Source organism: Trachurus japonicus, chromosome 11 (genome assembly GCF_045865225.1).
Source record: "Trachurus japonicus isolate A0001 chromosome 11, Traja_1.0".
Lineage (NCBI taxonomy): Eukaryota > Metazoa > Chordata > Actinopteri > Carangiformes > Carangidae > Trachurus > Trachurus japonicus.
The window spans coordinates 759,490-894,054 of NC_140917.1; the positions used below are offsets into that span (position 1 = coordinate 759,490).

Consider the following 134,565-nt stretch of genomic DNA (forward strand, 5'->3'; position numbering starts at 1 on the left):
GTTTGAAATGTGGATAAAGTGAAATATTTACAGAGTTTAGAGCTAAAATGAAATCAGCCTATGACTGCTGATTTCAGCTCAGGTAGGAGGCAGGCTAACACTACCCATACACTTCCAGTGTTTGAGCTAAGCTAATTAGCGACTTTAGGTGGAGGCAGGCTAACACTACCCATACACTTCCAGTGTTTGAGCTAAGCTAATTAGCGACTTCAGGTGGAGGCAGGCTAACACTACCTATACACTTCCAGTGTTTGAGCTAAGCTAATTACAGCGATACGGCTCTATCTCCCTTGTTGCTGTACGCACAGTGGAAAGGATGGTGTCTATCTGCTGGTCATGGACTAGGAAGTGAGGCAAAATACGTAAAAAAAATGTTGGCGTATCCCTTTAAACCAAACTAAACGATGCGTCGTCGTCGGGGGGTCCAGCGTTGGGCGACTGCTGCCATGGAAACGGTCGACTTCCTTCCTCCAATGACGACCGGCCGGACGCACAACACGACCCCGAAAGAACCTGAAGGTGTTAACGGAGAAACGATCAAGAGGAAGTGGCCTCATGACAAAAACTCAGTGAGTTCCAGTTTCCATGGTTTCAGTCTCCAACTTTATTTTTCCAGAGTGCGTGGAAACCAAAAAACGAAGAGACAGCGCTTCACTAACTAACTGTGGCAACATTATAGTATCAGTAGAGTAGAAATGGCTGTTCCACATCTGCAGTGTCGTATTGATCGTGATTTGTTGCTGTAATCAGATTTTCAAAATAAAACAAACACAAAAACTGCAAGAAAACGTGAAAATGAAGGAAACGATTGAAGAAGGCACAAAGACACAACAGATGAAGACGAAGTCGACTCAAAGTGCCGCGTCACCACTGCCATGTTGTTCTAGACAATGATTCCTCAGCGCCGCAGAAGTCTGATGGACCTGATTGGTCCATGTACAGGAAGGAGTTCTGTCTCGCCGTTCGCTGCTGTTACCTGCTTTCACTTTCTTACTTTGTCGTTCAGAGTTCTCGTGCTTGGAGGAAATATTATTATTCTTACTGTAAATACATAGAGAGATTTAACTGTAGGTCTCAGACCAGAACAGACACGTTTAAATAGTGACGCAGTCGCTGCTGCTCTAGTTTTTTGCTTTTTAAGGAGTTGATGATGAGTTGTTTTTCTGTTTTCCCACAATGCATCTCTGCAGGAGGAGCATGAGGGATTCTCTGGTGGACGGGTTCTTATCTCAGCTATACAGTGTATAGTTGTGTTTACCTCCTCTGAAGTAGCTGCACACAAACAGGCCATGCGTTCGTTTTCCCGACGTCATTTCACGGTCCTGAACCTCCCACCGGCTTTTCACCACCGTCCAAACACATTGAAGTTTCTTTTTGTTTTTGTTTTTGGTTAAAGAAGCGAAGCAGCGTTTTCTTCTCCGTTGGTTAATAATCAGAAGTTGTGGCTGTGGTTTCAGTTCTTGTTTTGGTCCTGGATAGAAATTAGTTTAGTTTGATTTTACGCCATAAAAATATTCAAGTAAATCACTGAATGAAAAAAAAAAAGAATATTACAGTTCATACGTTTCTGCGTTAAACTAATAATTAATGTTGAGCTACAAATCATCATGTTGATGGACGGACAGAAAGTTCAGTGCAAATTTTGATGATCAGGAAATTAAACAAAATAATAATTAATATTTCATGGTTGTAATAGTTCATTTGCTTCGTTTAAATGTTTGTAAATTAGTGTAAATCTTTTGGATTATTGACTAAAACAACAACATCCAGTTCAGATCAGAGATGATCAGATGATCAGGGAAAAGAAGCACAATTAAAGTTTCTCTCTTTTCAAACACCACGAGCGATCGTATCGTTTTAGACTCTTTTTTTTAACAATCTGATGTCGCCCTCTAGAATCTAATCAATATACAATAACTGAATAATTGGATGAATATTTGAGGACGGTGGGAATTCAGGATTCACACACACACACACACACATACACACAGGTGAGTTTGTTTCTGTTCTCTACACACTGGGACTCGTTATGATGTAATATCAGGTGTGTGTGTGTGTGTGTGTGTGTGTGTGTGTGTGTGTGTGATGCATTTAGGGACCACACTGTTAAAGTACCGGTACAGCTACTGAAAGGACACTGACAGGGTTGATACACTACAGTTTAAATACTTCGCTGCCTTTGTTTCTCCATTGAACCACAGTGTGTAGTGTGTGTGTGTGTGTGTGTGTGTGTGTGTGTGTGTGTGTGTGTGTGTGCAGGAGTGTGTGTTTGTGGACATTTTGTTTGAAAGTGCGACGCTGCCAAACCGGTTCAGGTGCCTTCAGCAGCACGTCGTCGTCCTCGGCCTGGTTCTGGTTCTGGTTCTGGTTCTGTGTGTTGTGTTTGACCGCCGGAGGAAAAGAAGAAAAGCTGATGTTGAAAATACTGAAGTTTGAAGTTTGAACGCAGCCTGTTTTCTGTTTCATTACTTGTTTTGTTTTTTTTTGTTTTTTTGTTTTGTGTTGAACAATAAATTTGTCTCTGCCCCGACACAGAAAGTTTCAGACTCGTTACAAAACTCACTGTCTTTTGTTGTCAAAGATGTAAAATCATGTGAAGAAGCTGCTTTAAGTTGTAGAAGAGATTCTCCACCAGGGGGCGCTCTGATCTCCGCTCAGATACAGGTTTAGGATTTGGATCAGGAGTAGAAGACATGTCTGTTGTCACTGACTGATATTGTTTTTATTATCGATCATTAGTTATAATAACTGGCTGCTCGTCCTCGTTCACATTTAACTTAAAGGGCCAGTGTGACGCATTCAGGTCGACCTATAGACAGAGATGGACAGAGTACTTCTGGTCAAAATTTACTTTGTTACAAGTAAAAGTAGCTCAGTCGACATGTTACTCCAGTAACAGTAAAAAAGTACTTGCTTTTAAAGGTACTTAAGTCTCCAAAAGTACATGCTTTTAAAGTTACTGTAAGTCAAAGTCAGAGTCAGAGTAAATGTCTTATTGTTCACATCAATGAATGACTCTAATAGTTTGTAAATGAATGTAAGGAGCTTTTAACTCTTGTTAGTGAGAATGAACTCTTTGCTGCTCAGCTGCACTGATGTGCTGCTTTTAGGGGTTAGGGTTTCCTTCACAGACAAACACAGCTGCTGTCCAATAGGATTTTAGAAAACAAAAAAGAAAAAAACAAAAATCTTCGCACATCTATTTCTCAGGCAGGTGCGTCGGAGGGTGACAATTAAGTCCAAATTTTAAAAAAGAAGAGTTCCTGCACACATGGCCAACTTGCAGAATTTATTGTATTGCAACGTTTCGGTGCTGGACCTTTCTCAAGCCTTCCTAGAAATTAACTCGAGTAAGAGTAAAAATATTTGACTTGGAAATGTATTCAAGTAAGAGTAATAAGTACCAAAGAAATCTAATACTCAAGTAAAGTACAAATCCTCTGGATATGTAAATTTACTCGGTTACTGTCCATCACTGCCTATAGAGAAGAGCAGTTCCCCATGGGACCTCAATTTGGAAAAAATCTCCATATAAGTGAATGGGAGTCAAAATTTTACTTCATGATCTGATTGAATTGTGTCATGAGAAAAATATCTGACCTCTACCTGTTTAAAACAAAGCGTTTCATGACAAAAAATCATAAAACGGCAACACGATATTTTAAATAGGAAGAGATCATTTATTTTTCTCATGGCACATTTAAATCGGATCATGAAATAAAATTTTCACTCCCGTTCACTTTCATGGAGATTTTTCCCGAAATTGAGGTCCCATGGCGACGTTACTTCCTGCTTCCACTTAGTCTCTCTATTGGTAGAAACAGATTATAATCAATATGTTTTATTAGTGTGTTACCATAGGTTTTATTAGTATTTCTGAAGCTCAGTCCTCCATGTGTCTACAGGGACAAACCATGTCTTTATGTCACTAGTAGGCCACCGTAGCTTCTCCTACAATGTTTAGAAAAGTAGCAATGAGTAGAAATAGTAGCAGTAGCAGTAGTAGTAGTAGTATTAAAAGTAGTATTCACCTGGCTGCAACCTCCACCCTGTCCACTAGATGGCACTAAATGCGACACACTGGTCCTTTAAACGTAAAAGTTTGATCCATTCAAAATGTTTTAAAAAACAGTGCGATTCAACAAAATGCAGCTCAAAACAATGAAGATGTGGTTTTATAGAAGAGGAAAATAAACAGTTATTTGTGATGCGGTAAATCCAGCAGCTCTTGTTCTGCTCTGAGAGGTGAGCGCCCCCTGTGTGGCCACAGCCGGTACTGCTGTTAAGAGATTATAATCGCACAAACCTGCAGCAGCGACGATGACGTTGTTGCTTCAGTTTTGTGTCTTGATGCCGATGAAGCTTCAGCAGGAGAAGTTTTCACTCCTCACCTCTTTTAGGTTTTATTTTATGTTTCACTGAATGTTTTTTACCTTCTGTGAAGGCTGCAGGGTCGGATATTTTTATACGAAGGTTTGGTTAAAGGCCCGTTGGCTTCTGGGTGGTGTTTCCTCTGCAACTCTGCTCCACTTGGTTTATGGGTCATTTTGGTTTCACATTTGTTCCTGTTTTGTGTCTCTGCTGCTGAGCTGCAGGAGCAGAGTGTGTGATACGTGTCTGATGCGTTTCATAGATGTAGAGTAAAGTGTGTGTGGAAATAATAACTGATGGTGGATGTATGTGGACAGGACTCAACCTCAACAAGAAGAACACATGAGACAGAGGAGTGTGTGTTCAGAGAAGTCTCCATCTCTGAGTCATAGAGAGATTAATAATAATAATTTAGTAATAATAGGTTTTATTTCTCCTTTCTATCCAGTGACTGAAGAAGGTAGAAGAGGTCTGAACTGCACAAAAGTTTGTTTATGTTACAGTTAGGGTTAGTAAATGTCTAATTTTGACAATTAAAATGATCCAAACATTTAAAACAGTTCTTTGCAAACAGAGTTTCACCAATATTGCAGCCGATATATTGATTTATTATAGTTTTATTCTGATTTAGTGATTGGGCTGATGTTAAAATGTCTGAAACTGAACAAAGTGAGAAGCCAAAGAGGGTTGATGTGAGGACAGAGGAGGAGAGAGCGGTCAGCCTGAGGAGCTCAACCAGGCCCGGCTGTTTTTATTATTATTTTTATACATCACATGACTTCTTACACGTTTCCTGATCGACCAGTTGATTGTTGAACAGTTGTCTAGAGACATTTTTATGTAAATCCTGAGTGGTACTAATAATGTAAGAAACTACAGTACGTCAATATTCACCTCTGCCCTGTATCAGAAATAAAAGATCAATAAATTATTTGGTGCAAATAAGCGACTGTGTCTGTTTTTATTCTCTATTCAAGACTCAAATTGTAAAAAAAATAGAAATAACCTGAACTGTCTATTTTTTATTTTATCATATTTCCTGTGATAATTCATTTTGGCATTATGGTTTTTAAGTTAGATTGTGGTCAAAGGTCAAAGTGCTACACAAATAAATTTAATATTTAGTTGGAAAACAGCGACACGGAGTCAGAATGTAACAAAACTTATTTATTTTATCAAAAATGAAAAAGAAAAGAGATTCACAGTGAACGATGGATGATTCTTCTGCATAAATGAGACCCGACAGGACGCAGCGACCGTCGCTACATTCCAGTTACTCTGAAAAGAGCAGGTACCCCAGAATATTATTTCATCTGTTGCCATGACATTAGAAAAAAAAAAAAAAGTTTCATTGAGGTGTGAGAATAAGTCCCATCACCGTCCTACTGCCCAGACGGGTTTGTGTCGGCCACAAAGACATCTGTCTGTTATAAATCCTGGAGCTCTGAAGTGCAGCACTGCAATAATAACAATCTAACAGAAAAATGGAAAAATATTAAATTTTTAATCTGACGGGGACGCCAAAATAAAACTTAAATGGTTTAAATGAATCAGAGCAATAAACTAAACCACCAAACAACCCTCATTTTAATGCACTACAGGAAACACACGTTGGACTGGGAGTCACGAGTCGCCCAGAAGACTCATCAAATCATTTCTGCTGCATCCAAAAAGGGAGAAAGACAGCCGAGGAAATAAAAACTTTTCTCCGTTGCAGCAGCAGAAGAAGAAGGAGAAGAAGGAGGAGAAGAAAACACTGTGTCTGTGTTGGGTTTTTCCTGTAGCGACATGATCCATCCAAATTATTTCATCTTGAATAAAAACATGTTCCTTGGCTTTTGATTGGTTCTTCGTCGTCCTCGCTGCCTCACACAGACCTGCAGCTCTGTGTCTGTCGTCGTGTAAAAACAACGTCCGACTGAGCCGACCCCGATCCCGCTCCGAGCCGACCCCCAGAGGTCAGAGGTCAGAGGTCAGAGGTCAGAGGTCATTCTGAGTCCGACAGCACGATGATCTCGTCCGGGTCGCACTGCGTCGCCACGTTCACCTGGAAACACAGAGAGCAGCAGAGTCAGAGACGAGTGAACAAATCACAACTAGGGATGGACATTTCCAATAATTTTCTAACCGAGTATCCGAACCTGGTGTTACCCGGGTAACCGATTACTGTAATATAAAATAAAATGAGGTCATGTCTGATGGACAGAGCGCAGCCGTAGCATAAATGCTCTCTGTCCGTCAGACAGTCGCATCACTGACACAGCGTCGTCAGACTAAATATCAGGTGGATAATCAGAGTAGAGATGGAGTTTAAGATGAACATCTGCCCCGTATGTGCATCTTAAACTCCATCTCTACTCTTATTATCCAGCTGATATTTAGTCTGACGACGCTGTGTCAGTCGGGGAATAAATGCGCTGCATGCGCTCTGAGCGGCTGCCTCGGAGGAGAAAACTTTCTTTTCTTTTCTTTTTTTAAATCATTAGCGGTGCTTATTTATTAGTCCACACTACATGTTGGTGCCTTCGCTCCTCTCGGCCTCGCATCGTCTCAGGAAATAACTGGGAAGGTTTCAGAATGTTTGTAAACTGAAAGCAGCAGATTTTCTACCAGACTTGATGACACCTGTCGTCGCCGAGGGAACCACCACAGATTATTGTAAAAGGTTTGAAAGTCCGAGGCTCGATCCAAAAACGCTTTTACACAGCAGAAAATCACGTTGCTGCTCGATCTGAAACTGTTTAACACGACAAAAAGCTGAACCACGGCCTGATGATGTAGTTTGATCCGACACTAGACTGTTGCTCTAACGTGCCGTTTTTTTAATCCTAGGTTAACCGGATAATAAATTCATAACCGGATAGCAGATTACCTACTCGGGTACCCGGGTACTCGGGTAACCGTGCACATCCCTAGTCACAACAACGATGGAAACTGGAAGAAAAGGACGGAAGGAAATCTAATCTGTCCTGTTCAAACTCTCCTGATGCTCCTTGAAAAATGTACAGGGATGCAAACGGGTCAGGACCAAAAAAGAGAGGAATTGTCGGGGAGGGGGGGGGGGTGCGCATTAACAAATGATTACATTACAATATCACGGAAAAGTCAATTTCCAGTAGTTCAACCCAAACCAAGTATTGGGTGCATATAGATGGACATAGTTTTCAGAAGGCCAACATTTCTATATTAAAAATGCTTAAAAAAAAAAAAAATCCTTTGCAATGTTTCAATTTTGGAGATACTGAATTTTAGGTCTTCACTGAATGTTAGTCATAATTATTACTATTAAAATAAACTGAATAAATAAAGACATGGGATGTTTCATTCAGTGTGTAATAGACATGTGTTAGTTTCACTTTAATTGAACACATTCTACATCGCGGAGGCGACGTCTCTCCTTCACCTCTGAAACGGGGCAGAGCTCCGTGGAAACACCTGCCTGACACAGGAATGGACATGCACGGGGGGAAAAACGGTGTCGCCGTCGCACCGACTGCACGCGGATACGCGCCGCTTTAATGAGCGCGCATGTCGCGCGTCAACATTGGAGGTCGGCTGTTACCAGTATAATCAGAGACAACCATGAATGAGTTCGCCTCAGTTTCAGGTGATTGTCACTGTCAGCCTGTTAGAAAAACATTTTACTGACCCCAGCTGAGACACTGAGACCCCCCCCCCCCCACCCCTCAAAAACAAAAACTCTTCGGATCTGAACGATTCACACATGTCACCTAATTGGTCATGAAAAAAGCGAGTTTCGCTTTTCGGCCGCTGTTTGCATCCCTGAATGTAAGTGGGAAAAAAAAGAAAATATAACACCGCGCCCTGACATGCAGCGAGCGAGCGAGTGAAACGGTGCAGAAAACTAGCGCGAAGGTGTCCTGATTTGCAGCGTGACGATTTTGTCGCGAGTATTTTCTATTGGTTCAGAATCCAAACCAATCAAATTATCGAGGGACGTAGCTACACAAACTTGCGGCGCTATTCTGAGATTCCTGGCATTGCCTGGTTGCTGTTTTTCACATCTTTTGAGTGTTTTTTTAATTCTATTCCTCTCATATTCTCCTCTCTCTGATAACTAGCTTGTCAACAGGAAGCAGCGTGGACTTTTCAACCAATAAGAAGTGTTTAGGGGCGGGACGCCGCTGCGAAACGTCGTCCAGATAGAGACAGAGCGAGCCATTTTTTCAGGGTTGAGCGGCTGATGGAAACTGGAAGAAAAGGACGGAAGGAAATCTAATCTGTCCCGTTCAAACTCTCCTGATGCTCTTTGAGAAATGTAGGTGAAAAAAAAAAAAGAAAATATAGGGCTGCAGACAGATGGAGTGATGTTGAATTAGGGCTGTTCGATTAATCGATTTTAAATCGTAATCGCAATTATTTGGCTAGGACGATGTTAGAAACGTGAAATTGTAAAAATCGATTTTTTACTCTAACTAGGGTAATTACGGTAGCTAAGCCCCCGTTCATGAATCTGGGCTGTGCTGAACTACTGTAATGACTGCTGCCTCCTTCCTCCCATCACGCTCTCCCACTGCTTCTCCCCACACACTGGAAACAAGCATGTCGGCGTTTTGCTGAGACCAGCCAGGATTTCTTTGCCAAAAAGACCAACGGCCCTTTTCCACTACACAGTTACAGCTCGGCTCGGCCGTCATATCACAGCGGCTACTGCTGTGTTACTGCTGTGATATGACAAGGATCAGGTCTTCAAGCCTACAGCCAAAGATACTAAACCGTCTCTGCTACAGCTGAGTTCTTCAGCGGGGGCGGGGTCGTCATGGCTACGGCCGCGTCGTCTCCATTTAACTCAGGCGACAGAATAACAACAGTTTGTCGGTGTGTTTTTAAAATGAGCGGTATTGATTCTCGTGACGGACGTATTGTATGGTCGGACGTCGTGGCTGCTACTCTTCCGGTGACAACGGACTGGCCAACCAGTGGAAGGCAGTCAGCTGACGTCATGTTTTTAGATAGATAGATAGAACGATAGATCGATAGACAGATAGATAGATAGAACGATAGATAGATAGAACGATAGATAGATAGAACGATAGATAGATAGAACGATAGACAGATAGAACGATAGAACGATAGAACGATAGAACGATAGAACGATAGAACGATAGAACGATAGATAGATAGATAGATAGATAGATAGATAGATAGATAGATAGATAGATAGATAGATAGATTTTTTGGCCAAATCAAACAGCCCTATGTTGAATATTGAACTGAGAAAAAGATGATCCTGTTGGTCTGTAACTGTCACAGGTTTTCTACATCTTTATTCTACATCTTTATTCTACAGGTAGAAATGAGCAAATGCTGCTGCAACCTGACTCAAGACTTCTTTACTTGTCCTAAGAGATTCATTCATAATTCACATTATCTGTGTCATAAACCTTATAACCATATAAACTCAAAGCTGCTGTGTTATTATTGTGTTTAATAAATGACTTGATTCATTTTACATAGATATTTTAACGCTCCTTGGTCTTTGTCAGGAAGCTGGATAAAGTTCTGAGCAGGTGCAGCATCGACCGTGTGATTTCAGACGACAGAAACCATGTTTCCATCCACTTGTCGATCAAATTATCTCAAGATTGATAAAAATATTAATTTGAATAACGCCGGTTCAAGTGCGTTTCCACCTGAGACCTTCAAATCTAATAAAAAGCCGTGCGTAATGACGTCATGTGCTGTTTTGCGATCATATTGGTGTGGCGAATTGGTTTCTTGCTACTTTTTTATCGATATTCATGACATTTAATCGTATTTTACTGTTTCCATAGGACGTTTTTAATTTGACGTTGCTTAATGCGAATAAAAACGTGTGGATGGAAACATGGTTAGAGTCTGTGACTGTGACTGTCCTTTTACACAAACGCTTTTCATAGAGAATGAAGCAGAATAACGGCTCAATGATCTCAGTTTGAACCGGTTACAGAAACAGTGTCGGCAGTGAAAGTGGTTTCTGGTTACAGAAGCGTCAGACTGACAATACACCGAGTCGGTAACCAAGCAAACGTCACTTCCCGTCAGAGCCGTTACACGTAAAAGTTCAGGTTGTGGTTTTTCAATTTATTTGCAGTGCAAAATGGTACACAACAACAGTCTCCGAGTGTCTAGACAAAGTTTTAAAATGCCGGGTTTTCACACGTACAGTACAGGCCAAAAGTTTGGACACACCTTCTCATTCAATGGGTTTACAGGGCTCGACAGTGCGACAGTTTTGCTCGCATTTGCGAGTTGATAATAGCCCGTGCGAATAAAAAATTGCATTCAGTCGCATCAGTGCGACTCGGACAGAAACTGCATGCACTGTTTTGCATGCTGTTTAACGTGAGCAGTACCCCCCCCCTGCCTGTTTGGTGATTTTGGCCGCCGCATTGATTAAAGCTTGTGTGTACATCGGGGCCATTCAGATGTAACGTCTTTTCCGCACATTACTTTCAAGGTAGACGCGCGTCATGCACGCCAAGGCGACACCGTAGCAGCGCACATTCGGTGCGATGCGCTTTTTTTCCGTGCACGTTCGACCTGCCTCTTCCTCCGGTACACGGTCTCGGGCTGTGTCTCTCCTACTGTTTCACACGGAGCTCTGCCCCAGGTGAAGGAAGCCCTTAGGTGGTACGTGGCCTCCGAGGCTACCGCGGAGCTATCAAAAAAAAAAACGCTTGTCGCGGTGAGAACAGCTGACATGTGGTCACAGTCTCACAGTGCAACATTCATATAAACTTCAACCTCAAAGCTCCCTGTCTGACCTGTCCCTGAACATCACACAGGGGCAACATGGAGCCGTTTGTGTGACAGGTTGTTGAGGAAAAATGTTTGGTGTTTTTACTGTTCTCAAATGTAAAAATGGGTCATGTTGGACCCTCAGCCTTATTTAAGGCTTAAACAGCCTGCTACAACATTTTTCATTGTGCTCCTAAAAAATCTTAGTGTAGAGCCCTGTATGTAATGTTCAGCTTTTTATACTGAGGGAAATATAGGTTCACTGCTCATCAATACCCCCACCCCTGGGCCACATGCACACACATACAGCGCAAAACTAAAAACTAATATTGGTTGTAATAAATATTCTATTTTCTCACACATATTTGCATTGTTTGTCTTTCCTGATTTTTGTTAAGGCAAAGAGCCAGTTAAAACATTAAAAATTAGTCTACAGGGTTAGGATTATAGGCTAAATCTACTTTATTTGTTTGAAAATTATATTTTCACCAAAACTACAAAATTTTTATTGTGCTACTAAAAAATGTTGTGTGCTACTAAATTTTTCAGCATGGTAGCACAGTGCTACTTGGAAAAAAGCTTAGCGTCAAGCCCTGGTTTATACAGAAATTCTTAAGTTGAATTTAATACCTTTTAATACCTTTTTTAATACCGTCACAATATTTTTTAATACCAACACGACTTCGAGCTGTAACTGTAGTGGCAACTTTTCGAACTTCAGTGTTGGGGGTAACTAATTAAAAAGTAACAGATTACTGTAATTTTCTTACTTAACTTTCTGAGTGACTAAGTGTAGTAGGCAAATGCTTACAATTCAAATCAAGTACCTGTTACCTGTTAGGGGGGTGTGCTTAGGGCGGTGACACTCACCATTAACAAATTATATACAGGTGCATCTCAATACATTATAATATCATGGCAAAGTCCATTTCCAGAAGTAAAGCCAACATTTCTGTAGCCTATTAAAAATGTTTTTTTTTTTTTGTTTTTTTAATTGGTCCTTTGTAATATTTAGATTTTTGGGGATACTGAATTATAAGTCTTCATTTAACGTTAGTCATAATTAGTACAATTAAAATAAATAGAATAAAGAAAGACATGAAATGTTTCATTCTTTGTGTTAGTTTCACTTTTTGAATTGAAATACTGACATATGCCTTGATAAACTTAACCATGATATTCTAATGCACCTGTGAATTGGAAATAATAGGAGTGATAGGTACAGTATATGAAATAATTAATTACTGCATACATCTTGACAGCTCGCCTTTACTTCATTTTAACCCTTCTGTGATTACGTTTGTCTGAACAGCACTTTGGAAACCTTTGTGTTTATTTAAATTGGGCAGAGCTCTGTGGGAAACACCTGCCTGACACAGCAACATAGGGAACCGTGCACGTCTGCAGCGCACAGCTGATACTCGATACTGATGCACGAAAAAACAAGCGCGTCGCCGTCGCATCGAATGCGCGCAGCTACGGTGCTGCTTTCGGTTGTGAGCGTGCATGTCGCGCGTCTACATTGGATATTGTATAATCAGAGCTGAATGAACTATGAATGAGGTTGCTTCACTTTCACGTGATTATCAGCCTGGTAAACATTTCACTGACCTGACGTCTTTTCACATGGGCTTCCTTCACCTTTCAAACGGGGCAGAGCTCCGTGGGAAACAGTAGGAGAGACACCGAGGGAGAATCTTGGTCTGACCCAACACTGACACATTGTGATCGCGCATGATGCGCATCTATATTGAAAGTAATGACAATACATCTGAACGGTCCCCCATGCACACACGTTTTAACCAAGGCAGCAGCCAAAATCACCCAGGCGGCACGGTTTTAGACTGAAGCGCAAATAGTTTTACCGCGAACGCACACTGACCGACGTCCCATCATTGATATCGCTCTGGTCCTACTTGCACATATAATTTATAAAATATAGGCTAAATAGATTCACGGGATTTTTAGGCCTGCACTTAAATGGGAACAAACTCTTAGTTGGATAGTGCTTCGAAAATTTAATACCTCGTCAGATGACATTTATTACTTTTTAATGGCCTTAATTTTTGCTAATTTCATTTACTACATTTTAATACCTTTTACAACCCCGCGGAAACCCTGCATATGTTGCGGTAAAAAAAAAAAAAAAAGAAGGATCGTTGATTCGGTGGAAACCCGGCTTCACAGGCGGGGTTAGGGCACAGAGTAACTTGTGGTGCAACAGATCACAGCTGATCCGTGATCAGCACACAAGTGGTCCGCGGATCGATCAATTAAAAACAAAAAAAGGTGTGTGTGTAGAGTGGGGACGCATACGCGCACCGTGGCAGCCGAATGAACGGGCAATTTAAAAAACTCTGCTTGTATATTTGAAGCTGCAGCTTTACTTTGTGCACAACAATAACTGCATGTTGTTTTATCAACATGTGTACTACTCTGAACGTCGCGACGCACCACGTTAATTTGCCTCATTAAAAACATTGGAACGTCAGTTTCCACCATCGAATGTTCTCATTTTGACTAACATTCGAATTGTATTCGAATAGCGAAGTTCGTTCTGACAGCCCTAATAGTGAGTGCTGAAAGATCTACAAGTACATTCCAAAAAAACCCAAGTGTCTTTTAAAATAGTGGTTCCTAACCTTTGTTGGTCAGTTTTTTTGTTTGTTTTTTTTTTCTCAATTAGCCTACTAGACATTTCAGGTGTATTTAATTTTTTTTTTTTATATTCGGCCTTGCTTTTCACTCATTCCACCAAATACCGTATGTTGCTTTTTTTTTTTGCAGTATCAGACCTGCTGATGGTTATTAGATAGTTATTAATTATGTGTAGTCGTCATGCTGGTCCCATCATACACAACGATGTGTGTTGTCAATGAACAAGCAGCTCTACAGAACCAGGATGTAAGAAGCTGCTGCATGTTTAAACATCAAACAGCATCTCCTTCATTCTCCTGGTAGTAATAGATTACATTTATATAGTGCTTTTCACCCAACACCCAAAGTGCTTTACAGCAACCATTATTCATTCATACCACATTCACACCAGTGATGGTAAACTAGGTGTAGCCACAGCTGCCAATGTGCACCAAACCACCACCATCATTCATACACATCCACATGAGGAAAGGTGGGTAAGGTGTCTTGCCCAAGGACACTACGACAGAGACTGGGACAGAGCGGGATTCGAACCGCCAACCCTCTGGTTACTGGACGACCCGCTCTACCGCCTAGCAGGCTGTTTAAAGCTGTACAGAAACGGCCGTTTGTCCTGTTTGTCGCGCCGAGTTGTCACGAGCTGCAACACGAGTTTACCTGAGTAAGGAAAACGAATTTGATTGGTCGTTATCGAGCGGGCGGGATATTCAAAGCTTGGGGCGAGACCGAGCTCCGTGTGTGTATGTTTGAATGACGGATTATGGATCCAATATCAGTGGCTGGTGAATTGTGTACAGGATGACGTATAATCTGTGCGCATTATCCAATGCGAAAAAAAAAACACCACACTTTCATCCATCCATCCATCCATCCATTTTCATCCGCTTATCCGGAGTCGGGTCGCGGGGGCAGCAGTCGGAGCAGGGATCCCCAGACTTCCCTCTCCCCGGACACTTCCTCCAGCTCTTCCGGGGGGACCCCAAGGCGTTCCCAGGCCAGCCGAGCGACGTAGTCACTCCAGCGTGTCCTGGGTCTTCCTCGGGGCCTCCTCCCGGTGGGACATGCCCGGAACACCTCACGAGGGAGGCGTCCAGGGGGCATCCTATACAGGTGCCCGAGCCACCGCAGCTGGCTCCTCTGGATGTGGAGGAGCAGCGGCTCTACTCCGAGCTCCTCCCGGGTGACAGAGCTCCTCACCCTATCTCTAAGGGAGCGCCCCGCCACGGAGGAAACTCATTTCGGCCGCTTGTATCCGGGATCCCGTTCTTTCGGTCATGACCCAGAGTTCATGACCATAGGTGAGGGTGGGAACGTAGATCGACCGGTAAATCGAGAGCTTTCCCTTTCGGCTCAGCTCCTTCTTCACCACGACGGACCGATACAATGACCGCATTACTGCGGCCGCCGCACCGATCCGCCTGTCGATCTCGCGCTCCATCCTTCCCTCACTCGTGAACAAGACCCCGAGATACTTAAACTCCTCCACCTGAGGCAGGAACTCTCCCCCGACCTGGAGGGTGCAAGCCACCTTTTTCCGGTCGAGAACCATGGCCTCGGACTTAGAGGTGCTGATTCTCATCCCAGCTGCTTCACACTCGGCTGCAAACCGCCCCAGTGCATGCTGAAGGTCCTGACTCGAGGGAGCCAACAAGACCACATCATCCGCAAAAAGCAGAGATGAAATCAAGTGGCTCCCGAACCGTACCCCCTCCGGCACTTGGCTGCGCCTAGAAATTCTGTCCATAAAAATAATGAACAGAACCGGTGACAAAGGGCAGCCCTGCCGGAGTCCAACACGCACCGGGAACAGGTCTGACTTACTGCCGGCAATGCGAACCAAGCTCCTGCTCCGGTCATACAGGGACCGTACAGCAGAGGGCCTCCGACCCCATACTCTCGGAGCACCTCCCACAGGATGCCACGTGGGACACGGTCGAAAGCCTTCTCGAAGTCCACAAAACACATGTGGACTGGTTGGGCAAACTCCCATGAGCCCTCGAGCACCCTGCGGAGGGTGTAGAGCTGGTCCAGTGTTCCACGGCCAGGACGAAAACCGCATTGTTCCTCCTGAATCCGAGGTTCGACTATCGGCCGAATTCTCCTCTCCAGCACCCTGGAATAGACTTTCCCCGGGAGGCTGAGGAGTGTGATCCCCCGGTTGTTGGAGCACACCCTCCGGTCCCCCTTTTTGAAGAGAGGGACCACCACCCCGGTCTGAAGAGAGGGACCACCACCCCGGTCTGCCAGTCCAGAGACACTGTCCCCGACCGCCACGCGATGCTCCACTGAGGAGCTTCCGGACTACCTCAGTGACTTCAGCTTGGGTGATGAATGAATCAACCTCTGGGTCCTCAGCCTCTGCGTCCTCGACGGAAGGCGTGCCAGTGGGATTGAGGAGATCCTCAAAGTATTCCTTCCACCGTCCGACGATATCCCCAGTCGAGGTCAACAGCTCCCCTCCTCCACTGTAAACAGTGTTGGCGGAGCACTGCTTCCCCCTCCTGAGGCGTCGGATGGTTTGCCAGAATTTCCTCGAGGCTGACCGGTAGTCCTCCTCCATGGCCTCCCCGAACTTTTCCCAGACCCGAGTTTTTGCTTCCGTGACCGCCCGGGCTGCCGTCCGCTTGGCCTGCCGGTACCCGTCAGCTGCCTCGGGAGTCCCCCAAGCTAGCCAGGCTCGGTAGGACTCCTTCTTCAGCTTGACGGCATCCCTTACTTCCGGGGTCCACCACCGGGTTCGGGGATTACCGCCGCGACAAGCGCCGGAGACCTTACGGCCACAGCTCCGGACAGCCGCGTCAACAATGGAAGTGGAGAACATGGTCCATTCAGACTCAATGTCTCCGGCCTCCCTCGAAATCCGGTCAAAGCTCTCCCGGAGGTGGGAGTTGAAGACCTCCCTGACAGGGGATTCTGCCAGACGTTCCCAGCAGACCCTCACGATACGCTTGGGTCTTCCAGGTCTGACCAGCTTCCTCCCCTGCCAGCGGATCCAACTCACCACCAGGTGGTGATCAGTTGACAGCTCAGCCCCTCTCTTCACCCAAGTGTCCAAGACATACGGCCGGAGGTCAGATGACACGACTACAAAGTCGATCATTGACCTCCGGCCTAGGGCGTCCTGGTGCCACGTGCACTGATGGACACCCTTATGCCTGAACATGGTGTTCGTTATGGACAAACTGTGGCTAGCACAGAAGTCCAATAACAAAACACCGCTCGGGTTCAGATCGGGGAGGCCGTTCCTCCCAATCACACCTCTCCAGGTAACACTGTCGCTGCCCACGTGAGCGTTGAAGTCCCCCAGCAGAACGATGGAGTCCCCGGTTGGAGCACTTTCCAGCACCCCTCCCAGGGGTGTACTCTGCACTGCTGTTCGGCCCGTAGGCCGATACAACAGTGAGATACCTATCCCCGACCCGAAGGCGCAGGGAAACGACCCTCTCGTTCAGTGGGGAGAACTCCAACACATGGCGGCTGAGCTGGGGGGCTATGAGCAAGCCCACACCAGCTCGCCGCCTCTCACCGTGAGCAACTCCAGAGTGGAAGAGAGTCCAGCCTCTCTCAAGGAGTTGGGTTCCAGAGCCCAGGCAGTGCGTGGAGGTGAGCCCGACTATCTCTAGCCGGTACCTCAACCTCCCGCACGAGCTCAGGCTCTTTCCCCCCCAGCGAGGTGACATTCCATGTCCCTAAAGCCAGAGTCGTTGTCCGGGGATTGGGTCGCCGGGGCCCCCGCCCACGGCTGCCACCCAAAACACACGGCACCGACCCCTCATGGTCCTTCCTGCGGGTGGTGGGCCTACTGGAAGGCGGGCCCACGTCGCTCCTTTCATCCCGGATTTACTCAAAAATAGAATTTTGCACAGAGCCAGACCCAGAGTGGGCTCAAATTCAATTTTCTTTTCTGTACAGCTTTAACAGGTGGAGGTCGACCATGAACATCCTCCTCCAGAGTCTAGTAGGGCTGACCCGATTACCATATTTTGATAATCATAGCGTAAATAATGAATTATGGCAAACAAACACATGTCTCCAAAGTCAGGCAGGTTTCCAGGATGCCAAGTAGCCGACTCAATTTAATGTAACAGTTGCCGATGAGAACCGGTGTCAACAAAAACAATCGATCACGGACTTCATGATCGATTACCATGGCAACGAACGAAGCTTCGATTTTTGGGGGTTCAGCCCTACAGTCTAGTTAAACCTCTGTCATCCAGAGTCTGGAGGATGTTTCTCTTATTTAACCTTTATTTTAACAGGGTAGATCCATTGAGAGCGAGCTCTCTTTTTCAAGGATGCCCTGTAGCACACAGAGATCACAGAAGATCAAACATCAAAACAGCACAATCAAATACAGTTCTGAAAACAAGAGTAGTAAAATCACTAACTGAAGCGAGTGCACGTCTGAGTCTGAGCCCCCAATGCTGTGGTGAGAAGTAGGTTTTTGAAAGCCTCAAGTGAGATAAGTCTATCGATTTTCAGTGAGTTTTGTAATTTATTCCATCGGTGTGGGGCGTAGAAGGAGAAGGCAGTGTGTCCTCGTTCTGAGTTTGTGTGAGGGAGGTGGAGTCTGATGAGGGGCTGTCTGTCTGTGGTTTCCTCCTCTGGAACTCTGACCAGCTGGGCAGTCTGTCTCAGATCGTCTGTCACTAACTTTTATCTTCACAGCGCCACTAGTGTCGTCACTCTGAGGAGAAACTCTCAGAGTGACGACACTAGTGGCGCTTTTCCACTACACTTTAACGGCACTGCTCAGCTCTACATGGCGCGGCTCGGCACTGCATGGCGCGGCATGGCTCGGCACTGCTCGGGACTAGATGGCGCGGCGTGGCTCGGCACTGCTCGGCACTGCATGGTGCGGCACAGCTTGGCACTACATGGCACTACATGGCGCGGCTCGGCACTGTATAGCGCGGCTCGGCATGGCGCGGCACTGCTCGGCACTACATGGCACAAAGGCTCTGCATGGCGCGGCGTGGCTCGGCACTGCTCGGCTCTGCATGGCGCGGCACGGCTCCACATGGCGCGGCGCGGCTCGGCACAGCTCGGCTCTGCATGGCGCGGTACGGCTCGGCACAGCTCGGCTCTGCATGACGCGGCACGGCTCGGCACAGCTCGGCTCTGCATGGTGCGGCGCGGCTCGGCACTGCTCGGCACTGCTCGGCACTAGATGGCGCGGCACGGCTCGTCACTGCTCCGCATGGCGCGGCACTGCTCGGCTCTGCATGGCGTGGCACGGCGCGGCACTGCTAGGCTCCGCATGGCGTGGCACGGCCCGGCACTGCTAGGCTCCGCATGGCGTGGCGCGGCTCAGTACTAAAAATGGTACCTGGTACTATTTCAGTACCTGGTACCAGGTACTAGGGCTAGTGGAAAAGCAGTTTCCGGGCTCGTGGCTGTGAGCACCCAACTCAATAGGGTTTGAATGGAAAGTAGACGCCCAGAGCGCTGACAACGCGCCTGGTGGACACGGCCCCTAAGACTGTAGACCACTTACAACAGAAAATAGGCTGGGATAATAAATCAAAGGAAAAGTTTATCAAAAAAGAAATATTGCTCAACTCTCCAAAAACAAAAACTACAGTCTGTACAGACAGTCATGACATGTGCCTCAGCTCATTTGATTTTGTTTTTAAGACTTTATAAAGTCGTGAAAAGACTTTTTAATACTTTTTAAGGGTCTTAATTTTCCCAAAATTGATTTATCACCTTTTAATACTTTTCAAGACCCCGCGGATACCCTGTTTATTCTCACTGAAGGCACCAAAACTATGAATGAACACATGTGGAATTAACAAAAAAGTGTGAAATAACTGAAAACATGTCTTTTCTTCTTTGTCTTCTCTTTCTTCTTTTCTTCTTCCTCTCCTTCTTCCTCCTCCTCCTCTATCTCTGCCCCCACCAGTTCTAGTTTCTTCAGACTAGCCCCCCTTTGCTCTGGTTACTGCTTTGCACACTCTGGGCATTCTCTTGATGAGCTTCAAGAGGTGAACCTGACCTGAACATGGTTTTCACTTCACAGGTGGTGTTGCCTTGTCAGGGTTCATTAGTGGAATTTCAGTGAGAATCCACAATGTAAATAGTCATGAAAATAAAGGAAATGCATCGAGTGTGTCCAAACTTTTGGCCTGTACTGTACATCTAAGGGGGAATCGGTTTGTTTTCCCCCACGGCTCTGACCAGAAGTGACATTTCCTTGGTTGCCGACTCGGTGTATGAGGTTGTGTTTCAGGCAGCATGCAGTACGTAGTGACAGTAGTATTAGTATTCATCAGTACTCGGGGACGTACCTTGTTCTTCTTGGGGGGCGGTGTGGTCTGTGAGCTGCTGACCAGGTCGTGGGTGGGGGTGTCGGTGCGGTGAGGAGGACTGTCACTGTAGCTGATGACGCCCATGTCCAGAGGGATGTCGACCTCGCTGGGGAGACGAGACAGAGACACGTTACTGGACATGAACTGTAAACTGATAATGTTCAGTCGTCTGGATCGAAGCTGTCAACGTAAATGTGAAGTTAAAGGGATAGTTCACCCAAAATTGAAATTTCCCTCCTCATTATCTCCTCCCCCTCATGTGGACTAAGGGCTGGGAGAAGTTTCAGAGTCCTCCGTGGCTTGTATTGAAGCCCCGAAATGCGAAATTGTCCCGAAAAAAATTAAACAAGCTTGAAATATAGACTTATTTAGTTTTTTTTCGGGACAATTTCTCATGTCGGGGCTTCAATACAAGAGGGACATTACATACGAGCAGCATGGAGGTATTTGGATGTTTTTTGGTGTGTCTTTTTGTAAAGGTAAAGGTACTTTATTTGTCACATATACAGCTAGTACAGTGAAATTCTTTCTCTGCATTTAACCCATCCCTGAGGAGCAGTGGGCAGCCGCGGTGCAGCGCCCGGGGACCAACTCCAGATTATGAGCCAGTGCCTTTGGTCAGGGGCACTGACTGGAGGATTAACCTAGCCGACATGTTTTTAGTGGTGGGGGAAACCGGAGCACCCGGAGGAAACCCACGCAGACACGGGGAGAACATGCAAACTCCACACAGACACTCCACTGGGCGGCCCGGGATTCGAACCCAGGACCTTCTTGCTGTGAGGCAACAGTGCTAACCACTGTGCCACCGTGCCGCCACTTCATAATAAAACGCAAATGCAGAAAAAAGAAAAAAAAACCACATCAATTACATAGGGTTATAGGGACAATTTTACCCACTTTCCTATGTGATCCAAGGTAAAGTGACTGCTACATCAGGGATGCAAACGGGTCAGGACCAAAAAAGAGAGGAATTGTCTGGCGTGTGGGGGGGGGGGGGGGCTCACCATTAACAAATAATTACATTACAATATCATGGAAAAGTCAACATTTCTATATTAAAAATGCTTTAAAAAAAAAATCCTTTGCAATGTTTAAATTTTGGAGATACTGAATTTTATGTCTTCACTGAATGTTAGTCATAATTATTACTATTAAAATAAACTGAATAAATAAAGACATGGGATGTTTCATTCAGTGTGTAATGGACATAGGCCTATATGTGTTAGTTTCACTTTAATTGAACACATTCTACATCGCGGAGGCGACGTCTCTCCTTCACCTCTGAAACGGGGCAGAGCTCCGTGGGAGACACCTGACTGACACAGCAACGTAGGGAACCGTGCATGTCCACGGCCACAGCTCCACAATACACTCGCCATGCACGGGGGGGAAAACGGCGTCGCCGTCGCACCGACTGCACGCGGATACGCACCGCTTTAATGAGCGTGCACGTCGCGTCTACTTTGGAGGTCGGCTGTTATCAGTATAATCAGAGACAACCATGAATGAGTTCGCCTCAGTTTCACGTGATTGTCACTGTCAGCCTGATAGAAAAACATTTTACTGACCCCAGCTGAGACGCTGAGACCCCCCCCCTCCCAAAAACAAAAACTCTTCGGATCTGAACGATTCACACAAGTCACCTAATTGGTCATGAAAAAAGCGAGTTTCGCTTTTCGGCGCGCTGTTTGCATCCCTGTACATGAACATTGGATTGTGTCTCTTTCCAGCTGTCCTTTCAAAATAAATGCATAAAAAAAACAAAACACTGACTCGGGAGCTGGAGGTGGTGAGAAATTTAGCGTTGACGGCCGCCACTAACTTCTCTATGTCAGAATGTTACCAATTATTTTGAGATTTGAGACTAATTACAACCATAAAATACCACTTACCAAGTGTTAACATTTTTAAGACTTTTGAAAAATTGATTTAAGACATTTTAATGCCAATTAAGGCCTTGTTTTTAGATTAATGAATTAAATGCCTTTTAAGACTTTTTAAGGATCAGTAAGAACCCTGTCTAGTGTGACTGAAGGCTGTACAGTGAATCTCGGCCGTACCTCTCGTGGATGATCATGTGCTTGGTGTTCTGGCCGTCCCTCGTAGTCTCGGGTCTCTTCCTCTTGCGGCTCCTCGTGGCTCGGGGGCTCGGCGGCGGCGACGTGCCGTTGGTCCGCGTGTCACACTTCTCCTCGGCCGATAAATCCCCGTTGGTTGCCACGGCGTCGTCCCTGCTGGTGCTCACCGACGCCTGACTGGACGAGTCCACCGACCCGCCGACGGCCACGTTACCGTTGGGCAGCGGCGCGGCGTCGTCGGTCTGCGTGGGCTCTGATTGGCTGGGGCTGTCCCTGGGAGAGGGGATGTCCGACAGAGAGATGTGCGTCTTGCTGTCGTCGGACAGAGGACTCGGTTCGCTCGTGGCCGCCTCCTCGTCCTCGTCCTTGGCGCTTCCCAACGTCTCGTCCGTCTGATCCTCCTTGCTGGCGTCGTCCTCGGCCTCGGCCTGCTCCGCCTCGTTGCTCAGCTCGTCTTCGTCTGCACAGAAAGGAAAAATACAACTCTCTTTAAACACCGACCTTTGACTCTGCTGGATGAAACGTGCCCATCTTCAATAGGGGTGGGAGAAAAAAATCGATTCACATAAATATCGCAATATCCTTTTTGACGATTTTTAAATCAATTTTTTTTTTCAAAAATCGATTTTTCGATTCGATCGACAGTTATTTCCTGAGACGATGCGAGGCAGAGAGGAGTGGAGCCACCTAAATGTAGTGTGGACTAATAAATAATCACCACTAATAACTGAAAAAAAGAAAGAAAGAAAAGTTTTCCCCTCTGAGGCGGCCGGGGCATAAAGATGCACATATACCCCATGTACTGTATATACATCTTAAACTCCAGTCTCTACTCTTATTAGCCACCTGATATTGTGTCTGACGACGCTGAGTGTCAGTAATGCATCAGTCCGTCATAATGACTCGTAAATATGAGTCATTCTATTTTTATTAAAGTAATCGGTTACTCGAGTAAGACCAGGTTACAACTACACCAGTGGGGTCCATAAAAGTTCGGTTTCAAAAATACCCGTGTTGGTGTGGACTATTAGGCCTCAGTCTGGTTTCACTGAAGCAGAAAAACCAGCAGCAAAAGTTTTGTCAAATGAAAATAGATGAGTTCATCTTCTAAATAAATGAAATGTGAATAAAGGTCTGAGCTCTGACCTGGTCCTTCCTGCTGAGCGCTGGCCTGGATCTCCTCCTCGATGTCTGGGTCCGACGACTCATCTTCTTCATCGTCATCGTCATCTTCCTCCTCCTCCTCTTCCCGATCTCCTTCTTCCTGCTCCTCTGTCACTCCGTTCTCTCTTTTACCTCCGTCGCCCTTTTCTGATTTGTTGCCCTGTAAACAAGAACAAGGATGCTTCAATTTCCTGTTTTTGTGGATGCACCTGAATGCCTCAAAGCTCTAAATGCATTCTAATACTGTGGTTTATTAATGTTGTGCATATATTACCACTAATTACCATGTAAGAAGACAATTGATTTCATTATGGTTTTATACCATTTTCCACAAATATGTGAAACACGTTTCCTCCCTCCCCAGATGCAGTCGTACCTCTTTCTTTTTGACGTCTTTCTTCAGCCGTTTGTTCCTCTCCTCCTCCTCCGTGTCCTCTTGTTTGACGGCGTACTTGCTGATGACCTCATCCAGGCGGGTCAGAGCCACTTCCCTGTTCGCTCGCAGCTTCTTCTGCAGCGCCGAGTCGGACATCGCCGGGTCTGCAGCTTCACAGGGGAGACGGAGGAAAACATTCATGTGGAGTTAATCTCTACACCTCAGATCTGAACAGTCTGATAACATCTAGGCCAGAGCTATTCAATTACAAACTCAGTGGGGCCAGATTTTAAAACCAAGACCTTAAACTGGGCCGGACATTTTCAGCGGTCAACAAGGAGGAGGTTATTAGAAATGAGGGGCATTTTTAAAACCCAGCATTAGCTACTAAACAACTTACTAAACAAAAGAGAATAAGTCAATAAAAGTAGTAGTGATAGTAGTAGTAAAGATGTAGTTGTTAATGCTTTGAGTTGGAGGTTTTTTTAGGAACTAAAAGTTTCCTGGGGCCTACTGTCCTCTGAGTTTCCACTGAGGTTTACAGCAGGGGGTTATGTAAATCACTAAATGTAGCGTAGTCTTAAAGTTAGGCCTAAAAATGAACACAGATTTCTTCTCTAACATATTTTGATTGGTCAAAAACAAGGAGCAAAAAGCCGTTTTGGGGAAAATTACTATTACTATTACTACACCACGGGTTATTGTTGGCTGATGGGAGGGCTGAGGGTCGGTCAGCGTGCTCTCCAGAAACACCGTGTCGGGCCACAGCGGCTCGCTGGGGAGTGTGAGGTCCGTCGGTCCCGGACGGACGGGGACTTGTCGCTGCGCACCACAGTACCACGGAGGGCAGCCTCGCCTCGGCCGTCCGCCACGGTGAATCCTCCCGCTCCGTGACGAGCGGCTGTGGCCCGACACGTCGTTTCTGGAGAGCAGCTGGCCGACCGAGCCTCGGTTCTACCGGTAACTTTCAAAACAACGCACTGACCGGGTGGGTGGGTTGTGTGTTGCTAGGCTGCGTTGAGTGGTGCATTCACTGTCTGAACTACAGTAGGGATTTGGAGTTCTCACAAAACGTGTTTCCCTCTGTTTTTGTTTTGTTTTGTTTTGTTGGGTCACCACGAGCCGGGCCACTCGGACATTGGTTCGGGGCCGGATGTGGCCTGCGGGCCGCCAACTGAATAGCCCCGATCTAGACTTTGAGCCTTACCAGGTTTGTACTGGTCGGTGAGACGGGAACCGAAGTTGTAGACGAGGTCGAGGTGGCGTCGGTCCTGCAGGCTGCTCCCGGTTTCCCTGAAGGCGTCCTGAGCGAGCTGCTTCAGCCGGGGTTTGCTGAGGCCCAGCTTGTGGCGGTCGTTGGCGCGCAGCACCTGCTGGAGGATGTCTTGGTAGTCCGGTGGATTCCTCTGCACCTCGGGACTGTTGATGAAGCGCTCGATCTGAGACAGAGGAGAAGTGGAACAAAGAGTCCATCAAACTCACTGATGAATCAAATCCAGTATTTTAATTCATAAAATGACCAAAAACGAACACTATAAGCAGATTTCTTGATTTTACTACTTGTTTAAACAGCATTTGTATAGAAATGATTCTGTCCCGAGCCTTTTCATCCATATAAGCGGTTGATGACTATATCCGTGATCACTATAAGCGGTTTCCACTGTATGACACATTTACCTGAATGTTCTTTAAACTGATGAATTTAGCACATCCTGTTTTTCATGATACAAATGCAGTTTTTAACTTGTTAAATCAATGTGAATACATATTTAAATGAGACACCTCAATATTGTACCAATTCATATCAGTTCTGTATTGTCCTGTTAGTTAAAAAAAAAAAGAAGTACAACAGATTTATAGTGGATGAAATCCTGCAGGTGAAAGTTCTTCACATGAGACTGAATGTGTGAGATGGTCAATCTGATGAGTTCAAGGGTGTTAGACATCAGTAATAATGTAGACAATTAGGTTTCATCATGATACAGAAACTTATTGTTATTATTTTAACCTGTTTTAACCTGTAGGAGCAGATTAACTACACCAGCTCACCCGTCTGTTGATCTCAGGGTAACGAGTGCTTCTGTAGGGAATCCTCTGCTCGATGACTCGACCCGTCAAGGTGCTGCAGCACTTCAGCTCACACAGCTTGTCATAGATTTTCATCATCTGGAGGAGAAGAAGGAGGGAGAGCGAAGAGAAACCGTCACATCACCTGCTGTCATCGTTTCATCTATAAACGAGGGTTTCTTCATCCGTCCCACGCCGCCCGACTGACCTTGCGTTTGAGCTTGTGCTCCTCGACGTACGAAGAGTTCTCTGATCCCATGTCGTCCAACGACAGCTCCATCTGCTGCAGGCGGCAGATCTCATCGTTGTACATCTTCAGCAGGTTCTCCAGGTAGGCGATCTGACAGGAAGAAAGGACAGATTGAGAGTTTAAAGTTGTTTATCTCCAGAGGTTGTGAAAGCAAAACAAAATGGAGAGAAAAAACACTCACACTCAGACAAAAACAACTTAAAGGACAAATTCAACTCGGGGCTGTATGTTCCTAACATTTTAGGTCTAACAGAAGGAATCTGAAGGTTTTCAGTTTAATGTCTCCTGTTTTGCGGTAGTTGTGTCTGTCCCCGCATCGCCACGGCAACGATGAATGGGAGTGGATGTAAGTTCTGCTGCTTAGGCTGTTTCCATCCCTCAAGACCACAGACAGCGTCAGATGGAGACTCAAACATGCAGCCAGAAGTTTATTTACTTCAACAAGCCGACATGTTTGTAAAACTAGATCTAATTCAAAGTCTGGCGGAGTCGAGACCCAAGTTGAGGCTCGGTGTGTTCAGGTGCAGTGGGAAGCTACCGTTTGTGTCAGAAACACAGGAATATCAACTCTGGACTTGCTTCAAGTAAATAAACTTCTCGCTGCATGTTTGAGTCTCCACCTGATGCTGTCTGTGGAAAAAAATGTACACTTGAAGCAAGTCCAGAGTCAGGGTTCAGGGACACATTGGATTGTGTCTCTTTCCAGCTGTCCTTTCAAAATAAATGCATAAAAAGTCCGGAAAAAAAAAACACTGACTAGGGAGCGTTAGCGTTGACGGCCGCCACTAACTTCTCTATGTCGAAATGTTACCAATTATTTTGAGATTTGAGACTAATTACAACCATAAAATACCACTTATTATGTGTTAACATTTTTAAGACTTTTGAAAAATTGATTTAAGACATTTTAATGCCAATTAAGGCCTTGTTTTTAGATTAATGAATTCAATGCCTTTTAAGACTTTTTAAGGATCCGTAAGAACCCTGAGAGTTGATATTCCTGTGTTTATGACACAAACGGGAGCTTCCCACTGCACCTGAACACACCAGCACTGCAACTTCGGTCTCGCGCGAGACTCTGTGAGACTTTGAATTAGATCTAGTTTTACAAACATGTCGGCTTGCTTGAAGTAAATAAACTTCTGGTGCATGTTTGAGTCTCCATCTGACGCTGTCTGTGGCTTTGAGGGATGGAAACAGCCTAAGCAGCAGAACTTCAATCCGCTCCCATTCATCGCTGCCGTGGCGACGCGGGGACAGACACAACTACCTCAAAACAGGAGACATTAAACTGAAAACCTTCAGATTCCTTCTGTTAGACCTAAAATGTTAGGAACATACAGCCTGAGGTGAATTTGCCCTGAATTGTCCTTTAAGTCTCAGCTCCTGGTGCAACACTGACCTGTTTCCTGGACGCTCTGGACTTCTTCCTCTCGGCCTCTTGTTCCTCCTCTTTGTTGTCGTCCTGCAGCCCTGAGGTGGAAGGTTGCTCATCATCTTCTTTCCCCTGCTTCTCCTCCTCAGACTTGGCTTTACTCTCCAGCGCAGCAGAGGTAGAGGTAGAGCGGCGGGTGCTGGGTGATGAGGTAGAAGACGTAGATTCGACCTTGCTGAGCGTCTGCCTCCTCTTGGAGCTGTGCTGCTTGAGGACGGTGCACAGCTCGTTGATGTAGACGAACGTCTTAGCGTGGTTGGCCTGAGCGCGAGTCAGACATCGTCCCAGCGTGTTTCTGAACTCCACGGACGTCAGGAACTGGGGGCAGGCCTTGTCGTGCTTCGCCGTGAGGAAGTCCAAGACCTCGGGGCAGTCCTTGGTGAGAGGCGAGCAGTGCTCCACGAACTGGAAACCAGGGAGGGGGAGAGAACAAGACCACAGGGGGACGACAACATTATTTATTTAGTTAGTTAGTTAGTTTAAGTTTATTTCAGACATGTTAAAAGAAATAAAACATAATACAGAAATGGACAGACATAACATGTAAAAACTTTGCAAAAACAACATATGAACAAAAAAAAAAAATATATATATATATATAATAAAAAAATAAATAAAAGAAAATAATTGAAAATAAAGGTAATTTGATTTTTTTTTGTTTTGTTTGTTTCATATCCGAAAAGGAGTGGGAAGAAGTAAAACTTATTTACTCCCACCCCTTATTCATAAATTATCTATCAAGTTATCTAGTCATTATAATCTATACAGTAAGTTAATTTATGAGTTATTTAACTGGATTTATTCTAATATATTATTATATTTATATTTATATACATATAGATTTATTCTAACATATGATTACTAGTCTTTATCTCTCTATATAGTCATATACATATAAAAACATATACAAACACATTCATACATACAAAGACAAACTGAAAGTAACATGAACCGAGCAATAAATAAACTAAGTGGGTAAATAATACCCAAATAAATAATAATAAGCACCTTGTGGTTTTCAGACACCCTCATTTCTGTACATACTGAAAATAATTTCTTTGTATTTCTTTTTGAACTGGATTATGTTTGGACATTTTTTTAACCCCACATTCAAACTGTTCCATAGTTTATTAAAAGGGACAACGAGGAGTTTCTATTTACTTATAAAAAAGTCTGATATTAATGTGGATGAATCTCCGTTACCACTTGTTAATGGTCCATTTTAGATAAATCTATGGTTTTGTCTCTATGGTTATTTTGTTATTATTAGTGGTGGTGGAAATGCTGGGCGAGTCGACCAGCGTTTCTTTACTTTCGGTTTCGTGGCGAGTCATGAGAATAACGCCGCCGTATGAATCTCCGTTTATGGTGGGAACTACGACGGTATGTGATCGTCTTCCAACCTCTGACTTTAATTCTTGATGAATGAAAACATGAGTCTGTCTTGAGCCGGTCAAAGAATTTCACGGTGCGGAGGCTCATAAATGTAGTGAGGAAACACTTGTTGTCCCTTTAAAGCTTCAGTTGGTAACAATTATTCAGTCATATTTGCTGGAACTGTCACTATATTCTGATGGTCAGACATTAAATGAGTAATTTAGGACAAAATCCAACTCCTCTGGCTCCACCTACAGCCTGTAATCGTATTTGCCAAAATCCACCGCGCCCGACGATTCTCCACCAGTCAGGTAGAGGGAGCAGGAGGAGCAGCCAATCGCCGCTCCTACACGTCGTGCTATGGATACGGTACATCTTTTTTTTTTTTTTTTTTTTTCTCTGTGGGTGCGTTCATGGCTACTTTGTGTGTGTCTGTGTGTGTGTGGGGCGCTTGGCAGAGGTTCATAAAGGGACCTGACGGAGTATTGTCTTGAAATTTCCGACCAAGTCGCGGAGTTTACTTTCACTTTCGTCAACTTACCAACTGGAGCTTTAAATCAATAGCACAGAGATCAACAGTGTTTTGCCATTCAGGTTTTTCTAGTTCACGCCCTGTGTCAACATAATTCAGCTCTCTGGTATTATCACTGTTGTATAATAGGTCAACAAAAACTCCAGTTTGTCATATTCAAGTAATGTATGATGGTGAATATTAGAAAAGACACGTTAGTTAGAACTTTCCAAGATCTCAAGGACAAATGTGGCCTACAGAACCAGGACTTCTTCAGGTATTTACAAATAAGAGACTATGTCGGGAAAAAAATTATGAACCTGAAAATGATACTCTACAGGTATTTGTAAAAGCTTATAAAGACGAACCTTATAAGAAGATAATTTCAAAATTATACACAAGTCTTCAATCATTCAACAAAGAAAATACAGCTAATGTAAAATCAAGATGGGAAACTGAAGGCAACATCATAATTTCTCAGGAGAACTGGAAGGACATTTTTAAACAACAATGGAAAAGAACAAATTCTCCACTCTGGAGAGAATATACATGGAAAAATGTAAAATGTCATCCGCTATTTCTGCACTCCATATCAAAAGAGATCATATTCCAATCAGACAGAATGTTGGAGATGTTGTGGAAGCAAAGAGGTGAATCACTGTCGTATATTCTGGTGTTGCCCTGTTGTGACCCCACTTTGGTTGCAAGTACATCAAATTCTAGAGACTGTGTTTTCAACAAAAATAACTTTTTGCTTTAATTTGTTATATTTGATGGATCTACAGGAACTGGAGTGGAGGAACAAAGATAAATACTTGCTGAGACTATTACTGGTGGCTTGTAAGAAATCAATGGAAGAAATAAGAGGAAGAAATGGCTGAAGAGGGAGGCAGCTAGTGTAGATGAATGGATCGATATTGTGTAAAGCATCTATGTAATGGAAAGAATTACTTTTAATCTAAGAACACAAAAATAGGTATTTATTGAAAATTAGCAAAAAATGGATTACATATGTCTCTACAATAAGACTTCAGGTAATCTCAGACTGGACTATAATATCTTTTATGTATTTTACTTTTTTTTTTCTCTCGATTTCTGGACTGGAGGTGTTTACCAGTCCCCTTCTGTACGCTTTTACTTTCCCCTTGATACTTTTGTACACATTTATAGGTCTTCATGTTGGTTGTTTGACTGTTTGTTTACATGTAAAATGAAAACCAAAAAAAAGAAAAAGAAAAGACACGTTAGACGGTCGTTTACCTCAGTGAACAACTTTGCATTTTCTGCCTGGATAACGTGCGCCTGCTTCTTAGCCGAGGCGAACGGTGACTTGGTGATGTGCGTGGGGGCCGGCTGCTGCAGCTTGAGCAGGGAGATGTTTTTGGATCGACCGTTAGAGGACGAGGTGGAGGCGACGCAGCTGGATGGAGAACTCTCCTCTTCATCACCGAGCACGATGATCTCATCCGCCATCAAGGCGGGAGCCACCGCCATTCAAAATGTTGGTTGTTTCTGCAACAACAATAACAGTTTAGATTATTATTGTTATATTCTCCATATATATTCTACAGAAATTACCAGCGTACAACAATATCATAGAAACAGAGACAATTATTTAACCTTCAGGGCCAACCTCATTTTTCTAACACGTGTGACCTTTTGTGCCAATAATGCCCCCCTCGGAGAAACTGCTATAAAAGATTAATATTTTTTTCTGCTTATTTCTTAAACCACTTCTCCTCTGTCCAAAACTACCAAATATTTAATCATTCTGAGGATGTTAACCCCTAAAATGCCAGTTTGATTCCTTGAAGTCACTGCGTTTTTTTTATTTTTTTTTATGAAAAAACACAAAAAGTTTGTTATTTTCTGAAAAACAAATGTCAAGTGGCTGGGGCTTTTTTTTTTTAAATTTTTTTAATCAGTCTTAGGTCAAGGATTCTTCAAAATATTGGCTGTGTTGCATTATTAGTTTTTCTGTAGTGGCAGATTAGACCTCCATTATAATGAATGGATCATTAGAATATATGGGAGATTGGCACACATATACACACACATGCACACACATGCACACACACACACGTATGCATGCACGCACACTCTCACACATACATGCACGCCTGCACATACACACACATACAAGTTGTCTGAACTGAACTGAACTGAGCTGAACACACAAATGTAGGCCAGGTTGGTAGTCATGGCACGCCGACCTCATAACATAATTTTTGCAACATTTGAGGTGAGTGCTGAGAAATACATTCTACTCATGTTGCTCCTCGACTGTCACAGACGAGCTGCTACTACTAGAGCTACTACTTAGAGCTGCTATTACTGCTTATATTAGAGCCTCGGCTGTAACTAGACTCCATCCAGGTGCATGAGGAGGTCCAGCTATTGTTTTTGTTTCTCCTCTTTGAGGTGCAGGAAGATGTTATTTGTTTTGATAAGCTAAAGCAGAAGTAAGCGATATTTTTGTGTTAATCTAAGTCTTAAATAGTTGTATCTTCCGACAGCAATCACTTCTATAGAGTGTTTGGTCTGAAACACGGGTCTGTCAGTCACTCTGCTCTGCTCTGAGCCCAGGAGAAAACTTTCCTTGTATCCTACAACCTTTATCCAATGAGGAGAGAGAACGGCATAAAGGGGCAGTCCTCTCTGTGTGTGCAGCCAAGGGATGCGCCTGAATGTGGTGACGTAGGGACGAGGACCAATAGATCCATGACGAGGGCGGGGGCTGCTAACTCCATCTGCTGACAAGACGTTATGGTGCGTTCAAGGCAACTCGTAACTCGTGTTTTTCCGACCTGTGAAGTCGTACCAGTTCGATCTGGTACGAGTTCACGGGTCAGAAGTTACGAGTGGCCGTTATAGTGACTTTCACAGGTAAAACAGGTCGGAGAAACACGAGTGGGTTGCCTGGAACGCTACAAAGTCGTAAGTCGTGACTTGAAGCTGTAATTTACGGTTTCAAAAGCCTGCCTGGAACGCAGCATTAGCCAAAACCACCGGATCGCTTACTTCTGCTTTAAGGTGTACATAACAGGTGTACAAAGACACATCAAACAGAGCTAAGTGACTGAACTCACACACACACACACACACACACACACACACCATCTCTTTGATTAAAGTCGAAAGAAATTACCTGTGTGACCCCAGTGATGTTATGAGGTCGGCGTGCCATGACTACCAACCTTGCGTACATGTGTGTTTGTGTATGTATGCATGTATGTGCGCATGTGTATGTGTGCTAATCTCTCATATAATCTAATGCTCCATGCTTAAGCCTTATAATGGATGTCTATGGGAGCTGTTTCTTTAATCTGCGACTACAGAAAAACTAATAATGCAACACAGCCAATATTTTGAGGAATCCTTGACCTATCTAAGACTGATTTTTTTTTTTAAATGCCCCAGCCACTTGACATTTGTTTTTCAGAAAATAACTGTGTTTTTTGATTTAAAAAAACTGTGACTTCCAGGAATCAAACGGGCATTTTAGGGGTTAACATCCTCAGAATGATTAAATATTTGGTAGTTTTGGACAGAGGAGAAGTGGTTTAAGAAATGTATGCAAAAAAAAGCAGAAAAAAATATGAATCTGTTACATTTTTGGCAGAAAGGGTACAAGTGTATGCAACAATTTTTTCACCATATTCTGCAAGTTGTGTCATTATCACAAATACAGACAAAATGGTGGCCAAAAGAAGATTAAAATGTTGCCCAAGTGTCCAAAAATGGCCATGATGGTCCCAGAGGATTATATGTTATATGAATAATTTCTTTATGCTTCACAGCTTTGTGGCTTTACACGTCAAATATGATGATTAACTGATTATTTGAGGGTTTTTTGACCTGATGCTCAGACAACACCAATGATTTCACTACACCTACCACTACCAGGGACCTGTGACTGGGTTTTCACTTTCCTACTTGATTACACAGATCTTATATTTGTCGGGAAAGGGGAAGAGTGTCCTACCATCCCTTCACCCGGCTCAAATCCCCCAAACACCCGAACAATGACACAGAGAAACACGGTCACAGTCTGAACATTTCCTTTTCTCTAACACAGTTTCTAAAGTAATGAGTGAGCAGATAAACTAACATCTGCCTGACGATGACTAGATGTCAGAGATTAAAACAACAGGGAAACGAAACTAAACAGTGGAGTAACGTTAACGTTAAAGGAGCTCGATGACAGCAACGAAACTGAACAGACGAAGACAATCAAACAAAAGACGTTAAGAATAAAACTGTTTTTTCCAACTGTCAAGTGTTGAGACGTTACAAACACAGACCTACCTGGTGTTTAGCAGCAGTTTGACGTGACAACAAAGGAGAAAAAAGCTCCGCAACGACGTTTAACTGTGTTTGGACTGAGCTAGCGTTAGCATCGGGCAGCTAGTTAGCGCCGGGGACTTCGCTAAGTAGGAAAATAACGAACCAGAAGTAAAGTCCAAAGCTTTAATTTAACTACACAACTAGTTAATTAGAGTTATGAATCCGGGGAACTCTTTGAAATGGTGTTTTTTAATCCCGCGGACTTTCTGTTTACCAAAACAATGCTCCTCAACTTGGCTATCCTGATTCCTGTCGACTCTCGAGATCGAAAATATCCCCGCTAAAGTCTTATGAACAACAATGGCTCTGATTGGCTGATGGTCAGTAACGTCGCCAGCCATTGGATGATGTGATCGCGTGGAGAACCATGGGAATGCGTGTTGCGTTCAAGATAACGGGAAACTAGCATTCATATCACATCAACAGGCGACCGTGTTGAAATCTGGTTGAAATAGATAAAATGTCAAGACTCGAGCTGACTGGTAGCAGCATTACCCCCCAAATGAGTCCAGATAGTAATTTAAAAAAACTAAACTTCTTTTGAAAAACATTACTGACTGGACAGTTTAGGAGCTGAATAACATAAAGGATGACAGTAATAAAGCTATAGTTGTCTTTAAACAGCAGTCTTTCAGAGTACTGCTGTATTGGTTTGTAGTTTTAATCCTTATAACTTGAAAATGATAATAAATTAAACTTTATAGACATGTAAAAACTACTCAGATCAGTGTATTTGACAAGACATTTATATATATACAGTATATATATATATATATGTTTATGGATGATCTATCAGACCAGTTGAGAAGATGTAAAACAGGATGCGTGATAGGAAATACCATTGTTAATCATCTTATGTATGTGGATGATCTGGCAATCATTTCTCCCTCTAGTGCTGGGTTTCAGGAGCTGCTCAACATGTGTTCAGAATATGGGGTAGAATTTAATGTTAGTTATAGACTAATGCCAAAAAGAGCTCTATTATTATTATTATTATAACCTTTATTTAACCAGGTTTGTCCCATTGAGATCCAAGATCTCTTTTGCAAGAGAGACCTGGCCAAGAATGACAGCAGAGTTTCAACACATAGTCACATTAATTAAAAAACATAAAACAAACAAACAGAACAAAAAAACAAAATTGAATTTAAAAAAAAAAAAAAAAAAAAAAATAGTTAAAATAATTTACAAGATTCAAACATTTGCACTCAATTAAAACATTTGCACTCCTGAAGCCTGGATGTGATGGAATTTATCATGGACTTGAATACATTCAGAGATACCAGACTTTGGAGTTTGAGCTCTGACTGCAAACTGTTCCATGTACTCGGAGCAGAGAATCTAAAAGCTTTCTTCCCCATTTCTGTTCTCACCTTAGGAACAGTCAAATGACAAAAGTCCTGAGAGCGGAGACTGTAGGCCCTGTTAGCCAAGATTAGAAGGGATGATAAATAAGATGGAATCATCTCAAGAATGGCCTTGTAAATCAGCACATACCAATGGCCGAGCCTGCGCACATGTAAAGATGGCCAATTTACTTTACTGTACAAGACACAATGATGAGTTAGAGCTCCATAGTTTGTAATAAACCTAAGAGCACAAGCTCTGTTATGATCTGTCGAACTAAAGGTGATAAGGAACTGGTGTTCCCATTATTTCATTTGTCAGGAAATGTGTTACCTTTTTGTCACACTGCTAAGTATTTGGGACACATCATCACTGATGATTTGTGTGATGATGAGGATATGTAGGCTACAGGCAACGGCGTATTTTATATACACAAGCCAATGTGCTGAAACGTAAATTTTTCTGGTGTTCTAATGATGTTAAAATGAGTCTCTTCAGAGCTCACTGTACCCCCCTTCATACCGCCCCCTTGTGGGTTAAGTTCAAAACTCCAAACATTCACAAACTTCAGGTTGCCTATAACGACTGCCTACGAATTTTGTTGGGAAAACCCAGGTGGTGCAGTGCCAGTGAGTTATTCTGTCAAGTGCGAGTAAATACTTTTCATGCTCTGTTGCGGAAGTTGATGTATAAATTCATCTGTCGACTGAATGACACACAACATTCTGTCTTAATGCTGTTGACCAGTCCTGGTCTCAGTGCTGTGAGACACCAGTCAGCCATCTATCTATCTATCTATCTATCTATCTATCTATCTATCTATCTATCTATCTATCTATCTATCTATATAAACACAAGGCAGAGTATTTCAAAGAAATGATTTTATTGCAACTACAACAAATACTTCAATTATCAATTTTCAATACAAATTTAAATTCTAACATTAATTTAAAATTAATTTTTCCATCCAGTAACATTTTGTACCAGTTTTATTTATGAATTGGCCCAGGGTGTCATTTCAGCTTCAGTGATGGACAGAGCATCTTTCTCACTCACACACACACAAACACACACACACACACACACACACACACACACACACACACACACACACACACACACACACACACACACACACACACACACACACACACACACACACACACAATAAAATAAGCTACATAATGCACAAATTTCAGAATTTACATACATTATAGGCCACATATTTACAACAAGACACTTTTGGATTTACTGTAGGGGAGCATTATTTTACTAACTTGATGGGTTCTCTACTGCGATTGTGTGAAAGTACAAAATAGAAACAGTGGGAGGACAATAGTTAATATTTAATTACTTTAAAGAAGAAGAGGAAAATTATCCCGGCTACCCATTCCAGCGTATTATATCTAGTTGAGCAAAACAGTAAAAAACAACAGCAATTCAAACAGTGATGAATGAGTGTGAGCTCTAACAGAAATCCCACTTAATCTGTAAAAAAAAACCTCTGAAAGTAAATGTCGACAGAGATTTATCAGTATGTTGGACGGCAGTGTCGTCGCTCCTCTTTCCTGCTGCACCTCAGTGATGAAAACAAGCAGGTCTGGCTCAGTATCAAACTTCCACATCAGCTGACTTCATTCTTCTTTACTTCTCCTTCTGTGAGACGATACGGGAGGTTTTATTAACACGAGACACGTAAAGCAGCAGAGAAGTGGACAAATAAACCATTTATATTATCAAATGTTGTAATATTATTAGTATTTGAATTAGTTACCTTCTCTTGTTTATCAGCTTCATCTGAGCCTAGAACGAGTGAAATACAAGTTAGACACAAACATAGATAATGTATTACTGTAGTTATATAAACAGTTCACACTACCCAATGCACTTTTTACAAATCTAATTGTATTTAGTATCAAGTCTTTTGCAGCTTTGAATAATTAAATGGAAGCAGATCATTATAAAATCAAAAATAATTATGATTATTGTCAGTTTATAAAGATTTTAATGCTGAATCGTTGTTCTATGATTTGATACCTGAGCTGATGAAGGTCCAGGAGACAAACTTGATGAGGCCGTAGAGAACCAGTGCCACACCAACCATTGCCATCGAGTCCTCAATGGACGGAGTACTGAACCCTGAAAGGACAAAAGACAGAATTTAACTCGTGATTAATTCCCATTCGTCTGAATCTTTGTTCTGAGTCATGATACATTCAGTCTTCACAGGATTTATTCTCTGTTTTAGTTCCCTACAAGGGAGGATGTGCGTCAGAGCCACTAATGAATTTTCTCTTTTTGTTACGGAATACTATAAATATTATATTGTCAATGTTTATTCATCTCTGTGATATATCCGACATGTTAATTCTGTATATTCGATAGTAGATGTATGATTTTGGAAAATATCTCTTTGATTGGGAGTTGGTGCGTCACTCTGCCAATCCCTTTTTAAAGATGGCTCTCGGACAGCTGGTCAAAAAAGTAAATAATATTTAATGCACATCTGATGTTGGACATGTCTTTTATTTATTTTTTTTTGGCTTTTCATGCCTTTATTAGATAGGACAGTTGAGAGTGTGACAGGAAATGGGAGGCAGAGAGGGGGAATGACACACAGGATAGGGCCGTCCGACGCGGGATTCGAACCGGGGCCGCCTGCAGTGAGGACTATAGCCTCAACACACGGGGCGGGTGCTCTACCAACTGAGCTAAACACCGCCCCGACATGTCTTTTATTTTGAAAAATAACTTATTTTGAAAGGCACGAGACACGTGAACACATGCAGTTGTAATGCTCCTCCTCACTTTCTGATTATTTGCTCCATTTGCTCTGAATGCAAAGATCTCAGTTTCTTATTAATGTGGCCTGATGCAGTGAATCGTGTTTTGTTTTGTTGGTCTCCATTTTGTGCAGTTTGATATTTTTTTATTCACTTCCGTACATGCAGTTGTCATGGTAACTCCTCAGTTTCATTCATGTGCTCTGAAATGCACTTTGCTCAATAAAGAGCTAAATTAGTTTTTAAAGGCTTAAAAAAAATAATAATCTTAGTTTGAATTCTATAAAAGTGGGTCGCGACTTAATGACCATGGGACAATGTGGAGCCCAGAGTGAGACTAGTTGGGGCCTGTTGTTCGAAAGTAGAATAAAGACACTACTTTCCTCCAATCAACAGGATCTTAATGCTGACGTCTGGTGACACACCTCTCTTAAAAAGATTTTTTTTAAAAAGCACCGCTGTTGTCGTAAAGCTCAGAGAGAGGCAGCGGACGACTGCGGACTGATTTAATAATCCAAAACTATGATCACAACTCAAGTTCCTTTCACAAATGAACAGTTGTGCACTTTGCCTTAATGATGAGCAGTGGAAGTTGATTCATTGCACAAATCTGAAGTAAAGTTTACAGCACATGGCCAAATGTGCAACAGGTGAAAGTGAATTAAATATTACAACATTATGCTGTTTGGTGCTTCAATAAATTGCCGATAACAATGATGATGAGGTCTATAAATTATTTGGAAGGTGCTCACACTCACTCAATTTTATTCTTATTTTCTTACCTCAACCAATATTTAGGCCAATATAATCGTAACATTATAATATTTTATGAAAATTAATTTTGAAGGCCCAATTATGAAAAAAAAAGCCTAATAAATATTGTAAATGTTTCATGTTTTCTGATTATAATGCATTTTATTTGTTTATAATTCAGGCCAATATGTACATAAGAACATGTATGAAACACATTGATTTCTGATCAGAGTGACTGCTGACTTCACAGATGAAGACAACAGAATCAACTAAGCCTGGCTGTAATTATGGTCTGGAGTAGGCTAGCTGCAGAGAATAAATCACCATAGTAACTTGACCAGGATAAAGGTATCCAGCTTTCCAACAACCGACTTGAGGCTAAATTCAGCAGGATAACCAACATATCCCGGCTTAATCCCTTATCGAGGTTTACAACAGGGGAAGTGTTTGAAATAAATTGTCATCTATACCAAATGTTAGCGTTTATTTTAATCGTTTTTTGTTTTGTTTTGGTTTGGTTTTTTTTAAATACAAATGAAACGCTAACATTTAATTTCCTACCAATTCAATGTTACTTACTAATATTTACCTTTATTTTGGTGCACATCTGCCGATATGGTTCCGACATAATCTTTTTTCGGAAGTGACGGTATTTAGGAACCTTACGATTAATTCATTGTGGCTTTTAATACCATGATTAATTGTGAAAACAAGTAATCGTGACATCCCTATTCCTTACACTACCCAACAACAGAGAACCCTCCCTCCTTACCGATGATGCTGAGGGTGGTGCTGGCCCGGCGTGTGGCTCCAGGGTGCACGGCCACACAGCTGAGCTCCCCCCCCCGGCCCAGCTCGGGCCTGGAGGCGTCCAGCTCCAGCCGGGCGCTCTGGCTGAAGGTGCCGTCCCAGGCCTGGCGGTGGCCCGTCACGCTGCCCGCTCCCAGGGCTCTGGACTTCCCGTCAGCGCCCCTGAACTCCCAGCTCAGCTCCAGGGAGAGCGGAGCGAAGCCGGACGCTTCACACAGGACGGTCAGCGTCTGTCCCGGGACGGCCACGGGGAGGGGGGACGGGTGGATGGAGAGGGACGGGGGCTCTGGGCAGGAGGAGGAAAGATCAGTAGACAGTTTAGTAGGGCTGGGACGATACGCTTTTAACGATTTTTGGGTCCCGATTCCATTTAAATTGCGATTCTGATTAAACAAGTATTGCGATTCGATTTTTACCAAGTATTGCAATTTTATATTTCAATTATTGTGATTTTCTTTCCTTGAACAAGAGCAGGTTGAACCAACAATACATCATAACTTAAGTCATATTTACAAAAAAACAAAACACACATCACATCAGTTTGTCTGTTGTGTTGGTTTGTTCACATAGATATCTGTGAACAAACCAACACAACAGGCCGGTTTGACTTTGTTGAGTGTAATGGCACAGAAAGAATACATGATCGTACAATAAAGATTGGTCGTCCCCCCAAAAAAAAATAAAAAATAAAAAATTTTAAAGATCGCCAGAAAAAAAAATCGCAAATAATATAAAAATCGATTTTTTTTGGCTGGGACGATACGCTTTTCTCCCGATTCGATTCTTCTACGATTTTTTGGGTGGCGATTCGATTTAAATTGTGATTCTACGATATTGCCGATTCTCTTGATTTTTAGTCTTTAGCATTTTTAACATTTATCTGCACACAAATACTGTAGGAGCCTAGAAATTAACATACTCCATTATAAAGTGAACTTAAACCCTTTTCAAAACCTGGACTCTCTGTATGTAAAAAAAAGGCTAACAAATGCACATTGCACAATATTCCCTCATCAAACTCATCAAATACACAATCCAACAACTCCACAACGCTCTGGTGAACAAGTTGTGAGCTGCACATTCACCACGCTATGAGATAATAACACAACGTTACCACACAGAGTTGTTTTAGAGGGAAATTCATGTAAAACCTCTGATGCACGTTGCCTTCAGGGACAGTTTTTCATCAACAGTCTCTGTATTTACCCTGTATTTACCTCGAAAACGGCTCAGTTTCGTAACGTTGTGTTATTATCTCATAGCGTGGTGAATGTGCAGCTCACAACTTGTCCACCAGAGCGTTGTGGAGTTGTTGGATTGTGTGTTTGATGAGTTTGATGAGGGAAACCAAGAAATCCCATAATGAGCCTCCGTAGCGTAGCTCTGAGCAGCTCACGGCTCTGCTCCACCGTTCTAAAAATAGCTTGCACCGACAATTAAAGGTAACAAACCTACTGCTATGAGTCATAGCAGTAGGTTTGTTACCTTTAATTGTCTGACTATAGGGATTATGGCAATGGGACAATTTGACTAAATGTTGAACTATCCTTTTAAGGATTTCATCTCTCCAGACTTGAATAATTTGTCAGAAAAGCTTCATAAACGTTGACTTCTCCTCCTCACCTACGATCTCCAGCTCCAACACCACCTGGGCCAGGACGTGGGGCAGATACACGGTGCAGATGTACGTCCCCGAGTGGCGGACTTTAGCCTCCTGCAGGATGAGGGAAGCGTTTCCGGTGCGGTGTAAACCCTCGTAGTCCATGGCGGCCCCCTGCTCCTGCGTGTCGGCCACGCGGTCCGTCTTGCCGTCGTAGGCCAGAACGAGTCGTCCTTCTCCTCTGAACTGGTAGCGCCACTCGACGGCGAAGCCCGAGCCGGCCAGCGGCGAGGACGGGTCGGCCCAGAAGCTGCAGTCCAGCACCACGGGCTTCCCCAGCCGCGCCCGCACCGACACCGTCTTAGTGGACACACTCAGGATCACTGAGGAGGCAGACGGCAAGGAGAGAACCAGTCAGACTACAACATTAAAGGACAATTCCGGGGCAAATTCAACTCAGGCTGTATGTTTCTAACATTTCAGGTCTAACAGAAGGAATCTGAAGGTGTTCAGTTTAATGTCTCCTGTTTTGCGGTAGTTGTGTCTGTCCCCGCGTCGCCACGGCAACGATGAATGGGAGTGGATGTAAGTTCCGCTGCTTAGGCTGTTTCCATCCCTCAAAGCCACAGACAGCGTCAGATGGAGACTCAAACATGCAGCCAGAAGTTTATTTACTTCAACAAGCCGACATGTTTGTAAAACTAGATCTAATTCAAAGTCTGGCGGAGTCGAGACCCAAGTTGATGCTCGGTGTGTTCAGGTGCAGTGGGAAGCTCCCGTTGGTGTCATAAACACAGGAATATCAACTCTTGACTTGCTTCAAGTAAACGAACTTCTCGGTGCATGTTTGAGTCTCCATCTGACGCTGTCTGTGGCTTTGAGGGATGGAAACAACATCTATTGCACGTCTGTCCGTCCTGGGTGAGGGATCCCTCCTCTGTTGCTCACCCTGAGCTTTCTCCTGGTTTTCCCTGTTAAAAGGGTTTTCCATGGAGTTTTTCCTCAGTGGATGTGAGGGTCTAAGGACAGAGGATGTTGTTATGATGGGATGTAAAGCCCTTTGAGACAAACTGGTGGTAAAAACGGACTATACAAATAAAATTGCCTTGCCTTGCCTTGCCTTGCCTAAGCAGCGGAACTTCCATCCGCTCCCATTCATCGCTGGCGTGGCGATGCAGGGACAGTTAAATTAAACGGAAAATCTTCAGATTCCTTCTTTTAGACCTAAAATGTTAGGAACATACAGCCCCCAGTTGAATTTGCCTGGAATTGTCCTTTAAGCTGCTTCACACATGTTTTCTTCCACCTCTCCACCATCGTATCGTGTCGGTACCTTGGTGTTCTTTAGATCCCGTGGGGGCGCGCATGATGCTGGAGACGCCCAGCTCCTTGTCGACGCCGTGCAGAGCGGCCGAGAACCAATCGGCTTGCAGGTAGACGGGGCTGGAGGCGGAGTCTGTGAGGGCCGCCGCCCACTTGAGGCCGGACGGCTGCGGCAGGAAGGGGTTAATCTCACACTGGGGCTTCTGCACCGAGCCTCTGGGGGGGCTGAGGGAGGGGTGGCACAGCGTGGCGGCCGGGTCTGAGGAGGGAGGGGTCAGAGGGTCAAGATGAAAACACTGAACGTCATGGTCTAAGGTCACACACACGCTGGTTTATTTATATGTTAAACAAAGGGATGATGTTTAATCTAAAGTTGGAGAGGATGTTTAAACTTCTAGTGTTTGTTTTTAAAGCTACCCGGTCTTGCTCCAGTGTATCTGACTGATTGCTTAAAGCTTCGACGACACTGTGGAGCTCTCCGGTCCTCAGAAAAAGCCCCTGTTGGAGGTTCCTTTCTCTAATTTTAAACAGTGGGGGGATCGTGCCCTAAATTGTGGAACTCCTTACCCCATGAATTACATTTTATTAATGATCCGGCACTCTTCAAGTCGAATACTTTTTCTTTCTTTCTTTCAAAATTCCTTTAATTTTAATTTGCAAATTTGCAAATAAATCTGTAAATATAATCTTAAAACTCACTTATTTAGAAAGGCTTTTAATACCCAGCGACTCTGTGACATCTTTTGTTTGTTCATACTTTTTACACTTTTTTAAAACTTCTTTTTTTTCTATTGCTTTGTCATGTATTTTATCATTTCTGCGTCTCTTTCTCTTTGTATCTGTTTTGTAAAGCACTTTGTTCATCACTCCAGATGTTGTAAGGTGCTATGTAAATAAACATTACTATTATTATGATGTCAAAACACAAGATTCAGATGCACAAGCCTGTTGTTCATATTCAATAATAATAACAGTTACTTTATATCTGCAGAGGCTCATAATTTACTCTCCACTCACTGACACACATCTGGATGAATGAACACAGCTACAGTGTTGGGTCATTCTGGACTGACCTGTGATGGAGTAGACTCTGTCGGGGCTGATGTCGGTCGGAGCCTTGAGGGACTCGGCACCGCGGCCGTTCGAGTCCGTTCGGATGTAAAGCAGCGATTTCTCCTGAGTGGTGGCTGCAGTCAAACCTCCTCCTCGACCCGTCTTCTCCTGCACAAACCAGCACTCCATCACCGGACAGATGCTGCTGCTGCTGCTGCTGCTGCTGCTGCTGCTGCTGCAGGCTGCAGACAAGACAAGAAACAAGAAACCAGCAGTTAATTCATGATAAAACACTGAGACATAAGAAGAATAATCAGATTACACTGTATTCTGATGCTATGGTGCATATCTGTTTGTCCTCTGTGGTGGCACTTCCTCTGAATTTACCAATGAATAATAAACGTTAAACAGGATTATTCGACTTTAGTTTTGAAACAAGGCATGCTGCAGTGGTTAGTGTTGTGGGAAATAGAAAATATAGATATAAATCAAGACATGCAACATAAAACCATGTGGGAACATTTTGAAATCTGTCAATTAAAAGTAAAAGTAAAAGTGTAATTCCTCCCGCTTTCTCTCTCGTTTCTTTTTCATCTTTAGACTTTTACTCTTGGTCTGTTCTGTTGCTTTTTCATTGATCAATGTTTAAACTTAGAAGCCAGATAAATATATACAATTTGAAAAAGTTTATTCTAGGAAATAAAACCTTTTTTCTTTTTTAAAACTCTTTACATGATCTGTTTATTGTCTGGGTTTAACAACAGTGCTGCCACCAGGGGGCACAAGCTTCAAACCAAACTGCGTTCAGAAATATAACAAAAAACTTTTAAACTAACTTTAAGTTTTAATAAGGACGTTTAACCTCGTGACTGTGTCTTGTGCTGAATTCGGCTCATGTGTTGCTCACATACACTCACATGTTACTGTGTTTTAATGGTCTGGATCTTGACATATTGTTGAGTTGTTTTGCTCATTTTCATCCTAAAGGGCTGTTGACACCAGTTCAGCTGCAGCAGCATTACACCGAAATAACCGAGCGATGAATGTGTTTATGCAAAACTAACTATTCAGTATTCTCTAATAAAACTACAACAGATTATTTGCATATTAAAGTTTAGCTGTGACATTTTTACATGCAGTCTGGTTTCCATGTTTAGTGCGTCAGACGGAGTCAGACTGAGTCACCACGTTCAGGATGTAACGTTAAACAAACAGCAGACATATTAAAAATATAAATCTGTTTTTCTGTTTCATGCATTTACACAGAGCAAATTATCGGTTAAATGATCTGACCTGTGATGAAGCAGCAGCAGCTTAGAGCAGCGACCAGACAGAGTTTATAGATGGTGGAGAAGTCCGTCATGTTTGTGTCAGATGAAGTCTTCTCTCTGCTGTTCACACACCGACTACAGCGGGTAAAGATCGGTGCTTTCCTCCTGAAAGTCCCTGTTCACTTTACTTTCACTTTCAACTACGACCAGTCGGTCCAGTTCACCCAACATACTGATTCCGGTAATCATTTCAAAATAAAAGTCACCGATGAGCTGCAACTTCACATGGGACGTTATAAAGAAAACTATCATGGTCATTTAATGAATTTCTGTGTAGTAAAATAAATAAATGAAATTAAAAAGAAAAAGACAGACAAACTAGAACTGGTAAATAAACACTGTGAATAATTAATTGTCTGTTCCCAGCTCCACAGGCAGATGGCGCCTCAGACCAACTATTATTATAAAGGGACAGATTCACCTCCTCTACGTCCTTTCTGTGCTTCCTCGGTCTCTTCATCTGCAAAAATATGCAAATCTGACGAGCAACTGCAGTGTTTTCATGACTTCACCCGGTCAGAGTGTGTATGTGTCTAGTTTATTTGCAGTTTGACTCCTCTAATCCAGAAAAGTAGAAACACCAAGTGAACATGTGAGGCTTCAACCTTTCAGGAAGAGGATGCAGCCTGACAACAGAGGTCAGCTGAGGACAGACAAACAGAAACAATACCCATAAAGCTGCATGGTTTATCTACAGTAGATAAGTTACCAACACAACCAGCCAAGAGCATTTTATGGTTTTTCCACAGATGAATAATTTCACTGTTGTGACCTGAATGCAAAACATAAAGGTTCATGTCCCTCATGTTTGTTCATCTAAAATTTGAATATGCAAATTCATTTTTTTTTGCAAGAACAAGTTACAACATAATAGTTGTCATACATGAGATAAGATCAGAGAAACACAGCAGCAAAGAGGATGGTGCAAGAAAAACAAACAGTACAAAATACCTGTTGCATAATATGATAAATATGTAGAACATAAAAATATAAATAATATAGCAAATGAGGAAGAATTACATACATTTATTATACATAGGCCTACATGATACAAGTACAATACATTTATTTATTACATATGTTTCTTTATATGGTGCAGTTTCTTTCAGTCTAACATGATAATGTTCTGCTAAAGCTGATCTGTGTTTATATCTCATCATAAAGTATTATTGCAGGACATGAGGAGAATGTGGTGAAACAAGAAGAGCAACAAGTTTCTGTGTCCTGGTAGAAACAAACAACACAACAACTGTTACCCGCCTTTTCTTCCTGGACTGAGCGCCAAAAGATGCAGATCATGCCAGGACGGTGTCATAGAGAGAAATAAAACCTAACAGCACAACCATGTGACTTCCCCGAAACAGAGGGAGTGTGTGTGTGTGTGTGCTGTTTCTGCCTGGTGGTGGCGCTCTAACACTGTGTGTGTCTGCAGAAACATGTCAGCTCTCTTCTGTTCATAGTGGTTGTTCACATCAGGTTATGTTTGTTTCTCTAACTCAGAAGAAGGAGGTTTGACAGAGTTAATCTATATTATATAATAGTATAGGACAGGGTCAGTGAAGACGTTTCAGATGATTTAAATATGTGAGAGTTTAGTTTGTGTTTAAATGGAAGGAAATGAACAATTAAATGCACACAAACTCCTTTAAACTCCAGTTTGGATGACTTCATACCAGCTTTATATCAAGAATCAACTGTCCACTGTCAGTTAGTGTAACCATGCAGCGACTGCCAGGTGTTGTTGTGTGGTGTTGTTGTGTGTCTGCCATTTCATAACAAACTAAGGAAGTCACAAAATGGCAGCGCACACGACGGCTTGTTTTGGTGTTGAGTGGGTGTGACACTGCATCAATAATGAAACGTTACTAAACCACACAGAGCTGCAGAAATCCTCTCTACAACAACAGCTCAGTTCAGTTACTGTTGTTATTCTGCTGGAAGAACATTTATTACACAGACAGAGACTTTATTACACAGGACAAACAGGTGGACACACAACACTTGAGTTTGAATCCAGACATCAGAAGCTTCACTGATAAAGTAACAGATATTAAGAAGTCTGTAACAGTGAAGATGTTTTAAAATCAGACACAAACCAGTTCTGCAGCTTTCTGTTTGAAATTACAACAAGAGAATGAAACAGATCATAACAACTCTTGAACACAACAGTACATCTTGCACATTTTAGTTTTAACCTCCTACATTCCTAATTTGCTTTTTTAAGAAAACTGTTCTATGTTCTCTGTCAAACATCAGCACTAGTAACACGTATTTTGAATATCACTGTATAAGGCTTAGTTTGGTGAACAGCACTAAAATCAGTCGGCAGTTTAGAATTAGATTTTGCAAGTGTCTGTTTTTTTATATGCTGTCATTGTGTTTTATATGAATTATTTCTGTATTTATTCCACTGTTGATGGAGGTGCATGGGGGCAGCTCCAGCTTCTAACCTGCCATATAACTTATGTTAGTTTTTACACAGTTTTGATGGTGCAGGTGGTGTTTTGGACGTATGCATGCAAGTGTGGCATGTCTGCTGCAGATTGAAACTGAGACTTTACATCAAAATCCTTTATGATAAGCATATGAAATTCAGCATTGTTAGTGCTTATTAGTCTTTCACACATGTGACATCTGACATCAGAAAACATTTGGGCCCTTTGTCGTGTCTTGGATGTCTGTAGAAAGAATTCTACAGTGACACTTTGTCAAATTACTGAAATGTATTTGATGAATTGAGTAAACTATCAAACATCCTCAACACTGAAATACTTCAAACACAATGCTGCATCAATATCAATGCCCTGTAGAAGAATAAATAGTCCAGGGCCATAATGACAATTTGACTAATCAATCCTTTCAGGTGCATTGAGTTGTTCAGTTTGCAGGCTGATTGCTCCAGAGGCGTCTGCAGACCAGACTGCAGTTATTGTCTGAATTTAGCCAAACACTGTTTTACCAGTAAAGTTAGGTTTACCCTTGAAGAGATAAGGTTGACTGGATTCCTCTCTCTCTCTGTAGCCTACAATGTAATTACAATTTGTCAATGTGTGTGATGTGTTTAAATTGTATAACGCAATAGGATTGTGTTGATTGTTGCATGACAGCTGATGTCTTGTTGCTGTTTATGGATCTATTATATTCGATCCTGAACCTCTCTGCCCTGTAAGTTTCGTTTTCCACTGACAAACCTCTGTGTCTTCATTTCGTCTAGTTACACGTGACGAACAACGAGGTTTGAATTCCTATTGGTCAGAATGGAGCCGCTGCTGCGCGTGTTGTTTTCACTTGATCTCTGGAAGTGGATGTAACAAGACGTTGATCACGGAGGTGAAAAACATCCAAAATGATTTTTTTCTCCGGTGGGTTCTGTGACAAAGTAAAATGAGAGAAGTCATCCTGTTTCTGTTGCTGTGTCACGCTGCTTCTGCAGGTAAGATCAATTATAATGATAAAAACTTTAATAATCCGTAACCGTAACTGAGTATTACAGATAGTGCGCCGACTTCTCGTTAAAGCGGAAGTAAACAGCCTCGACGTTGTCTTATTTAGGCCTACACAGGTAGGCCACTTTATATTTATGAACAATAACTAATCCTCGTTATTTGTATGACCTCCGTTTAAAAAAGTAATTATGACATTTATCAACATTTTATCACTATGTTAAATAATAACACTATTAGAGCTGTGACTGGGAATAAAATGAGTCACTTTACACGTTTCAGGAAGTGAATAAAACAGCCGTGTGAATAAAACTGCAGAAATCTGAAATTCACAATTTATAATTTACAACTGGATAATTTATGTAGGCCTATATATAATGGAAAAACATGTCGCTTGTGTGTTTATTTGAGAGACCCTAGTTGAACTTGTAGGCTAAATAACCTGTAAATAATTGAGCTATAAGATTTTGTCACATCTGCGTTAAACACCGCGGTAAAGTGAGCCGCTGTTTGATTTTCGTTGGGCGCGTGCTACAGTAAATACGGTAAACACGGTTCTCGAGCAAAGTGAAGGTCCTGAAAGATACATGAAGCCTATGTGCTTTTACTGGAGAAATGTGGAGGAAAATCACTTACAAGATTAATCAACTTTTTAGTTATATTTCACTGCCGTAAAGGGGAGAAAAATCACCTTTCATCGACATTTTACTGTAGAAATGTGGAGAAAAAACGACCCCTATAATAAAAGCCATTTACTGTATGCTGACCTTTGACCTTACCTCACACCAATTCCTTCATAGGTGTGTTCCTCATTTCTTTTGCATACTGTTCCTGGGGTCTTATTCTACTTCTGATATCATTTTGGTGGCATTCTACTGTAGAAATTTGGAGAAAAATAACCTTAAAGTCACCCCTATAATAAAACCCAGTTACAGTATGCTGACCTTTGACCTTACGTCAGATCAATTCCTTCATAGGTGTGTTCCTCATTTCTTTTGAATATTGTTCCTGACATCTCACTCTACTTCTGGTATCATTTTGGTGGCATTCTACTGTAGAAATGTGGAGAAAAATCATTTTAAAAATCCCACCCATAATGATTTATTATTATAGGGGTGACTTTAAGGTTATTTTCTCCACATTTCTACTGTAGAATGCCACCAAAATGATACCAGAAGTAGAGTGAGATGTCAGGAACAATATTCAAAAGAAATGAGGAACACACCTATGAAGGAATTGATGTGACGTAAGGTCAAAGGTCAGCATACAGTAAATGGGTTTTATTATAGGGGTGACTTTAAGGTTATTTTTCTCCAAATTTCTACAGTAGAATGCCACCAAAATGATATCAGAAGTAGAATAAGACCCCAGGAACAGTATGCAAAAGAAATGAGGAACACACCTATGAAGGAATTGATGTGACGTAAGGTTAAAGGTCAGCATACAGTAAATGGGGTTAAAGCAGAAGTAAGTGGTCCGGTGGTTTTGGCTAATGCTGCGTTCCAGGCAGGCTTTTGAAATCGTAAATTACAGCTTCAAGTCACAACTTACGACTTTGTAGTAGCGTTCCAGACAACCCACTCGTGTTTCTCCGACCTGTTTTACCGGTGAAAGTCACTATAACGGCCACTCGTAACTTCTGACCCGTGAACTCGTACCAGATCGAACTGGTACCACTTCACGGTCGGAAAAATACGAGTTTCCTTGAACGCACCATAACAGTCCTCGTCCCTACGTCACCACATTCACGGCGTTCCTTGGCTGCACACACAGCCCTGCATGCCGTTCTCTCTCCTCATTGGATAAAAACTGTAGGATACGATAAATGTTTTCTCTTCGGCTCAGAGCAGAGCAGAGTGACTGACAGACCCGTGTTTCAGTCCAAACACTCTATAGAAGTGATTGCTGTCGGAAGATACAACTATTTAAGACTTATATTAACACAAATATATCACTGACTTCTGCTTTAAGTCATTATGGGTGGGATTTTTTAAATGATTTTTCTCCACATTTCTACTGTAGAATGCCACCAAAATGATATCAGAAGTAGAATAAGACCCCAGGAACAGTATGCAAAAGAAATGAGGAAGACACCTATGAAGGAATTGGTGTGAGGTAAGGTCAAAGGTCAGCATACAGTAAATAGCTTCTATTATAGGGGTCGTTTTAAATTAATTTTTCTCCACATTTCTACAGTAAAATGTCGATGAAAGGTGATTTTTCTCCCCTTTACGGCAGTGAAATATAACTAAAAAGTTGATTAATCTTGTAAGTGATTTTCCTCCACATTTCTCCAGTAAAAGCACATAGGCTTTATGTATCTTTCAGGACCTTCACTTTGCTCGAGAACCGTGCCTACCGTATTTACTGTAGCACGCGCCCAACGAAAATCAAACAGCGGCTCACTTTACCGCGGTCGTTAAACTGACCTCAGGAGTTAAACTAGTCTTGTGTTAAAGTGAGGTGTTGGTTGTGATTGTGTTATTAAGAAAATAGCATCATGTTTCAAGTCAGATACATGTAGGCTATGAGTTCCAGTTCCACAGTATTAATAGTTTTTCTTTTCTTTTTTCTATTATTTTTGGTTTATTGTCAATATGTTGAGTCTGAGTGCATGTTAAATCCTATTTTAAAAACATATGGGATAATAATTTGTCATAGTTTTCATATTTAGTTTTTTTTAAAGTGCATTTTATCATCTGACGGAGTGTGTCCATGGCCATTATTCAGTTATGTATTTTTTATGTTGAAAAATTAGATATAAAAACATTACATGTGGAAATCCTGACATTATTTTATTCAACAGTGACCCACTCTCTGAAGTATTTCTACATTGGTTCTTCTGGAGACCCAAACTTCCCAGAGTTTGTGGCTGTTGGTCTGGTTGATGATGTTGAGATGGTCCACTATGACAGCAACACTCAGAAAGCTGAACCCAAACAGGACTGGATGAAGGAAGTCACAGCAGATGATCCACAGTACTGGGACGGGCAGACTGCAGGGTTTCAGGGAGAGCAGCAGGTCTTCAAAGAGAATATTGATCAAGCAAAACAGCGCTTTGGTCAAACTGGAGGTTTGTTTATTTTCTACTTTTTACTGGTAAATGTGTTTTGAGTTTCTTTCTTATTGAGAGGAAAACAAAACATTTGCACCCCAAACATACTGTAACAAAACACACTGTTTACAGATTGGATAGACAATAATTTAAAACTGACACAAACAATTCAATCTTCCATCCATCAATACAAAATATTTATTTTCAGATTGAATTATTTATCCTGAAGTTGTTTCTTCATTTACAACAGAACAAACTGAAACACACACATCTCAGACATAGTTCCACATCCCATAATAGTCAACTGGGATAACTGACACTGATTATAACACTTTGCCTCCACTTGATTAGATCATATGAATTTCTTAGTGAGACACAACGTACAGATCATTGGTTCTTAAAGCCAGTAGCAGCAGTTTGGATTGTGATGTGGTGAAGTTATGAACTCTGTTACCTCCAGACTGCAGGATCTCACCCTGGTTTTATTGTTGTCTCTGTCTCTGTCTTCAGGTGTACATGTATTTCAAAACATGTACGGATGTGAGTGGAACGATGAGACTGAAGAAGTTACTGGTTTTCATCTGTATGGTTATGATGGAGAAGACTTCATAGCCTTTGACCTGAGGACAGAGACATGGATCGCTGCAAGACAACAGGCTGTCAGCACCAAACACAGGTTGGATCGTGACAAATCTCTTTCAGAACAGAAGACAAACTACCTGACCCAGCGTTGTCCTGAGTGGTTGAAGAAGTACGTGCAGTATGGGAGGAGCTCTCTGATGAGAACAGGTAGAGTCACATGACCTGAGGTAGTTTTTAATGGGCTCAGCAATGTTCATTATATCCGTTACTTAATTGGTTGCTATGAGAGACCACTGGTCTATACCACTAGAGGAGCTGAAGATTAAGGTCAGGACCAGTTAGTGAGTTGTCCATGTGATCAATGGTCTCTTCTCTGTTGTTGGCGATACTATCAGTTAAATAAATGTAAAAGATACAGTATAATGTTGTGTCTATTGATACACTAACTATTGATTCACCACAACAGATGCTGTTGTTGTGGTTTCATTTAACTGTTTTTAAAAATGGTCCTGACTGGCTGCTCAGTGGTTTCCAGCTCTGTCATTATCACATATTGATGTCATGGTTTTTTGTTTAGATTTAACAGTGCTGAAAAAAAAAACATCATGATGGAAAACACACTGAGCATGTCTATCATCACAATGATCATAAAGATACAAGGAATGATGAGATACTTATTCCCTTGTTAAAGAAACAAATTTTTTTCCTGAAATCACCAAGAGAATATTTGAGCTTCATATTCTGATTATTGGCATATTTGATTTTTTCTGTTTCTGCCTAGAAGGAAAATCACAACCTTTAATTTAGTCTCTTGTTATACTGAGTGGTGTTTCATGACTGAATGTATTTGCATGGTACAATGGTAATAAAAATGGCTTAGCCCTTAACCCTAACTGTTACATAATATAGAACAATGATAATAATAACCAACCCCCTCCCTCCCTCTCTCCAGTCCCCCCCTCAGTGTCTCTCCTCCAGAAGACTCCCTCCTCTCCAGTCAGCTGCCACGCTACAGGTTTCTACCCAAACAAAGCTGTCATGTTCTGGAGGAAGAATGGAGAGGAGCTTCATGAGGACGTGGACCAAGGAGAGATCCTCCCCAACCATGATGGCTCCTTCCAGAAGACCATCCACCTCTCATCAGTCAAACATGAAGACTTCAGCAGCTACGACTGTGTGTTCCAGCTCTCTGGACTGGAGGACGACATCGTCACCAAACTGGACTCAAGGCCACTTATCACCAACAGGAACAGACCTGGAGCTGGTGGAGGTAAGAAACATGTTTAGTTTATTTTGATCTGATTAAGATTTTATAAGATTGTGATGGATGGTATTTGTGTGTGTGTGTGTGTGTGTGTGTGTGTGTGTGTGTGTGTGTGTGTGTGTGTGTGTGTGTGTGTGTGTGTGTGTGTGTGTGTGTGTGTGTGTGTGTGTGTGTGTCTGTGTTCTTATTTTACTCATCCAGGTCAATTATTGATTCCATCCTCTAGATTAGTTTCTTCTGACGCTTGAAGCTTTCATGAGAAGTTTAATTTCTCCAAATGTTCAGATGAACTTAAACCTGATTTTTTTTTAAAGTATTTTTTCTATATTTCAATTCAGTGACTTTATATTTGCTGTAAAATGTTTCCTGATCATAACAAAGTGAGTCAAATAAAACAGAATCCGTTAGTTTCCATGAATGTCTAATAATCCCACCTCCTGTTTATTTACTCTTTTATTAGTTTATAAATGTCATGTAAATCATCACCTGTCGTCAGTAGATCCAGCCACTTTAACACTTCCTTCTCTACTTTACAACTGATTTAATATTTTCTCTACTGTCTCTGTCTACTGATTTTCTGAGTGTTGATTCTGAACTGATGAATATATTTTTACCTTCTCTTTTTTCTACTTGTTCTTTAATAAGCTGTGGTGTAATAACTGTTACAGTCAGTAAAGACAACAGTTTTCAACAGGTCAATAATTATGATGTCATGTTGTAAATCAAACTAATCTGTTACATTAGAAACAAAAGTGAGATCACAGTAAAACATCATGTTGTGATCTAGTTTCTCTGGTTCAGGTCTTCAGACCCTCTGAAGGTTGAAGTTAAAGTTGTGTTAATAACCAGACTGAGATGAAACAACATGAACAGTGTGAACGTCCTGATCTGGTTTCAGAGTTTCCAGTTGCTACTGTCGTTGGAGTTGTTGCTGGACTTCTTGTTCTTGTCGCTGCCGGTGCTGGATACTTTCTCTGGAGGAAAAAGAATGAAAAACAAAAAGGTGAAGATTGAACGATTTTTTTTTTTTTTTTTTTTTTTTCACTTCACAGCTGTGATAATACAAAATACAGAGACTGTAAATATTTAACTGTAATATTGACACAGAAACTGTTTTGTCTTTTTGTCTTTTGTGAATATTTTTCAGGTTTTGAACGGACGAGCAGTAAGTATCATAAATATTCATATGTGACAGGTTTTGGTTTCTTTTCAGCTTTCTACTAAAAAATTATGAAAATATGACACATTCAAAAGATAAAAATATACATATCTGTGGCTCAATTCAGTGTCTCACAGTGAAGCTCAAATTGTTTTTCTCTTCACAGCTTCAGACACTTCATCAGAGGGCTGCACTGCGAAGCCAGTTTAGTGGGTTAGCGAGGTATGTTGAGTGTAAAGCCTTCAGGCTCTCCTGTACTGCAAAGGTGGCTCTCTTTTAACCCGGCTAGATCACCATGGTAACTTATGCTTAGCTCATAACCTGGTCCCGACCAGGTTATATTCAGAGTTTAATCATAAAACCGGCTATAAAGGCGCCGCTGTTTCACTATTTAACTCATTTCCAGCTGCAGCTTTACTGTGAAAGTCCAGTGGAGCTGGATCAGAACGGAGCGTTTGATCCGCTGTTGTTTTTCTCTCTGAGCATCTCCGCCTGCAGATGTTCTCCTCACCAGTTGAGCCGAGCGTCAGGAGCTCATTATATATTAGGCTATAGCATATATATTTTATTTTATATACAGTCAGTCACCACTGAAAGAAAGATAATCGATGGATAATCGGTAAAGTTAATAATTTCACTTAATGTGGCCATGAATAAATTAATTCCGATGTTTCGCCTGCCTATTTTTTGGCTTTTTGCCTTTATTTGATAGTGATGACAGTATAGATAGACAGGAAATGGGGAGGCAGAGAGAGGGGGAATGACACGCAGGAAAGGTCTGCCCGACGCGGGATTCGAACCGGGGACGCCTGCGGCGAGGACTGTAGCCTCTACATGGGACGGCCGCTCTACCCACTGCGCCACGCACCACCCCTCGCCTGCCTATTTCAGTGTTGCTCAAACGCAAATATTGAATAAGTCTCCGCTGTTTTCACATTTAAAAAGGTCTTTGTACAGAGACAATATGAGATTTGCTTGTAGTGCAGCACCTAAAAAAACCCACTGTAACCTATCCAGCCTCGCTTCCAATAAAACACACACTCGCATTCTTTAATTGCGATCAGTGAAATATATGAAAACAATATAAAACACAATTTAAAATGACAGTTGATGTTGCTGTAGTTTATTTAGTTTAAATGAATAAAGCTTCATATTTAAAAGTAGCGCAAGAGCTGTCATAAATTAAAAGCAGCCTCCTCTCTTGTCATATTTGCAGCAACACTGATGCTTCAGGCTGCGATCGTGCTTTTTTATATCGCTCATACTCTCTCCATTAAAACAACCTGCTGCTCTGGGCTGAAATCAGCCCGTTGTGGATCCATTTCGTGCGGCAGTAGAATAATATGAGGCCAAATGCCTTAATTGATGTGAACGCGCACAGACCATAAAGCTTAGAGCCGGACTTAACAAACCAAGTTGATAGCAGCTTCGTAGTACCGTGTTAACTCAGACTGGGACTTGAGGTTTAGTTGAGCTGCATCATGAACACAAAGCCTGGCCATGTTGAGCCTCCTTCGCAGTACAGGCCAGCTCAGGTAAAATCATGTTGACATGTTGTTGTGATGGAGCTGATGTTTTAGATTCAGGAAAATGATCCAGATGTGACACATGTGAAGTCAAAGGAGAGAGAGAGTGAACTGTATAAAAACTAACAGTTATAATATTTCTCCTTGTTGACAGGAGGGTGGTGACAATCAGACGATGATGAAAGCCTGAGAATATAACATGATGATGTCTCAACTTCTGAATTTCCACTTCTAAACGACATCAACAGGCAAAATATCAAGAAAATCTGATTAGTGAAATGAGCGTTGATTCTAGTTTGTTTCATCTCTGACTCTGATCATCGTAGTTTCCTGTTTACCTGCTGTTGTTCTTGCTTGTTTAGACTGTGACTCAGGTGGATGTGACCTCGGCCCCGTGTGCTAATCAAATATCAATAATCAATACGTCACGTGTCTGAACTCATCACTCACCAGACACTCGTTAGATTTCTGCTTTAGTTTAGTTTTTTGCAGAGTGAGTTGTGCTGCTGTTGATGAGTTATTTCTCTGTACAGACGATGACGTAGAAACCGTCTCTCAGCTGCAGCTCTGTCAGGACACATGGTAGCACATCATGTCCTGTTCTTCATTTAGAAATGACTCCAGCTTTAAATTAAGTGTAGATAAGAATCATTTTGTAATCTAGAGTTTGATTTAAATCTCTTATTTCAAAAAAAAAAAAGTTTTCTTGAGTGCTGTTTGAATTTCTCTCTGTGTCTTTTTAGGGTTTAATTATTTCCTGTGGGATCTGTTCTGACTTCAATCTTAACTGCAACAACTCTAAATCTTTCCAAGAATATTTGTCTTATTTCTTGTCAAAATGTCTCATTTCTAGTCAAACTAATCTCTTTCCACTTGAAATAAGACTCATCACCTAAAAATTAACTTGTTTTTAGATCAAGTTTTTTATGCTTGTAATAAGAAAGAAAAACTTGCTCCACTATCAAAACAAACTACTTTTATGTGATGAGTCTTATTTTAAGTAGAATGAGATTAGTTTTGACTAGAAATAAGACAAATATTCTTGGTAATATTCTGAGTTTTTGCAGTGTTGTGTGTGATGCAGTGATGTTTACTGCAACTTTTACAGATTATGGTTTTATAGGTGAATAAAGTTTTTCTGAAACTCAGTCATAGTCGTGTCTGTTTTTCTTTAATTCTATAGAAGGTGTTCAGCTGATGGTGGTTATGTTTTAAAGGCAGCGTAGATGTTAATGAACTAATTACATTTCTAATTAACTTCATCTGACTGAACTCTTTGATCAATACATTTGACACAAGTCATTTACACACAAGGTAGAGTTAGACAGAAGTGTTACAGCAACAAAGTGACAGAAGAAACTGCAAATGTCACAAACAGAATAATAAATAATAGCAGTTTGTTCAAGTTAATATTTAAGTATAGTAAAATTATAATAAGACATTGTACAGTTGGTGTTTGTGAATTATTGCACATTGAGTTTGTCAATGCTCTGGTCAGGTGAACTGTGATCAGCTGATGTTCAGGTTCAATGAGCAGTAGGGCTGTAGCCGATATCCGAGTACTCGAGTACTCTTTGAATTGAATTTGAAGTACTCGCTCGGCTTGGGCGGTATCCGAGTACCATTTCACCTACTCGGATACTCTGACCTCAGCAGTGTGGGAACACTTTAAACTCAGTGATGATGAAACCAACCAATCTCATGTTAAAAAATGTATCCGCCAATATTTTATAGTAAATTTAGGCTGAAATGTTAACGGTTCCTTTACTGAAGTGTGCGCTGCTGTTATAATTCCGTGGCATTCCCTCTTTTTTTTTTTTTTTTTGCTCTTTTAATTTTGAGTGATTTGAGGACAGATCTGTGAGGAAACATATTCCACAAGCCAATGTAGCGGGTTAAAAAAAAATCGATATTGCCACGGACATGTAACGATATGAAATGACAGGCTGGTAAGAGTGAGAGAGAAGAGCGTCCTTGTCACCATGTCAGCTGACCCCCCACGTCGGTAAACGAATACTCGAGTACTACTCGGATAGTGACCCCGAACATTCAGATAGTAAAATAAAATAAGCAGGAACTCAGAGCTGAGTCTTCTCTGCTGCTGAAGTGTCCTGGACCAAGACTGAGTTTGTCTCAGCTGAGTACAACTCTGCTCTGTAACTGAGTCTGACCTCTGACCTCTGACCTCTGACCTACATGTGGAAAAAAGACGAGAGAGAATTTCCAACATAGTTTAACCGAGAGAAGGAGAAATGAGCTGAATGGAGGAGAACAGATGGAAACATCAGCAGATCAGCTTGACTCGTGGCCCAATTGTTGAAAAACGCGTGCTAAAGTGCCCTCTTCAGTGGCAGGGATGCGCTATATGTGCCCTTTTTTTGTCCTTTTCGCTCCTGCCCTTCAAAAAGTCTGTGCACGCCATTGCTCTGGACTATGAAATGTATTCAATTCAATTCAAAAACACTTTATTTGTCCCCAGGGGGTTGTAAGAAGTGTGACAACGAGTGAAGGTAACTGACCCCCCCTCCACACCCCTTCATAATTGCTGGTGAATATTCCCTAAACCTGAAATAACCTCATCTAGATCTGCATCTAAATACATGGAGGAGACGTGAGGCCCGTGGAAAGGTAATAATAATATAATAATAAATGTATTTGTATAGCACCTTTCACAGAGAGCAATGTATACAACAGTAAACAAATAAACAACAACAGTTCCCACACAATGATGACAGTGTTAACAGCAGTCGGACCTCTACAACAACTCTGTGTGGTAACGTTGTGTTATTATCTCATAGCGTGGTGAATGTGCAGCTCACAACTTGTCCACCAGAGCGTTGTGGAGTTGTTGGATTGTGTATTTGATGAGTTTGATGAGGGAAACCAAGAAATCCCATAATGAGCCTCCGTAGCGTAGCTCTGAGCAGCTCACGGCTCTGCTCCGCCGTTCTAAAAACAGCTTGCACCGACAATTAAAGGTAACGAACCAACTGCTATGACTATAGGGATTATGGCAATGGACCAATTTGACTAAATGTTGAACTATCCCTTTACTGAGGAAATAATAATGTTTTATTATAGAAAAGAGGGTTCAAATCATCAGTATTTTGATGTTACATGTAAAACATCTTCAGCAGGTCTCCAACCTCAAAGTCAGGCTAAAAAAAAGTTTGTGCTGCGCAGTTTGTGTTTTATTCACATGTTGTATCAAAACCTCTTTAAAGCAAAATAGACCAATGTAATTCAATGTGACATCAAATATCAAAGGACAAAATCACCAGAAACTCACATCAGATAAAACTCAGAGTCTTGATTCAGTCAAACCTGAACAGATGTGTAAACAGCTGCAGACACGTCCACATCTGCTCAGACACCAGAAGAAGAAGATGTGATGTGTTTTCTTATTATAATATAAATGTGTCTGTAGACGTCACTACAGCAGCTGCTGCAGTTCACTGTGTTTTACATGAATGAAGTGAATCTGGAAACACAGTAAAGAATAATAAATTAATCTGTGGTCTGTTCCAGGATCAGAGTTGATTCATCACATAAAACATTTCTCAGTAGATAAATAAATGTTCAAGGCTCCAGGACCAGAAGAGCAGAGCTTGTGTGTTGTGTGACCTTGACCTGTTGAAGATGAGTTGTGTTTTCTCTTCCATTGTCCTCTGTGATAAACTGAGACTTTCCCTGTGAAGCCCAGATGAAGAACTCAGACTCATTCTGGATCAACATGTTGTGATGTGTTGGTTTTTAATGAGGAGATTTATGCTCTAGCTGGATTCACTGATGGAGCTGGATAAAGACAGGAGGTTTTATATCCCACGTAAATCCCACGTTTGCTGCTGCTGTCCTGTATTCTGGAAGCTTGTTTGTTTATTTCTGATCTGTTGTGCTCTGTTTGTTTTTACTTTGTTCTGTTTTGTTTTGTTGTGTTTTCTTCTTTCAATCAATCTTTTTCCATGATGATTATTTAACACTAAATATATTTGATGTTTATCATTTCCTCTGATCTGATGAACGTGTGACCTCACAGTCCTGGATCATCGTGGTGCGTTCACTGACAGTGGGTCAGGTGACATCCTCAGGTGGTTGAGCAGTAGTTCCATACTTGGTCTAGAGGGGGCGCTGTCCCACTGCTGACGTCTCTGTAGGTGAAGAACTCAGGTGTTGACGTCAGGGAGACCCACCGTGTCTCTGTCAACCAAACCTTGGTTCAGTTATTCTGGTCTGGCCCACACACAACAACACCAGACACTCTGGAGCTTCATCACTGATCATATTTACCCCCAGTTTCATTTATGCTGGAAAAATGTTTTGTTTGGCTACACTGAATATGATAAAAAACTAGATTCTCAGTTTCATATGATTAATTTGTTAATTTTTTTTAATCCAAATGTTACATACATAAATCTAAATGTTGTGGTAAGAAGCCAAACTTCCTGGAACTGTCTGCATGTTGGTCAGTATCTCTCCTCTTCTGTGATTGTGAGAATAAAAAGTTGTTAAAACATCTGATCTCTGTAAACTTTACTAAATATTTATTTAACTTTATGTTTTTTGTAAAGCCCTGCTGGCGTATTTATGATGGTTTGGTTGTGTATTAATGTTGTATACACTTATTTCATCTCTAACTGTATTCAGTCCTGTGTTTACTCTTGTTGTCAATAAAGATGTAAAAAAAAAAAAAAGAAGTTGACATCAGGGAGCAGGAAGAAGAGCCTCCACCAACCAGATCACTTTAATACAACATGTGGATTCAGATGATGATGATGATGATGAACTAAATGAAACTCAGCATCAGGTTTCATCATCATCAGTGGAGTTGAGTTTGTGTTGTTGCAGCAGTTTGTGTTGTTGCAGCAGTTGACTTTGCAGCGTTGAGCAGCGTTTATGGTCTGTAGGACAGACAGCAGCTGATCTGAGGTTTGTCTTCTACAGCTTCACCACTCGTTCTGCTCTCAGGTCTTTCACTCTCGTTTTCATCCCAGAGTCAAACACTGAAGTAAATCACTGCTTCATGTTCACTGTCTGGTGTTGTTATACAGCCCACATTAATAATGTACAGGACTGAAACTCTACAACATAAGATACTTATTATCTCTTTTAATGACCACATTTGACAGCAAACTGATCATTATAATAATTAATCCCTTGTTACTGTAATATTTGGTTTGTCCTTCAGTCCACAGTGAGAAACATCAGCTGCAGCTTTGATCCAGTGGAGGGCGCTCTTCACCACATTTACTGTCACATCACTGGAACAACTCTTGGTTTTTATATTTGATGTTTGTTCAGAGTTGTTTCTAAACAGGGACAGTCACATCATAATAAAACAATAACTATATAAATAATAAAACACAGATGTCTTCCTAAAAGCTCCAGAGTATCTGATCTATAGCTCAGTGACCTTTGAGCTCCCAGATCAGGTAGCCTATGGGTAAATTAAGGCCGTGTGGCTGCAGGTTTTTGTTCCAACCAAACAAGATCAGACAGTTTGACCAGTGAACTGTCTGGAGACTGAGATCAGCTGATTTAATGAGTCCAGTCTGTTGTGCTGCTGCTTGGTTGGAAAGAAAACCTGCAGCTACACCAGCTCCTAGTGGAACAGTCTGCCCATGTCATAGTAATATGGACCCCCTCGAAAATGAGATGGCACATCTCAAGGGGCTATCCTGTAAAATAAAGTCAAATAAAGTCAAATGTCTGTCCCAGATGTTCATCACGTCACATGAACCTGAACATGATGAATAAAACCTCTGATCAGATGAAGTTAAATAGTTTAGTTATGACCATGTGAACACACTGACAGACTCAGGTCCAGTCTCCTCTCAGTCTCTGTCACAGGCTGAAATCTACAACTTTAACTTTCACTTTCGTTCCTAACCTCACTCTGTCTGTTCTACCCAGATATAAGTGACGTAGACGCTCAGACTGAATTCTCATTGGCTCAGATGGAGGAGGATATGAACGCTCCTCTGTTTTCTCCTCTTCAGTTGGTGCTCAGAGTTGGAGCAGGACAGTCGGTCCTCTAGGAGACAAAGAAACACACCAGATATTCTTCACTTTTCACTCGATCACCATGAAGACTTTGTTTCTTCTGGTTCTGGTGGGAATACACGGAGCCACGGCAGGTGAGTCACATTTAGTTTGATTGTAAAATGAGAAATGCGTAATAACATTTTTATATGTGCGCATGTGAGAAAAGTATATCATTTTTTTTCTCCAATAACTCCCTCACAAATGATAGAAATATAATAAAAAGTAAATATGCCATGTTAAAGAGTCAGTAGGTGTCAGTGTCTTTGCTGCTCAGTGATCCATGGTGGTTATATTATTATTAACTTAGTGATTCAGCCACTTTGGCCAAAGGAAAACTCTGTTCTCTGAGTCTGAATATTAAACAATATTTTTGTTTTTATCAGGACCATGATTTTGTTCTGGTATTATTCTGGATCAATTCATTAAGATCAATAATGAGTTCTGGCCTAATTATTAGGGCACACAAGATAAGCAATAATAAGAAAGAGAGACAGACGTGTAAACTAGATCTGATTACAAAGTGTTAAACTGCACATGATGGATTTAAAGCTTTTAGTTTTTCATGTTGTTAATTTATTTTATGATGAAATGATAAAATCACCTGCTCAGTGTCTAGTTTCTATCATCAGGCTTCAACTCAGCTTTTAGATTCATGTTATAACTACAGGAGTCGGTTGGTGGCGCTGTTTTCTTAGATACTGACCATTTGTTGGTGCAGTGTTAATATCTTCACTAGTTTATGGCTGTAACATCCTGATCACACATACCTACTATCGATTCTTTGATATAATATGTAATCACTTCACCTGTTTTTCCGTATCAAACAAAATATCAAACTAATTTGTACCTGGTAACTAATAAAGTTGTTTTTCCATTACAAGTGTTGCTGGAGCTCGTTTGAATGCTCCGAACTAATTTGTAACCAAATTATAATTTCCACATATTATGACTTTAATAAAAATAGTTTTTGAGTGTATGAAAAATACTTCTCAACAAGCTTCTCAACAAAAAGATCAAGTGAAATTAAGAATATGAAACAACAATACTTAGCCTATAGACCTACACTACACTAAATAAGCATTTATATGCGCAGCAGCTTTTTGTAGCTTTATCAGGATAAATGTTTGTTGGCTCATACTTTACAAGAAACTGCAGAAAACAAAACTAAGAGAGAATAAAGATGCATATGTGTTGATGGAAATGTTTGATGAAACATTTTGCTGTTAAAAAAATATATAGGATTTTTTTTATTTGACCAAATTGGTAATTTGTTCAATATTTTTAAGACATTCAAAGAGATGTCTTGATTGTCGTACTCTGTGTTCTTGACTTGTAGTTCAGGAATTCTGAAAACTAAAATCATGTTGTTAACTTCTTCTTCTTCTTCTTCTTCTTCTTCTTCTTCTTCTTCTTTTTCTTCCAGTGACTCACTCCATGAAGTATTTCTACACGGCCTCCTCTCAAGTCCCAAACTTCCCAGAGTTTGTGGTTGTTGGTCTGGTTGATGATGTTGAGATGGTCCACTATGACAGCAACACTCAGAAAGCTGAACCCAAACAGGACTGGATGAAGAAAGTCACAGCAGATAATCCACAGTACTGGGAGCAGCAGACTGGAATGGCTCAGGGTGCCCAGCAGACCAACAAAGTCGACATTCAAACAGTTAAGCGGCGCTTCAACCAGACTGGAGGTTTGTAGATCTGTTGGTTCTGTTTAACTGATTGTAGTAAACAAACACACACACCATGTTTCAGTCAGTGAAGTGATGAACAGCTGGTTATGAAGCAGTGAAGTGATGAACAGCTGGTTATGAAGCAGTGAAGTGATGAACAGCTGGTTATGAAGCAGTGAAGTGATGAACAGCTGGTTATGAAGCAGTGAAGTGATGAACAGCTGGTTATGAAGCGGTGAAGTGATGAACAGCTGGTTATGAAGCGGTGAAGTGATGAACAGCTGGTTATGAAGCGGTGAAGTGATGAACAGCTGGTTAATGAAGCAGTGAAGTGATGAACAGCTGGTTAATGAAGCAGTGAAGTGATGAACAGCTGGTTATGAAGCAGTGAAGTGATGAACAGCTGGTTATGAAGCAGTGAAGTGATGAACAGCTGGTTATGAAGCAGTGAAGTGATGAACAGCTGGTTATGAAGCAGTGAAGTGATGAACAGCTGGTTATGAAGCGGTGAAGTGATGAACAGCTGGTTATGAAGCGGTGAAGTGATGAACAGCTGGTTATGAAGCAGTGAAGTGATGAACAGCTGGTTATGAAGCAGTGAAGTGGTGAACAGCTGGTTATGAAGCAGTGAAGTGATGAACAGCTGGTTATGAAGCAGTGATGAACAGCTGGTTATGAAGCAGTGAAGTGATGAACAGCTGGTTATGAAGCAGTGAAGTGATGAACAGCTGGTTATGAAGCAGTGAAGTGATGAACAGCTGGTTATGAAGCAGTGATGAACAGCTGGTTATGAAGCAGTGAAGTGATGAACAGCTGGTTATGAAGCAGTGAAGTGATGAACAGCTGGTTAATGAAGCAGTGAAGTGATGAACAGCTGGTTATGAAGCGGTGAAGTGATGAACAGCTGGTTATGAAGCAGTGAAGTGATGAACAGCTGGTTATGAAGCAGTGATGAACAGCTGGTTATGAAGCAGTGAAGTGATGAACAGCTGGTTATGAAGCAGTGAAGTGATGAACAGCTGGTTATGAAGCAGTGAAGTGATGAACAGCTGGTTATGAAGCAGTGATGAACAGCTGGTTATGAAGCAGTGAAGTGATGAACAGCTGGTTATGAAGCAGTGAAGTGATGAACAGCTGGTTATGAAGCAGTGAAGTGATGAACAGCTGGTTATGAAGCAGTGAAGTGATGAACAGCTGGTTATGAAGCAGTGAAGTGATGAACAGCTGGTTATGAAGCAGTGATGAACAGCTGGTTATGAAGCGGTGAAGTGATGAACAGCTGGTTATGAAGCAGTGAAGTGGTGAACAGCTGGTTATGAAGCAGTGAAGTGATGAACAGCTGGTTATGAAGCAGTGAAGTGATGAACAGCTGGTTATGAAGCAGTGAAGTGATGAACAGCTGGTTAATGAAGCAGTGAAGTGATGAACAGCTGGTTATGAAGCGGTGAAGTGATGAACAGCTGGTTATGAAGCGGTGAAGTGATGAACAGCTGGTTATGAAGCGGTGAAGTGGTGAACAGCTGGTTATGAAGCAGTGAAGTGATGAACAGCTGGTTATGAAGCAGTGAAGTGATGAACAGCCGGTTATGAAGCGGTGAAGTGGTGAACAGCTGGTTATGAAGCGGTGAAGTGATGAACAGCTGGTTATGAAGCAGTGAAGTGATGAACAGCTGGTTATGAAGCAGTGAAGTGATGAACAGCTGGTTATGAAGCAGTGAAGTGATGAACAGCTGGTTATGAAGCGGTGAAGTGATGAACAGCTGGTTATGAAGCGGTGAAGTGATGAACATCTGGTTATGAAGCGGTGAAGTGATGAACAGCTGGTTATGAAGCAGTGAAGTGATGAACAGCTGGTTATGAAGCAGTGAAGTGATGAACAGCTGGTTATGAAGCAGTGAAGTGATGAACAGCTGGTTAATGATGAAGTGATGAACATCTGGTTATGAAGCAGTGAAGTGATGAACAGCTGGTTATGAAGCAGTGAAGTGATGAACAGCTGGTTAATGAAGCAGTGAAGTGATGAACAGCTGGTTAATGAAGCAGTGAAGTGATGAACAGCTGGTTAATGAAGCAGTGAAGTGATGAACAGCTGGTTATGAAGCAGTGAAGTGATGAACAGCTGGTTATGAAGCAGTGAAGTGATGAACAGCTGGTTATGAAGCAGTGAAGTGATGAACATCTGGTTATGAAGCAGTGAAGTGGTGAACAGCTGGTTATGAAGCAGTGAAGTGATGAACATCTGGTTATGAAGCAGTGAAAAGCTTCAGCTGGATGTTGATCCTCTGTCACTGTGCTGCTGTTACCTGGTGACTGCTGCCATAGCAACCACACACACACACAGGCAGCAGGTGTGTGAGTCATGTGACCGTCAGTGTGTGAGGCAGGAAGTGACAGCAGATCTCAGGTCAGCTGAGTGAACCACACAGAAACATCTGGATTCATCCAACACAGTCTGAGTTACTGACTCCACATCTGGAGCAGAGTGTGTGTGTGTGTGTGTGTGTGTGTGTGTGTGTGTGTGTGTGTGTGTGTGTGTGTGTGTGTGTGTGTGTGTGTGTGTGTGGTACTGTAATGATATGAAACCAGCTGTTAATGTCTGAGCTGTGATTCACTGTGTTTACAACAAACATCTGTCTCTGTCTCAGGTGTCCATGTTCTCCAGTGGATGTACGGCTGTGAGTGGGACGATGAGACTAAAGAGGTCACTGGTTTTTGGCAGTTTGGTTATGATGGAGAAGACTTCATAGCCTTTGACCAGAAGACAAAGACATGGATCGCTCCAACACCACAGGCTGTCATCACCAAAAACAAGTGGGACAATAACAAAGGCTTGATCGCACAGGCAGACAACTACCTGACCCAGATTTGTCCTGAGTGGGTGGAGAAGTACCTGAAGTATGGGCGCAGCTCTCTGATGAGAACAGGTAGAGTCACATCACCTGTATCTACCCTGGTTAAATGACTGACGCTTCGTACTGATGTCCACAACCATTTATTCTCTCTGACGAAGTTACGGAACACCGTGAAAACTGTAGCAAAACAAAACACATTTCACATACATTATTTTCACAGTATAGTTCCTTATACGTGGGTACACAGCTTTCAATATTCAGAATAATTACCGTGTACGCGGCCTGCTAAACCAGTGATAGACAGTCCTTTCGTCTCTTTTCCGTCTCTTTTCGTCTCCTTTCTTCTCTCCCTCTTTCGCCCGCTTCTCACACACACTCCGGCTCACGTATTACGTGACTCTGACAGGAAGTAACCTTTTAACAATTTTAACTTAACATTCTAATAATGTCTAATAGCAGAACTATTAATTTAACTGCAGAAAGTTTTATTATGAATTTATATTAACATAATAAAGAAAACAATTAGAAACTGACAGTATCACTGTAACTTTCTCTGTCGCCATGGTAACCCATAGCTGAATTATGGCGACAGCTACATCACCTGATGTAGTTTCATCAACAAGTCTTCATGTCTCCTGTTTGTAAACAACTGTAACAATAAACATGGACACACACACACATTGACTCCATTTACACATTTATTTTTCTATTATTTCTCTCATTTATCACCAGTGTTTCCCTCCATCTCTTTCCACCTCTGTCTCTTCATTTCTCTTTCCAACCGTTCTCTCTCTCTCTTCCCCTCATGTTTCTTCTCTCTGTTTCACCTCCTCCTTTTCTCCTTTATCACATCAGACATTTAGAAAGTAAACTGTCAGAGTGACATTCAAACACATCAAACAGGAACTACAGCAGTTTATAGCGACCTGTAATAAACTAGAATCTGTTTCTCTGTTTGTCCTCCAGTCCCCCCCTCAGTGTCCCTCCTCCAGAAGACCCCCTCCTCTCCAGTCAGCTGCCACGCTACAGGTTTCTACCCAAACAAAGCTGTCATGTTCTGGAGGAAGAATGGAGAGGAGCTTCATGAGGACGTGGACCAAGGAGAGATCCTCCCCAACCATGATGGCTCCTTCCAGAAGACCATCCACCTCTCATCAGTCAAAGAGGAAGACTTCAGCAGCTACGACTGTGTGTTTCAGCTCTCTGGACTGGAGGACGACATCGTCACCAAACTGAAGAAAAATGCAAGTGGAGGTAAGAAACACACTTAGAGCCCATCCACATGAAAACACAGCTTTACCAAAAACAGTCATTTTCTTGTTCATTTTGAAAAAAATCTCCGTAAACATGACATCATTTCCAGAAATATCTGTGAACACACATATCCACTTAAAACGCTGTTGTACATACTCCAGGCCTGTGTGGAGCATCTGCACAGACACAAAAAAGAGAAGAAGACGGAAAGTTTCGCTCTGTATTCAAACTCAAACATTATGCAGTTTCAAAAGATCTGTATTTTTGTGAACGAGCTCTTAGTTTCATCCGATTTATATTTTGTCTTGTGTAATTTTAATTTCATCATACAGGTTAGCTGTTTACTTCATCTTCTAGATTGGTCTGTTTTTTGCAGGGGGGGGGTTAAATTTTATCTATAGTGTGGTCAAGCGAGAGACAGGAAATGGGAGGCAGAGAGAGGGGGAATGACATGCAGCAAAGGGCCGCCTGAGTCGGGATTCGATACAGGGCCGGTTGTAGCGAGGACTATAGTCTCTGCATATGGGGCACCTGCTCTACCAACTGAGCTAAACGACGCCACAGACATGAGTCTTTTTTGACACTGGAAGGTTTCAAGAGAAGTTTAATTTCCCCAGATGTTCAGATTAAATTAAACTTCATTAAAATCAATTACTGATTCTGATTCAGACATAAACTTATGATGGAGACGAGGTTGAAGTTGTGTTAATAAACAGATTGTGATCAAACAACATGAACAGTGTGAACGTCCTGATCTGGTTTCAGTTCCAGTTGGTGCTGTCGTTGGAGGAGTTCTTGGACTTCTCGTCCTGGTTGCTGGAGTTGTCGGAGTCATCGTCTGGAGGAAAAAGAAGGAAGAACAAAATGGTGAAGAATGAAAGACTCATCTGTGTTGTTAATGTTCCGATATACTCATTGGTTTTATGTCTGGTTTACCTGATAATACAAAATATTTGAATATTTGACTGTAATATTGACACAGAAATTATTTTGTCTTTTAATAACTTGTGAATGATAATAACTGTTAATTCTGTTTTCTGTGTTCCAGGTTTCAAACCTGCCAACAGTAAGTATCATAAATCTTTTCTTTTTTTTAAATAATGAAACATATGAAAAAGTCATTAACTCTTTGACTGCCAGCCATTCTCACAGCAGCTTCCTCCAGCTTGCCAGGCATTTTCCAGCTTTTTGACTGATCTTTTTAGACCCACCATATATTATGTACTGTTACTATATACACCAACCCAACATTCAACCCATCAAATGAAAGAATACAGTCTCTACTTTCCAGCAAAAAAACTGTCTGTACGCTCACAACAGACACTTCCACCACCTTTAGCTCACGCCACGCCACGCACGCCGGCGCCGTCCGTTCCTCATCCACACTAGATCGCGGGATTTTCAAGCTGCTATCTGAGTGTTGACAACTTTCTCACAAAATCTGGCGACTTTTCCAAACGCTCTTGACGACTAACGACGAGCGATCAACGGGGTTGTTGTTACTGACGTGTGTGCTTTGTATCACGGAGCTTCGACGAGCTGCCGAGCCGCCATGAGCCCCGCCGCCGCCCCCTCAGCTCTCACCGGCGGCCAGAGTGTCACGGAGCGGCGCCGCTGCAGTCAGACACCCGCTCCGCTCCGTGAGGGGGATAAATACGCTATAGTTTTTATATCTCTCGACCCAAATGTGTTTTTCTGCACTTTATTTTGATGATACAAGTCTGATCTTCACAGAGGAGTAGGGCAAGACATCCAGCATGGCGTTGCCATTAAAAAAACGCTAAGACGAGTTATCTCGTCAGTTATCTCTACACTTGGTTTCCTAAAGTGAAAGAGTTTAGTTATAAAATAAATCTTTGTCACCTGTGTCTCAGTTCAGTGTCTCAAACTGTTTTTCTCTTCTCAGCTTCAGACACTTCATCATCATCATCGTCCCGAGTGAGTAAAATGAGCTTTTACTAAACTCACCACACTGAACACACTGGATTTAATGAGATATATATTGATAGTGAGCTGTATAAAAACTAACAGCTTTTATAATATAATCATTATAATTATTGTGTAAATATAATATTCCTTCTTGTTGACAGGAGGTCGGTGAAAAAGCCTGAACACCGATGATGAAGAAGATGATGATGATGAAGAAGATGTCGTCATCAACTCCTTATTTCTGCTTCTAAACGACATCATCAGGAAAAATATCAAGAAAATCTGATTAGTGAAATGAGCGTTGATTGTAGTTTGTTGTTTCCTGTTTACCTGCTGTTGTTCTGCTGCAGTCTGTAAACAAACAGGTGGATCTGACCTCGGCCCCGTGTGCTGATCAATAATCAATAATCAATAATCAATACGTCACATGTCTGAACTCATCACTCACCAGACACTCGTTAGATTAAAGTGAAGCAGAGTGAGTTGTGCTGCTGTTGATGAGTTATTTCTGTGTACAGACGATGACGTAGAAACCGTCTCTCAGCTGCAGCTCTGTCAGGACACATGGTAGCACATCATGTCTTGTTCTTCATTTAGAAATGACTCCAGCTTTAAATTATGTGTAGATAAGAATCATTTTGTAATCTAGAGTTTGATTTAAATCTCTTATTTCAAAAAAAAAAAAAAGTTTTCTTGAGTGCTGCTTGAATTTCTCTCTGTATCTTTTTAGGGTTTAATTATTTCCTGTGGGATCTGCTCTGACTTCAATCTGCACTGCAACAACTCAAAATATTTCCAAGAATATTCGTCTTATTTCTTGTCAAAATGTCTCATTTCTAGTCAAAACTAATCTCTTTCCACTTTAAATAAGACTCATCACCTAAAAATGAACTTGTTTTTAGATCAAGTTTTTTGTGCTTGTAATAAGAAAGAAAAATTTGCTCCACTATCAAAACAAACTACTTTTATGTGATGAGTCTTATTTTAAGTAGAATGAGATTTGTTTTGACTAGAAATGAAGACAAATATTCTTGGTAAGACTTTGAGTTTTTGCAGTGTTGTGTGTGTGATGCAGTGATGTTTACTGCAACTTTTACAGATTATGGTTTTATAGGTGAATAAAGTTTTTCTGAAAACCCAGTCAGGAGTCACGTCTGTTTTTCTTTAATTATATAGAAGGTGTTCAGCTGATGGTGTTTATGTTTTAAAAGGCAGTGTAGATGTTAATGAACTAATTACATTTCTAATCAACTTCATCTGACTGAACTCTGTGATCAATACATTGGACATGAGTCATTTAAACACAAGGTAGAATTAGAAATTTGAAGTGTTACAGCAACAAAGTGACAGAAGAAACTGCAAATGTCACAAACAGGATAATAAATAATAACAGTTTGTTCAGATTAATATTTAAATATAGTAAAATTATAATAAAGAAATTGTACAGTTGATGATTATGAATTATTGCACACTGAGTTTGTCAGTTTTTTGGTGTGTAATCTGATAAACTGACACCAGCATTAGTCATGTGACGTCCTCAGGTGACTTACTGTCATCATGCTCAGGAGCAAGTGTACCCCTCTGCAGCCCGCAGAAAGGGGCGGGACTAAAGGTCGATTTGTGATTGGCTGAAATTCAAATATGGGCGTGATGTTCAGGTTCAATGAGCAGAACTCAGAGTTGAGTCTTCTCTGCTGCTGAAGTGTCCTGGACCAAGACTGGTTTGTCTCAGCTGTGAACGACTCTGCTCTGTAACTGAGTCTGACCTCTGACCTCTGACCTCCATGAGGAAAAAAGACAAGAGAGAATTTCCAACATTACATACATAGTTCAACTGAGAGAAGGTGAAACAAGCAGCTGGATGGAGAAGAACAGATGAAAACATCAGCAGATCAGCTTGAGACTTCTGGACTCTGAAATGGATTCAATTCAATTGAAAAACACTTTATTTGTCCCCACGGGGTTGTAAGAAGTGTGGCAACGAGTGAAGGTAATTCACCCCACAAAGAGAGAGAGAGCAGGGAAGTACAGTTGTGCTCAGAAGTTTACATACCCCTGGCAGAATTTGTGAAATTTTGGCTACATTTCAGAAAATATAATTGATAATGCAACTAAACTTTTTTTTTTTTATTCAGAGTTAGGGGCTGAGCGAAGCCATTTACAGTTTTTTACCATTGAATAAACACTAAAATCTAAAGTTTTGCCCAATTACCAAAACCTTACACTCAAGGAGCAAAACTTGGCCCCAGATTTGCACCACTGTAAGCACAATGAGTCCGTTCACACTTTGTGCAAAACAATACACACCGTGATTTGAAACACTAACACACACGTCTATGCATTAGACACAGAAGTATATCAAGATGTCACTTCCTTGCAATTCTAAAGCACTGACTGTCAAATGACCACACCTATGAGCCAGTTGATTGAACACTGCCATCAGGTGTGCAAACACAAGATTGCTTAATTGTAGACACACCAATCAGGTTTAAGCACTATAAAAATGCAGCAGGTGAGTTCACCAAGCTTAACCAAAATGGAAGGAAGAGGAAGAGGAAGAGTGAGGATGAGAGGGGGAATCGGAGAAGGAGGAGAAGAAGGAGGCAGAGGCCGTGGCCGAGGAAGAGGAAGAGGAAGACCTCAAGCAGGAGTAGGTGAAGCTCAAAGGAGAAGCACATTGTGCAGACATTGTGTTTACAGTTGTGCAAATCCGAGCGATGTTTTGCAAATTCACTGTGTGCTTCACCCATACTACTCTATGCACTTAGAAGCAGAATTAGCCGAAAGTGTTTAAGGTTTTCAACAGCAGAGTGTAACTGGTGCAAACAGAGTTAAGTCATATGCACCGTGTGTGTTTCATATGGTAAAAAAGTATGGTTTTGATAAGTTAGTGTATAGTTTTTACAAGAGTGGTTAATTTTGCGAAGGAGTTAAGGTGTTTTGCTAATTGGGTATGTGGTTGTGCTATTCGTGTGTTGGGTTTTGATAAACAAAACAAAACAATCAAAATTGTGTTTATTCAATCGTAAAAAACTGTAAGTGTAACCCGGGTTAATAAACCCCAGGTTGTTTATAGTTAATTATTTGTATATGTATTAATGTTAAAGCATTCTTTAATATTGCAGCTCATTAGTATTTATTTCCATGAGAAGGGACCAGTGAAAATAGCTTCTCCTTTGAACAAAACCGTATATGTGTTACTGTCTCTTTAAGTCAGGTGACAGTTTTTGTGCGCAGTTTTCAGTGAGCGAAAAGCTGACGCGAGTGAGCATCTCACCTCTGCACCGATCTTTGCGAGTCCCTCTCGACGATGCCTGGTGTGCTGTGTGAGTAGCTGGAAGAGAAGAGAAAAAGGAGAAAACGAACTTAAGATTTGAACTGATAAAAAACTAAGAGTTAGAAGGCAGAAACCTGAAGACCGAGAGACAGAGGAGACCACCGGAGTGCCGTGAGTTCGAGTTGGACGACGTGAACGAATGTAAACAAATACGTTAGAAGTCCCGGTGAGTCACCATCGATGCTCCATTAGCATGCTATCAGAGTGCTAAATGCTGAACAATTAGCCATGAATAGTCTCTAAAACCAGTCGGGACAGATTTTGAATCGGCCTGAACGATTCGTTAATGTTGAAGTATGTGTTAATTGGTTGTGAATATTCTGCTGCTAGTTGTGGTTGTGTGTGTGAATTTTTTTCATAGCCGCTTGGTGCAGGCTAATGCGGTGCTAAACCAGTAGGCCTCAGTAGCAGAAGTTCATGCAGCTAAGCTGACGAGAGTGTTGAGTTAAAAAGAATGTTTTTTCACCGTGTGAACTGTAAAATTTATGTGATTTCTGTATAAATAACATGATCGTTATGCTAAAAAGCAGAGGTTAATTATTTTCATGTGCTAAATGTGAATTCATGTGTGTTTATTGAGCTATGATGTGTATTACAAGTTCATGGGGAAATGTTATATTGAAAAATTCATTTAAAAAAGTAGTTGTAACGAAGTAAAATGGACACTGAAAAGCAGTAACTTTATTTAAATGCATTCAAATGGACTTATTATTTTTATTATGGACAAAATTAGTAATTTTCTGCATGGTTGTGTAGGCTGGTTTTTTTCGTAGAGTCCTTCACCTGGGTCCTCGGTTCGCCTGCTGCCATCCATCCATCTTCATCTCCATCTCCATCCTGGTTTCCCCCCTACCCTGGTCATTCACACCTCCATCCCCATCTTCACCCCCCCTGCAATACTCCCCACTGGACACTCGTTAATAAGAGGGCGGTAGGACTGAGTGCACTCATTTTATTTTTTTGTTTATTTGAACTTTTGGGACACTTTACTTTTACAATTTACATTACCTGAGATCTCAGAGGTTTTTCTTTTTTTAATTAATTTCATTTTATTTTGGGAAAAAATCAAAGAGACATTTTGAATAACTGTGAACATAAATTGTAATGGTTACACTGTGGATTCTGTACATTAATTTTGTGTCACTTACCTGTTGAGATCATCGCTGCAAAAGAGATTCAGTGAGTCCAATATAACTCCTTTAAACCTTCAGTCTGTGTGTATGTGTAGTTCTTGGGGTAGGTGTTACAGGTTTGAATCCAGTAATCAGCCTGCTATCGATCAACAGTCTCCTCATTGGACCTAGAGTAAGTTAACCCTCATTGTCATGTGATATTTTGCTGCCTCAACATTAAAGGTACAGTACTAGGGGTTACATAAGCAATGAAATTCGCGCAACTCTTGTGGACCATGTTGTGAACCATGGATTGACGCTGAGGGAGGCTGGACTGACTGAGAGTCCAGCCAAATCTCAGCAGATTCACCGTGGCATCTGTCATAAGGGCATTCAGACATTGTGTTTACAGTTGTGCAAATCCGAGCGATGTTTTGCAAATTCACTGTGTGCTTCACCCATACTACTCTATGCACTTAGAAGCAGAATTAGCCGAAAGTGTTTAAGGTTTTCAACAGCAGAGTGTAACTGGTGCAAACAGAGTTAAGTCATATGCAACGTGTGTGTTTCATATGGTAAAAAAGTATGGTTTTGATAAGTTAGTGTATAGTTTTTACAAGAGTGGTTCATTTTGCAAAGGAGTTAAGGTGTTTTGCTAATTGGGTATGTGGTTGGTGGTTACACCCCGCCTTTCCGAAGCCCCGCCTTTCCGACAATAGACTTCCATTCATCGTAATAGCGGGGTTTTCTATTTTTTCTAAAGACCCCGCTACTCCGAAAAGGCTATTGGGGGAAACCCCCAGTGCGCAATGCGCATTGATCCTTTTTTCCTTCTTGGGGTCAAACGGATCATGTGCATAATTAACTGCAAAACAAGCAAATACTTCATATTAATGACATAATGTTCATTATGCTTCTGGCCTGTCTAGCCTCTACCTGGTCTTTTTACTAAACTTAACCAACTCCTTTCTTCATTGGCTAAACCCAACCAAAGCATCTCCCTCAGTCAGCTGTCAGCACGAGCGGCGGCTGCAGCCTCGCGCCCCTGTGAGCTCAAGCCGGGTTCAGCCGCGCTCGAGCGGAGCAGGGGGGGGAGAAAAAAAGTGTATTTCTATTACTGTGTGGAGATCTCCAACAACGGAGTCGGGGAGAAAGCAAGTGGGACAGATCTGCCCAGTCCCTGAGCAGCGCACGTTTCACAGACAAGCCACAAAGCAGAATGTAAACAACGTCACGCGGTTCAGCACCTTGGACATTGGACAGCTGCGGGGGGGGAGGGTGTCGGAACAGCGGTGTTTCGAAGTGGGGGTATTTCGGAACAGCGGGGTGTCGAAATGGAGAGCTGTCCCCGTGGTGGGTTTCTATTCGTGTGTTGGGTTTTGCTAAACAAAACAAAACAATCAAAATTGTGTTTATTCAATCGTAAAAAACTGTATTATCGCACAACTGTGTTTGATCTTTTTGAATCCTAATGATCAGTGCAAACACTAAAATGGCCCTGATCAGAAGTTTACAGTATATCCAGTAGCAAAAGTAGGTCTATATCCAGAGATTTGAGAACAGCAGAGTTCAAGCTCTCATAAAAGTGGAAATTGAGCGGTTCTGTTGATACCAAGCCACGCTCTGGTACCATCAAACATTTGTTGGTCAGACTCTCTTTTTTAAAAAATTGATTTTAGAATTTAACTGTGGACATTGAAATGTGTTTAGTTAAAGCTGACACCTTAACCTTTCATCTAATGTTGGTTTGAATATTCTCACATAAATGATGCCATAATGATGAGTGCTATGGCAAAGAGTGAAAAGTGTGCCAACCAACCCCGGTCTCCCCTACTGGCTTCTCCTCTCTGATGGCAGTGACTGCCTCAGACATCTGTGTCTGCTGGAGAGAAGAAGGTCACTATCATCGCTAGGTGAGTCTGGGTGTAGAGATGATTGATTGTATCTGGGTGCTGTTGAGTCTTGAATCTGGTAAGGAAGGCATTGAGGTCACCGGGGAGTAGAAGAGTTTATTGTCGTTGTACAGCTGCACAACGAAACTCAGTAGGCAACGACCTCTCAGCCTTGCAATAAAAATCGATCAAACAGACAATCAATAAAACACAAATAAAGCCATAAAACGACAAGCAAGACGATGCAAAAGCAGATAAAAATAAATAAATATGGTGAGTAGCAGCTGTATAAAAAGTGAAATGATGCTACATTTTCCTGTAATGAGAAGATCAGACACACAGCTCTGATAAATCCTGATGTCAGTGAACACAACAGTCACAACTCGACAGGTGATGAAACATGAGGAGCAGAGTCACAGGGTTTAACACAGGATCCGTGTGTGTGTGTGTGTGTGTGTGTGTGTCACGACCTGGCTCATGGTCGGACAAATAAAAGGAACTACGCAGGTAAAAGTAACAAAATGATAATTTATTTCCCAACAAAAGGGACCAAAATGATGGCAAAGCAAACAAAGGGAACACAAAAGAAAACGAGGGGCTGCGGCACACAGCTCTCCCTCCGGAGCCAGGCGATGTCAGGAAGAGACTGAGGCAGGAGGAAGGACCAGCTTATCACAGGTTGGGAATTGGCCACGCCCACCAGCTCATCACCTGCAGCTTGACAAGGCAGAGACAACCATACACGCACACACAGGCATACACAGGCAGGAGGCCGTCACACCCCCCTCCCTGAAAAACGGGGCCCAACCCCGAAGCCGACAATAGCTCCCTCATCATTAAACCAAAACCAATTTTTTTTTTTTAATTTTGCAAATATATACACAGTCTACTTACTGTAAAGTTTGTTTTCTTCACAAATATATACATTCTACTTACTTTAAAGATTTTTTTTTTTTTTCACAAATATATATACATTTTACTTACTTTGAAGCTTTACTTTTTTTTTTTTACACGTATAGAGTTTACCATGTTTAAGGCACACACCCAAGGGCACACACATCCGAGGACAGGAACACCAGCTGCTGTTGAAAACCACACAGCTCACCACGCGCATCTTCCACACCCCCACCTCAGCAACCTGGTACCAGTGGGAAGCAATTTAAGAGGGAAGGACGACAGAAGAGCGAACAGGAGAGCAAAAGAACAACATCATAACAGCAATAAAGTCTTAGCTCAAACCTTAAGATAGCCCTTAATATGTGTAATCGTAATATAGGTCTAAGTAAGACAAAGCTTAATTAAACACTAGAAATGTAATGGACAACAGGGTGCTCTGGACAAGGCTCTGAACTCCTCAGAGGAACTTGGGAACTCATCCTCCACCTCAGTTGCCGCAATCTGAGCTGGACGGACCATGGACACCCTACCAACAAAACCAACTGGTCGCACGCCCCCCAACGAGACTGGAGCCTCGGCAGCACGAGGGACATAGGAAACACGGTCATAATAAGGTTTCAATAGACTTACAGGACACACTTGAGTCGTTTCTCTGCGCTCAGGGGTGGAAATGAGATACTTCAACTCAGACACCTGTCTCACAACCTCATAGGGACCCGAGAATTTAGCTTGCCAAGGAGAAGTGACAATCGGCAACAAAGCTAACACACGGTCACCCACACTGAACACTGGACGTCCAACACGCTTCATTTTACACTGGGGAGACAACAACTTCTGACGGGGCAGTGGTCCACGCACCAGGGACTCGACAGCTGGAGAACACAAGAGCGCGGGTGCTACTACCTGGTCACTCGGGTGGTGGCACAACTGACAGGTCTTAATGTAAGCAGCAACATCCCGCTTCAAGCGCGGCCAAAAGAAATGTTTCAAGACCTGACCATACGTCCTCCTGACCCCCCAGTGGCCAGCATCATCATGTGCCCCCCTCAACACAGCATCCCGAAACTTAACTGGCACCACGACCTGGAAAACCGGGTCGCCAACAAAGCTTTCACCGCGGGAAACACTCTCCCTCAACAGAACGCCATTGTGAACAACGTAACCCGAGCTCTCACCCACATCTTCCACAGGGAGCACCTGCTCAAAAAGAGCACCCAGAGACGGGTCAGCTTGTTGTTCCGCCCTCAGGTCTTCCAACGAAACCGAAAGAGGAACATCTGACATAGAAAATGCAACCTTCTCCGACGCGCAGTGTCTCGCACCTTTCAACGCGCGGTCTGGGACAGCAGCATCGCCCTGCGTCGCGTCACGCGTCACCGTGCACGCTGGGACAACCCGCTGAACGTTCAGCTCACTTGCGTCCGGGCGTGTCCTGACCAACGAATCAGCAAAGACAGGAGGCGGTGGCGGACCATCGGCCCACACACGGGACCCTGCCACGTCATTACCCAACACGAGCGTAATGCCTTCATGCGGCAGTGCTGGACGCACGGCAACAGCCACCTGGCCCTGAACGAGGCCTGAAAACAACTGAATGTTGTGCAGCGGGACCTGCAAAACTCGCATGCCGACACCCAACACAGGAACAGTGAGCCCAGTATCACTCTTCTCTGAAAAAGGCAGCACCGAAGCCTGGATAAAGGAGTCAAACGCAGCTGTGTCACGCAAGATTTTAACAGGCACCTTCTCCTCACTTCCCACCAATGAGACAAAGCCATCAGACACAAATGGTGCAAAAGCGTCAGACACACCAGGTGAAACACCTCGCTGCAACATCACATTACGCACACGGACCCCAGGCCCCACTGGCGCTGACACGGCCATACACGCACTCCTCACGTGCGCCATGGGCTGCTTAGCCTTAGCTTTCAAAGCATAACAATCAGCTTTCCAGTGACCCTTCTCGTGGCAGAAGTTACAAACCTTCTCGGCACCTCTCACGCCACGATCCCTCACATCCGCTTTAGGCTGATAACACAGGACGACACACATCATCCTCGTCAAAACCAAACCCACGAACGCGCCCCTCTCCAAAAGAGCGTTTATGCGTCAACACATAGTCATCTGCCACTGAAGCAGCCTCAGACACACGTCTTACCTTAAGATCGTTAATGTGTTGTGCAATACTGTCGGGTATGGAATTTTTAAATTGCTCCAAAACAATCAGCTCAGCCAGCTCATCAAACGTCTCAACTTTTAACGCGGCACACCAACGCGCAAAATGACCCGTCAGGTCACGAGCAAACTCGAGGTGCGTCTGCTTCTCCACTCTCCTCCATGAACGAAAGCGCTGACGATAAGCCTCCGGCACGAGCTCGTATACTTTCAACACCGCAGACTTTACACACTCATAATTCTGGCCATCAGCCACTGACAGAGCAGAATAAGCCTCTTGCGCACGGCCAGTCAGTGCGCACTGGAGCATCATCGTGCGGGCTGACTCAGGCCATCTCCTCGCCTCGGCTACTCGCTCAAACAAAGAGAAAAAAGCTTCCGGCTCTTTCTCATTAAATTTAGGCAACAAACGAAGATTACCCAAAACATCAAAATTGCCAGGCGACTCAGGTGACGGGGACGCATCAAAAGAATCCAACAATCCCACCATCTTTCCACTCTTAATCAAATCCAGCCTCTGCTGCTGCAGTACAATCTTAGCCTGCTCTGTTTCACACTGCATTTTCTTAAGGGCTAATTCTTTTTCAGCATCAATCTTGAGCTTCATTTGTTCATGCTCCAGTTTCAATTTATCCTGCTCCAGTTGCAACACCAACAGTTCTTTCTGTTGCTCAAACGTGAAATTACCAGACCCAACCTGTGGAGCCAACCTCTCCACCCTGGCCGGGCCAGGTTTCGCAGACAGTACACCCAACTCGCATAATGCAGCAAACAAAACATTCTGAATCGTCGCGTCTTTCACTCTTCTATCTGGGATATCAATATGATAATGCTCCGCTATTTTAAACAATTGTTCCCGCGTGCACTTATCCAGCAACTCCTCCGACGGAGCCTGAACAAAAAACGCCACATCCGCCATACTCTACACACAGTAATACAACACTCCAGGACACTTACTTTTGCTGCTACTTACCAGGTAACTCCCAAACGAGGAGCTACGAAAAAAACAAGCCGAGACACCCCAACCCCTAACTACCTACCACAATACTTACAAAACCTCACGTAGTCTTCGTCGGCTTGCCGAGCTCGAAGTGACACCAACCACAGGATATTACCTCTGACCGAGACTGGCCAGTTGCAACAACCCAAAGCCAGCGCACCCCCTCCTCAGGGTTACCGACCAAAACAAAAAAGGCAAAATAATAAAGTGGCGAGATCTGCTCACCCGGCGGCTAACTGATCAGGATGCCCAGACAAAACAATTATCTTTAAGCAGCAACAAAAGCCAAGTGACCCAGAGAAACAACACAACCATGGCCCAAAATTTACCGACGCAGTTCCCAGCTAAACCGTGGCGTACAAACCACACACACAAGCCCTCGCGACTTCCGGGTTCCCACGCTACTCAATAGTAACGCCGCTAAAGCGGCTCCATTCACAAACTCCCGTGAGTTCATTCACAACTCTGGCTTACTAGCGCACACGGACAACGAGACGAGCCCCCACATTTGTCACGACCTGGCTCATGGTCGGACAAATAAAAGGAACTACGCAGGTAAAAGTAACAAAATGATAATTTATTTCCCAACAAAAGGGACCAAAATGATGGCAAAGCAAACAAAGGGAACACAAAAGAAAACGAGGGGCTGCGGCACACAGCTCTCCCTCCGGAGCCAGGCGATGTCAGGAAGAGACTGAGGCAGGAGGAAGGACCAGCTTAACACAGGTTGGGAATCGGCCACGCCCACCAGCTCATCACCTGCAGCTTGACAAGGCAGAGACAACCATACACGCACACACAGGCATACACAGGCAGGAGGCCGTCACAGTGTGTGTGTGTGTGTGTTTCAATGTTAAACTGATAAAAGTGAAAAACAACTTTGTGTCAGATCATTAACATCATAACATTAAACTGGTGGTGATATTTAGATTATTGGTCACATGACCTGATCTGTGATTTAGATTTGTTACAGTTTTTACAGACATCATGTGAATACAAATTTAGATCATTTTCACTGCTGCTGTGAAACAAGGTCTCAGCAACAAGGAGCAGCTCAGTGTCTCTGTTAGAGATGAAACATAATGTAAATAGTTTTGTTCATACAATCAATGTGATTAATACACTTGACTGGGACATTTGTGACCTGTGACCTTCACTCTTGTTTTCATTTTGAAAAGCAGAACAATGAAACAAATTACTGCTTCGTGTTCACTGTCTTGTGATACCGTAAAACTTCAAATAATGGCCAAGTCCCAAATTGCCGCCGGTCCCAATTAACCGCCGGGTGTAGCAAAATATTTTCTATATTAAACGCCTATCCCAAATAAACGCCGGGTCAAACATTGTTTTTCTGGTTGCCAAAAAATATTCTATGCAAATATAGCGGGTGTCTCGTGACGTTAAAGTCGCCTCTGGGCTGGTTGCTCCTGCCCGGTCTGTCCACTCCTCTCATCCGCACTTCAGCACCTGTCCTGGGCTGCACCGTGTCGGCTCGGCTCGGCTCGCTCCTCGTTTTAAATGACTCCTTTTAAAAGTAGCGTAAACAGCCTACTGTTCTCTGATTACTCATACGCGTGTTTAGTTAGGCTATACGTTGCATTATTATTAGTTGAAGGCCTACTTCATTCATTCAATCAAAAAAATAAAAATAAATTACGTTTATTACCAAATAAACGCAGGTCCCTAATAAACGCCTGTTGATTTGAGCGATTTAAGCAAATAAACGCCCGGGCCTTTATTTGGTGTTTTACGGTAGGCTATATAGGTTGATTATTTGTACTAAGAAGTGAAAACTCATAAGTGTAAATGAGGAGACATCCATCTCTTTCAATTACCGTATTTGACAGCAAACTGATCATTTAGAATAAATCCCTTGTTCATATTTGGTTTGTCCTCCACAGTGAAACATCAGCTGCAGCTTTGATCCACAGGAGGGCGCTCTTCACCACATTTACTGTCACATCACTGGAACAACTCTAGGTTTTTATATTTGATGTTGTTTTTAAAGTCAGGACAGTCATATCATAGGAAAACAATAACAATACATGATGAATAAAACACACTGTCTCTCTAAAAGCTCCAGAGTCTCTGATCTGTAACTCAGTGACCTTTGACCTCCCAGATGTTCATCACAGACATGAAGACTGGTCTGAGCAGATGAAGTTATGATCTTAATGTGAACACACTGACAGACTCAGGTCCAGTCTCCTCTCAGTCTCTGTCCTCTGTCACAGCCTGAAATCTACAACTTTAACTTTCACTTTCGTTCCTAACCTCAGTCTGTCTGTTCTGCCCAGATTTAAGTGACGTAGACGCTCATACTGAATTCTCATTGGCTCAGATGGAGGCCGGTCACGCCTTCGCCACTGAAGTTCTGTGTCGCAGCCGCTCCAAACGCAGTATCTCCTCGGCTGTTCTGAGCAGCAGCAGAGCCAGTCTAGAAGTTCTCTGGTAGTAGGTGAACTATTTGTCGAAGATTTCCATCCTCCCGGTCACCATGAAGACCTTCATTTCCCTGGTTTTTGTGGGAATAGCTTTACACGAAGCGGCGGCAGGTGAGTTAATCATTTTAAAATTAGTGAATTGTGTAAAAATGAAAAATGATCGATCTATTTACGTAGCCAACTGTAGGCTAGATACATTTAGATTTTCCTTCATACTTTTTTATTTTCCGGACCATTTTATTATATATTTTTTTTTTTTTTTTTTTTTTTTTGTTTCCATCAAGATCAGTAGAAGCAGAATGACAAGGCGCTAAAGTCTCACAATAAATCAGACAAATGAAGGAAACACAACAGAACATAGACGTGTGGTTGAAACAGCGTATGATTGTAGCCTACGCTTGACCTGTCTAATCTCAAAGTTGCTCGTGTTAGAAAGAAAATCATATTGTAGTAGTAGGCGATATTAACTACAGTACTGTATGTTGACACAGATTTATCTACAATCAAACAAATCTGTCCAAATCGTTTAAATCCTGACTGAATTGTCAAAATCATCTTATCTGTATCATCATTTAAAATAAGGTTACAGTTAAAGTGTTAGATTGTTGATGTTAATTACAGCCATTTGTCAGTTGATGGCGTTGTTGGCCTATAGATGACAAACCAACGTTCTGCTCTGTTGACAGCAGTGGAAGACACTGACATTATTAACATGATGAATTGTTGTATTTTTCAAGTCACTTAAACAGACATCGTTCATACAATATTTACCAAAAACTGTAGGCTAGTATTTCATAACTGAACAGAAACAGGGAGAAGCAGCAAAATAAACCGCCCCCTAAACAATATAAAAATAACCAACATGAAAGTCTGCAAATACTTTTTAGTGTGACAGTAAATTTACACAACAAAACATATGTAGCCTACTCCAATCACTGGCCACTGACCTAATGAACATAGATTTTAGGGTCATTTTGTCCTATAGTTTGATTTATAGTGATCGTAAAGCCATTCCACCTAAAGCTGAAATTACTGCGGATGTGTTATTAGATCTTAACCACTGCGGTCTTGCTATGTAGCACTTCAGTTTAAGACGGTGGCTTATAAATAAGGCTGTCAAGCTATTATTATTTATTATTGAATGCTTGTATTACTGTTAATGAGCTGATGGACACCTGAATCTCCCCTTCAATTTAAAGGACATAGTGGTTTCTGATTAAAGGTAGAGACCAAATCTGAATATAATCAACCTGCTTCAAACTTAGATATTCATAACTAGAAAAAAAATGGCAATGGGTTTTACAAATGGCTTTTATAATGGTTACTATTATTATTAATGTAAGTCAGCTACATGGTTGCATGACCCAGATATTTGTCCCATTTCATAATTAATAACCGAAATATATATTTTCTAACAATAATAAAATAGGGATGCACAATAATTATCGGACCGATAAAATATTGGCCGATTTGAGGGAAAATTGCATAATTTTTTATCGACCCGGTCAATTTTATCCAATAAAAAATCCGATAAATTAATGAGGAAATGGGGGGAAATTGTTTGCAGGCCGAGTACCCCGTCAGTGGTGACCAGATTTCTGAAATGAAATTCACAGGACATGCATGTTCTGATGACACAAGTCAGCGGTCCTGTGTGTGTTTTCTCTACATGGTTAGATGTTCTCTAAAAATATTAAAATGTAATAATGTGACGTATTAACAGCTCTACAGCTCTACAGCTGTTAATATACAGCTGCTTTACCACTGTCGCTTGGAGCAAATCACACATTCAGTACAGTAGGCCTACATAGTACAGTCGTAAAATATCCGCGCATGTACCTATACCTCCTCATGCACTTTAGGTTGAATGTATTTCTTATGCATAAATACTTGAATTATGAATCTTGTTATTTGCAGATAAACCAGTTATAGTTCTGTTAAACAATTTTCTTGAGGGATGTACTTTTTGTTTTGATGATTTGATATGTCAGTGCTTTTAATTTATTAATTCCATATGGTAAATGTTTGGCCTGTGAGTGTCTTTTGCTGCTGTTTTTTATTTACAGCAAATGACCACAAATATTTGTGTGATATGACATGAAAAAAATAAATGAAAAGTTGAATAGCCAGAGCTTTTGTTAGATAGGCTAGGCTATTATGTTAAATACAAAAATATTAATTTGGGGCGGTGTTTAGCTCAGTTGGTGTGTGAGGCTACAGTCCTCACTGCAGGCGACCCTGGTTCGAATCCCACAGCGAACGGTCCTATGCTGTGTGCCATTCCCCCTCTCTGCCTCCCATTTCCTGTCTCTCTCTCGACTCTCCTATACATTAAAGGCAAAAAGAAGAAGCTATCGGTATTGGTATCGGCAATGAGAAGCAGGAAATAACCGGTTATCGGTTGAAATTTTTAATATTGTGCATCATTATAGTAAATAAAATGTGCTGATCTATAATGTATTTTTAATCTTATTTTCTGCACGGCAGAGATTTTTTGGAACTCTTGTCTGTGTAGTTATTTTTGATTCAGAACACATTTGAGTGATTAGAAATAAAATAAATTAAAATAAAAAACCTTTAATGTTTAATGATGAAACTGAAGTCTTTTTTTTCAATTGTTCTTCCAGTGACTCATTCTCTGAAGTATTTCTACACTGCTTCTTCTGGAGTCCCAAACTTCCCCGAGTATGTGTCTGTTGGTCTGGTTGATGACGCCCCAATGTATTACTGTGACAGCATCACAAAGGAAACAGAACTCAAACAGGACTGGATGAGCAAAGTCACAGCAGAAGATCCACAGTACAAGGAGAGGGAGACCCAGGCCTGTTTAGGTACCCAGCAGACCTTCAAAGGCAACATTGACATAGCAAAACAACGCTTCAACCAAACTGGAGGTTTGTTTATGTTTCACTGTTTATTATAAAATGTTTGTTTACTATAGTTTGTTAAATTTCAAGTGTACTTGTATCACACACACACACACACACACACACACACACACACACACACACACACACACACACACACACACACACACACACCGTGTTTCAGTCCATCCCATAATAGATTATTAATGTATTGTCTGAATGGGAACCAGGATGTTTCTGTTGGATTCTTGTTTGACTTCAGTAACATTGACGTTTATTTACACTGACAGGACACTGTGAAAGTTTTATTCAGATCATTGGTTTCAACAAAACAGCAGCTTTAAATGTTCAGAGTGAATCTATCTGTGTATGTGAGAATCACAATGTTTTAGTTTCCACACATAAAAGGATAGTTACCGGTATTAACAACTCACATCCAACACATCAATGGAATATTAAATAAATGACACACACACACAAGCTATAAAACCACACACACCTAAATGACATACGTATCTGACTGAAGTGAAGTGTGTGAGAACCTGCAGTGTGATGCTCTGACCATCTTTTTTAATTAAACACACAGGACAATAGTTGTGTCGTTTAGTCACTTATCAAGAATTGATTTATTATGAGACAAGACAAGTTTATTTGAGTAACACATTTTTACAAACATTCTGTCTCAACAACAACATCTTGTCCCCTCGTATCAGAATCTCACCATCATCATGGTTTCAGGTCTTGGTCTTGTTCAGCAGCTTCCTCTCACACAATAACAATTAAATATATAAATATATTTTTATGACTCCTGTTGTTGAACTAATGACAACAGAGAAACAAAAAAGACAAAAATCACCAACAGTCACACTTCATCTTCTTTGTGCAGGTCGATGATTCACCTGTTGACAGCAAGTTAGAGACTTGAAATGTTGACCCATACAGTATGTTGTTATAGGCCTCAGTGCTGCATCAACATTATATGAACGTTAGTTACCTCTATAGATTTTAATATTAGATCAGATCAGATTTGGTCAGTGGTCGTTTAGAGACTGATGATCTAGAGTTCAGGCTGCTCTTCACAAACCTCCTTTTAACTTCTGACACAAATAAGATTTCAGTCAGACAACTCTGAGATGAGAACCAGCAGCATTAACAGCAGCAGCAGCAGCAGCAGCAGCAGCAGCAGCAGCAGCAGCATTAACAGCAGCAGAGCCAGGGATGAGCAGGTGAACTGGAGGTTTAGTAGCCGTCCTGTTTAGAGGAGGATGTGACTGATCAGCTGATCAGGATGAGTGCAGCCTGAGTTGTCTGTCTGAACCAGCTCTGCAGGCTTCACATCATGGACAATAACCTGTAAACACCTGGATACAGTTCACTAATGAATGTTGACAATCCAAGTTACTGTAGTGTTAATGACACACACACACACACACACACACACACACACACACACACACACAGAGGAAACAGAGCACACTGAGTGTGAAGGTCAGAGGTCACTGCAGAGGAACATCAGCTCAGACTGAACCTCACGTCACCACCAGCAACCTCACAGAGAAACTGTAGACCAACTAAACATCTGGTTATGAAGCAGTGAAGTGATGAACAGCTGGTTATGAAGCAGTGAAGTGATGAACATCTGGTTAATGAAGCAGTGAAGTGATGAACAGCTGGTTAATGAAGCAGTGAAGTGATGAACAGCTGGTTAATGAAGCAGTGAAGTGATGAACAGCTGGTTATGAAGCAGTGAAGTGGTGAACAGCTGGTTATGAAGCAGTGAAGTGATGAACAGCTGGTTATGAAGCAGTGAAGTGATGAACAGCTGGTTAATGAAGCAGTGAAGTGATGAACATCTGGTTAATGAAGCAGTGAAGTGATGAACAGCTGGTTATGAAGCAGTGAAGTGATGAACAGCTGGTTAATGAAGCAGTGAAGTGATGAACATCTGGTTAATGAAGCAGTGAAGTGATGAACAGCTGGTTAATGAAGCAGTGAAGTGATGAACAGCTGGTTAATGAAGCAGTGAAGTGATGAACAGCTGGTTATGAAGCAGTGAAGTGATGAACATCTGGTTATGAAGCAGTGAAGTGATGAACAGCTGGTTAATGAAGCAGTGAAGTGATGAACATCTGGTTAATGAAGCAGTGAAGTGATGAACAGCTGGTTAATGAAGCAGTGAAGTGATGAACATCTGGTTAATGAAGCAGTGAAGTGATGAACAGCTGGTTAATGAAGCAGTGAAGTGATGAACAGCTGGTTAATGAAGCAGTGAAGTGATGAACAGCTGGTTATGAAGCAGTGAAGTGATGAACAGCTGGTTAATGAAGCAGTGAAGTGATGAACAGCTGGTTATGAAGCAGTGAAGTGATGAACATCTGGTTATGAAGCAGTGAAGTGATGAACAGCTGGTTATGAAGCAGTGAAGTGATGAACATCTGGTTATGAAGCAGTGAAGTGATGAACAGCTGGTTATGAAGCAGTGAAGTGATGAACAGCTGGTTATGAAGCAGTGAAGTGATGAACAGCTGGTTATGAAGCAGTGAAGTGATGAACAGCTGGTTATGAAGCAGTGAAGTGATGAACAGCTGGTTATGAAGCAGTGAAGTGATGAACAGCTGGTTATGAAGCGGTGAAGTGATGAACAGCTGGTTATGAAGCAGTGAAGTGATGAACAGCTGGTTATGAAGCGGTGAAGTGATGAACAGCTGGTTAATGAAGCAGTGAAGTGATGAACAGCTGGTTATGAAGTGGTGAAGTGATGAACAGCTGGTTATGAAGCAGTGAAGTGATGAACAGCTGGTTATGAAGCGGTGAAGTGATGAACAGCTGGTTATGAAGCAGTGAAGTGATGAACAGCTGGTTATGAAGCAGTGAAGTGATGAACAGCCGGTTATGAAGCAGTGAAGTGATGAACAGCTGAAGCAGTGAAGTGATGAACAGCTGGTTATGAAGTGGTGAAGTGATGAACAGCTGGTTATGAAGTGGTGAAGTGATGAACAGCTGGTTATGAAGCAGTGAAGTGATGAACAGCTGGTTAATGAAGCAGTGAAGTGATGAACAGCTGGTTATGAAGCAGTGAAGTGATGAACAGCTGGTTATGAAGCAGTGAAGTGATGAACAGCTGGTTATGAAGCAGTGAAGTGATGAACAGCTGGTTATGAAGCGGTGAAGTGATGAACAGCTGGTTATGAAGCAGTGAAGTGATGAACAGCTGGTTATGAAGCGGTGAAGTGATGAACAGCTGGTTAATGAAGCAGTGAAGTGATGAACAGCTGGTTATGAAGTGGTGAAGTGATGAACAGCTGGTTATGAAGCAGTGAAGTGATGAACAGCTGGTTATGAAGCGGTGAAGTGATGAACAGCTGGTTATGAAGCAGTGAAGTGATGAACAGCTGGTTATGAAGCAGTGAAGTGATGAACAGCTGGTTATGAAGCAGTGAAGTGATGAACAGCTGGTTATGAAGCAGTGAAGTGATGAACAGCTGGTTATGAAGCAGTGAAGTGATGAACAGCTGGTTATGAAGCAGTGAAGTGATGAACAGCTGGTTATGAAGCAGTGAAGTGGTGAACAGCTGGTTATGAAGCAGTGAAGTGATGAACAGCTGGTTATGAAGCAGTGAAGTGATGAACAGCTGGTTAATGAAGCAGTGAAGTGATGAACAGCTGGTTATGAAGCAGTGAAGTGATGAACAGCTGGTTAATGAAGCAGTGAAGTGATGAACAGCTGGTTAATGAAGCAGTGAAGTGGTGAACAGCTGGTTATGAAGCAGTGAAGTGATGAACAGCTGGTTAATGAAGCAGTGAAGTGATGAACAGCTGGTTATGAAGCAGTGAAGTGATGAACAGCTGGTTATGAAGCAGTGAAAAGCTTCAGCTGGATGTTGATCCTCTGTCACTGTGCTGCTGTTACCTGGTGACTGCTGCCATAGCAACCACACAACACATGGTCGAGTGTGTGAAGCAGGAAGTGACAGCAGATCTCAGGTCAGCTGAGTGAACCACACAGAAACATCTGGATTCATCCAACACAGTCTGAGTTACTGACTCCACATCTGGAGCAGAAAGAACCACAGTCGTTGTGTGTGTGTTCAACACACTAAATGATGAATGAATGAAGTGTTGAGTCGGTGGATTAAAGGAGAAATGTAAAGATTTCACCTTCATGACTTTGTGATGTGTTACAGTGTAATCAATGAACTGATTGATTTTTATTGATTTTATATAATTAATAATGACAAGAATGATTAGTTTGAGCTGTAAATGTCTAAAAGTAAAGTAGAACAGAGGTTTATCTCTGCTCTGACCACAGTGTGTCAGTCACTAGTTGATATCAACAGTTTGTCTCTGTCAGACTCCATCAGTCTCCACTGATCCAGTTCACATCAATAATTACAACTAGTTGAGGAGCAGGAAACAGCTGCTGATTGGTTCAGAGCCTCCATTCAAACATGGCTGCTCCCTGAACACACACTCACACTCACACACACACACACACACTGGTTTCCAGCTGGAGGTTTTCATCAGGACAGAAGACGGAGACTTTAAAACAACAACAGTTATTAACCAGTGGAGGAGGATCAGCTGGTCTGAGGGACAGAAACCAGAGACCATGTGACTCCTCTGCTCTACAAGACTTTAACACAGATTCTACATTCAAGTTAAACAAGAACAAACATCAACATCACTTTGACTTAAATGTTTTTCTACAAATAATCAGAAGAGTTTTACAGTAGATGTTGTTTGGAGCAGCAGGTGACGGCAGCAGACTGTGTGAAACGAGCAGCTCAGTGATGTTTTCTGTGCAACTAGTTTGTGTGTGTTGATGTTTCATGTTTCATAGCTACTCACGAAATCTACACCTGCTCCTGACCGTGTGTAGTGCTTGTATAAATGTAGGAATGCAGAGAAATATCGCTTGTCACTGTTCGAAATTACAATTTTAATTCATATTACTCTCTTATGTTCAAAATATGCTGATGCCTTTGAAACACATCTATGCTAATTGCTGTTAATTTACGATGGGTGGGCATTCATAATCTTACACACATGCTTACGATCAAATCTGAGTTTCCCGCACCGATTATGAATCCGGAGTAGAGTTTTAGTAGTGTGGACTTTTATGTGTAAATCTACACAGATTTAATAACGTTTCATGAATGAGACCCACTGTGTTTACAACAAACATCTCTCTCTGTCTCAGGTGTCCATGTTTACCAGTGGATGTACGGCTGTGAATGGGACAGTGAGACACAGGAGGTCACTGCATATCATCAGTTTGGTTATGATGGAGAAGACTTCATAGCACTGGACCTGAAGACAGAGGCATGGATCGCTCCAAAACCACAGGCTGTCATCACCAAACTCAAGTGGGAGGAAAGCAAAGTCCATGTGAGACAGAAGCAGTACTACTTCCAGATTTGTCCTGACTGGCTGAAGAAGTATGTGGAGTATGGGAAAAACTCTCTGATGAGAAAAGGTAGAGTCACATGATATAATTTAAATAAATGGGTGTTTTTTTTATATACATGGTCATGTAAATATGGTTTATAGCAGAGGTCTTCAACAGGGGGTCCGCGACCCCTAGGGGGTCCGCGGAGGTACTGCAGGGGGGTCGCGAAAGTTTTGGTTGAGGGAAAAAAAATATGAAAAAAGATATGGAAGTTATGAAAAAAGATCCATTGTGAATATAGGGGTGTTCCCTGCAGCTTAACATAAGATTTTTACATACAAGTCCTTTGTTTTCCTATAATATAGGTGTCAGGCGAGCCTTTATTGTATCTGATACAAACACGGCGCACCGTCTCTCTCTCACTCTCTCTCGCTCACTCCCCCCCACCCCCCTCTAAAATCAGCCCGGGCGCGGGCGCGCGCACACACACACACACACCACTGGTGCTGTGACACTCGGTCCCTGGACCGTTGGCGACACAACACAACGATGGGACTTTAGTTTTCGTTCTCCATACGTTAATTCACAGGCAGCACACACTCATACGACGGTGACGTTTACGCGCGCCGCCACGTCTGCTCATAGCGCAGCGACAATGCAGCAGCTTCACTGAAACGCTCCGTGGAACCGAGACATGACACCACGGGCCCGGTGTAAATGTCAGAATCAGCTCCGATGACCGCGGCGCTGACGAGTGGGGGTGAGTTGCGAGTCTTGGTAGAGCACGGCCGCTGCAGCGACCCTCCGACAGTCCCATTGCTGCGTGTCAATCCCCCTCTCACTTTCTCTCCGCGCCCCCGTCTCTCTCCAGCTGCCCTTTCAAAATAAAGGCATAAAAAGCCAGAGAAAAAAACAAAGTAGGGGAAAGACTGCTTTGTTTTCTCTGTCTTTTTATGGTTTAGTAATTCTTTCATTGGTGAAGTAGCAGCGTTCAGTTACCACCAGCGTAGTTGTGACCTGTTGTGATCTGGCATGGCATATATTTATGTAAATCCCTTAATACAGGAGTCCCATGACCAGACAAACTCCTAAAAAAAAGTGTGATTTATAGTCCAGAATAGGGTACTTTTGGCATATGGCACCAGGGCCGTGGCTAGGAATTCTGGGCCCCCTGAAAGAATATTAAAGTGGGCCCCTGCCCCCTGACTTTTCCACTTTTTTTCATTATCATTTTTTATTTAGCCTACTTTGTTTTGATGCTAATGCAGCATTACTATGAGTATCAGTCAGGGTCTTATGCAGAATAATTCAGTCATACAAGATTAGACTACTGGGGTTTTTGTGGGTCCCTAGAATTATCATCACCTTTCTCCCCTATACAACGGCCCTGTATGGCACTATAGGACCAGTTAAATAGGCTATAAAACACAATTTTATACAATATATATAAGTAGGGGGTCCCCGCTCCATCTCTCCATCAGTTTGGGGGTCCTTGGCCTGGAAAACGTTGAAGACCCCTGGTTTATAGACCATGTTTCCCTTAAGGCAGGATCTGGCTACATGATTTCAGGTCAATTTTCACACGATTTTCTCATGGCTGACACATTTACAGCGTCTGGCCTGATTATGAGTGTTGGGAACGACGAACAGATGTGTAGTGTAACATAACTGACAAACAGTGATTTTGCATCTAGGACATTTGTTGTGACACCTCTCCAATGGCTTATGAAGTTGCGCGAGGTCGTGATTGGCTGTGATCGATGATTGGTCGGGGTCATACTTGTAGTGTTGCCAGTCTCCCGACCAAGACACGGCAAGAGTTTTTGCCTCTGTGATCGTTTAATGGTGACCATTGTCAAAGACGGAAATCATGTAGTTTGAACCCGGCTTTACTCTCATTCCTAAGTATAAACCGTCATTTTTGTCCTCCAGCCCCCCCCTCAGTGTCCCTCCTCCAGAAGACTCCCTCCTCTCCAGTCAGCTGCCACGCTACAGGTTTCTACCCAGACAAAGCTGTCATGTTCTGGAGGAAGAATGGAGAGGAGCTTCATGAGGACGTGGACCAAGGAGAGATCCTCCCCAACCATGATGGCTCCTTCCAGATAACTGTTGACCTGGACGTCTCATCAGTCAAACCTGAAGACTGGGAGAACTACGACTGTGTGTTTCAGCTCTCTGGACTGAAGGACGACGTCACTAAACTGGACAAAACAAAGATCAGGACCAATGGTAAGATTTGACTCAGAGGGGATGAAGATGGGAAACACATTTGATTTGGGTTATTAGACCTTCACCCCTGTTCTTATATTCAAACATGTGTTTGTGTTGTTTTCTGGTCAGTTTCTTTAATCCTTTCATTAAATCAACATCTCAAGATCAACATGTTACTCTGATGAATTTTAAAATTTTTCAAAAAGTAAAAAGTTGTAGTTCATAAAGTTCTAAAGTGTTCGTCCACTGTATTTTTGTACTGCATGTTTTTACAATTATTGAATTTTCTATATTTATAGATTTATTTCACTGACATCATTGTAAAATTCAGTTCCAGGCAACAAATTTTCAGGAATCAACAGGCAATATTTTTTCATTCATGTGTATCTACAGTCAGAGTCGAGTTTATTGACCAAGTCGATTCACAGCTCAGAATAAAGTTGACTCTGATTATCAGAAGGTCTTGTTGTTTAGACAGTGATGAGAACAAATCTATAAACAGAGACAACAGAGGCAGACGAGGGTCAGTAATCACAGACACAGTGATTATTCACAGACCAGTGAAAACAGGAGCTGACAACAGCAGAATAAACACACACACAGGTTCTAACAGACTGAAGTGTCCAGTGTTTACTCTGGTTTCTCCTCTGACCTTCATCTACTCAGGTTGTGATTGGTTTGTTGTTGTTTCTCCAACAGAGAGCTCCACTACTCTGATCATCATCGTCATCGCTGCACTCGTCCTTCTCGCTCTCGTCATCGGTGCCGTTGGATTCTTCATCTACAGAAAGAAAAGTGGTGAGAAAATAAAACTAAAACATAAAAGATCTAAACAAAAAAGCTGAAGTGTGTCTGTATCAGTCTGCTGTTATTCATGTGTTTATTTGTGTTTTCTCTCTATTTCAGCCAAGCGTCCTCCGTCTCGTGAGTAAAACCTCTCTGCTGTGTTTTCTCTGAACTCACATGAACTCTGTGGAGTCAAAATGTTTTTATATTTTCTGTCAGTTGAGAGGATGTGGAGGAGTGAACATCAGCTACAGTAACAGTGTGTTTCTGACCTTACAGCTCCGCCTAAACAAGACCCAGAGGTCAAGGAGATGCTGAATCCTCCGACTGTTTGAAGGACAAACAGCTCAGTCTGAACACAGTGAGTTACCTCATGTAATAATCTGACTGTTTCTTCATCCACTGTAAAGTGACACATTTGAGTTTGAGTTTGTAAATTCTTTTTCACCTTTAAATGACTGAATCCTGGATGTTTCAGGTTCAGATAATCCTGTGAGTGTATAAAATTGATCTGTGGAAGTGAACTCAGATATTTATTTAACTAACATAATTTAATAAAATATTCTTTCTTTGTCTCCTCAGGTTCATGGAGACTTTACACTGGATCAGAGTCACCACCGTCTCCTCTGAACTGGGAATTCACGGATTATTCATCATTCAGATCATAAATTCTTTAAGTTCTGTGTCTTTGGGTTGGAAAACAAAGTTCATCTAGCCTATTATCCCAGATGTATCAACACAGATGGTAAAAATAAACTAAAGTTCATTTGATCCTTTAAATATAGAAACCTGGAAAGGCCTCTGAACTATTAAATATTGAAAAATCAAATGAAATCATCACAGTTCTTCTTCACACAGACAGTTAGTTCAAGGTTTCATCTATAACAAAACCTCTGTATTTACAGTTTCATGTCTCTGGTGTTGGGTTTTCATAATTAAAAATCAGTGATACAGGTCTAAATATTCACACACACACACAAAACATAAACACCAGTACAAAAATAGATTTTCCAGGCTTGTAAATACTCTGTATATTTCTTCAAAATTGATCGAATAATAAAAAAAAAACAATGTTAAATTGTCATAAAGTTATAAATAACTTATGTCTCAGTAGGTTTTCTTGAATGAATCCAGAGTTGATTGTTTTTTGTTTCATGATCTTTAATTTGAGGTGTGTGAACAAGATATTGTAGCTGAGCTTGTTGAAGGTTGTGGGACGTTTGAGACTGAAGCTCATCATGTTTTCTCAGACGACTTCTCTGAGCTCAACATTTAGAAAAAGAACAGTAACTCCTGTGTTGGGTTAAATTAATTAGTGAATATAAAAACTAATGTTAAATGAAGTTGCTCTGCTGTTTCACTCCTTTTGTACTTTTGTTTTGCCTTTCAATAAAGTCCCTAAAATTATAAATGTGTGTTTTTGTGATTGATAGATAAACACAGTGAACAGCTCTGACCTGTACATGTAAAATTAAATTATGAAAACAAACAAAACAGAATTTAAGTGGAAATGTGACTCAACATATGACAAATAGATTATAGTAGGTTAATGACTTTGTTGAAGAGCTTTTTGTTAAATTATTGTGTTTGTGGATTTTGTGGATGGTGATAAAAATATAGTTTCAGTTTTAAAAGCAGATGTGAAAATGGAAAAAAGACAAAACCTTCAGTGATAATAATTCCAGTTGTGTCATATTGTCATGTTTGAGTTATTTGTGTTATTTGTATGATCTTCATGGCAGGTTGGATGAGAGACACAAACTGAGACTGATGTTTTTTTTTCTGTCTCAGTCTGTGATGGTTATAGACAATATGCGTATATAGAGATCGTCTTTTGTTTGATCCACACGTAAAATGAGCAGATCCACTCCTCTCACACTCAGACTGTTCACTCAACACATTCAGCCTCAGAGCTGCTTCGACTTTCACCTGAAAAAACCTGCTGCACTGAAACCTGCCTGGTAACTGATGACATCACAGCTGTCTCTTGTCCTATGGTGACACAGCAGAAAACAGACCTGCACTCAAGTAAGTAGGCTATGTTAGTATTTTATGTTTTTAAGTCAAAAACAAGTAGTAAAGTAAAAAACCTTTTTGATTGAACTGAACACGACATCCTCCATGTGTGAAACCTGTGGAGATGAACTCTGCATGGAAACACATGACATCTGAGCTAATCCCATTACTTTGTGCACCACTGACAACCTGTGACATATTTTAGACTATGAATTACATATGGGACCATAAACAAATACTGAAGTATTGTTTACCACCTGGTTTTGCACCTCCAGCATGTTTGTGGTCACATTCACACAGCAAAAAAACAAAACAAATCCCATAAAACCAACATAGAAATAAAATATATTAAAATAAAATATATAAGACCTTGAGCTGAAATATTGGTTGTGACGAAATAACAATAGATACCAATAATAATGGATGACAAAGATGTAAATAACTAGAATATTATTTACGTATATTTTCCATGTCATCTACATTGTAACATATTTTTAATAGTGGCTGAAAATGTTTATTTCAAATTGAGTGGATTTAGTTGCTGACGTCATTAATCAGTTCAGGTGAGTCATGACAGGAGGTGAGACAGGTGAGTCAAACTACAGACTTTATTTGGAGCTGTGTGTTGTGAGATGATTTCAACAGGTTCATACAAATCAGTTAATACAGTGAACCAAGATCATCAGCCTGGACTAAGATGGTATGATATACAGAAGACAGACAGGGTAAAAGATAAGTTACTAATTTAATAATGACAGTTTAACTCTGTTCTGTTTTCTGTTTACATGTTACATTCTGATCTGTTATTATTTAGACATGAACCACTCAGCTGGAAAACAATGATTTTGTTTCTTATTAAAAATAAAAAACTTACATCACTGTGAAAATAAAACCTGTGATTTAACCATTATCACAGTGTTGACGACGTTAAACTCAGAACATTCCCTTCCTGTAGCGATGGATCAACTCGGACACGTCCTCCTTACACACCTTTATCCAGCCGTCCTCCCGCATGTGGTACACTACACACACACACACACACACACACACATACACACACACACACACACACACACACACACACAGACAAATGAAAACTCAGTTTATGTTAAATTGTTTTTTCCCCTTTTAATGATTTTTTTAAATTCAGCGACAGTAGAGAAAGAGAGGACAGGAGATGGAAATGAGGAGGGACAGGGATGGAGATCTGCATCTCTTGTCATCAGTTGTCATTACTTTAACTCTCTGATGTTTGGGGCGGTGCATGGCGCAGTGGGTAAAGCGGCCGCCCCATGTAGAGGCTACAGTCCTCAACGCAGGCGTCCCCGGTTCGAATCCTGCGTCGGGCAGACCTTTCCTGCATGTCATTCCCCCTCTCTCTGCCTCCCCCTTTCCTGTCTATCTCACTATGTGCTGTCAAATAAAGGCAAAAAGGCCAAAAAAATATACTTTAAAAAAAAAACTCTGATGTTTAAAGCAGAAGTCAGCGATCCGGTGGTTTTGTCTAACTTCCTGTCAGCAGATGGAGTTAGCAGCCCCCGCCCTCGTCATGTATCTATTGGTCCTCGTCCCTACGTCACCACATTCAGGCGCATCCCTTGGCTGCACACACAGAGAGGACTGCCCCTTTATGCCGTTCTCTCTCCTCATTGGATAAAGGTTGTAGGATACAAGGAAAGTTTTCTCCTGGGCTCAGAGCAGAGCAGAGTGACTGACAGACCCGTGTTTCAGACCAAACACTCTATAGAAGTGATTGCTGTCGGAAGATACAACTATTTAAGACTTAGATTAACACAAACATTCACCTGACTTCTGCTTTAAAGCTTTAAAGAAAAACACAACAGCACTAAAACTCAAAGAAAGTAGAAGTTGACTCACTGTTGACGACTCCTCCAGAGTAGGCGTCTCTGTGAGTAGCGTGAGCGATGCCTCTCCGTCCCAGCTCGTAGGCCTCCTCCACCGTCATGTCCTCCCTGTAGCCGCTGTCCACCACGCCGTACGCATAGCTGTTCCCACAGCCGGTGGAGAACATCCGGCCGGACAGACGAGTCCCGTTGTCATCCACATAGTACAGACCAGGACCCTGAGGACATAAAGACATTATCATCATCCACATAGTAAAGACCAGGACCCTGAGGGACATTAAGACATTATCATCATCCACATAGTACAGACCAGGACCCTGAGGGACATAAAGACATTATCATCATCCACATAGTACAGACCAGGACCCTGAGGGACATAAAGACATTATCATCATCCACATAGTAAAGACCAGGACCCTGAGGGACATAAAGACATTATCATCATCCACATAGTACAGACCAGGACCCTGAGGGACATAAAGACATTATCATCATCCACATAGTACAGACCAGGACCCTGAGGGACATTAAGACATTATCATCATCCACATAGACCAGGACCCTGAGGGACATAAAGACATTATCATCATCCACATAGACCAGGACCCTGAGGGACATTAAGACATTATCATCATCCACATAGTAAAGACCAGGACCCTGAGGGACATAAAGACATTATCATCATCCACATAGTAAAGACCAGGACCCTGAGGGACATAAAGACATTATCATCATCCACATAGACCAGGACCCTGAGGGACATAAAGACATTATCATCATCCACATAGACCAGGACCCTGAGGGACATTAAGACATTATCATCATCCACATAGACCAGGACCCTGAGGGACATTAAGACATTATCATCATCCACATAGTAAAGACCAGGACCCTGAGGGACATAAAGACATTATCATCATCCACATAGACCAGGACCCTGAGGGACATAAAGACATTATCATCATCCACATAGACCAGGACCCTGAGGGACATAAAGACATTATCATCATCCACATAGTACAGACCAGGACCCTGAGGGACATAAAGACATTATCATCATCCACATAGTACAGACCAGGACCCTGAGGGACATTAAGACATTATCATCATCCACATAGACCAGGACCCTGAGGGACATAAAGACATTATCATCATCCACATAGACCAGGACCCTGAGGGACATAAAGACATTATCATCATCCACATAGACCAGGACCCTGAGGGACATAAAGACATTATCATCATCCACATAGACCAGGACCCTGAGGGACATAAAGACATTATCATCATCCACATAGTACAGACCAGGACCCTGAGGGACATAAAGACATTATCATCATCCACATAGTACAGACCAGGACCCTGAGGGACATAAAGACATTATCATCATCCACATAGACCAGGACCCTGAGGGACATAAAGACATTATCATCATCCACATAGTACAGACCAGGACCCTGAGGACATAAAGACATTATCATCATCCACATAGACCAGGACCCTGAGGGACATAAAGACATTATCATCATCCACATAGTACAGACCAGGACCCTGAGGGACATAAAGACATTATCATCATCCACATAGTAAAGACCAGGACCCTGAGGGACATAAAGACATTATCATCATCCACATAGTACAGACCAGGACCCTGAGGGACATAAAGACATTATCATCATCCACATAGACCAGGACCCTGAGGACATAAAGACATTATCATCATCCACATAGTACAGACCAGGACCCTGAGGGACATAAAGACATTATCATCATCCACATAGACCAGGACCCTGAGGGACATAAAGACATTATCATCATCCACATAGTACAGACCAGGACCCTGAGGGACATAAAGACATTATCATCATCCACATAGTACAGACCAGGACCCTGAGGGACATAAAGACATTATCATCATCCACATAGACCAGGACCCTGAGGGACATTAAGACATTATCATCATCCACATAGTACAGACCAGGACCCTGAGGGACATTAAGACATTATCATCATCCACATAGACCAGGACCCTGAGGGACATAAAGACATTATCATCATCCACATAGTACAGACCAGGACCCTGAGGGACATTAAGACATTATCATCATCCACATAGACCAGGACCCTGAGGGACATAAAGACATTATCATCATCCACATAGTACAGACCAGGACCCTGGGGGACATAAAGACATTATCATCATCCACATAGTACAGACCAGGACCCTGAGGGACATTAAGACATTATCATCATCCACATAGACCAGGACCCTGAGGGACATTAAGACATTATCATCATCCACATAGACCAGGACCCTGAGGGACATTAAGACATTATCATCATCCACATAGACCAGGACCCTGAGGACATAAAGACATTATCATCATCCACATAGTACAGACCAGGACCCTGAGGGACATTAAGACATTATCATCATCCACATAGACCAGGACCCTGAGGGACATTAAGACATTATCATCATCCACATAGACCAGGACCCTGAGGGACATAAAGACATTATCATCATCCACATAGACCAGGACCCTGAGGGACATTAAGACATTATCATCATCCACATAGTACAGACCAGGACCCTGAGGGACATTAAGACATTATCATCATCCACATAGACCAGGACCCTGAGGGACATTAAGACATTATCATCATCCACATAGACCAGGACCCTGAGGGACATTAAGACATTATCATCATCCACATAGACCAGGACCCTGAGGGACATTAAGACATTATCATCATCCACATAGTACAGACCAGGACCCTGAGGGACATTAAGACATTATCATCATCCACATAGACCAGGACCCTGAGGGACATAAAGACATTATCATCATCCACATAGACCAGGACCCTGAGGGACATTAAGACATTATCATCATCCACATAGTAAAGACCAGGACCCTGAGGGACATTAAGACATTATCATCATCCACATAGTACAGACCAGGACCCTGAGGGACATTAAGACATTATCATCATCCACATAGACCAGGACCCTGAGGGACATTAAGACATTATCATCATCCACATAGTACAGACCAGGACCCTGAGGGACATTAAGACATTATCATCATCCACATAGACCAGGACCCTGAGGGACATTAAGACATTATCATCATCCACATAGACCAGGACCCTGAGGGACATAAAGACATTATCATCATCCACATAGACCAGGACCCTGAGGGACATTAAGACATTATCATCATCCACATAGACCAGGACCCTGAGGGACATAAAGACATTATCATCATCCACATAGTAAAGACCAGGACCCTGAGGGACATAAAGACATTATCATCATCCACATAGTACAGACCAGGACCCTGAGGGACATAAAGACATTATCATCATCCACATAGTACAGACCAGGACCCTGAGGGACATAAAGACATTATCATCATCCACATAGTAAAGACCAGGACCCTGAGGGACATTAAGACATTATCATCATCCACATAGTACAGACCAGGACCCTGAGGGACATAAAGACATTATCATCATCCACATAGTACAGACCAGGACCCTGAGGGACATAAAGACATTATCATCATCCACATAGACCAGGACCCTGAGGGACATAAAGACATTATCATCATCCACATAGACCAGGACCCTGAGGGACATTAAGACATTATCATCATCCACATAGTACAGACCAGGACCCTGAGGGACATAAAGACATTATCATCATCCACATAGACCAGGACCCTGAGGACACACAGTCATGATACAGGTCACCAGTCCATCACAGGGCCGTCTCATAGACAACCAACCTCACACACTTAGATTCACACCTATTATGGGTAATTCAGAGTCACCCATCAGGCTCATCCATGTTGCAGAACATCATTATCTAACACACTCACAGATTTGTCCCATCCACAGATCATGCTCCCCACAGAGAGGCCCATGCCTCTGTAGCCCAGCATCATGTTACACAGCAGCTTCGACGCAGCAGCTACAGAGATCCTGTGGTTGTTCCTCAGCTTGTACAGCCTGGATGAAAGAAATAAAAAACAAGTAAAGAGATCAAATCATAAGAAAACCAGTCAGCCATGATAGTTTAGTTTAGTTTCAACTCAGTCTTATGATCCTCTTCCTGGGTTTATAAGGAAACTACCTTTTGATTTTGTTTTATTTCATCTGGGTAAAGTTACTGAAGTCAGGTGAAGCACAACAGGAACTAAATAAAATGTTTCAGCCATATAACACCATGAGGCCTGACTGGGAAAGTCTGAGCATGTAGGTGTGGAGGTGCAGAGGTGAACAGAACCTCTGGATGTGCTCTTCACCATCAAAAGTATATTTGATAATGAAGATATGTTGAAAAACTGAATGAACAAAAGGAGCTGACAGATGAATGGTACCACATTAAAACTGAATGACAGACCTGCATTCTTTAGCCAGCAGCCTCTCCCAGTACTGACAGTCTGCAGCGCTGCCCGACATGGTGCCCAGCAGGTACGGGTTGATCTCTATCACCTTGTTCACATCGTTGGACGCTGAGGAGACACATTGGAAAAAGATGTTTAGTGACCGAGACTGAAGAACTGTAGCAGCATCTTATAGGGTCTGCTGCCTTGTTCACATTTAATGACCACTTCAGTTTTACAGTGCAGAGTCTCCTCAAAGATCTTTGTTCCCTGAGTTGATGAGGTTTTTTCTGAGAGGATGCACAGTGTGTTGATGTGAATATGACTTGTCACTGGGCTTTAGGACTCTGTAACTCTATAACCTCCTGCTTTCCCACACATCTAATAATAATGAAACTTTTCCAACAGTAGAGAGATATTCATGGATGTGCTGTATAGTCCACTTTTCCTTACTGTTTGTTGCAATTCCACCTTTTCTAACCAATTGCTAGATCTGATCTGGTATGTGGGTGGGAGGGTGGGGAGTGTGTGTGTGTGTGTGTGTGTGTGTGTGTGTGTGTGTGTGTGTGTGTGTGTGTGTGTGTGAGGATGCCGCCTGTTGCCTGGGTCCTTTGTTTGTTAAGTGCATCCTATGTGTATTTTTCTTAGTAAATGAATAAAAACATCTGAATCTGAACGTCTGAATCTAAATCTGACAGAATAAAACCTCCATGCTTCCCCACATCAGTGTGTTTTACCTAAGTACCGTCCAGCTGAGGCTCTGGAGTCCACGGCCACGATGACTCCGTGTCTGAACTTGAAGGCCAGGGTGGTGGTGCCGTGGTTCATCTCAATACACACCCCTCCTCCATCACTGTTACAGGACTGGAGAAACCCTGAGGGCTGCAATCAAACAATGGTGTTAGAGTATAGTGCGTGTGTGCGCGTGCACGTGCCGAAGATAACACAAGAGTCGTATATTTATCACTTTCTAATATTCTCTGACAATAACTCGTGATAGTTTAGATTAATGCATAATAACATCTGACAGGAAGCTCGCGCACCACAGCAAACAGCAGACGCGTAAAGTGACCCGGTCACCGCGTCTGACGCTTCAGGCTGCGGCTCCTGTAGCGACCTGTTGTAGATGAAGTTTCTAAATAAAGTCCTTATTTATACTCACATCAGCTCCCACAGGAACAGAGAATTCCTGAGTCTTGGTCCCAAACGTGTAGTGGCTGGTCCGGTCGGCGAGCCGCGTCTGTCCCGATGGAAGAATCTGCGCCCGGAGCTCAGCAAGAGACTTAAACCCGCTGACATCAAACAGAGCCATGGTGTATAGACTGATTAACTATAATCTATAATCTATAATCTATAGTGTTCTATGGTGTCTGAGTCTGAGTTTTCCAAAAAGACGGAGGCGGTTGAGCGTCGACGACAATTTCCTTGTGCGTGACAAAGAATTCGAAAGTGAAAGTTTTAAAAACGACTTCACTCCAGTGTTTTCTTTAAAAGACACACAAAAAACTGGTCAGTAACACAAAACACATGTGCACTTACCCCCATAAATACACGTTTGTTTTCTTAATTAAAAGTTAATCGATCAAAAATAAAGTTGGAATAAAACCTTTGTGATGTTAAGATGAAAAATGGCTCGAAACAAATAAACCAATAGAAAAGCTTTGTGTTTGTCTCATCATCTGTCTCCATGCGGAAATGCAGCACTCAGGTTATGGGAAGGATTCAGATCTCAGTGATACTGACAGATTTCACTTATATACATATAGAAAAAAACAAGCAGCACAGGACCTGTAGGGTTAAAGGCTGCAGGTAAATTAAATACCAGATGGGTGAGTAAAGAATTAAAAGAAACAAACAGAATGAGACACTTTTTTCACTTTTTATTCCATATTGTAAAAACATGTTCCACCCTCACAGCTCACTGTAGCTGCAGCAACCGCTACAATACAGACTGTTCCTCACAACAGTGAATCATAGCAGCAGAGTAGAAAACAGGATGATCAGACTGATGTTTGAGGTTTTTCACTACTTGTCTTTAATATTAAGTAATAACAGTGATGCAGTGATAATATTGTGATGTGACTGTAGTCTGCATCCCGGGTCAGGCCGTGTCCATCTGCTGCACCGTCTCCTGGACGACCTCCAGCTTCAGGGGGACGACCTTCTCCGTCAGGACCGCTGTCGTACCTGGACGGTACTTATACTTTATTTTCCTACAGACACAGAGAGTTAGAGAGTTTAGATCACATGTTTTATGTTCTATATGATGCTTAATGGCACTTATTTGTGGTTCAACATAAAAACAGTTTCTTCCCTTCACATATGGATCATTTACTGAACTCAGTGAAGACGTGTACCTGCTGTCAGTGAACTCTGAGTGCTGGTAGGGTCGGATGTAGTCCACTCCCTGTCTGGTGATGACACAGATGTCGATGTTGTTGCCTGAGCCGAGGTCGTTCATGATGCCGGCGTGGATGGCAACACGCACCAGGTCCTTGGCTGCCTCCAGCTGACAGAGTTCAGGGACATCAGGGAAATTATGAATTTAGATTTTGTAAAGAATTAATCAGCTCTGTTGTGCTGTAATTTTTCAATTAGAGAAGTCCAACAGTAGGTTAAATCATTGTACTAACAACAATCTTACCTCCAGATCAGGTTTGAAACCGTCCTCTAAAATCCCAAGAGCAGCCAGATCACCAGATCCTGTATGAACACAACAGAAACCCCTGGTCTGCTTTATTTAAAACCCATTTTATTCACAAAGTGACACATTTGAAACATGAGGATAAAGACCTGAGCTTCACAGAAACACAGAGTGTTACATGACGTACCCATAGCGAGGTAAGGCACCTGGTTCACGCTGCCATACGGCCCCACCGTGTACAGGTGGTTCCCACTGCAGTCCACTCCTCCCAGGATCAGACTGGCACCGATCTGCCCGTGATACCTGAGTGGTGCAGCAGAGGTTGAGTTTACAGGATTAACTAATATTGTGAAAATGAATTTCCCCTCGGAGACAATAAATCATGAATCTGAATCTATGCAGCTCGTCCACACCTGCAGGTATGCAGTGAAACACAAACCTGTACAACATGTCCTGCAGGATGTTGACGGCCATGACGACGCGAGGGTTCCTCCCACTGTTCAGAGAGAAGATGGTGAGGTTGGAGGAGAGAAGGTCGGTGGTTTTCTCTGTGTCTGCTGCTGTTCCTGCTCCACAACAACTGGACAGAGAGAGAGAACAGATATGTGGGAGAAAGGGTATGAGGGGGGGAAACAAGGAGCAAGGAGAGGAAAAAGTTTCTTAAAAAACTATAAAAACTCGAGCAAGGGCTTCTTTATTTAGTCATATTCAATAATCTTGATACAAAAGATTTTTCTCAAGTCGCCATAAAACAGTTTTCCTCACTGTTTTGGCGTCACTGTAGGGCATTCTGGGATATGTAGGAAAGAGAGTGAGGCTTCATCTTATCCTCTTGTGGTTTGAGTCCATCACTCTTACACTTACTAAATATTTGGAGCTATGTAGTGGATCTTTGCACACATCTTGTCGGCCACAACTTCACCGGACGTCGCTCTGGTGTCGGCTCCCAGCACCACTCCATCCTGCACAACACAACACAGTGTTGTAGTCAAATAACATGAACATGTGATTATTAGTTCTCACAACTTCCAGTCAGTGGTGGAGCTACAGAGATTTTAAACTCAATTTGCACAATTAGTCATCCACTGCATTTAGGCTATATTTAAAAAAAAATCTTGAAGATGTGTACACTATGATCCGGCATACGTTTTTTAACTTCAAATTAAAGAACAACATTTTAAAAGGAAGAAACTACCAAATTCATAGGGTCCTTTTTGTCCATGCTTATTTTGTGCAATTAATATTTTGGCAGCATAACTCATTATGTCATTTTCAGGCTGACAGGCCTTGGATGCACATACAGCTGTGGAGCATCATGTAAAAATCCTAACAATGTTAGTTATCACATTTGAAGTTCATGCACTACAACATCCAAGTCAGTGTGTGTGTGTGTGTGTGTGTGTGTGTGTGTGTGTGTGTGTGTGTGTGTGTGTGTATCTTTGTCAGCTCCATACTCACCTTGAACACCACTCCTGCGATGGTTGTACCTGTTTTCAGAGGTTTAGGAGTCTGTGTCCCTCCGCCAAATAGTCCCTCTAAAGCAGCATTTCTGTAGAGAGAGGAGATAAAGAGAAGAGGGAGGTCAGCTGATCAATATACAATAGTTATTGAATAGTCTGATAACACGTAATCACCACAGTGTTTCATTGTTTAACTGATAAACAGCAGAAAAAGTTACTTTCACTTTTGATCCCGATGAAAGCTCATTGTTACCAACAGTTACATTTCCATTTAAACTGAAGTGACGCAGTCTGAGGATCAGAAGTCATTAACAGAAGCTCATACCTCGCTGCGTTGTCGAAATTAAACCCGGCTGCGGGAGTTTCGAAGACATTTGATAGCGCCATACTGGATCTGGATCTGGTTCTGGCACCGCGCGGCGTCTGTGCGCGTCCTGGTGCGCGTCCTGGTGCGCGTCCTGGTCGCTGCTGCTCGAGCGTCACTTCGTCTTCCTCTCTTCCGATTCTGGAGCGAAAATGGACTCACAAGTCCGAGGAGTCAGCACCGGGGTGAGTGAATCCGGACCGGTCCACTCCGGTCTTTAACCACTGATCCAGAACTAAAGTCTGTTTAAGCATAAAGTGATCGATAATCGACTTCGAGTGCGAACAGGTGATGATGTAGGGCAGGCTACAGGCTGCCTGAGACACAACACAGTGAAGTTACCTCGACACGATCATCCAGGGGTTTTAGTATTAGACTATGTATGATATCTAACCGAGTTTATTCAGTATAATTCAACAAAGAAAACGACCGGCTACACTTTCACTTTCAGAGAGAAACTTAACAGAACTCCAAGTCCCAGAATTCATAGCGCTGCTCGGTCTGCATGAATGAACAGGGATGAGTAGGCTGTGTTTATCATGTTGTTTCTCTTGTCCTGTAACTCTCTCCTCCTCAGACCACCATCCTGGCCGTCATCTTTGATGGGGGGGTCGTGATTGGTTCAGACTCCAGAGCCTCCATTGGAGGGTGAGGATGTAGTGACAACACATTAAGATGGTTTTATAGCCTAATTAAATACAACCTGACAGGTGCTGGTTCATAAGTGTTAGAAACTTTAAAAATCAGCCACTTTTAGTGTTTTTTTTCACATTGTGTGTATCAAGTAATCTGATTTAACACTTACTGCATGTTCAACTTTAAACCTTTCCAAGCTTCTTCCTACTGCAGCTGTATTGAAACTTTATTGTTATGTTGTTGAGGGTAATTTGTGGTGCTGGTGTGTGTATTCGTGTTAACTCTCTACCTCTCTTCAGGGACTATGTGTCGTCTAAAACCATCAACAAGGTGATTCAGGTCCATGACCGGATCTTCTGCTGCATCGCTGGTTCTCTAGCAGACGCTCAGGCCGTCACCAAGGCTGCTAAGTTCCAGCTGTCCTTACACAGGTGCTACACACACACACACACACACACACACACACACACACACAGTGCATCAGTGCATTTATATGTTATACAAATGACATATCCATGTCTAACACATACTGCTGTTGATCCTCCTCCCTAGTGTCCAGATGGAGAGTCCTCCTCTGGTGATAGCAGCAGCGTCGGTGCTGAAGGAACTGTGTTACAGTAACAAAGATGAGCTGCAGGCCGGTTTCATCACGGCCGGCTGGGACCAGAAGAACGGCCCGCAGGTTGGTCAGAGGAGGCATTATAAGTCTTACTCACTCGAAAGCTCCCATAGCGATAGACTCCTTCACCCCAAGTGTGTGAAGGAGCGGTATCGCAGGTCCTTCCTCCCTGCAGCTGTGAGACTGCACAACAGGCACTGCTCTCTCTAACCCCCCCCCCCAAACTTGGACTATTGCACATAGGCTACTGCACTTTTTTTAAATCATTTTTTTTCTATAAATTATTGTTTTGTGATGTTTATATTCCTCTTGTTTCACTCTGTTTTCTTTCTCTTTTATCCTGTTGCTATTTGCTGCTGCTGCTGCTGCACAAATGTAAATTTCCCCACTGTGGAACAAATAAAGGAATCTTAACTTAAGTCAACCTGACTGTGTAGCTGCAGCTCTAATGTCCTCCCTCCTCCTCCAGGTGTACGTGGTGTCTCTGGGAGGGATGTTGGTCAGTCAGCCTGTCACCATCGGTGGCTCAGGCAGCACCTACATCTACGGCTACGTCGACGCCAAATACAAACCCAACATGAGCAGAGACGAATGCCTGCAGTTCGCCACTAATGGTAGCCTAATGACACATTATTTTACTCTTTATATTTATCTTTGTTCAGTCAGGATGTTCAGGTCCAGTGGACAGAGTTCAATCAGAGGATGTTTATGTTCAGTATCTCTATACTCAGTATTTCTCTCTCTGAAAGACACAGAGTGTTACAGGAAACCAGTTTTAAACACAGTGATATGCAGGGGTGGAAAGTAACAAGTTACATTTACTCAAGTTACTGTAATTAAGTAGCTTTTTTGTGTACTTGTACTTTTTTGAGTAATTTTTAAAATCAGTACTTTTACTTTTACTTGAGTGCATATTGTTGGAAGAAATTTACTTAGTTACATTTTAAATAGCTTAAGTTACAAAGTAAAAAAATATATATGAACTTGCACTGCGTCTGTGTGGGTTGTCAAAAGTAGCTACGCCGCTACCGCCTCTCTCTCTCTCTCTCTCTCTCTCTGTGTCCCTTAACAGACGCACACAGCAGCAGCAGGTACACACAGTAGCCTACACACCTCTCCTCCCCTCCCTGTTACGTGAGTTTGTGCATAACAGGGCTCGTCGCTATGTTGTCGTCTTAATATTAGCCATTAGCCGCAGCTAGCGGTTAAAAGCTGACGTTAATGATTAAAGACAACGTTATCAGGCATGTCCATCTATTTGGCTACGTTTACGGTGACCAAACGTCCTCTTTTGCTTTTCCTTTTTTTTTTTTAATGAATCATGAACATGTCCGGCTGTGTTCGGTAATGGGACCGCTGACCCTGCAGGCTAAATGACTAGACACACCGGGGCTGAAGGCCGGACCGGCGGTCCGTTGAGTTAAATGTAGGAGCCCAGTCAGATCCATGGCCATGCTCAGAGGAACAGACATGCTTCAGAGCAGTTACAGTAAAGAGGCAAGTGTGTGTGTGTGTGTGTGTGTGTGTGTGTGAGAGAGAGAGAGAGAGAGAGAGAGAGAGAGAGAGAACCTACAGTAACCCCCCCCCCCCTCCTCCTTGAGAGCAGACAGGAAAGACAGTAAAAAAAAAAACAGGTGTGTGTGAGTGAAAGAGGGAGAGAGAGATTTTTCTTTTCTTTTTTTATCCGTATTGAAAATGGTATTGAGTATCGAATATTTTCCTTAATATCGATATTGAGTTGAAAATTTTAGTATCATGATCATGGTCGTGACAACCTTAGTGCCAGTAACTGTAACTGTCCATCTGATTGGCTCTGGACAACTGCAGTGTCAGAAGGTCAGAATCAAGTTGGAGCCACAGGAGCTAAAGATGATGGAGACCAGTGTATCGATGGAGAAGGGACAAGTTTGGAACACAGAGACATGCACGGAGAATGTTAGGCCAATCTCTGGCCATCATAGCCCCCCCCCCCCCCCAAAAAAAAAGTAACTAAGTAACTTTTACTCTGAGTAAATTTTAAATGAACTACTTTTTACTTTTACTTGAGTAGATTTTTACACCAGTACTTTTACTTTTACTTGAGTAAAATTTCATCAAGGTAACTGTACTTTTACTTGAGTAGATTTTTTTGGTACTCTTTCCACCCCTGGTGATATGTTTGTTGATGGTTCAGTTGTTGTAAAAGTCACTAACTGTGTGTTGGTGCTTCCTCAGCTATAGCAGCCTATTATATCTCTGGCCTGTTGTTCCTGTCTCTCTTCCTCCGCCCCTCCCTTCACCTCATCCCTCTCTTCCTGTTCTGCAGCTCTGGCGCTGGCGATGGGCAGAGACAACGTCAGCGGGGGCGTGGCTCACCTGGTGGTGATCACGGCAACGGGGGCGGAGCATGTGGTTGTCCCTGGAGACAAGCTGCCCAGGTTCCACGACGAGTGACAGAGTCACCTGGATGTGATGCAACTGTTCATTATGTGGGTTCATTAAGGAACAACTTTATTACTAATGTACAAACACATGAACTCACCTGAAGAACAAGTCAGAGGAGTGAAGCTGCAGTTTGTTCCTGCACATGTAAAACCTGTGATTACATGAGTCTGTGTTTTCCACTATCACCTCTGAAATCATTCCCACTATAAAGTCAGGTTCTTATGTCCACGTCCCATGTGTTTTTAACACAAGGAAATATGAAATAAAGCAAAATGTTTTCTAAAGATTTATCTGTGCTTCTTTATTTTTGGTTTGTGTTCCAAAATATATATATATTTTAAATGTCATAGTTTTTCCTAATTCAAATGCTATAATGTATTTATTATCATTTCATTATTTTACATACAATTATTGAGTGAGGCATTTATAAGCCTGATGCACTCTCCTCATACTGTTTGTGTGTGTGCGTGTGTGTGTGTGTGTGTGTGTGTGCGCGCGCGCGCGCCTGTGTGTGTGTGGCTCACTGCAGAGGAGGGAACATTTAACTTTCGATTTCGATCTCAACTCGGACAAAATGGAGTCTTTCTCATGTTGGATGTAGAATAGATTCAGCAGAAACAGCAGCTGTGTAGGCCACCATTAAAGAAAGTTTCCGAGCTCAAAGAAACGACATCAACCGTGTTTTTTCCAGACAGAGATCAGACCAGTCAGTCGGTGTCGGTGCGTCAACATGCTGGGAGAAGCGGAGCCGCAGTGGTTGTCTGAGGAGGTGAAAACCGGGGTGAGTAGCAGTCTACGAGGTTTACTGTGTCTCAGAGAGTCCATGGTTCTGCATGGTGATATGATAATGTGTGAGCCGCTGCGGAACAAGTCTTGACTCTGTGTCTTCTCCTCCTCAGACCACTATTATCGCCGTAGAGTTTAATGGAGGAGTCGTACTGGGCTCTGACTCCCGGGTGTCAGCGGGGTGAGTTGGTGCTGATAGACACTGATGGACCTGTAGGACAGAAGTATATGTAACCTACTGTTTTTATAGACCTATCATGTGTGTTTCCACGTTACACCAGTCAGAGCTTTTATTTTAATACTTGACGACCTGTCAGTCACACCTCCTCTCCTCATCCCTCCATCCCTCCATCCCTCCATCCAGAGCATCAGTGGTGAACAGAGTGATGAACAAACTGTCTCCTCTCCATGAGAAGATCTACTGTGCTCTGTCTGGATCAGCTGCAGACGCTCAGACCATCGCAGAGATGGTCAACTACCAGCTGGACGTCCACAGGTACAGTGGCCGCAGACTCGTGGTATATTTTCATATTATTATGTTTTCATCTTTAACATTTATTCTAGGTTGGCACAGTGGTGCAGTGGTTAGCACATCAGGAAGGTTCAGCCGGACTGAGGCCTTTCTGTGTGGTGTTTGCATGTCCTCTCTGTGTCTGCGTGCTCCAGCCCCCCATGACCCTTATGGATAAGTGATATAAACAGTAGATGGACTTCCAATAACAAAGTTACTGGCTAATTAGTTTCAAATCTGCCTGCACAACAGTGAATGTCTTACTCAATTTGTGAAGCCACTGTAGCACTGCCACTTGCCAATTAGCTCAGTGAAATAGGCAAAGGTCTTTGGTTCCAGAGGTTGTGTGTTCAATCCTCTACTGTTGCAAAGTGAAAATGAAAATTATGATGTCAACTGTCTTGTCTTCCTATTCTCCTGTTTGTTGCTCAGAATTTGCCTAAATTTGCCAAAAAAATAGCCCGGACCCGACCCATTATAATTTAATTTAAATTCATGAGTATCATATCAGCCCTGGAGGGGCACAGTGGTGTGGTGGTCAGCACTATGGCTCTGGGTGGAGTTTGCATGTCGTCCCTTTGTGAGCTCTCACTCTAAATTGCCCTCAGGTGTTACTGTGATTGTGTGAGGTTGTTCATCTCTATGTCGGTCCTGCAGTAGATCAGTGACCTGTCCCTATGTCTGACCTCCGACCTTGCACAGATAAGCAGTCAACAATGGATGGATAGATGTATCAGCCTTTAAAAGTGTCCAAAAACACAGTTCAGTTTCAGTTTTTAAAAGATATTCTGCTGTGTGATGTCTCCGTCTGTCAGTATGGAGATCGGTGAGGACCCTCAGGTTCGTTCTGCTGCCACTCTGGTGAAGAACATCTCATACAAGTACAAAGAGGAGCTGTCGGCTCATCTCATCGTGGCCGGCTGGGACCGGAGAGATGGAGGACAGGTCAGGAAACACATGGAGAAACATGGAGATGACTGGTTCTGCAGCTTCTGCTCAGTTTGGCCTTTAGGTCATGTTATAAAAGGTCTAATCAAGCCAAGACGCTTCATGTTATAAATGTCTGTGCATGGTTAAATCACACTGAGTCTTATTCCCTGTGTTCCTCTGCAGGTGTTTGCGACGCTGAACGGCCTGCTGACCAGACAGCCTTTTGCAGTGGGCGGCTCTGGCAGCTCCTATGTTTACGGGTTTGTTGATGCTGAGTATCGCAGGAACATGAGCAGAGAGGAGTGTCAACAGTTTGTGGTCAACAGTAAGTTGTTCTTGGTTTATCACAGATTGTTGGATGGTGAAAATGATTCCTTGTCCTGTCTCTGAATCAGTTATTCTGTTTTCATTTTGTCTCATAAAACTGAAGAGTCAGACTGAATCTTCTCCTCTCTCCTCTCCTCCCTCGTGCAGCTCTGTCTCTGGCCATGAACCGTGACGGCTCTAGCGGCGGCGTGGCCTACCTGGTCACCATCGACCAGCACAGCACAGAGGAGAAAGTTATTCTGGGAAATCACCTACCTACCTTCTTTGATCAGTGATCAATATCTAGCATCTTCATCTGTAGTGTAAAGCCACTGTCATGAAGAAGACTTGTTTTCCTCACAGTATCCAGGGCTCATTATTTGACTCACTCACCTGCTAACTCAGTTTATAAACTGAAAACTTTTACTAATGATTTTAATAAAAGGAATAAAACTCTCTTACTTCTGTTCATGGAGCTTTTATTTTACTTACACATAGTATCCACACTGCTGCTCATTTGGTCATTTGGAGTTTTTGTTTCATCAGTTTATCAACATGCTGTGTTGTTACAGCCAGGGCCGTTGTATAGGGGAGAAAGGTGATGATCATTCTAGAGGCCCGGTGCCCAGTAGAGCCCACAAAACCCCCCAGTAGGCCTATTCTAATAATCACTGACTAATAATACTAATACTAATACTAATACTAGTAATGCTGCATTCGCATCAAAAACAAAGTAAAATGATAATACATGTGTAGTCCAAGAAAAAAAGTGGAAAAGTCAGGGGACAGGGGGCCACTTTAGTATTAGGCTATTTCAGGTGGCCCAGAATTCCTAGCAACAGCCCTGGTTACAGCAGCACAAAAAATATTTGTTTTAATTGACCTGAAGGTCAGAGTGTATAAAACTAACTGAATCTTGTTTGAGTACCTGAACCTGCAGAACCTCTTCACAAAGACTCACTAAGAGAAACTGGTATAGAACACGATCTTGGCCCCTGCGAGAGTAATAATAATAATAAATTGTTTTTATAGAGCGCATTTTCACCTGAAGAACAAGTCTCAAAGCGCTTACAATAAAGATTAGAAAACATAGAAAATAAAAATAAAATAGAAATAAAATATAGAAAATAAATAAAACTAAATTAGCAAAAAAAAAAAAAAAAAGCATGAGGACATTCTAAAAGACCAGGACATCAGGGATAGGCTTTCTTAAAAGAGTGCTGGAAGATTCACTCTGACAACAAACATGTCATCAAAAAGTGAAAGTCAAAGCTGTTTCACAACTTAAGGGTCATTTCACCAATTTCCTGCACTTGACAGTAGTTTTATTTTAACCATAGGATTTATAGACAATATAAAGTGGACTGGTTGGTCCCCTGTTGCAGAGTAAAAATACGTGTGTTTTCAGTGTTTTCAGTGTTTTCTTGTCAATAAACAATGACAATAAACCATCAATCTACAGACATGTAGATACACTTTACAGTGGGATGAAGTTTTCATCCATGATAAGCTAATTATTATATTTAGGGGAAGGAAGGAAAAGGATGATGATGATGGTGGTGATAGTTGTTCTCATAATTATAAACAGTTCCCCAGTGTGACCTCAGTGTCTAAACACAGTGAGCTGTGTCTGGTGTGTATCTGTAGCTAGTGTGTGTTTCAGGGAAGCCCCTGCTGTTGCCAGATAATGAAAGTGAAAGTGTGTGAACTAAACCTGCGCTGTCTCAGAGGAGCGGGTCAGACCAGGACGACTGCTGCTGGGAAATGGCAGAAAACAAACTCTTGACCAGAGTCGCAGCTCTGACTCTGGCTCTTTGTGTCGACCTGTCCCTGTTTTACGCGTGTGGCCTGGCGGTGACGCGCGGTGTGTTTGGACACATCAGCGGTCCCTGGGTGTCCGCGGCTCTGCGGAGCTCTGCTCTGACCGGGGTGTGTGTGCTCAGCCTGGGTCACCTCACACCGCTGCTGCTCCGTGTGGTAGCGGTGCACAGTCTGCTGCCCGCGGTGCTGGAGACCGGGACCAGGCTGCTGCACCAGGAGCACAGCCGGTGTGGCCGCATGTTGGGGGTCCGCTGCTGGGTGGTCTGCAGCGCCGCGTCGGCCGCTGCTGCGCTGTTCTGGGAGGTCACAGTCCCGGACAGCGACCAGGCTGCTGCGGGGAGAGAGAAGAAGCAGAAAGCCAGAGTTCTGTTTATGAGAGTCCTGCGGCTCTACAGACCAGACTACCCGCTGATGCTCGGAGGGCTGGTGTTCCTGTCTCTGGCTGCTATCTGTAAGTACTGGAGGTGATGATGGAATATCAACACTGACTCTGGAGGAGTTGTGATTCTGTTCCTGGTTCATAAAGGACTATATGATGATGTGATGTGTGTCTGATGTATCTTCATCTCTCTGTATGTGCCTAACTGTGTTTACCTGTGTGTGTCTCTCAGGTGAGATGTTCATCCCGTTCTACACCGGCAGAGTCATTGACATCCTGGGGGGTCAGTACCTGCAGAGTGAATTTCTGTCTGCACTGCTCTTCATGGGGCTGTATTCTGTAGGAAGGTATGTTAATAATAATAATAATAATAAACTTTATTTATAGAGCTTTTCATACATAAAAAATGTAGCACAAAGTGCTTTACACTGTTGCCACAGTGTTTCCCTGCAGTCAGTTAGCAACATGTCTGATCACTGATGTATTCTCTCTAACTGTCTGTCTCTGATTCCTCAGCTCTCTGAGTGCAGGCTGCAGAGGAGGTCTCTTAATTTGTGCCATCAGTTCCTTCACATGCAGAATGAAAGTCAAACTGTTTGGGGCTTTGACCAAACAGGAAATTGGATTCTTTGAGACCATAAAAACGGGTAAGACTCTTATACAAAGCTATGCTGTTTTACAGTGCACAGAGGAAGTCAGTCATGATTGGTCACTATAGGACAGCACAAGGACAGGATAAGGCATCGTGCCTTATCCTGTCCTTGTGCTGACAAGACAGGTAGAACGATAGCTAGACATAATGATATAGGACAAGACAAGGTAAAAGACACAGTCAGATTAAAGAGGACAGGATAGAAGGTAAACTGCATTAACTTTCTGTGCAGGTGAAATCACCTCCAGGTTGTCTAGGGACACGAACCTGATGGGAAGAACAGTGTGTCTGAACGTCAACGTGCTGCTGAGGACATTCATCAAGACGGTGGGTATGATCTCCCTGATGATGAATCTGTCGTGGAAACTCACGTTCTTCGTACTGATGGAGACGCCCATCACCGGCCTCATTCAGAACATCTACGACGCACACTACCAGGTAACATCTGTTCATTTTTCAATATTTAATCAGAGAATGTTTTTCCCTGAATTAAGGTGATCTACTCAACATAAGTTAGCTACATTTCATGGACATGGGGTGTCAAGTGACGCAGTAGGTTGAGTGGGAACCCCATATGTACAGGGTTAGGGTTAGGCTACAGGCCCTGCAGTCGGCCCCGGTTCGCCGGCCCTTTCCCCCTCTCTCTGCCTCCCCATTTCCTGTCTCTCTCAACTGTAGGCCTACTAGCCTATCCATTAAATGCATGCATAAAATGTTTTAAAAAATCACTGACGTAAACAACATGTTTGTTATTCCCCCCTCAGCGATTGTCCCTGGCAATGCAGGACTCGATGGCTTTGTCAAACGAGGCAGCGAGTGAGGTCATATCTGGTATTCGTGTGGTACGGAGCTTTAACAGAGAAAAACATGAGGCTTGTCGCTATGACAACCGTTTGATGGCCATACATGGCCTCAAGATTCGACGGGACATCGTCTCAGCTGTTTATCTGCTCGCACGGAGGGTAAGAAGTTTATAATACTGTATTTTATCAGGTCTGTCATTGTATGTTACCTCCTTTAACAATATTCCTGCATGTGTGTGTAGTTGACAGGGTTGGCCATGCAGGTCTTCATGTTGTACTACGGCAGGTTGTTCATCCAGAGCGGACAGATGACCACTGGCAATCTTGTTTCCTTCATCCTCTACCAGTCAGACCTTGGAGACAACATCAGGGTATCCCATAATGCTCTTTAACTTGCTGTCAGTCAGGGCTGGAGAGGGAAAATACATAGCTTTCAAGTTATCAAACAAATAGTTTAGTTTTTTATCTGACACATTTTATAGGCTATCTAGCAAGAGAAAAGTCAGCGCACTGGCAAAAAATGTAAAAAATTATAAATCAAGAAATTATCTTTTAGAAAATTTTGCTATTTGCTACATAGCTAACATTAGCATGTAGCTGTTTACCGGTGTTGCCCAAATTCTCAGCTATTTGCATTTACTGCTAGTTCCTCAGTGCTGTGCAGCCAGGATTCTCTATGCTAAACTTAAGCATTTAGAGCAGCTAAAGCTAACTGGTTAGCATGTTTCCTTTGAATGATGTCTTTCTGCCATTGGAGACCGCTCTTGGTTTGACATAATAAAAAGTCTAATGCTTAACTCTTAATGCTAACATTAGGATTTTAATTTTTTATTAACTCTTTAAACAATCTTTAAATGTATAGTCTTAATTAAGTGATGACTACATTATCCCTGTCCTGTGCCTGTCCTCCAGACTCTGACCTACATCTTTGGAGACATGCTGAACTCGGTGGGAGCTGCTGGGAAAGTGTTTGAGTACCTGGACAGAAAACCTCAAGTCAGCACAGATGGAAAACTCAAACCTGATCAGCTGATGGGACGCGTCAACTTCAACAGTCTCAACTTCTCCTATCCTTCAAACAACAAAACTGTGCTGCAGGTGAGATCTGAGAGACAGGTAGGAGAGAGGTGGACAGGTTCTTTGGTCTCAGACTGTTCATGGAGGGAGGAAATCACAAGCTTAAGTATTTAAAGTTACCATAAATGTATGTTGATTCTTCAGTTGTACTATCGTTGATCTCCCTGCTTCAGGATTTCTCTTTGGAGCTGAAGCCGGGTCAGATGACGGCGCTGGTGGGTCCGTCTGGAGAAGGGAAAAGCACCTGTGTGAGTCTGTTGGAGCGATACTACGACCCACAGGACGGAGAAATCCTATTGGACAACAAACCACTGAAATCCTACGACCACCGTTACCTCCACAAGAAGGTCAGTTACTGCTGCTCTTTCTGATGGAGATGGAGCTTCTGCTCTGAAGAATGGGTGTTAATCAGTTTATATTTTAAAATGCAACTTGAACATTAAACAGTTTGAGAAGAAACCTATTTTGAGAGAAGCAGAGAGTCTTAAACAGTCACAGTATTTCCTCCCAGATCTCTGTTTAGACTTCATCAAAACCATCATTTTTGACCATCAAAAATAAACAGAAATGGCATTTTTTGTTTTTCAGGTGCTACAACAAAATAGAATAAAAATCATTTTTAAGCTCAGAATACTGAGAAAACATAGTAAAAGTCTGACAGATACATGTATTATCAGGTTTTAATGATATATCTTAATGATTTTTACTTTAGTAACATGGGTTATTTATTAATTGAAGCTGATGAACGTGTGTTTGACAGATCGCGGTGGTGAGCCAGGACCCTGTTCTCTTCTCCGGCTCAGTCAGAGATAACATCGCCTACGGGCTCGCTGACTGCTCAATGGAGGAGATCCAGGAAGCTGCACGCAATGCCAACGCCCACGACTTCATCAGGCAGCTGGAGAAAGGCTACGATACAGGTAAATGTTCCAACTGCTGCCACACACCTGAGTGTGTGAAACATCTTTTTATTCAAACACTGTTTTAATCATAATGCATAATAAACCTATAGCCTGACGCACCAGACTATATCACTAACATGTCTAGTCTGGCAACGAGCGGTAGACCTCGGCTCAGTCCAGGGGGCGGGATGAAGGCTGTCTTTCAAACTGCCTCTGCACCAATAGGGTAGCGCTACGACCAATCAGAGCAAAGAGCAGGATGACGTCGGTAGATTAAACTTTACATCCTTCTTCAAATGAATGTCTTCAGTGCAGTTTCTGGCTCAACTCAAGTTTAATTCTTTTAAAGTTGATGCCAACGCCGATTCAAACGATTCCTCGCAAGTATGTCGTCATGGCGTTAAGCCGCCCAACGACTCTCTAAACAGATAGAGCGCTGTGATTGGTCAACACAATCGATGTTCGAGACTCAAAAAGTTCCTATGGCTCGTTTCTAGACCCACCTACGGAGCAAATATATAGATTTCTAGGCTATAATAAAGCACATGTATTCATTGAGGGCTCTGTGCTGACTGTTCCTCTTTTGCACTGGTTTGTTTCTCTCATTTTATTAAAAACCTTTAATGTTAAAGGTCTGATCTGATTGTTGTTATATCATCCCTTTCTCAGAGGTGGGTGAGGGAGGTGGTCAGTTGTCTAAGAGTGAGAAGCAGCGGATCGCCATCGCTCGCGCTCTGGTCAGACGACCCAGCGTCCTCATTCTGGACGAGATAACCAGCTCTCTGGACACGGAGAGTGAAAACAAGGTAGAGCACAGTTCATCACAACTTCTATCTATGACTGGTGTCCAATCATGTATCTGTGTTTCATACAGGTCATTTATACACCAAGGGAAATAGTGAAAACCTGAGTATTGTGCAAATTAAGCCCTGAATGATTGTCTGCAGGTTGGATAAACAAGATACGACTGACAGACATCACAAGAAAAATACAAATAATGACTCATGTGTTTATGTGAACACCCAGTTTGAAACTATTTACATGTCAACACTGATAAAGTAGGACACAGCTTCATGTAGCTCATAGTTTCACTACAGAACCTGTTGCATGAGGCGAATGAAGTCTGTGAGACATTTAGAGTAAAAACCTTTCAGTGCTCAGTTCAAACAGAGACTGAGTCATGACAAACAAGAAGAAATGGGATCTAATCTGGTTTTATTGTCTAATCTGATTTAGTTTGTTGATAAAGTTGTACATGTTCACAGAAGAATGAATCATATTCACTTTGATTTTTACTCCTTTAAACTCTCCCACATACACACTACAGTAAAAATGTGTTTTTTCTGGAATATATGTAACAGCTCATTTCATTTATTGTATTATTTAACACATCACCTCATTGCACTATATACAGTAGGCTATATACAGCTCTGGAAAAAATGAAGAGACCACTTCAAAATGATCAGTTCCTCTGGTTTTAATATTCATAACTATGTGTTTGAGTAAAATGAACACTTTTGTTTCATTCTATAACCCATTGACAACATTTCTCCCAAATTGGAAATAAAAATATTGTCATTTAGAGCATTTATTTACTTGCAGAAAATGGCAACAGGTCAAAATAACAAAAAAAATCAGGTGTTTTCAGACCTTAGCATATAATGCAAAGAAAACAAGTTCATATTCATTTTAAAACAACACAACACTACTTTTTAAACTTAGGAAGAGTTTAGAAATCAAAATTGGTGGAACAATCCCAATTTTTAATGGCAGCAGTGTTTTATTTATTTATTTATTTATTTATAATCTTTCTTCCTCATTAAATATGATTTGGTTCAGGTGTTTGTGGTTGTGGTGTTTGTGTTGGAGTTCAATAGACACTGGAATTGATGGCTGCCATAGATGTAGAGAAGCTGATTTATTAAGAACATTTTGGAGTGCTCTCTTTATTTTATTTTTTAAACGTTTCCTCCTCCATCCTGCCCCCAGGTGCAGCAGGCTCTGGCCCGCTGCCCCGACCAGACGCTGCTGGTCATCGCCCACAGGCTGAAGACCATCGAGAGGGCGGACCAGATCGTGGTGGTGAACGGGGGCAAAGTGGAGGAGCGAGGGACTCACCAGCAGCTGATGGAGCTGAAGGGAAGTTACTACAAACTGGTGGAGAAACGCTTCACTGAGGGAAACTGAGCTGAGAGGGGAACCACTGACTGATATAGATATATAGATATATAGATATATAGATACTGTCTGATAGGAGTGATATGACTGTCTGACCTGGTGGAAACAGGGGATAAGTAGCAGGAATTTGTGTAAATATTAAATTCTGGCTTTTGTATAAAAAGAAAGAAAAAAGTTTTTTGTGTTTTTACATGTAAAGCACCTTCATGACTCTGTGGTCAGTTGTTCTGTTTATTTTGAAGACTGTTGAAACTACATGAGTTAATTTGAATGTAAATGTTTCTATTTTGTGTTTGTTCAGTCATTGTGAATAATAAAAGTTTGACCTGAAACCTTCAGTTGATCATTGAAGTTCATTTATGATCAGACGGACAAAGGTTTGTTTTATACGTCTGCTCCAAATCAAATATTGATCGGCAGCATCATAACATTTTGGATCATAGTCAATGACCTCATTTGACTCCAGCAGGTCAGACAAACTTTATCTTGATATGTTACTTCTGCTTTTCATGTAAAATAGTCCTCTCTCACATTCAAATTACATAAAAAGTGAATAAACATGCAGGACAGAAGGTTTAACCCAAGTGTGGTGGTGTTGTGTAAAAACAACCAAAAAAACGATTTGAGTTGGTTGGGAAGTCTTTTCTAAAAGCTACGACATGAACACAGTTTAAAAACCAGAGTACAGAGCTCTGAGTCCTGTGGGATGAAAGAAGAGAAACCAGTGACATTAAAACATAACTAAGGTTAAATGATTCACAAATTACTGAGAGCATTCATTACAAATATGTCAAACTGGTTTTTGGTTTTTCAGATCACACATCGCTGCGTGTCGTGTCTCTTCTATTTCTGGTTTGAAGCCGCCAGGCTGCATTTTGTTGTGCTGCATTAAAACACAGCAGGGTGGAGTTTTATTGTCTGACTTCACCTGGAAAGTCCCTGACAACCTGCACTTTGTTTTTTTTTTGGCGGTGAAACTTTTTGGAAAGTTGCCTGGTGACATGTGTCACACAAACACCAAAGGTGAAGTGAAGTGAAGTGAAGTGAAGTGCAGCTCTTTGTCAAAACACCAACTCCCTCTATCGACACATCAGGCTCAGTTTCACCATCAAGTCGCCATTTTGTCGTCTCCTCTCCACGCTGCAGCCACGAAATGGCGGCTAAGGTCGCACCGTCCTCGTGGACTCGAATGGCGACAAGATTTTTAAAAACTTGTTTTCTCTGCATCTGAATCTGAATGTGAGCTGCAGAGAGACTTAACCTACACACTCAAAACATCAAGTCCACGTCTCTGTGTAGGTTTAGCCTGCATGGCCTTAGTTCAGATTACACTGAATATATTGTTGCGTGTGTGTTAATGTTCACCAACTTTACATGAATATTGATCTTTTACCATCAACTTAAAGATAACTGACTCCTAAAATCCTGTCATCTGTTTAGTGTTGGTGTTATTAAAACCTTGTGAAAATCCCCCGGAAGAACTAATTAATAAATTATTATTCATTGTCTATAAACCTGTTAGACGTCATCGGCTGCTTCCCGTCAGTGTTTGTGGTGATTACAAAGGAGGGAGGGGTGAACGTAGAGATGCAAAGCAGCAGCCATCTTAGGCAAAACCAACCAGAGCACAAAATGTCCGACAGCGCTCAGACAACATGGTGTTAAGCTGCAACTAGAAGACGGTGAACTGAACCTGTGGGTTTATTAATGTGTTCACCCAGAGGAGAGTCATCGTCATGTACCCACATACACAACACTGTGTGTCTGTGTGTGTGTGTGTTTATGGGTGTTTGTGCTGTTTGCATAACCAGTCCAGCACCAGATTGCACCACCACCACCACATCACCGCCACCCAGCTGGAAAGTCCCGTCTCTGATTCTTTCACTTTCTGTGTTGGTGTCGGTGCCTGACTCAGCCAAACCCTCAACGATAAACACGAAGCGACGCCGACGCCCTGTGACTGAGGATGTTCTGGTCTCTGGCGCTCTTTCTCTCTCTGAGGTGGAGGCTCAGATTACATTTCTCAGCTTTTCATCATGTGCCATGTTTGATATGAAACAGATTGCCTTTAACATGAACTAACTAATGTGGCACATGAGGCTGTTGACTTGAGACCTTTACAGTAAATCTACTTCACTTTCAAATGTCATATCTTTTCCTTCTATCAGGCTTTAATAGATCAAGATTCAAATCAGGTGTCCTAGGCTACCTAACTCTCCTCTCCTGCACCTGCTCCAGTTAAAGTAAAGCATGTGGGGTCATTCCTATGTTCCCTCAGCCATATGTTCCCACATTTCTAACTTTTGTTGTCACTGAAAATTAGGCCCTATGTTCCCACAACCATTGGTTGGGTTTAGGCAATGAAGAAAAGAGTTGGTTAAGTTTAGTAAAAAGACCCGGTAGAGGCTAGACAGGCCAGATAGAGAGAGCCCAGATAGGTAGAGAGAGTCCAGTGGGAACATAGGGCTGAGGGAACATAGGCACGCTCCCAAGCAAGTAAAGTAAAAACAGAGTGTTTTCCTACCGTTAACCTTTCCCTCAGTCTGCCTGAGCTCTATGTTGATACCCATACCTGCTGCTGTTGGACTAGGCTCCTTTTTTGTGATATGTTGTTGCAAATAACTCTGTCTTTATGTTTTGTGTTGTGATGTTGTAAGTAATCGTTGCTATTAACCCTGTTTTTATATTCTCTCAATTTAATGTCCTTAAAAACCCTTTGCAGTACGAGTGTGTTGTTACATTTCTCTGCTTTGCCTTCCACCGCCTGTCTTGCTGCTTTGCCTGTAGCTGTTTGTTAACCCTTTCTGTCCCTGTCACTCTCTTGCTGTTTGTCCACATAGCCAGCATGTTTGTGTGCTGTCCCTGATGTGATTCATGTCTGTATAGTTGTGCTTTGTGCCACCGTCTTTAACCAATCCTTTTTCTTTCACAGCCCTCTCTCCCCTCCCCTTCCCTTCAAGAAGCTTGTGCCTCTTGTCAGGCCATTGTTGTAAATAAGAACTTCTTCTGATTCTGTCTGGTAAATAAAGGTTAGATAAATACAATACAATAAAATAAAAAGACACACACCTTAAGTAGGTCAAAGCAATAACTAAATAAAAATCAAAGCCTGATGTGTGTTTTATATTGTATTTCCTGTCCCTGGTGTTACACTGAGACAATAACACAGAGTCAGTGTGTGTAGCGTCATAGAAGCTGCTTGTTCCAGAAACGATCAGCTTCACTGTAACATCAGACTCACGTGGCTTCTTCTCTCTAAACTAAAAGTGATAGATGAACTGATGCAGCTTGAAGCAGCAAAGACGACACCGATGTAGCTTCTCCTCAGCTCATTACACTCTGTTTGACTGGTGCTTGAAATATGAGTGGGCAAACAAACAGCTGTGAAAAAGCCTGAATAATCTGATTTTGAGGGATAAAGTGATGTTGATAAGTCACGTGATATTATATTGTTTTATTTGGGGCGATAGAAACCACATACCAGTCACTTTATATTGTTTTATAGTCAAGTAAAGCCCCATGCACTGATCCTCTGTGAATCCCCTCACTTCCCCTCATCGCTGAACTAAGACGTAACCGTTAGTGTGTGGTTTCCCCAAAAAAGCATTCGATCAAACCCAAACCCACCCCACTCACATGATCAGTGGAGGGAAATCCCATCTGATTTTAGAAAAAAAGAAAAGAAAAGAAAAGAAAACAGACACACAGCCCTGAGCTGAACGACAGAGCAACAGCACCACGTTTGGTTGTGATCGGCATTTTTATCAGCAACCATGTGATTTCCTGGAAGCGGTGAACCTGGCCGTTTGGTAGAAAGTCCCGGGATTATCAGACGCCTCGGTAGCCTAAAGGCTGCAGCGTTCAGCGCTGCTCTTCACTGACATCTAGTGAAAACAGAGTAAGAAAATAAATATAAAACCCAACTGTGCTGAAAACTACCTCTGTCCCACAACAAAACCACAGTGGGTTGAGAAGTGGTTATCGACTGTCTTGTTATGCATCAGTGTTTTCAGAGCTCCTGTGATGTGTGCACATAGGAAACCAGTGGAACGTGAGTGGAGAGGCCACATGAAAACCCACTGACAGAGCTGTCACAGAGACACAGAGTTGATTTAGTAAAGAGTGATGAGCCTCCAGATAATAAACTCTATACAGGTCTACTCTGTATTACAGTAGCAGAGCGTGTGAACTACAGAGGCTTGGTGTCTTGTTTTAGTTTCTACAACAGAGAAATGAAAGTGTTGGTTCACAGGGAGAAGCAGCTGAGCGTCAGTCACAGGACTCTTCTCTCTCCACCACAAACAGCTTTGTCCCACTGAGGTTACACCAGGTCAGCAGCAGGGAGGGTGACATGGCATTTACTTCAAATAGAGTTGTAGTGAAGAGAAATGGGAAGAGCAACAGCACCCCATGAGCCCATGTTAGGCAACAGCTTCATGGTGAAACCAGACCACCACGTGGTTTCCTGTAAATCCCCCAGTCTGGTGAACCAGTTTCTGAGCTGCATCCTCACGGTGAAGTATCAATGATGGAGCTCCAGTGCCACCAAGTGGGATCAAATGAGAAGTGAATGTAGTAGTAGTAGTAAACCTTTATTTTACCAGGCAAGAATAGCTAAGAATACATTCTTATTACAGTAGGGCAGTGGCCTGGAGGAGGTGAAGACCTCCTAAGGGACAAGGGAGAGGGGGAGTATAACATTAAAATATAGACAATAAAAGCACATACAACAACAGTGACACAAAAGAAGAAAGAATAGATAGATAGATAGATAGATAGATAGATAGATAGATAGATAGATAGATAGATAGATAGATAGATAGATAGATAGATAGATAGATAGATAGATAGATAGATAGATAGATAGATAGATAGATAGATCATTTATTGTCTGCCCCAAGGGTAGCAGAAATTTGTCTTTGACAGGGCTCATCACTTTACATACACTCAATAAAAACACAATAAGGCAATAAAAACATTTACAAAAATAAAAAGCACAATAGCAGCAAGTCATAGAGACAATAAGAGAGACAATAAGCCAACATAACGCAATGACATACCACAAAGTGACAGTTAATTTGACGTACAGTGACATACAACAAGTTATGTGAGGACAGAGACACTAGACAACCTTAAATGAGATAGTAACAAAACAACAACAACATAAAACATTTAGCTCTGACTAGGGATGTCACGATTACTTGTTTTCACAATTAACTGTGGTATTAAACGCCACAATTAATTGATTGTAAAGATTCCTAAATACCGTCACTTTGTGAAAAAGATGATGTTGGAACCATATCTGCAGATGTGCACCAAAGTAAAGGTAAACACACGGATACTGGTCCATTTATCTGAAGTAACACTGAATTGGTAGGAATTTAAATGTTAGCGTGTCATTTGTATTGTGAAAAAAATTATTTAAATAAACTTAAACATTTGATATAGATGACAATTAATGACTTAAATATTTCAAACACTTCCCCCAGTGGATTAATACCTGGTCCTATATTAAGAGATTAGTAATGTCATTATATTTTGACTATACAGTATTTGATTTTACACATCCATAGTGATGTGAAATTTATTGATGCATAATAATCGTGATAAAGGTTATAAATTGGCCTCCGGGGGGGTCACTGGTTCCCAAAGCCACACCAGCCTTACCAAATGAATATGTTACAGTAACTGTTGTAACTTTTGATTGGATCGTCCAGGAGGAATGTATAGATTCAGGATCAGTAGTAATTGGTAATTTAAGCACATTGCCCACATAAGCAACATTTTGTCTGGTACTGGCACATATCCACAAAAACAGAAAACGGATTGTAGACCTTGTTTTGTTTTGTTTTTAATTAAATGATCTTGACAGGCAAGGCAAGCCAAGTTTATGTGTATACACTGTTTTTTACCAACAGTTTGTCTCAAAGGGCTTTACATCCCATCATAACAACATCCTCTGTCCTTAGACCCTCACATCCACTGAGGAAAAACTCCATGGAAAACCCTTTTAACAGGGAAAACCAGGAGAAACCTCAGGGTGAGCAACAGAGGAGGATCCCTCTGCAGGCCAGCTTAATGAGAGTAGTGGATGGCAGACTGGTTCATGAAGAGGACAGACTGGTTTAGAAGCAGGGGAAAGGAGGAAATGATGTGAACCTGATGTGTCCCCCAGCAGTCTGTAGCAGTGCAGCTATAGGTTCATCTGAACCAGCCCTAACTAAAAGCCCTGTCATAAAGGAAGGTCTTCAGTCTAGACTTAAATGTAGTTAGAGTGTCTGCCTCTTTGACCCATGGAGAGAGCTGGTTCCACAGTAAAGGAGCCCGGTAACTGAAGGCTCTACCTCCCAGTCTGTTTTTAGAGATACTGGGAGTCACTAACAGACCTGCATTCTGGGAGCGGAGTGCTCTGGTAGGACAGTAAGGAATGATTAGTTCTTTCAGATAGGTTGGAGCTTTATCATTAATAGCCTTATAAGTCAGCAGAAGGATTTTGAAGTCTATTCTAAATCCTACAGGAAGCCAGTGGAGAGAAGCTAAGGTGGGAGAGATGTGCCCTCTCTTCCTAACTCCAGGGTGATGTCATCTAGAGTAGCGATCTGATCAGAAAACGTGTCTCTGAGATGTTTAGGTCCAAACACAATAACCTCTGTTTTATCTGAATTTAGATGTAGGGAGTTAGAGTACGTCCAGGACTTGGTGTCTTTCAAACAATCTTGCTGATTGATGAGGGGACTTCTCATCTGACAATTACACTCAGTTATACAATGCAATAAAGCGACTTTTTATGTACTGTGACATAAAACATAGTCACCAAAATACAATTTTAGGCTCAATGGCATATAAATTAAGCATAATCCTAAAAACAGAAAAAAGAAAGCAAAGAAAGAAAGAAAGAAAGAAAGAAATTGGCCTGCCCTCTTTGATTTTTTCCATAGCCTATCAGAATATTCAAAACATCTATATTTCAACTCCAGTTGATTCCTCACACAGCATTGGTCTAAAATGGGAATAAAAAAGAATATTACACAGCAACTGTGTGAAAATTAAGACAGTTCTCAAAGATTAAAATTGTTTTCGCTTTTGAGCATTTTGAACATTTTTTTTCAATCCGGTATCTTGACACTCGAGACAAATTTGTTCTTTAGACCCTTATCTTCAAATTATAAGTAAAAACAAAACTTTCTCATCAATTTGAAATGACCGAGAGTCCAGGAACTCCACTGTGAAAACTAGAAACAAACTTTTTGTCACGTAGTTCAGATCAGTGGCCGCTAGATGACGACACAGCACAATATAATATATCTGATTAACCAGAGAAGCAGTGACGTGGAGCGGCCTGTAGGTGGCACATTACACCAGGAGTTCAGTCTGGTTCTTTATACAGTTTATGGTCTGGTTACAAGGTTACACGCACACTGAGGTGGAGGACTCACTCAGCCCCTGTTGAACAAAATTATTGTCTTTTTCTTGGCAGTTACTGTGGTCAAAACGATGCCACCTAAATCTATACAGATGGGTAGATGTTCTTTTCTCATGCTGTGCTAAATTAGGCCCTAATACCTAAATACATGATCATCCCTCATCATAAGCATCTTAATTCCAGGAAAAAGGGTTGTGATGATCTTGTTTCTGGGAAGAAGACTTGGTCCAGTCAGCAGCGATGACACCGGAGCAGCAGCTTACCTCACCTATGACACAGACTTTAAAAAAAGAAATAGAAATGTGAGTGATGCCAGATTGGATCCAAAATGTGTTTATAGGCCTACTTGTGATACAGGTATAGCCTAATTGTTACAGAGCTTTTCACTAACTTTAGAAATTATGTGAAAACACTTATGGTGAATGGATTGATGTGTATATTCAGTTAAAAAGGATTTAATAAAAATGTTTGGCATTTATTGGTAGTGTATTAGGAAATCCAGTCACTGTCTGGGGTTAGTGGTTTTTCTCTGTCTTAAAGTAATCAACCAGCCCTGTATTTATCTGTGTAACATGTTCAGGAAGTGAAATCATGTGTTGTAATTATGCACAAAGACAAGTCGCTCCTCTTCAGTATTTTCTCTGTGTGTTTCCTGCTGTGAGGATGAAGGGACCAGGCTGGGTTTGAGAGACACGCTGCAGTGATTAGAGACTTCCAACGGTTTCTGACTTAGTTGTTTTACACAGGAGGAGATAAACAGGAAGAGGAACAGGGGGATGAAGAGCCAGACGTTCACACCTGAGCCCGACAGGAACACACATGCACACGTGTCTCCCTCTCTCTCTTTCTTTCTTTTTTTGTCTGTCACTCTTTTATTTTGACCTGAACACAACACAAACAGTTGCTGCAGCCAAAGGCCCAGAGACATATGCTGCCAAAGAGATTACACACACAGGATTAGGAAGCATGTTAATCTCATTTCATGTCAGTGATCATCTTTGTTGATTTTATCTGTTTCAGCATTCAGGGGAGCAGCTGGTGCAGGTTTTCACATGAGGAAAACACACAAAAGAAAATTCTATAGATTTGCTCTTGAACTCTTCTTTACATCCAGAGAGAGTCTGTTTCCATTCAGGTGAATAAATCTTCACCTCCTCCTCCCTGCTTCCTGTTTTGAGATTATAACCAAGTGTTCCTCCTCTGGTTCACACATTTACAACTCACTTTGCATGACTACATAATGAAGTAGATGTTGTTGACCTGGATTTGGATAGTTACCTTCATGGAACTGTGAGCCCACGAGCTTTGGCTTTCAAATGGACTTCGCTCTGTGTCTCTATGTTTCTTGACTTGGCTTTTATCGTTCGATACACTATTTCTTACAGTAACATGAAAAATGTGTTTTAACAATCTCATTAATTCATGATGTGTCTCAGGTAAGACAACGTGAACTGAACATATTTGTCTAAGAAGCTCCGCCTCTTCACAGGTTTATATCACAACACAGGAAACGTCTGTGTACCATGTTGTGCTTTGTTTTGTCCTTATTGTCTAATGTTGTTTTAGTGTGAACCGCAGGACTGCGGATGGAAATTATAGTTTTAGAGCTAAATCTGGTGTATTTATATTTTGTGTGTTCATGAATATGCAGAGTCCTGTTACAAATAAACAAATAAATGAAATGAAATGGGAATTGTTCTGGAAAAACACAGCACATAGTAATGACCACCTTGGGAAAGGATGCAATTAATTACTGTAACCGGCTCCTAAAAGACACACATAGGCTTACTACACACACCTGTAGTGTGGTGTTTGTCCTCCTGACTTCATTTATAGTTTCAGTGTAACTTAGATTTAAGGCATGTGACTGTTGTATTTCAAATGCTACAGGTAATAATACTGCATATAGAGCTGCTGTGGTGAAAGTAGACATTCTTAAAGCAACTATCTTTTAGAAATCTGTGTTTTCTGAGGATTAAATGCTTGGTGTTAATATGATAACATATTGAAGACACATTGTGGGTCATACATGTGTGTTATTGAATATAAGCTTTGTAGGGCTAATAATGTGAACATCATTGTTGACATATTAACTGTGTGTATATGTGTGTGTTTGTGTGTTAGAGGCATGAAAGTCTGAATGCTTAAGCAGCTGACAACTTTTCAAAGAGAGTGTGATGTTCAGGACACAACAACACAACACAACAACACTGAAGAGGAACTGTACATGCACAGTGTTGCTGTGTGTCTGAACAGTGCAGCTTGCATCAGTTGTCAAAGGAGCTGTTGTTGCTAAGGACGACTCAGCAGACTCAGCGATGGACCAGTGAACGAGCTGAGTCCTCCATATAGGACACACATGACAACCACGCACAATTTGTAACATGCAGACAATCTGTACAGTATATGGAACATCTATTCATGACAGCTGATGCCAACAAAATGTGATTCTGGAGTTGTTTTTTTTGTCTTTACTATCATTTATGTAGAAAGTCTGGCAGCCGATGACTCAGGGCTGAGGCGTTGTGAGGGACGGAGCTTCCTTGGCAACCGTTTCTGGGCCGATTGTTGTCATGTGACAAGCTGGTGCAGCCAAGCGCTAAGAAAAACACAGAGAGAGGGAGGGAGAGAGGGAGAAAGAGAGGGAGCACAGCTGATGAGTCAGAGGAGAATGATTCTGACGTAATCCACCGAACCTCCTTCCTTCCAGCTCTCCTGCCTGTATAATAATAACTTTTATTTATTAGCGCTTTTTCAAATGCTCAAAGACAGTTTAAAAATCATAAAATACAGCAATTTATATTGTAATTCAGTTCAAAACAGCAGAGACAGTAGCCTATAAAACACAGAAAACAGTATAGAACACACACAAATTATATATTAAAAGCTAATTTAAAAAGTTTAAAGGTCTGGCTGTTCCTGATGGAGGTCCAGGTCAAAGCCTGGTTCCTCATAAAGATACGGCAACAAAACATAACATGACATAAGATTCTGTGCATTTCGTTAATCCATACCTTATGGTCTTGCATGGCCAAAATGATTGATGATCTCTTTCCAGGAACAATGACAATTCTCATTTCTTTTACTGCTTTTTCCACAGAGTCCAGTGGACTAAGTGGAGATGTTATAGACACCATGCAACAGGTAATAACTAACACCTTCTGTCTGAGTTTTAACCATTAGCAGATGAGTTACAGCTCCCTGAACAAGACAAGAAAACAGAAGTGCAATGATCAAAAGGGCACAGGCACAAACACACAACTTTCAATAAATGCAGCACATTCAAAAGATTGTACAAAATATGTCTCATCTTCGATAAATGAACAAAAAAAAAACAGAAGAGCTGCACACATCGGTGACATGATAACTCATTTAAACTCAATTACAGCTGCAATTCTTGCACTCAGTGCAACTTCACCACCAGAAGTAAATATTTCAATCATCCACAGAGTGGCAAATCTATTAAAACCAGGGGCAAAATTTCATGCTCCACCACTAATGTAATTTATCTGTTGAAATGTCCCTGTGGACTGGCTTATGTAGGTAAGACCTGTAGATCCTTAAAGGCCCGTATAGCTGAACATCGCAGTGCGATACGCACAGGAGACATTAAAAGTCCTGTTGCGAGACATTTTAACAGCCAGAACCATCCTGTAGCTTCCCTCCGCTACATGGGCATTGAACAAGTTCTCCCAAAAAGAAGGAAAAGAGATTTAGAGAAATATCTCCTCCAAAGAGAACTTTTTTGGATTCATTATCTTCAAACCCGAGCCCCGAAGGGGCTCAATGAAGACTTTTCTATTAAACCCTTTTTGTGAATGTGCTTTCTATCCTATGTATGGTTAGCCTATCATTGCCTTGTGCACACCTATGTACATGAATGGATACTATCTTTGATTATTTGTGATGCATGTTTTTATTATTTGCAACACTAACTGATGTCCCCAACATATCTTTCAGGGAAGCTCCTGAGACTTATGTGTCCAGCCCATTTTGCTCGCCCATGATGCCCCAGGTTTGGGCTTATACTCTGATTTGCCTACATGATATACCATTACCCTCAGGCTCAGTAGATATTTAATATTGTTCTCTCTTGTCTGATGAAGGCCCTTCTAGATCTTATAAATTTTTTCCCAGTATAGGGATGGGGTATGTTCCACCGAACTCCTTCACCCTGGAATAACATTTGTTTTTTGATATTGTCTGGGCCAGTATGTTTATAGAATATGTTTATCCCTGCACCGATATTTTTTTCCCCTCCTTACATAGAGAAGGGGAACCCCTTTGCTGATTTATAGCCTATACTTTTATTCCGGGCACCCCAGACCCCTTAAAATTGATGTATTACAAAGATGTATTAAAGCAGAAGTAAGTGGTCCGGTTGTTTTGGCTAATGCTGCGTTCCAGGCAGGCTTTTGAAATCGTAAATTACAGCTTCAAGTCACAACTTACGACTTTGTAGCGTTCCAGGCAACCCACTCGTGTTTTTCCGACCTGTTTTACCTGTGAAAGTCACTATAACGGCCACTCGTAACTTCTGACCCGTGAACTCGTACCAGATTTAACTGGTACCACTTCACGGTCGGAAAAATACGAGTTTCCTTGAACGCACCATAACAGTCCTCGTCCCTACATCGCCACATTCACGGCGTCCCTTGGCTGCACACACAGCCCTGCATGCCGTTCTCTCTCCTCATTGGATAAAGGTTGTAGGATACAAGGAAAGTTTTCTCCTGGGCTCAGAGCAGAGCAGAGTGACTGACAGACCCGTGTTTCAGACCAAACACTCTATAGAAGTGATTGCTGTCGGAAGATACAACTATTTAAGACTTAGATTAACACAAATATATCACTTACTTCTGCTTTAATTGAAGCAGGGAACCTTTCTGTGTAAATATTTCCCTCTTCTTTTTTCCTCTGTGTGGGAATAGATAAGAGGTGTGGTTTGTTTTTGTTTATTTAAGTCATTTTTCTTTCGGATTCCTATCATTTTGCATATGTTTGTTTAATTTCATTTAAAAATGGTCGACATGTGTCTATGTATTATTTTACACTGTATTTGATGACCATGTCGTCAACTTATTGTCAGACCTGGTGGTGTTTCATTCACCCACGCCCATGGGTGGATCCTGTGTATCTACTTAATGAACACCTGAAAGCATTTGTCTTAATTGACCTGACGAAGAGCGCACTGCTCCAAACGTTGTCCTTTTTATAGTCCTCTAATAAATGTTTGTACTTTTGGGAGCTCATACAGTGTTGCCAGTCCTTTCTTGTTTTTGATCTTCTATAAAGACATTTTTTGACCAGATTGCACAAACTTGTCCACATGCAAACAAAGAAATTTAGACCAGAATCAGAAGTAGGCTAATGCCTCCATCATTGCTGTGCATGCTTTATTTTTGCAGTAGAACTTAATAGAATTGGAATATATGGTAATTTAAATAACAGAAAGATGATATAAATAACTGTAATGGGAAATGTTGATAGCCTATAACTTGTGTATGCCTATGCAAGACTGTGTAACCACAGACTGTTCGAAGTAACAGTACACCTGGTTGTGTAAGAAACCTGTGTGTGAACTGATGAGAACACATGTGGACAACATGTGGATGCTTTTTGTTTCTTCTAATGATATGTGCTGTTCTTCTGACCTGTGGAGACAGAGCTGTGAGCTACAGTGACATGGGCTTGGGGAGGTTGAGCAGGTGAAGACTCAGGCTGGAGACAATCCCATGAGAGAGTAGTATCGTATTTTGTCTATTTCATGTGTTTTGGAACGATGAGACTGTGGCCCTGGGAAACATCTTCAGGCCACTCACTCACTCACTCACTGCGCTGCTGCTCGGTTGTGTTTGTTTGAGTGACTCCATTCATGAATGTTTATTAAAACTCAAGAAAGACAGCTGACGTGTGAAGATATTCTTTTTAATTCTTTATTGAACAAAGCAACATTTTTTGCCACCACATAACAAAATCACAATGTCCTTTAAAAAGAAAGTATATCACAAGACCTTTTCACAGTAAACTATCTGGCCAAACCAACTCTAAGTAGAAAAGAGCCTGTCATACAAATGCAATAGCCTATAACCAACAGGATATTAGAGTTCAGTGTCCACTATCACTATCACTATCATTATATATCACTTTCACTTTTCTGTGAATTGATCCCTCAGCACAGTGTAAAACACAAGAATCAAACATTTGCCTAATATTATTTGCCTGTGATAAATTATTTTCTGCATTTGTGTTTCAGATCACAGTAACAGCCGTGGGACAAACTCACCATTGATCGGTCAGCTGACCAGGCTGTAGCCTATTGTGTGAGTGGGCTGAAGTTTTTTTTAAATTATGATTTTGATAAAGACTACAAAAACAAAGAGTAATATGACTGCATGTTTTGAAGATTTTAATGCGGCGGACAATGGATGGATGGATGGATTTGAAGATTTCAGTTCTTCTTTAGGTTGTTGTTTTCTTCCTGCATGTGGATGAAGCCTGAATTTCTTTTACTGTAATCCTAACTGTGAATATATTTTTTAGGATTTGTGTAGGAGAATTGTGTTTATGCACAGACAGATAATAAATTGATAGATAGATAGATATTTAGATAGATAGATAGATAGATAGATAGATAGATAGATAGATAGGTAGATGTCGTTTTGTCTGGATGACATGCTGCTTCTCTTCCCCTATCCTTTATCACATGGCAGACTGAGCTGCTCTCTGATCAGCCTCGTGTATTCACGGTGTAAGTGCACTGCAAGGCGATGCGTCCTCATGGAAACACGCATGCGC

The 134,565-nt window shown here is 42.0% G+C and overlaps 10 protein-coding genes and 1 long non-coding RNA gene across 13 annotated transcripts; 7 read left to right on the top strand and 4 right to left on the bottom strand.

Annotated features, from left to right (window-relative positions):
* Positions 1 to 6,310: 6,310 nt before the first annotated feature.
* daxx (death-domain associated protein) lies at positions 6,311 to 33,954 on the bottom strand. The gene is made up of 11 exons (XM_085790604.1): positions 33,651 to 33,954; positions 30,603 to 30,854; positions 27,422 to 27,859; positions 25,978 to 26,109; positions 25,752 to 25,868; positions 24,910 to 25,141; positions 23,703 to 23,872; positions 23,309 to 23,486; positions 22,145 to 22,622; positions 20,061 to 20,187; positions 6,311 to 6,418 (listed from the first exon to the last, which is right to left on the bottom strand). The coding sequence occupies exons 2-11, from the start codon at positions 30,834 to 30,836 to the stop codon at positions 6,359 to 6,361; spliced, it is 2,166 nt and encodes a 721-aa protein (XP_085646730.1). The 5' UTR covers positions 30,837 to 30,854; positions 33,651 to 33,954; the 3' UTR covers positions 6,311 to 6,358.
* A 1,948-nt stretch (positions 33,955 to 35,902) lies between these two features.
* On the bottom strand, positions 35,903 to 44,814 carry tapbp.1 (TAP binding protein (tapasin), tandem duplicate 1). The gene is made up of 8 exons (XM_085790602.1): positions 44,652 to 44,814; positions 43,379 to 43,600; positions 42,316 to 42,564; positions 41,006 to 41,365; positions 39,345 to 39,668; positions 37,074 to 37,175; positions 36,811 to 36,839; positions 35,903 to 36,692 (listed from the first exon to the last, which is right to left on the bottom strand). The coding sequence occupies exons 1-8, from the start codon at positions 44,719 to 44,721 to the stop codon at positions 36,681 to 36,683; spliced, it is 1,368 nt and encodes a 455-aa protein (XP_085646728.1). The 5' UTR covers positions 44,722 to 44,814; the 3' UTR covers positions 35,903 to 36,680.
* Positions 44,815 to 47,976: 3,162 nt separating this feature from the next.
* Positions 47,977 to 54,267, top strand: LOC146977839 (major histocompatibility complex class I-related protein 1-like). Its single transcript, XM_085790605.1, has 6 exons — positions 47,977 to 48,122; positions 50,939 to 51,205; positions 51,698 to 51,976; positions 52,722 to 53,039; positions 53,932 to 54,036; positions 54,181 to 54,267. The coding sequence occupies exons 1-6, from the start codon at positions 48,074 to 48,076 to the stop codon at positions 54,255 to 54,257; spliced, it is 1,095 nt and encodes a 364-aa protein (XP_085646731.1). The 5' UTR covers positions 47,977 to 48,073; the 3' UTR covers positions 54,258 to 54,267.
* Positions 54,268 to 55,876: 1,609 nt separating this feature from the next.
* LOC146977840 (uncharacterized) lies at positions 55,877 to 70,607 on the top strand. The gene is made up of 2 exons (XR_015037019.1): positions 55,877 to 56,215; positions 69,930 to 70,607. It is a non-coding gene; the product is annotated as an uncharacterized LOC146977840 (long non-coding RNA).
* LOC146977841 (major histocompatibility complex class I-related protein 1-like) lies at positions 61,691 to 70,607 on the top strand. The gene is made up of 8 exons (XM_085790606.1): positions 61,691 to 61,852; positions 63,184 to 63,450; positions 66,078 to 66,356; positions 67,251 to 67,538; positions 68,304 to 68,405; positions 68,587 to 68,604; positions 69,445 to 69,476; positions 69,629 to 70,607. The coding sequence occupies exons 1-8, from the start codon at positions 61,801 to 61,803 to the stop codon at positions 69,647 to 69,649; spliced, it is 1,059 nt and encodes a 352-aa protein (XP_085646732.1). The 5' UTR covers positions 61,691 to 61,800; the 3' UTR covers positions 69,650 to 70,607.
* An 11,681-nt stretch (positions 70,608 to 82,288) lies between these two features.
* On the top strand, positions 82,289 to 94,988 carry LOC146977842 (major histocompatibility complex class I-related protein 1-like). Its single transcript, XM_085790607.1, has 7 exons — positions 82,289 to 82,435; positions 84,952 to 85,218; positions 90,392 to 90,667; positions 92,513 to 92,809; positions 93,491 to 93,589; positions 93,698 to 93,938; positions 94,160 to 94,988. The coding sequence occupies exons 1-6, from the start codon at positions 82,378 to 82,380 to the stop codon at positions 93,721 to 93,723; spliced, it is 1,023 nt and encodes a 340-aa protein (XP_085646733.1). The 5' UTR covers positions 82,289 to 82,377; the 3' UTR covers positions 93,724 to 93,938; positions 94,160 to 94,988.
* Positions 94,989 to 96,314: 1,326 nt separating this feature from the next.
* Positions 96,315 to 103,317, bottom strand: psmb8a (proteasome 20S subunit beta 8A). 2 transcript variants are annotated; one of them, XM_085790609.1, is made up of 6 exons: positions 103,015 to 103,317; positions 102,590 to 102,734; positions 101,870 to 101,981; positions 101,346 to 101,475; positions 97,472 to 97,676; positions 96,315 to 96,615 (listed from the first exon to the last, which is right to left on the bottom strand). In XM_085790609.1, the coding sequence occupies exons 1-6, from the start codon at positions 103,162 to 103,164 to the stop codon at positions 96,527 to 96,529; spliced, it is 831 nt and encodes a 276-aa protein (XP_085646735.1). In that variant the 5' UTR covers positions 103,165 to 103,317; the 3' UTR covers positions 96,315 to 96,526. The 2 variants fall into 2 exon arrangements, with proteins under 2 accessions (XP_085646735.1, XP_085646736.1); XM_085790610.1 differs by having other exon boundaries at positions 102,590 to 102,727; positions 103,011 to 103,317.
* Positions 103,318 to 103,728: 411 nt separating this feature from the next.
* On the bottom strand, positions 103,729 to 106,350 carry LOC146977844 (proteasome subunit beta type-7-like). Its single transcript, XM_085790608.1, has 8 exons — positions 106,282 to 106,350; positions 105,955 to 106,045; positions 105,361 to 105,458; positions 104,936 to 105,076; positions 104,684 to 104,799; positions 104,497 to 104,555; positions 104,210 to 104,361; positions 103,729 to 104,065 (listed from the first exon to the last, which is right to left on the bottom strand). Exons 1-8 carry the CDS (start codon positions 106,341 to 106,343, stop codon positions 103,954 to 103,956), a joined length of 831 nt encoding a protein of 276 aa, XP_085646734.1. The 5' UTR covers positions 106,344 to 106,350; the 3' UTR covers positions 103,729 to 103,953.
* A 48-nt stretch (positions 106,351 to 106,398) lies between these two features.
* psmb12 (proteasome 20S subunit beta 12) lies at positions 106,399 to 110,149 on the top strand. Its single transcript, XM_085790612.1, has 6 exons — positions 106,399 to 106,505; positions 106,898 to 106,968; positions 107,256 to 107,387; positions 107,509 to 107,638; positions 108,045 to 108,189; positions 109,881 to 110,149. Exons 1-6 carry the CDS (start codon positions 106,473 to 106,475, stop codon positions 110,006 to 110,008), a joined length of 639 nt encoding a protein of 212 aa, XP_085646738.1. The 5' UTR covers positions 106,399 to 106,472; the 3' UTR covers positions 110,009 to 110,149.
* A 400-nt stretch (positions 110,150 to 110,549) lies between these two features.
* Positions 110,550 to 112,992, top strand: psmb9a (proteasome 20S subunit beta 9a). The gene is made up of 6 exons (XM_085790282.1): positions 110,550 to 110,780; positions 110,899 to 110,966; positions 111,150 to 111,281; positions 112,112 to 112,241; positions 112,410 to 112,551; positions 112,701 to 112,992. Exons 1-6 carry the CDS (start codon positions 110,730 to 110,732, stop codon positions 112,826 to 112,828), a joined length of 651 nt encoding a protein of 216 aa, XP_085646408.1. The 5' UTR covers positions 110,550 to 110,729; the 3' UTR covers positions 112,829 to 112,992.
* A 1,245-nt stretch (positions 112,993 to 114,237) lies between these two features.
* tap2a (transporter associated with antigen processing, subunit type a) lies at positions 114,238 to 120,681 on the top strand. Of its 2 annotated transcripts, XR_015037020.1 has the most exons (12): positions 114,238 to 114,804; positions 114,965 to 115,079; positions 115,249 to 115,379; positions 115,617 to 115,822; positions 116,149 to 116,346; positions 116,430 to 116,558; positions 117,100 to 117,285; positions 117,438 to 117,611; positions 118,025 to 118,184; positions 118,836 to 118,972; positions 120,156 to 120,433; positions 120,468 to 120,594. XR_015037020.1 is itself a non-coding variant. In XM_085790613.1 (11 exons), exons 1-11 carry the CDS (start codon positions 114,297 to 114,299, stop codon positions 120,351 to 120,353), a joined length of 2,142 nt encoding a protein of 713 aa, XP_085646739.1. In that variant the 5' UTR covers positions 114,238 to 114,296; the 3' UTR covers positions 120,354 to 120,681. The 2 variants fall into 2 exon arrangements, 1 of the variants encoding a protein (XP_085646739.1); XM_085790613.1 differs by having other exon boundaries at positions 120,156 to 120,681.
* Positions 120,682 to 134,565: the final 13,884 nt, after the last annotated feature.

What these genes read in the sequence shown, in the direction of transcription:
- tapbp.1 (XM_085790602.1), bottom strand. Translation starts at nt 44,721, where the DNA reads ATGACGGACTTCTCCACCATCTATAAACTCTGTCTGGTCGCTGCTCTA. An exon ending in CAGAGTCTACTCCATCACAG is followed by an intron (nt 42,565 to 43,378) that starts GTCAGTCCAGAA and finishes CTCCCTCCTCAG; the next exon opens with ACCCGGCCGCCACGCTGTGC. An exon ending in GGGATCTAAAGAACACCAAG is followed by an intron (nt 41,366 to 42,315) that starts GTACCGACACGA and finishes CTGCCTCCTCAG; the next exon opens with TGATCCTGAGTGTGTCCACT.
- LOC146977842 (XM_085790607.1), top strand. Translation starts at nt 82,378, where the DNA reads ATGAAGACCTTCATTTCCCTGGTTTTTGTGGGAATAGCTTTACACGAA. An exon ending in TTTACACGAAGCGGCGGCAG is followed by an intron (nt 82,436 to 84,951) that starts GTGAGTTAATCA and finishes TTGTTCTTCCAG; the next exon opens with TGACTCATTCTCTGAAGTAT. An exon ending in ACGCTTCAACCAAACTGGAG is followed by an intron (nt 85,219 to 90,391) that starts GTTTGTTTATGT and finishes TCTCTGTCTCAG; the next exon opens with GTGTCCATGTTTACCAGTGG.
- daxx (XM_085790604.1), bottom strand. Translation starts at nt 30,836, where the DNA reads ATGGCGGTGGCTCCCGCCTTGATGGCGGATGAGATCATCGTGCTCGGT. An exon ending in ATGCAAAGTTGTTCACTGAG is followed by an intron (nt 27,860 to 30,602) that starts GTAAACGACCGT and finishes CCTGGTTTCCAG; the next exon opens with TTCGTGGAGCACTGCTCGCC. An exon ending in AAGACGTCAAAAAGAAAGAG is followed by an intron (nt 23,487 to 23,702) that starts GTACGACTGCAT and finishes TCTTGTTTACAG; the next exon opens with GGCAACAAATCAGAAAAGGG.
- LOC146977844 (XM_085790608.1), bottom strand. Translation starts at nt 106,343, where the DNA reads ATGGCGCTATCAAATGTCTTCGAAACTCCCGCAGCCGGGTTTAATTTC. An exon ending in TCGCAGGAGTGGTGTTCAAG is followed by an intron (nt 105,459 to 105,954) that starts GTGAGTATGGAG and finishes TGTGTTGTGCAG; the next exon opens with GATGGAGTGGTGCTGGGAGC. An exon ending in GGTGCCTTACCTCGCTATGG is followed by an intron (nt 104,556 to 104,683) that starts GTACGTCATGTA and finishes GTGTTCATACAG; the next exon opens with GATCTGGTGATCTGGCTGCT.
- tap2a (XM_085790613.1), top strand. Translation starts at nt 114,297, where the DNA reads ATGGCAGAAAACAAACTCTTGACCAGAGTCGCAGCTCTGACTCTGGCT. An exon ending in CTTTGAGACCATAAAAACGG is followed by an intron (nt 115,380 to 115,616) that starts GTAAGACTCTTA and finishes CTTTCTGTGCAG; the next exon opens with GTGAAATCACCTCCAGGTTG. An exon ending in TCTACGACGCACACTACCAG is followed by an intron (nt 115,823 to 116,148) that starts GTAACATCTGTT and finishes TTCCCCCCTCAG; the next exon opens with CGATTGTCCCTGGCAATGCA.
- LOC146977841 (XM_085790606.1), top strand. Translation starts at nt 61,801, where the DNA reads ATGAAGACTTTGTTTCTTCTGGTTCTGGTGGGAATACACGGAGCCACG. An exon ending in GCGCTTCAACCAGACTGGAG is followed by an intron (nt 63,451 to 66,077) that starts GTTTGTAGATCT and finishes TCTCTGTCTCAG; the next exon opens with GTGTCCATGTTCTCCAGTGG. An exon ending in GAAGAAAAATGCAAGTGGAG is followed by an intron (nt 67,539 to 68,303) that starts GTAAGAAACACA and finishes ATCTGGTTTCAG; the next exon opens with TTCCAGTTGGTGCTGTCGTT.
- psmb12 (XM_085790612.1), top strand. Translation starts at nt 106,473, where the DNA reads ATGGACTCACAAGTCCGAGGAGTCAGCACCGGG. An exon ending in TTCCAGCTGTCCTTACACAG is followed by an intron (nt 107,388 to 107,508) that starts GTGCTACACACA and finishes CCTCCTCCCTAG; the next exon opens with TGTCCAGATGGAGAGTCCTC. An exon ending in ACCAGAAGAACGGCCCGCAG is followed by an intron (nt 107,639 to 108,044) that starts GTTGGTCAGAGG and finishes CTCCTCCTCCAG; the next exon opens with GTGTACGTGGTGTCTCTGGG.
- LOC146977839 (XM_085790605.1), top strand. Translation starts at nt 48,074, where the DNA reads ATGAGAGAAGTCATCCTGTTTCTGTTGCTGTGTCACGCTGCTTCTGCA. An exon ending in GTGTCACGCTGCTTCTGCAG is followed by an intron (nt 48,123 to 50,938) that starts GTAAGATCAATT and finishes TTTATTCAACAG; the next exon opens with TGACCCACTCTCTGAAGTAT. An exon ending in GCGCTTTGGTCAAACTGGAG is followed by an intron (nt 51,206 to 51,697) that starts GTTTGTTTATTT and finishes CTCTGTCTTCAG; the next exon opens with GTGTACATGTATTTCAAAAC.
- psmb8a (XM_085790609.1), bottom strand. Translation starts at nt 103,164, where the DNA reads ATGGCTCTGTTTGATGTCAGCGGGTTTAAGTCTCTTGCTGAGCTCCGG. An exon ending in TCTGTGGATGGGACAAATCT is followed by an intron (nt 97,677 to 101,345) that starts GTGAGTGTGTTA and finishes TTATGTCCTCAG; the next exon opens with GGTCCTGGTCTGTACTATGT. An exon ending in CTCTGGAGGAGTCGTCAACA is followed by an intron (nt 96,616 to 97,471) that starts GTGAGTCAACTT and finishes GTGTGTGTGTAG; the next exon opens with TGTACCACATGCGGGAGGAC.
- psmb9a (XM_085790282.1), top strand. Translation starts at nt 110,730, where the DNA reads ATGCTGGGAGAAGCGGAGCCGCAGTGGTTGTCTGAGGAGGTGAAAACC. An exon ending in CTGAGGAGGTGAAAACCGGG is followed by an intron (nt 110,781 to 110,898) that starts GTGAGTAGCAGT and finishes TCTCCTCCTCAG; the next exon opens with ACCACTATTATCGCCGTAGA. An exon ending in ACCGGAGAGATGGAGGACAG is followed by an intron (nt 112,242 to 112,409) that starts GTCAGGAAACAC and finishes GTTCCTCTGCAG; the next exon opens with GTGTTTGCGACGCTGAACGG.